Source organism: Aptenodytes patagonicus, chromosome 1 (genome assembly GCF_965638725.1).
Source record: "Aptenodytes patagonicus chromosome 1, bAptPat1.pri.cur, whole genome shotgun sequence".
Lineage (NCBI taxonomy): Eukaryota > Metazoa > Chordata > Aves > Sphenisciformes > Spheniscidae > Aptenodytes > Aptenodytes patagonicus.
This window is the reverse complement of record NC_134949.1, coordinates 24875775-24987092: the sequence shown is the minus strand read 5'-3', so window position 1 is coordinate 24987092 and position 111318 is coordinate 24875775. Positions and strand designations below refer to the sequence as shown.

Below are 111318 nucleotides of genomic sequence, written 5' to 3'. Positions count from 1 at the left end.
AGGATAAATCATTGCAAAGAAGAGTACTAAATTTATTCTGGTGAAACACAAAATTGAATAAAGATAGTTTGTCAAAAATATGTAAGAAGTTTAACTGATCAATGTCACTATGTGAAATTTCTCGGTGGAGTAATTATTCTAAAGTGATCATTCCTAAACTTAATCTTTTTTTTTTTTTTCATTTCATAGTCACAGATAACTATAACAGTTTGCTTCGTTTCAGTAAAAGGCATTTTTATTTCCATTTTATTAATACACTTTAAAAGCCCTTAATTTTATTTAATATTCCTATATTCCTCCATCATGTTTAACTTTGTGGGAAAAGAAATGGTTTTTCTTTTTTTTTTTTTTTTACCCCCAGGGGTATTTTATTGATCAAGCTTCTGTTATGTTAACTATATGCTCTCTGCATTCAAGCCATAGGAGTATAATTCCATTTTCTTTTCTTGGTACAGATTTTTTGAGTTCTTTATTAGATCTTCTCCTGTCTTGGCCCAAAACTTCACATTAATACTTTATTCCCCAAAATGGTATCTGTTTTTCGTAAACGTTTACATACAAAAACACATGAAAAAAATACATCTTACAATGGTTAGTTATGTGTAAAGGTTGGACTTCATAATACTTTTGAGTTTGGAAGTGTATCATCTTCTCTGTCAATATTCTTATGTACTTGTCTTTATAAAGTTTACCAAACTGCTAGATGAGCTCATCCAAAGTCTTCTCAATGACAGGCATATACTGTAGCTAATCTTCAGTCCCACTTTCCTTGTTCTTTCCTTCAATTTCCAGCCATCTTTTGTCTCTCTTTCAGCGATGAGGTGTCATCAACAACAAAATTGTGGCAGTCATTTATGTTAATAAGGTCCTGAGACTATTTTATAGCCAGATCAAAGCCGGGTTTATCTTAATCAAGGCTTTACTTCCTTATCTTTCACTAATTTTGGACAATAAACACACAGATATATTTACTCAGGGATCCTTTGTAATCTAGACTCTCTCAGAAAAAAACTATGACATCTACCAGCAAAACAAACCACACAAGTACTCCCATCTCCCCACACTGCAGCAAACAAGCTCAATTTACAATAAAATTGGCTTGTGAAGTCTTGGAGCTAGCTGAACATATTCCTCTTTTTACTCATTCAGCCAGGAGGCTGAGCGCTTTGCTGGTTGTAAATGTGGGCCAGTAACGTGCCCCAAGCCAGGCAGTCCCAGTGAAATGGGCCAGGCTCACGGAGCAAGCCGCTGCTTGAGGAAGAGTAAGGTACTAGCACACATGTCACATCACTAACCCTATTTAGCATGGTCAAGGGATTTTCCTGTTAATGAAGTTTAAACTTCAGGCTGAAACCGCAGCAATGAGAGGAGGCTGCAGCCACACGACTTCCACCAGGGTAGGGTAGAAGTGGGTGGAGGCAGCCTCTGCTCCCGTCTTCACGCCCAGGTCCACATGTACTTATTTTACTACTGTTTGAAATTAATCATAGAAAATTAAGGTAGCTATGTCGTTAATAACATGTCTTAAGAGTAGTCCAAAATACAGACGCAGTGCTGGGATGTCTGTATCTACATCGGCATTGCCCCAGTGTTTACAATGTCTATGTCAAGAGTGCTCTGACTTGCAGCCACAGCAAGACCTGCTGCTGTCACATTAAAGAAAAGCAGCTCAACTTTGAAGCGTAAATTCTGCTTGATAAGAATATATTTCCATAGATTATTTTTTCAGCATTATCACAGGAATTCTCCAAAGGAATAATGGAGTGCCAGGAAAAAATCACCTGAGAAGTAATTTTTGGAAAGGTTAATGCTTATGAGATGAAAACTGACCAAATGTAAATGTGGTCTTATACCCACAGAATTAATCTGCACGAATTAGCAACTGTCTATCTTAACTTAGATAAACAAAGTGTTTGCAACTTATTATTTTACAGGAAGTTTCACTGAGTTTGGGAGCAACCCCCTTAATGTGTCATGAGATAGGCAACATCAGACTTCATGTGCCATGCGGCAAATCATTTTTTCTTTCAAGAAAACTGTTTCTTGTGGGATACAAGTGCAGTCCCACAACAAGAAAGCATATTTGTATCAAGGTTTTTTAATTAACAGTGAAGGAAAACATGTATTTCAATGAAAACATATATTTTAAGGAAAACATATTTTGATGATTAAAGACTAAAATTCAGATGTGAAATCACACTATAAAGCTCCCTTTGAATCCTGTAATGTGTTTATTAAAGTAATACATAAAAAATACAGAAGAGAAAAATACTAATCAGTAATTGCTTAACCATTAATATTTTCTTTTAAAATAGACCAAGTTAAGAAACCAGCTCCAGAGTTGCACTGAACCAGATTTTAAGGCTCTTACAATTTGCCTCATTTGAATTTGGATCAGTGTTGAACTCTAACAGCTTGAAAGATCAGGGAGGGCGAATCATGAGGTTTGGCTATCACCCATCCTCTTCTCCTTTATTCTGAAGTAATTACTTATTTCAGGTTCAAAGCAAGCTGTAAATTAATATTGTAGGGCCATGCCATTTTTGTGGAAAGATTCAGAATTCTTCTTAATCCTACCTAAGAGGATATATAAAAACCGCAGAAAGATGCTATTATTTTGTTATTAGAAGTAATTCTGAGCCTGTACTTAGGTTCTTAAGATATTTTAAGAGCATTTCTCTCCTGTGTGTGCATTTCAGGTCTTCAGCAATTGTTCATTTAAAGCCTACCTGTGTCATCTTTTGAAGCCAACAGGAGTTCTCAGTACACAGTGGGCACCTAATAAATAACAAATCTGTTCGGTTATACTGCAGTCCTGGGGGATATTCACATTCCCTCAGGAGCTGACCATGATGGAAAAATGGATAGAAACCATGGTGATTCCCTACAGAAATGGCTAAATGTAAGAAAAGTGATAGGAGCAAGGCTAGGAATTCTGAGATGTGCTGTTTTATTGGACACCCCCCATCCAACACCTGGAAACATTCTGCAGAAGCCTCTCAGTCCTGGTGACAAATTTTCATCAAGCCTCCAGCAGAATCCTGCAGAAATTGGTCCCCCAACAGAGCACTGCAGCTCCCCGGCTCCCTGCCAGCTCAGTCACGTGAGGATGAGCCTCCAGCCTCCGCGGTCAATGGGCTCGCACAAGTTTACATCAGTGGTAGGCAGGGCTTCTCCAACGAGCGATCTCGACAAAATTTAGGAGATGGATTTACAGCATGTCAGCTATTACCTTTGTGCTGAAGGTATGAAGGAATATGAAGCAGGAACGAACGACTGTATGCTCTAGATCTTGCTATATCGGTAACAGTGGTGCATAGAAACTTGTTCAGGTAGCCAGGCTACACTTCCAGCAGCAGCTGCCAACGCCAGCTGGACAATTTAATTTTGGAAACACCTCATGCCTTAGAAAGATTAGTTCCCTCTCTCTTAAATTTCTAACTTGCAACATTTTTTTGCTTTTAATCTAGTTTCAATCTGATTCAAAACAAAAGTAAGTTTTTATATTAATAGCTCCTGTGAACTGGAAATACCCTGCCTTGGCCAGCTCTACTGACCCACTCCAATGAGCCGCTTGCCTGAAGGATCTGCTTAGATCAGGAAAGTCAAATCACCAGATCCAGTGGGTGTAAATCAGGAAGAAAGTGACACAAAACATACTTAACAGGTCAGAAAACAGAAATGTCTTTTATGTCTTACAAATCAACAGTATTTCTCTACATTTATATGAAAGGCTTCATTAGCCGTATATTTCCAATTCCCAAGAAAATATGAAGAAGGAGGAGAGATGTACAACTCCAAAATTATGTAAAGTATGTCAGTCTGGAATTCCTTACTGAAATTAGTTATGGAGAGATGTTAATCACTGTACCCTCTAACTTTGCTTCAGGTCACTACCTTTACTCCTAATCTTTGCAAAGATTAACAACCAGCCAATTTACATATATAGCTCTGTAAAAGATTTACAGATTCAGATTGTAGGAATGAGCTCCAAATATCCCTGCAAGCATCCTGTCTTTCTGGTTCTTCCAAATTAAATCCTGGATTACATTCTCTCCCCACCCCCCAAAAAAATAATCCAGCCATAGTAGAATAATAATTAAAAGAAAAAAAAAAATATGAGTAAGACTTTTTCAGAACAGGGTCATTTTTTCTAAAACATATCCTGAATGATTATAATGTTACTCATGAAGAAGGCAGAAGCAAATAGTTCAGCGAAAAACACTGTATTTGTGTGTGCTGCTGGGTAGCAAGACACAGCAGCTCTGGGCTCTCAAGGGCTGGATTCTTACAAAGCAAACTGAACAGCAGTAGCTTAAATGAACTTCTTGGCCGACTGTTGGATACACTTTAAACAAATTGTCAGCATTTCAATGAAATTAACCTTTTCTTTCCTTTCCTGTTGTGTGACACAGTAACTTTCATGGAAAAAAAAACCACCCATACAATACTCACCATGTATTGAGATTGGCACAGCTCAACGCTGGCTCATCCTGCACCTCGGCTTTTCCTACAGGACACCTCCACTGGGCTTGCTGCTTTTCCCTGAGGACGGGCAACTGCTAGTTAACAGCAATCATTGCCCAAACAGCCAAATTCCTCTTGCCTGCCCACAGCTGCGAGAGGGGAGCAGTGGCCCACTCTGCAGCCCTGGTCCAGAGGAGGGATGGCAGCCTGACCTATGCTTTCCGAAACCAGATCTGTGTCTTCTGACTGCTGAGGCTGAGACAGTTTGCAAACAGAGATTTCTGCTGTGTGTGTTAATAGCATCCACCAAATGGGCTCCCATTTCATTTAGGGTCCTTGTGCTCTAGCTACATACAGACAATAGGCACTGCTAACCCATTAGAGTCAAACACGTTCAAGGGTGGTCATGACAGCTCTCTCTTACAGGACATATATGTCCTGTGTTTATGCAGACACCCCCCCCTTTCCCCAGGTATTCTGAAAAACAACAATGGGGGGTTAATGAGAGTTTCTGTCAGATTCTGGAAAGTCTCTCAGCTAATCAAGCAGTCTGCAAATTCTGTCACAAGGTTCAATGCCTCCACATTCCTTTGCAGAGTGTCAGGGTGATCTAACAACAGGAAACTTGCTGCTGCTGGTTGCAGAGCAACCAAGGAGAGAAATTCTCTGTATTATAACAATTTGGTCTTCAGCCAGGCTCAAGTTCATGTTCCTGGGGCTGGGGAATAGCTGACCACAGCCGGGTGACGAGACTGAAAGCTGTTATAAGGCTCCTCAAAGGCAACCTGGTGACTTTAAACCTTAAAAAAAAAAAAAGAAAAAAAAAAGAAAAAAAAAGCCAGGCTTTATTATAGCATAAAGTAAGTCAGCTAACATTATAAATAGAAAAAAAAAATCAGCTAGTTAAGATACTAATAAAATTCAATATATAAACAATATTTTTTTATACATAGCTCCCCCTCTCCAACTCAGTCCTTTATTCTGGGCTTGATTTAGCTGGTTTTGTGGCTTCTGGACCACAGAAAATTTTGCACAGCTTCCCCTGATCTGGAGAGGCTTCCCTCTGGCCCTGGCAGGGGCTGGCCGGCTGCTCCCTGCTCCTCGCAGCAGTTCTCGTCTCTGAGCTGCAGGTTCCCAGCTCCGTGCCCTGCTCCCTCACTACCTCTCCCTGCCAGCTCTTGAACCTTCCCGGTCCCTCAGCATGCTCGCTGGCTTGGGAGCAATTTCCCCCATCTTGCCTTCTTTCCAGTTGGCTGCAGCTGACCTAGTTTCTATTTAAAGGATCAGCATGAAAACATCCGTACCAACAAACCAAATGTCAAATCTGCCTGGCTCAAGACTTCTCAACTGTGTGGACCAAATGGCTTTTTGGTGGCCAGCACTCAGTTAGACCCTGCTGCTCAGCCTTGGAGGCAAAGGGAACTGTGCTGTCAACAGCCCCGTTAAAAACCATTAACCCTGTTAATATCTTCCTCACCTGTCTTCTCTCTTGACAGGCCACATAGTAAACCCAGCTCTGGAAGACTCTTGCACAGAGAGAGCAGGCAGCATCACCAGGGCTGTCCCATCACCACCACATTTCAGTCACCTCAGCAGTCTGCTTCGTGCCCTGGCTGCCTTCTCCAAGGCTGAGGTCCTGCTCTGGCTCCCAGAGCCTAAAGAACACAGCGGCCTGCAGCAAGGACAGGCAGCATGAACCTGGGACGTGGGACTCTGCGGGGCCACATGGGGCCTGATGGCGCAGGCAGAAAGCACAGGACTCCCTGTGCCTGTGCATCTCTCACACAGGAGTGATGCACGTCAGCCTTGTTCCCTGCGAACAAACTCCAAAAAGGCTGATATTTTATCCTGAATCTGAACTGTGTCGCCAAACTTTGAGAAAGACAGCTGCAGACAATAAGCCCTTTGACACATGGGCACCGAAGCCCTTTCTGGCGCTACCTGCGTGAGCCAGCCAAAGGAAATTGTGCAAGTGATGCTCATAACACAAGGACCTGAGGGGTAAAGTAGTCTCTCCCTCTCCCTGCCTGTGGTGAGGGGATTAAAATCCCAGTGACCAGAGCTAGTTCAGATTGGGAATATAAAGGGTTTGCCTTTAAACACAGGAGGTTCACAATCCTGTCACTCAGCCACGTGCTTTGCGACCTCTTACTCAGTAGACCACGCAATGGGCTATGCCACATTTCTAAGATCAGGCCAAATCTGAAGCCCACAGAAGATGGAAAAATTCCCGTGCCTTTGAACCAGGCCATCATTTATAACTGATGCTGCCCCTTAAATACAGTTAGCATTGCAGGGCATCTGCCGGATAGCGTGTCTTATCCTTGGGCAGAGGGGGAGAGGGGCACCACACTGTGCTGGCACATCCCCTGTCATTACAGAAACAAAGGATGCCTGACAAATGAAAGAAATCAATGCCAATTTGCTCATAACTGCTTGGCGGTACAGCAATTACTTCACTGATTAAATCATCAGTTAACTAACAGAGGTAAAATTCAAGTTAAAGGAAACTTCACGGTGTCACTATGTAAAATTTTCTCTATTCCGTTTTCAAGCTGTTATGCAATCTGATGAAGTCCTGCTTTGCTCTCTCAGAGCCTGTTGCCATGGAAGTGACTGAAATATCACAAGTTAAGCACTATAGCCTCTATTTCCTAAACAAATAAGCAGCTTTTCCCTCTGCAAAGGACCACAAATGGTACTTGTGCTGCTCTCAGATATGCATTGCACTAGCCAAATGTTTTTAAGCACTGAGCTCAGCTCTAAGCAATTGGGTCACCTAACAGGAAGGACCAGCTAGAAGGTGCTGCCTTGTGTGTGGGAGAAGGGGGATGTTCTGGAGTTTCGGACTTCACAGTATTTCCAAATCAGATCAGGTCACCCCTCACTTCTGCTGTTTACTAGCAAACAGACCCATTACAAATATGAAGAAAAGAGGAAATGAGGCGAGCTTCAATTCAAGCAAAGCTTAAAGTCAGATGTCCAGGTGGACAACATAGCCCCGTGAACAAAAAGGATGAAACAGCAGAAGGCTCAATATTCAGCTGCCGAACCACTTCTGCCTGTTAGGGAGCAGGATGATACCTTGTTTTTTTGGAGAAGAGGGCTAACATCACTTGATGTGCTTTTCAGAAACACTCTTTGCTTTCAAGAGAGCATAGATACTGCTGCTGTGCCTGCTGCTTGCAAGGATAGAGAGGGAGAGAAGGACACCTTCCTTCCCTGCTCCCTAAATTGCAAGATGACATGAAGCAAGCCAGCCGTCAGTCTGCAAGGGGGTGGACCTGAACGGCGCAGCGCAGTGTTTGTTTTCCCTGCCTGACGCGTTCAGAGCAAGTGAACAGGAGAACTGGGAGCAGTCTGACACTGCAGAGTCTCCCTCGGAGTCTGTTTTCAAAGAATAAATATAGTGGTGCTCACTCTTTTCGGTAGACAGATCTTTCTCAGAATAAAAGCTTAATGCAGAGAAAAATCTGTTTGCACGTTGTTTTTCACAACATGTGCATTCCTACTGAACAAAGTTTGTGGTGACAGAAACATTCTTGACATTTTAAAGCAGCTGCTATGTTTTCCCATTTATTTATTTATGTATTATTCCCCACAGGAAGGAAATTGGGAAGAAGAGAGGAATTTAATCTTCTTCTTTACAGGTTTCTTATTTAAACTTTTGCAGCATTTTATAGATCTATACAGAAGTCCTGTATCCTGTGCAGGTCTTCCAATCTCATTCTAGAGCTCATGCATATAAGAAGGAATTTTTTTCAATTCCTCCATTTTCTAATTCAGTTTGAATTTATCTAGATGTGAGCAAGTACAGCTCTTTTCATCAGAAGGAGACTTAAGGTTTGGCTTCCAGCTTTTTGACTAAAATGTTTTCGAGCAGATGCAAGTTCTGGGTTGCGTTTCTGGTGAGCTTACAAAAACTGAACTTTAGAAAAATTAGGCAATGACTCATGATGTCCAGTCCTAAGCACCTTGGGTAGGATTGAATAAGCTAAGCAAGGTCAAGGTCAGTCAGTGAGATCAGCAGACTGGGTGGCTCTTGCAGGGAGCTGTACTGGTGAATGGTGCTGGAGCACCAGCGTTTCTGAAAGGTGGTGGGAACACCACACTGCAGAGGAGGGAGACATAAATCTTAATAATCTTTGCATTAAGCCTTCAGGTTTTTAGGGAAAACTGCTAATTTTGGCATCTTGGCCAAACCATATGGCCTATACAACCAGTGTCATCTCAGATATAAGCTGTGTTCTTCACTTAATAGACAATTTCACACCATGCTGTAGCATGCCAGTAAATAGAGGCTATGTTCTGTCAAAAAGCTGCAGTCTTTCCATACAGATGAAGCAATTTCCATCAATACATTTTGATTTGGAGACCCTTTCTGTATCAGAGGCTAGTGTTAGTATCTGGTATGAAATGACTACCACCACAGCACCACCAGTATACTAAGGTTACTAAGCTCCTTCACAGGACTAGAAGTATCTAATAGGTAACTGTTTAACATTGGACTTAGTGTTTAAAGGGAAAAGATCATCCTCCTTCCAAATACACTAAACCAATAATATGTAATGACAATAATGAAATTATTTCACTTAGAACACTAACAACAGACACCATCTCCTCTGTTGCAAGTGCCCTTTAGACTTCCTTTCCTACAAAGCATGCAAAGGGCTGGAGCACAGACTATATTGCTGTTGAAGTTCTTTGCTAACACTTTGAGACAGGAGGCCCAATATATTACAGTGTCAAAGAGGAGGAGCACATGAGCTATAATTTTGATCACTATGTAATTTCCAGATACAGCAACGGACTCACCATAAAGAGCTTTCGGAATGAGAGTCCCATAGCACAGCAGCTGAATCCAGCCCTGGATTTGCAGCAGACACATACGTTGCTGATTAGACAAGATGCAGATTTTACTTAATGAGTAACGTGCAATCTTACTGAATCTTTGGAGTGAAACCTTTGGCTATTCCAGATGAACACAATGACCCTACTGAAGGAGTCCTTCACCTTTCTGATAAGGTAAGGTGGTAAAAGTAACTAGCTCACATGTTAGCCAAGAGTTTCATAGCAAACAGAAGATAGTGATTCATTAGGCAAAATCCTATGTCTTTCTTAATTCTTAGACACCAATTTTATCCAGGGAAGAGTTTCAGATATTACAATTAAGAAAACTGACTGTTAATCTTTAGCTCATTTATCTGTTGCCAGAAGCATGCTCAGCCCAACAATCTATCACCACTAAACCCTTTCTGCCCCCTTGAACTTCAGAGTGCTACAAAAGCAATTCTAGAAGAAATGGGTTCAAATTATGTCAGAACATGAGCAAACTTTAAATTCCCTGATACATCCAACAAAGCATTTTTTATGCTATTTAAGGCAAACAAACAAATAAAAAAAAAAACCATAACCCCTCCCCCCCCAAATTTCTCTCCATTTAGGTATCTATTAATCACTATTAGACCACACAAATTGGTAGCAGTCAGCCATTAAGGTCTAAATTCTGGCCTCAGAACCAACCAGTATACCCACAAAAACTTCTGTGAAAAATCTAAATCAATGAAATCTGATGCAACTGTTCCACGCTTGCTGTATAAGTACACGTCCATGAAAGCTCTACAAGCACAAGAAACAGACCATCTATTTTGTAATTGTAATACTAGTTAGTTATAAAAAGATAGATGAAACCTCAGATTTTTCCATTCAGAATTCAGCTGCCTGTTTCAAACATTCTGGGGTCCAATTCTGTTGCTTTGTGCATGTGGTAAGATAAATGTGGTATAGGTGCAGGGTTCCCTCCTCCCACTCCCTTTCAGTTACCCCAGAGTTTCTAGAGGGCGGCCAAAGTGGCGGCTCCTGCTTTGGTTCACAGACAGCCCCAAAGAGCAGTTCTGGGAGAGAAAGTTGAAGACCTAGAGGACCTTCCAAGACAGCCCAGCGTCACGCAGGTGTGCACAACCTCACCGGCAGTGGCAGGGCCCCTTGGTGCCAGCTTTGCTTTTCCATTGGGCTGTAGGACTGGCAACCACTCAGAAGTGCAAGGACTCTCACTGTCTATTGCAGAAAAGAGGATGATCTGTATTGCCCCTCCTCTTCCACATTTCTTCTTCCTCTTTTTTACTGAAGAGCAAGGTTGGGACCATTGGGGGCCTGGGACATCCCTGTTCAATTGCAGTCTAAAGATACAGAGTGAGAGAAGGTGGCCACAGGTGGATATTGGTGCCCTCTAGGTGTCTTCTGCTGTGGACAGCCTTTAGGGGTCTTTGTAGCAGGATATGAAACAGAGCACTCCTGAGCTTGCCCTGACATACATTATTAGCTGAACTGTGTTCAGGCATGCAGAGACAGAAAACACACACAAAATGGAGTGGGTCCTGCCTCTCAGGCTAAAGGCAATGCGGTCTTTGACCCTGACAAGGCACATGGCTGCTTGCATGCTTTGGTTTCCCCTTTTGACAGCTATAATAAAAACCCTTCCCCAATATCACTGTAATGTGTTGAGACATCCGTGTTTGCAGCAATCTGCTTTGCTCCTCTGCCAGGATTTTATTACTCAGTGGCAGGAATGACAGACCCAGACCAGTACCTGCATCTCAGCTACTCTAGTGCAAAATCTGATATATTACAGCCTTGGTGGAAAAAGAGAGCACAGCAGTCTGAACAGTTAATGAACAGCTGAGGCACAGGCATATGTGAATGAAAGGCAGGGTAGAGACAGTAATATCTCAAATCATGCCAGTATGCTTCAGTGAAAGATCTCTTTTAAATAGCTAAATTGATCACTCTATCCGTATGTATTCATATTTATCCAGAATAAATAGGATACACAAAATTACAATTCAAACATTGCATTGGAAAGTCCTTAATTTATCCACCTTCCAAAAGTACTTTTATGAAAGAATTTGTTGGGGTTTTTTATGTTGCAAACTTTATTTTTGCAGTTTTCATTAACTAAAGAAAGCTGCATATGATGTCATGGTGACTGTACACCATTCATTTTACGTTACTTCTCCACAACTAGTTGAAGGAGTATTAAGACAGACTTGAATAGTCTTCCACTGGACACCCACATTGCCACTTGCAAAGCAGAAAAGATATGATCATTCAGTAAACTATCTTCTATCATGGCAATAATGAATAATACCTAAAACAGTCTAAGTTCAACTATAATAATTCAAGAACATACCAGGTCCAGGGGTTATACAGAAATCCAGCCAATCCAGAGCAGGGAACTTGTGTTCAAACAGGAGGCATACGAAAAGTTGTGGTGAAGACAAGGAAGCCACTTCATTTGTGGGACATCAATAGCAGATGATTTGCTCTTGGGCTCAGTCACTGTCGTAAGTCTCCTTTCCACCCACACAGGTAAGTCTCCATCCACCCACAAGACCAAGAAAGACACCGGCCCACATTGAAGTGAGAGACTACTTAGGGAGCCACCCCTTGGCAAGATCTCATTTCTTTCTTTTTTTTTTTTTTCGTTCTTTTTTTTTCTTTTTTTTTTCCCCTGCACTACAATAATTTTTAAGCCTTTAGAAATCTGAGTTCTGAAGAAACAGCTCTTTTCTCCTTGATTTTGCATTAAGTTGTGATAGAGAACGGATCAATCTGAGAGCAGAACCTTTATTAGCAAACTGGAGAAGATCAGACTCCTTTACTGGAAGATAGTAGACACCATAGGATTTTTTTGGCATGTGAGCAGACTGAAGGCTTTGTTTTAATGTTGTGTTTGTTTCTCACTATCCAACCTATTTTAATTGGCAATAAATTAATCTTCCATAAGTCTGTTTTGCCCATGACGGTGACTGGTAAGTGGTGTCCCCTTCTTTCTCTTAACCCACAAGTTTTTCCGTCTTATTCTCTCCCCCTGTCCTGTTGAGGAGGAGAAGGAGTGAGAGAGCAGCCGAGTGGGCGTCTGGCAGCCAGCCAACCCACCACAAGATGCAACAGAAGAAACAGCCTGAAGGAAAAGGAGTCCCTGCCCCCCTTGTGTGGGTTGTCTCATCCTCTTGTTCAATGTAGGGATAAGATTATCACTACACTTGCCCCCACAATCATCACCACTTTCTGAGACTACTGCTAATTTTTGCCAGCAGTGACCAGTATCCAACATTCAGGCTTCCTCTTGTATCTCTGATTATCTTAGGAGTTAGCGTCTCATGGTCATTCCTCGTTTTCAGCATCTCTGGTTTCCCCTGCTTGACCCCAGCTTATGCTGAAATAATCATGGAGCCCTCTAATGCCTGGACACTGCCTAATAAATCAGTTGATTTAAATTTGCATATTCATTATTTTTCAGGCACCCAGAAGGAAAGGAGGAACGAATTACTTCATTGAGTCTTCTCTTGACAGATGGAATGACTTCTCTTCCTTTACTGCCTAGATAAAAATACTACTCTTGGACTATTTCTATTATTATTCTTTTTCATTATAAGTCATTGCTGGGTTTCCACATGATTTGTGAAATAAGTAATTTTGCAAGCAGAGAAACCAGCAGACCAGGACAGAAAGCAAACCTGTATCATGTCAGGAGCTTCAGATTCCAGCTCCCCTCCAACAAATGATCATTGTTGAATTTTGTGAAGAAATACCTTAACTTATGGCTTCAGGACTTTTGTGTTTAGGTTTGGGTTTTCTCTGGTTTTAATCTTGATTTTTCACAGTTATATTGATTTTTTTTCAAGTTGTGCCATAGTTTTTTGATAGTTTCTGATATTTTTTTCTTGATAAAGTTTCTTTTATTTATATATTTGAAAGCAAAAAAAAAGCTTCTACTTTTCTAACCGACGTTCTTTCCCATCATCCCCTCCATCTTTATTTATTTTTTTTTTAATTTATAGAGAAATGAGCTAGCTCTCAAGGAAGTCAGTACTTCTGACAACTTCAGTGAGTGCTGGGGGAAGTCCTAAAGGCTCACACCTTCCAGGCAGAGCTAATATTCTGGTTGGAACAGCTCCCAAAGCAAGCATGTTTTAACAGGTACACCTGTGATTAAGCTGAATTGTGAAATCAGAAGTATACAAAACTGGAAGGCCCCTGACAGGTTTCTAACTGTATTCAGAAAGGTAAACAAACACAGGCAAGTGCAAAATCCTGCTAGAATTTCTTGAGGCCCAGCCCTATTTAAAAGGAAGGAATCCGGCCCTGCTGAAATCAGTAATCAGTTGTCTTTGTCTCCAACCACCGGGCGGCGTGATGTGCAGCTGCAGGAGTTCCAGATGGCATGGGGACTCCAGAAGCACGCATGGCCCCCTGATGTGGTGTATTGGGTATCCGTGTCCAGGTGTTGGCAGCAGGGGTGGCCTCTGTGAGAAGAGGCCAGAGCAGCTGGGTAGGCATCTGCCAGCCAGCCGAGGTTAACCCACTACATGTGGACAAAGAGCAATTGGTCCTCTTCTAAGAGGGACTGTCCATTGTCCCCAGAGCCCAGTCCACCTGGGCCCCAAGACAGCTAGGGCTGTGGGTAGTTCCCTTCCTTTTCTGCTGTTTTTCCCAGCACAGACCTCACCAGGATAACCCTGCCACATGAAGGGCTACAACACGTGGCTTGAGCTTTCCATCACAGGGATGTCCCAGCTCACTACAGAAACAGAGTATATGCCCCTACAGGCTCTATTTGCCTGTATTCATGGTATCATTGTTGTGAGAGAAGGTAGAAGGAAAAAGCTTTTCTCCCCAAAAAATGCCTTCCCCTTCACCCTGGAATGTGTAATATCAAACACAGCAGACAGTTCAGTCTGGCCCTTTTCTGAGGGCCTCAGTTTTACTGCAAAGGCAAAAAGCTAATCCAACAAACATCTCTTTCAACATCTGTTCCAGCTTGGTCTCTTCTGAAAGAGGCTTATCTCTTCACCATGGTACAGCCTATATGAGACTCTGTTTCCTCCTCCTCTTCTCCAGAGTCCAGCCCAGGCAAGCAAGTGAGGATACAGGTATCCCCAGTGCCACAGTACAGTCAGGACACTGTGAGGTCTAGGAGAGTCCACAGGCTCAAGGGGAGGCTGAACAAATTCATGGACTATATCTAAACCTGGAGCTATTTAATACAAAGACACCACCTCTGAGGCTGAGGAAGTCCCTGAGCTTAAATGGTGGAGACTGGTGGAACATCTGCAGGAAGTACTACCATGTGCTTGCCATAGTCATACCTCATGCTGGAGATAGGATCCTGAGCTGGGTGGCCTTGTAAAGCTGTTCTTCGGTTCCTATATATCGTCACTGTTGAATGAAATCTGTTCCAAATTTTGTTGAATCTAGATAAAAGTCATAAGAAAGCTGTCTTCTACAAACCAAGCCCTTTGTAATAGCCTTCCTCTCTTCTAGCTATCAGTTACATGACTATTATGTCAATTTTCAATGTCACATTCATGTAACTTGCTTTGAAGGGGGAATTAATAAAACAAGTCCGGTTGTCTCTCTGGGCAACTCATTTTTGCAAAGAAAATGTGCCTTTCTAACACAGCGTTTTTGTGTAGATCAAATGCCAGCATTCTTTGAGGTTTTGAAAAACATTTGGGAAAGGTATTACAGCAGAGAAGTCACCTCTGCTAGTTACATGCCAGCTTTCTTATTGTTTTCCAGGTCAGGATTGAATGATTCAGGAGGAATAGCTTCAGACAGCATTTAATTTACCTCTTCGACTGCATAATAAAAAGTGACATCCAGGAATGATGGATAGAAACTATTGTTGGTCTAGTTAAATTGTTGATTCTAACTGTCTTTCCTCTGTATCATTGTCCTATGACATGGATCAAGATCAGAAAAGTTAGAATTTTTCTCATGTGACAAATGTAATTTTGTCAAAATGAAATCTTTTTGTTCTTTAACTACTAATAGAATATGCACAGTCATAACAAAACATTACAGAAGAGAGAATGAAAATGTTATTTTTACCATTTTTTTACCAATTTACCATTGCTCTTTTACTATTTCCTAGCTTTTCATAACATTTAGTAATTCACTCCATGGTCAGATTGCCCAATGAGAAGATGTAGAGTCTTTTATTAATTGCAGAAGAATCCAGGACACTGAATGTTTTCAGGCTCCTGGAATCACTGAGATGACCATAAACATGCTCAGACTTAATCAGTTCATTAGCACAGTATTTCTAATGATTTCATATAATTTTTTTTTTCCTCTTTTGTACAAACTTCATAACTACTCCAAAGATACCTGGAAAAGGAGGGGTGTTAAGAAAATTACCTTATCTCTGTTAAGATGCTGTCTGCACTGGCACATTGAATCATACTAGGTTATGAGCTTGAAAAGTTGCATTCATTGCCATGACACCAAATACAATTTTGTGATCAGTTTGGACAAGGACCTATCTTGCTTAGTAACTCCATCAGCTGTCCGTGGCTAAAACAAACACATGAGTTAGCGCTACTCAACATAATTCTCACAGGCATGAGCTGACATCAGAGGGAAGATAAGCCTTAATCCATCCATTCTCATTTGTTATACCACATCTGAACAAAGCGATGTATTTTGAAAAGATTTTTCAAGACCATTTATTTAGTGACTTATACCTTATTAGTTCTGTACATTTGTGGATGGTTTTCTCAACAGAAAAAATGACAGGACACAGTTCAGCCTTCTTATGATACATCAACATGCCATGCTTACTAAAGAGCCTTTAAAGAGACTAAGTAGTTTCAATATATAGTTGCTTGTTGAGTAAGTTATTTATTAATCCTTCTCATTTATCTCTGTTGTGATATCCTTTCTTTGCCAATAATAGTTAATCTTCTAATAGTCTTTCTAATAGCCAGGTAGAGTAATAACCTCTACAGCCTCACCGCAGACCCTTAGCACAGATAACTATTAACAAATGATGGTAATAACAAGTAGAATTATTATTGTTGCCAAGCATAAGGATCCTTTTCATACGTATGTTAAGTATTCCTTTCCGCTGCGGTATCTTTATAGGTTACACATATTATGAAGCAGAAAGGTAATAAAAATCGTAAATATCAGACCAGGAAAAGCCGTAGCAGCATTAAATCAATGCTGTTGATGGCTATTCTGTCTGAGGAACTGACAGAGCTGGACCTTTGGGATCATCAAATCTGCTGTTTGTTGTGAGCTGCATGATCACGTGGATTCCATAGGCCAGGATCCACAGTAAAACTATAGATGTCACCAAGCCCATCCAGATTCCAGGCGTGAAGAAGCTTGTACAGTCACTTGCATAGGAAAACTGGTTGTTTTCAACATTGAAGCCTTGAATCTGAGAATGAAGAAAGGTAGATAGATGAGTGCAATTAAATGTGGAGAGTAGGCCCTACTTGCAGGATATATGTGTTAATTACCACTCACACTCTGCCCATTAAAAAAGAGTGAGAACCAAATCCTTTGCATAACAATTTTCCAGGTCTCCTTTCCACCCAGGAAATTAAAGATGCAGAAGTCATTTGTTTGGCAAGAGGTAGGTTGTGTTTCCCACTTCATAAATTTGTGTTACTTTTAGAAGTAAAGTCCCAAAGGGGACGTGTGATCAGTATTACTCAATGACCACTTCAAAGGGGACGTGTGATCAGTATTACTCAATGACCACTTCAAAGGGGACGTGTGATCAGTATTGCCCAATGACCACTTCAGAACCAGGAAACTCAAAGCACCCAAAGGCATGAGAGTTAAGGCCCCCCAGATCATAAGATTTGTTGAAATACCCTGAGATTTTTAGCTAACAACTCCTTGACAAGCAGAACTCCTGAAACCTACTTTAAAATGCATCTAATGAAGATGACCTTTTTGGCTGTTCTAGTGAAAGTTCAAGGAGAAAACAGTTGTGAAACCTTTCTTCCCTCCTCCTTAGACATCAGAGACTCGAAACAGGAGAGAGGGCTTGCTTTACTGAGGTGTGGGATCTGTATTGTCTATTAACATATGAAACCCATATAAGCTTTTCCAGCAGTTAGAAAAATCTGTAATATCTCTCCTTTGACTGGATTCTTGAGGTCTGCACTGACTGAGTTCCTGTCATATTATTTTCCTCAGAAAAATCAACTAATGTGGGGATCTATTCTCTGCCTAGCCACCAATTTTGCAAAAAGCATCAACAAACTGAATGCCTTTGAGACCACTATCCTTCTAAAAATTTTGTTAAAACCAAAGGATTAGAAAACTATGAAGAAAGGGAATACAGTCCCCCCTCTACACTCATGCACATAATGACATAAGCACTGATTCCTTCAGAAGGAAGGGAATCAAACTGGTGGAAGAAAATGAAGGAAAGAATTAGTCTGATCTCTGTTTTTGAGTCTTAAATAATTTTATAAAGAAAAACGAAGACTGGGATTCTTATGTATTTACAGATTCTTTGAAATGGGTATGCAAGGAAAGCACCAAACATCATAAATCCACCAGTAAAGAAACAAGACCTTAAAACTGACTATTTTCTATAAAATATTATAGAATAAAATAAAAAAGTTTGTTTTATTTAAATCACTGCCCTCACCAGGCAATAAGCAAGGAAGCAGAAGATGATGGATTTCTACTTTTCTATCTTCCCACTCCATGATTACTCTATGCTTTATGATAAACTAAATGGAAAGCTTTGTGGTAATAAAAGAGTTGGTACTTCCTAGGAAAGGTGTTGGTACAAACATTGAAGAAATTAGTCTGTGGCTTGCATACCATGCTACACCAGTAAGCACGCTGGGTTTGAGTTCATTCATGGCTCAGGCACCTGAAGTTAATGTGTACGTAATATGTGTGTTAAGACCAAAATCTATACCTTCCAGAATGCTGATTAATAAAGCTATTATCATATGCAGAACTAAGGTTCTGTGGAGATGAAGACAATTTTAGCAATTCAAGCTTTTCTGGGCCTCTTAGAAGAATCTTTCCAAGTCAGATCATGGTAGCTAACTTGCAAATACTGCCTGCTTTCACTATAGGCAGTCAGACTTCTGATTAAAGCAGGATTAGCAAAAATAAGCTTTTGGGTTGCGTAACTGCTTGCACAGTTTGAGAGAATACAGTTGATTACCAAAGTCTTCACTTGTTAAGCCACTGCTTTGACAACAGATGAGAATGTGAATAGGAGTCATGAAATGTAGTCTGAAAGACTTATCTATAATAAAAACAGAAAGCAGGTGATGTTTTATGTCATTTATGTTCAAAAAAATGGATTGAAATTCTGGAAAACAATACACACTTGTTACCACCTTTACAAGAACTCTCTGAAGCACTTAACAGGTGTCTTTGGTTTAGAAAGGCTTTAGCACTTCTGATTTAGAGCCAGAAATACTGAATTTTATTATGTCAATCCTACTGGGTTTTTTCTGAAGCAGGATTATGCTTATTGAACCTTCGAGGTGAAAGCTTTAATTGTACATTCTTAAAATGCTATGTCTACTTTTAGGCGGGAGATGAAGTATATGTAGGGTTCTTTTATTGTTTTTCTGAAGCTTTATCATTTTTGTGGGGGTGTTAGATCCCAGGTGGGAGATTAAAATGTGACTCCTAGCAGCATTTCTACCTATACAAAAGTTAAAAATACTTACATGTGGTTCTCTAATTTTTATGAATGTAAAAGCCTTTTGGATACAGGCCTCTGTACTGTAGAAGTTTTAATTTCAGTGGTTGGACCAGCGTCATTTGTCTTGGTTATACTAGTCTGCATTTACTGTTAATTTTTAAAATATTTTTTTGAATGGAATTTTCTCATCATTTGACTTTTGACAAAGCCTCCAAGTAAAATCTGTTGTTTTCATAGCTCTTAAGTGTACACTGAACATCTAATTTTTGAACTTAGAAATATTTTAGCCACAAAGAATCCTAATATTCTTGATTTTAAAGTTTTTGGCAGTTTTTCTTAGGAACAAAGGGGCTTCTAAACCACTATGACACATACTAAAGAAAAGCGGTGCTTTTTGGTGGCAGCCTCCTCTTTAACTTCATAGACAATTCTGAGATCCTCAAAAGGATAAAAGGTATCATGGTAGAACAACCATTCCTGTGACAACAACAGGATCAACAAAAACTCCACCAAAACCAGAGCAGTTTTGGTACTGTGTACAGCTATTAGTGGTGACATCCTAGGCTATGGGCACGCCTAGACAGCATCCCACAGAGGTTCTTTAGGTGGTAGTGACTGAGCTAGCTCCAGAACTAAAGTAAAAGGCTGCATCAATTCATCCTTGCCTTGGAACAAGTTATGCAAGCCTTCACTGTGCAGGTGCCGTGTCCCTCTAATACAGTGATACTGTTTTCAGGATCCCACATTGCAAAGTGCAATTGTACCAGCTAGATTGGCATTGGATCCTGGTTTCTAATTCATTGCATAACATCGACATGAAAATCATGTTCAGCAACAAGATTTTGTGCTGGCTGCAACCACTTAGCACACCCCATGTGCCTTTTCCACCGTGTAACAGAGCTTGGGGGTTTCTAAATCTCATTCTAGAACAAAGACTGATATTGAGACCAATAAGATTTCACTCATATCAATGGAAGATATCTGGAAAGGTATTATCTAGTTCAGATAGAACTTAGAAACGAGCCCAGAATGGTGACTTTCTGTTTTCTCACACAACAGGAAAGATCAGAACAGGACTTTCCAGGTTGTGTTCCATGCGTAGGACTTGATCAGAGAAAAAAGCCTTTCCCAAGAGGAACTGGAAGTTCTGTTGTCTGAACAGTGGAAGCAGCTGCTGCTCCAAATCAATAAGGAAGGTGGGAAACCTACTATTTCTACTCTTGATCAAGACCCCAGTGAAAGGATGCCTACTAAGGATGAAGCAAGGCCTCTCTCTAAGCTTTGAGAAGGCAGCAGTATCAATGTAAATAGAACTTCAAGGAAAAGATATGTTGTAAGTGGACACTGTATTTTCATAGCCCGTGTACTTTCATAGCCTAGTGATGCCAAAGTCTGACTTCAAAGAGTGACTAGGCAAAGTACAGTTGTGTGGACTCAGATATTTTCAGGCCTTTCCATAAAAAATACCATCAGGAGGAACCTTCACAACATTGGTGTGTATTGCTATGTTGCTTCTCAAAAAACTGTGGGACTTGATCCTGGAATTTGTGGAAAATAAATCTCAGCATCAACGCTGTTCCTTTGAGATTTCCATTGTTTAAGCAGAAATGTCAAATCTGGACTCAGATTATTGAGATTTGGTTTGTTATTGAAATCATAAATACAATTATATCAGCATTTGTATCCAGTTATCATGGGATTAGCTCATCTTTGACAAATAAGAGCCCAGCTTGGAATTACTCCTATCATTTCCATGATCTCTTTAATCAAAGAGGTCCTTTAGTGCAATATTGTTTTAAGATATAAATGTTGATGTGCTTCTCCTAAGTCCAGATCAATGCTCAAAATAATGAAGATGCAATCATCTGCACCTCTCATATGTAGTCTGTACTACTGCACTAAATACACAGAAAATCTATGCCTCATTCAAAACAAAAAAGCCAACTGCTTTCATTCTGGGCCATGCGAGACCTAGTATTGCTCCTGATTGAAGTCCATGGCAAACCTTCCATTAAACCTAATTGCATCGGGTTTTGTTTCTGTCTGTAGGAGTACAGACAGTCTATGTCACTGAAAACAGTAACCACACTAAGCTGTACTTTCCTAGGTAAACAAAGTGCAAAGAAATCAAATAAAAACAAAGTAAACAGCATAAAGCCACCCACCTAAGAGGCCCATGTTTCCAATAGCAGCCCAATTCATTAAACAGGCATGGGGACTTAGTCATTCTTTGCCTGATTAAGCGCATTTGGTTTTATTGTTTTTTCGCTTCTGTGGACAACTTCATAGTCTTATGTTTTTCAAAGCTGTGCTTTCATGTTCTTATTGTTCAGCAACTGCCGTCTTTTTTACCCCTTTATTGAATAGCTCAGCTAGGGGGAACAGCTTTTCTTTTACATTTTCCCTCAGGCTGAAATGAAAGTAAGGGCATTATGAATGTGTGTCATTCAGCACCTACAATAGCAAGTAATAGTTCTTGGAATTATCTCTGAAATGGCAATGTGTACTCACTTGCAACCTGGAAATGAAAACATCCCAGTTTTTTGCCTCATTGTTGGATGGAATCAGCCTTGCAGGGTAGAGATTGCTTGTTCCCACCAGCTGACAATGAAATGAATACTCTGCAGGAGCAGAGATGGCAGAAACATTAAATTTAGCAAACTTTTCTCCATCTTGTACAATCTCAACTGCATCTAAACTGGACCAATTTCTAGCCGAGCCTCCATAGAACTTATTGGTCATTAAAAACCTAGAAAGACAACAGAGGGGGAAAAAAAGTCAAAATGATAGAAGGAAAAAGTTAATATTCATTTGATAAAGTACTGGTGGCAGCTAAAGGTTCACTATTGCTAGCTGCAAACATCACAGCTGGTATCTTAGCTTGGCCTTCCATGTCATTAGGATTGCTCATAACTGAAGAGACTCTGTGAATATGTTTTTACTACTTTTTAGAGTTTCATCTCACAAGCATAGCTTTTCATAGCTGTGGCAGGCAAGGAGCAAATGCAATTTCATTCTTCAAGAGCCTCTGCCAGTGCAGTATTTCATCAGTTAGTTACCAACAGTATATAATCAGTGGAGTAGAACCTGAGAGACTGTCAGTAGGCCTGCAATGGCTCTCAATAAACATTTTATGGGATTTTTTGAAAATTGCTTTTATGATAGGTACAGGCATGATAACCATTCTGATTTATCATTGCAATTTGTCCTTGGCTCAGATGCCTAAATGGCAATTTCCTTTGCAAATGTCTGAATTTGCAGTAGAAGACAGAGTTTTCTCTCACTAGAAGGTGAGGAGGGGTCGTCAGCCCTAGTTTCCCAATTTGTAGTGGGTTAGGCACAGATAAATATTTTCTCATTTTGAAAAGGTCTGTGTATGTGCGGTATTGCAGCAGTTTCCAGTAGTTTATAATCATGGGATTTATATATATGTTACTACCACTGCAGTCTGAACACCTCCCAAATGTTCTGAAACAGAAATGATTGAGAACATCCAGAAGTACATCCTGATCCTTTACAGATCAGGACTATATCCTAGTCTTTATCACTTTTTACCCAGGTACTTTTAGGTATTCAAGTTACCTCATAAGGAAATGATAAACTTTTCTTCTTATTGTATGTTGCTTAATACTTTAACCCTACTTGGTCTATGTATGTACTGCTCTATATAGTTTGCTGAAGATTTTTTTTGCTTATTGATAACCACAAAGAATTTAGAAGAGGAACCTTTTTAGCAGTAAGTGAGACTTGCTACAAAATGAAATATTCTAATATGTCTATCCACAATGGGTAACACTCTATGTGGATTTTAAAATTTGGGGTGATACTTAGATGCAATTATGAGACGTTTGAAAAATAAGCAGTTGTCTATAAATGTGGCACAACATAGAATATCTTACGTTCTGTAGGGTATATGTATATATATACAGAATATTCTCTGTTGTGGAATATTGCTTGTTTGTTCAAATCAGTTGCTTTCAGTAGCATGTCATCCACACAACATAGAATCTGAACTCAACACAAACAATGCTCCTTAGGAGTAACACACAAAATTTGTGTGTTAGCTTAGGTTACTACAGTAACTGAGCCTTTTTTTTTTTTTATAATTTGTGGCTTTTGATTCATGTAACTTCATAACCTTCAAGAGTTTCAAAATGCTCAGAAGGAATCCTAGAAGTCAAAGTGTCATTCAGGTGAGAAAAGGATGTTTTGTTTTATGGCATTCCTTACATTTTGAGCCTAAACAGCTCTTTCCATACAACATTCAGCTGCAAGCATCAGTGAAAAAGAAAAAAAACATTTGAATTTCATCTAGTACACATTCACAAATATTTATGGAAAATATTCTATTGCTATAGTGGTAAAGTTAGTTACAAAACTAAAACATATATTAGCCTAGATATTAATTGCCAGAAGAAAGGAATCTTTTCCTGATGTACAGCACAATTTGAACAGAATTTCCATGGTGTCTCAGTAGCACTGCTATAGGCACTAGCTGAAGGCCAGTTATAAGCACAGAGAAGTTTACTTAAACATTTGTGCCAACCACAGGTGCTGGGTGTGCTCTGTACTTTTGCTGAGAAGATAATAAAAGTGGTAAACAAGGAAATTCTTTGGAGACTTACCATATGAACAAACAAGTTTTATAAGGCTATGTATGTGAGTACAGTCTAAAGTGACCTCCAAGAGAATGCTGTCTCTTCACATTGCACCAAAGACTAAAATTTTATGTTTATGAGAATATTTATGAGAATTAAGATTCTAATTAGTGAACTAGTTGACCATGGTTAATGTAGTAATACAGCTTTTATCCTTAGCAGTTTTCCAAACAACTGATAGTGAATAGCCTCCAACAAGCACGCACTTAACTGATAAAACTGTAATTCATTAAATTACAAAAAAAGACATACAAAAACCAAAAATCAATAGAGTTACTTCATTTAGTTTAATATTTTCTCAGATGAGTAGGTAGCAAATAGAATGAGCACAATCTAGCAAATGAATGACAAGGGGGAGGAGAGATATAACAAAGATTTTATCTGCAGAACTGAAAGTACCTTGGCTTTTATAGGAAATGCTGTGTTCATATTAAACATTAGAGCCCATACAGGAAGCAAACTTTGACACAGACATTATGTACTTTACATATTGTGGCACAAAAAATTCCTGGTCATAGGCCAGACTCCCTTTGTGCCAGATAACCATATGAACTCTAAATGCCACCACCTGTTACCAATCACCATCTCATGTGGGTATTCATTACAAGGAGAGATATTTCTGAAAAGAAAGCTAGCTGGAATTATTACTGTTTCAAAGATTCAAAGAGAAACACAACTGTTAGGTAAAAGACTTTAAAACATTGTTCTTGGGTCAATTCTATTCTATACATGCTATGAGCAACAACAACAGTCAAGTACTTAATGTAAGTGGGGAAAATACTAATGCTCTGCACTTCCATCCACTTTGACACCTTTTCCCAGAGAAGATGACTGACAGGTGCTTGAACAGCTGGATGTCATCAGCTGCTGAGAGAGCTGAGATGATGCTTCTTCCAGCAAAAACTACTGCCCACTGCTCCTACCCCTGCTGCAGCAGTAGTTCACTTTTCTAAAACTAGCACAACCAGAAACACTCTACAACCACTCCCTAGCAGCTCACCTCTCAGTGGCAAGTGCAGGAGGATGAATGGGACTGCTGCTCTTGCTAGAGGGAGAGAGAGAGAGGGAGATGGCAGCTGTTTTCATAGGATGAAGTAGCTATTGCAGCTGCTAGTAGGAGGTGGGATATGACTAGCTGCTCAGCACGAGGTGGTAGACTAGTGGTGGTAAGGGCAGGCTCTGGATCCAGCTCATGCTGCTGAAGTTAGAGCCTCTTTTAATGACGAATAAATTGAGCTATTTGAATGTGATCCTCTCTAGTGTCACTTTCTGTCTTCAAGGGGTGCTCTCCTACACCTAAGTAAATGGCCTTTACAGGGGAAAAAAATGCAGTCATGGCTCTAAGCTCTGTTCCTTCCCACCTCTTTGCCTTGCTTGTGTCCTGTTTATTGAGGCAGACTGTAATCTTACCAAGGAGTCATCTTGAACAAGAAATGTAATCAAAGTGAACCAGAAGGGGAAAACAGAGGTTGTAATGTATATCTCTGTGTGTTTTAGAAGCTCTTGACAATAGACATGCTGAGATAAACAAGGTGAATAAAGTGTTCCTGAATCATGAAAAGATCAATGGATTGTTCTGGTTTCGTTGAGTATATCTTATTATTTGCCATGCAATATTGTATTATGGTGGCTAATAGAGGCCTAAAATGACAAAATTGTCTCTTAAATCAAAAGATAATCTAACAGAAAACAGCACAAACAATCAGGTGTATCTTTAGCAGGAAGTTTTCTTTATAAAGGCTTCTGAGGTGTTGTGGGCTGATGCCAGCCAGCAGCCAAGCACCCATATAGCTGCTTGCTCACTTCCCGTCCCCAGCAGGACAGGGGGGGAGAATAGAAAGAGTGAAAATGAGGAAACTTGTGGGTCGAGATAAAGACAGCTTAATAAGTAAAGGAAAGAGGAAAAAAGGCGATACAGAAGCAATCACTCTCTACCTCCCACAAGCAGGCCAATGCACAGTGAATGCCCAAGCAATGATCACCCTGGAAGCCACCCCCCACCTTCTTCCTCTATTCCATTTTTTATTGCTAAGCTCCTGTGCCACATAAAAAATAATCAATTTAGGCACTTTCGTGTCTAAATGCCCTGAGAGGCTATTAAAAACCTGGATCACACCTAGCCAAATGGAAGAAATAAAATTCTCCTGCAAAACACAGCCAGCCTATGCTACTTTAATTACTCGCTGGGCATGACAGCAGTCAGGACTTCACCTACTTTCTTTTCAAGTCCTCACCTATTGTGGAGCCTGAGTTTCTTATCCCAGCTTCAAGGGCTCTTTATGCATTTTGGTATTTAGTTATAATGTATTCAAGTAAAAGCACAGGTCAAGAGAAACTTTGTGAGTATTTCTGCCTTTACTACAACAGGCTCAAAGGATGTAAAAAAGTATTCCAGAATAAGAGAGAAAACATGAACCATTCACCTTTTGTACTGATGTTCTCCTTTAATTTACAGTCAGTCTGTCTGCAGAGTTGCTTCAGATTTCTTCTCTTCAGATGCACCTCAGATTCATGACCACATTAAAGTTTTCTCCCAATAATTAATTAAAATTATAAGATTTTAACAAACAGATGACTAAACATAAATCTGAATAATCCTCATTAAGTCCATATGTGTGCACTAACATCACACTTCATCTTCTTATGCCTGCTGCAGCAATCAAAATCTAAGATAAATGTTTCAACTGCCAAAGTATTTTGTTTCTATAGTAGCATCCTAAGGTTTGCAATTTGCTGTTGTACAGTTGAGTAAAACCTGTTGACTACTTTAAAGAAAACAACCCCTCTAAGATCTACCAATTAACTTAGTAGCTAGTTTTGCAGCACAGTGTCATGCTCCATAAGGTTTTCAAGTGCTTTATGATTCATATCATTTTCTTGGAACTGTAATTTTACTAGAAAGCATGGTATTATGCTGAGGATGGTCACATTCAGGACAAACGTAGAAAGCAACCATATTCATTCATACAGAAAGAGATTACAGGAGAGCAGCTAAGACCTGCACTAGTATGAGCAAAGACGCAGAATAAGAATCCAGGGCACTGTTTTGGTGGGTCTGTCTGTACAAGAGCGGGACAGAAGCAGCAGACAGTAGACAGAGAAGCACCAGGGCAGCACCAGAGAAAGTGATATTTTGTGACTTGGAGTAAAAGTAAAGACACAACTTTGGCAGAGTCTTGGTTTGAGAACAGTATTTTTGGAATGGGATCCAAGGAAAATGTTTCCTTAATTCCCTGTGGTGTTCAGGGAAATGCATGCCCTTTTGATAATTTACAGTGTTGAAACCAAGAAATGTTTGACTCTGTCACCAAGGAGAAGTCTCAAGGATCCTATACACAGCTAACGACAATAGTCAAAAAAGTAAAAATACTATACTAACAGCAATCTTATCTGTACATTATGTTCTTTCACAAAGCTCTAGATGCTTGGGGGGGAGGGGAGATGTTAAATTTCAAAACATGTTTGGTTTTTTGCCACCTATCATGGTTTCTGATGATGACAGCAAGTGTCTCTATGCACTCCAAATACAACTCCAAACACATCATTGACTCTCTTCAACACAAGTCCTTCTGGGGGTCCTGTTACCTAAATGTAGAATGTCCTTCTATCTCAGTGTAAATAATGGTATTTATTCATTTGTGCTTATCATCTTGGTGCCATGTGCCTCTTTTACTCTTCTACCAAAATGTTGTTCAAGCTCTGATTGTCTTCTACATTATTACTTTAAACTTCCTCTCTTTGGTTTCCTTGGATTTCAATTTCCCTTATTCAAGATGTCAAAAGCATTTTAGATGGCAAAAGTCATTTGTCCTTCTGCTGCCCAAGCAAACATCCAGCTCATCCTCTGATACATGCAAATTTAATTCAGTCCAAGTCCTTCCCAAATAAATTTAATCAATTAACTGAGGTACCTAGATGAAAAAAGCAGGCCACATTATCTTCACCAGAGCTTAAGAAAATAATTTTAACTGCTGTTCCTGCTGCTGAGGAAAGAACTGAGGTTTGTGGACCAGCAGCTGTATGGCAGCCCTCATCAGTAGCAGATGCTTTCCCCGTCCCTAGAATCCACTAGTGACAGCAATATCTGCAAGTTCTCCCTTTGACTTTTCATCCCAAGTCTTCCTGTTCCCTAACTTTTCTTCCCTCTTCTCATGGTAGGAGAAATGAGGTCTTGTCACCATCCATGGAGCAGAAAAATTACAAGTTTTTGCACACCTCATTAGCCACAAGCGAGCTCTGACAGAGTACACTGGTAATCCACATTAGGACTAAATACAACCCTGGCCGTGCAAGTAGACTTCAGCCCCTAGAATTGTTCACAAAACACAGTTAGATTTCCCTGAGACAGGATCGTGGTCTAATCCTATTAGCAAAACAGGGTGTTGCATATACCAGTACCTTACAGTACGGTTGTTTGCCTACACCACTTTTTCAGAACTTTACCTGAGCATATTAATATATTGTCTATATAAAGACTGTATTATTGTTCTCCTGCAGAGTATCTCCTTAGAACAGAAAGCAAATTGTAATTTCAAAAACATATTCACTTAACTCCTCCTCTGTTTTTGCTCCTAATTTACAAACAGGCTTTGTACATCACAAAGATCTATTTAAGAATAAATCATAAGTTACCTTATCTCTAGGCTGCTGATTCCATTCACTGGCTTTGTGTATTTTAATGACAGTCTAAGAATAAGAAACAGATTTTTAATGTTAGAGTAGTCAGCTTTAATTAGATCATTGTGACATTTCAATCGGAGGGAATATTCTAAATCAATAGGCAATTACAAAAGTCATGTAGCAAAGGTTCAGTACACAGAAAAATATGACAAAATATTTCTAGAGGTTTTTTTACCCAAGAGCAGGTGCTTAAAAGTAAAGGAAAACAGAGATCATGTTTCATTAATGTACTTCCAGCTGAATTACTACCTAGTAACAGGCAATACTCCCCTTCAAGGGAATTTTACAACGAAATGATGGTCTCATTAATGCCAGTGGAGATTTCTGTGATTTTGAGATCGTGCACAGAGAAACCTGTTTGGACCAAATATAAACAAACAAGGAAGTAAGGAATGTAAGAGGAAAAAAATTGTGAAAATAAGAGGCTGCATCTGAAAAATCTTTGTGGTGTTGACTCAATATTTTCTTCTAAGAATATCCAATTTAGTATTTTTTATTTTGGATGCTTTAGAAGAAGAAAATTAAATTAGTATTAACTTGACATTGCACTATTTCTGATTAGCTTTCAGAATCACATGTATTATGATATGAAATTTCTTGTGCTACTCACGTTGTGTTGATGTCTGAGCATTCAGAGGAAGAAATATCCACATTCTGCGTTACAAATGTTGCATTTGTCAAATCTATAAAAACTGAACTGTTGGCTTTGAGGCTGAAATTACTAGCATAAAAAAGGATGCATATATCATTTCCAGTGGTCACATTCAGAGGAGGATATGATAAACTGTCTTCTTCCTCCGTGGCCATTAATTGTCGTCTTAATTCCCCCACCACATCAGTTCTTCTAGGAATCTGGAATAACAGCACATTAACAATTCATCTCCTTTGTAACAGATAATATCAACTGAACACAGACCTTCACCATTCTGTACCATGAGCACCCATCCTTCTTAAATCCTCAATCAGCCTCAATATTTATTATTGTCTGTCTACTTAATTGGCAGTATGGAGGCCAATGGGGTGGTGTTAACCTAGGTTCCCATGGTCAGGTGTCCACAAGTGAAAACAAGCACCACTGATATTAGGCAAATGAACGTAAAACCATGTTGTTAATGCTACCTTAAGATAGTAGTATGCATTAGTGCTAACAGGTAAAAGAATTTGGTTTTTTTTACAGAATAATATACTGAAAGAAATTAACTTTTTTCCCGCAATAAAATCACAAGAAAACTTCAACTTGCCAGTTCAGTGACCACCCCCCTTAGTAACAATAACAGGTTTTACACTCTTCATTTTAACAGACATGAAAGCAGGCTGCTTAACTACAACAACGTTATATTTAGACTCTTATGATGGCTTCTGGAAAAAGAAGATCTATGCTCATTTAGCTGATGTGGTGAACTCCTACAAGAGACTTCACTGCATATATACATTTGCTTTTAGGAGGTTTCCAGGAATTCTCTTTAATAGGTAATGCATTTTTACAAATGTGCCCAGGGCATCCTTGGTAAAACAGCCCCATTGATATCAATGGTAAAAGCTAGCTGACCTTATCAGATGATAACTTAACACTGTTGTTCATATCTTAATCTTCACTTCTTACTCTGTTCATATCTGGGCTATTCCATCTATTTTTAAGACCCATGTCAGCTTTCCAACTTTGTATTCTACAAGTAGCCTCTTCCCTTGGATAGCTTTGGTATACAAGAAATGAGAGGCATCACAGGGGTTATCAGAACTATAATTATGTGGAGCTATTGCCTGGAACCACTTTTAACGGGTTTAAAGACAGGCAAGGACCATTTTCCAGTCTGGAACAGAGGCTATAATATCGCTTTATAACCTGCCTGTGGAGAAGAGCCCCAGAAGATTTTGTCACCTTAACAGCTGCTCTCTAAACGCTATGGTCCATCTGTTATTTACAACGCATCTTTACAGATACCTCATTCTATGAACAAAGCAGAATGGGCTGAGTTAAAAACCTTTGACTAAATGCTCAAATGAAGATTGCAATCTTCCTCTCCCATACATGCATACTTTATGAATTTCTTTTTAATTCAGAATAGTGCCTTTTCAAATACATCAGAACATGTATTATTTTAAATGAATACCATTTTCTTTAAAAGAAGAGTGTACAACAAAAGAAAATATTCAACTTTTGATATAAAACTTTTAATCTTCCCTTAGGCCCTGCTGAAATGTAATCATTTTATTTCAAACTGAGAGGAAGAGCTGAAGTCTAAATTATATCCTGCCTAACAACTGACTTCACTATGTGGGCCCCGCATATCATCTAAAGAGGGCTTTAAAAACCACCTGCTAATAGCTGAAAACAAGGTTACATTAGAGACTGTGATTGGGCTAACTTGGGGGATTAAGTTTAAGTATCTTAAAATAAAAAGAAAGCTATTAGAATATAATCATGAGACTACAGCTTTATTTCTATTGCTCTGCTGCCAGTACTTTGTCATGAGTCTCTCACATAAAGGCTCCCTTTCGTCTCTGAAAAAGCACACGAACCGAAAGAGCGTTTGCCTGTAAAGAAGAGATGTCAGGGACTAAGAAATCCTCTAGTTTCTCATGATTAAACCTGTTTTAACAAATTTACCTATACTGAAGAAGGGAGGCAATACAACTTGCCAAACTCATTTCTAAAAGTGGGCTTTGTTTTGGTCATATTTGTAGCTGAAAATACAGGCAGTCATGGACTGTGCAGCCCAGCGAGTCCTTACTTGCACAGCTACAGGCAGGTAAGGACAACTACACCAAATGGGAGCCTGACAGTATCAGTTGTCTGGAGAAAAGTCCCCCAAACAATTACCGGCCTGTATATTCATCCCTTCAGCCTGAAGGCATGAATGCCTAACTTACAGGCATTTCTATAAGTTACCTGTGGGTGAGGTAATTTAGCACATTCGAAATCAGAAAGCATTACCTCACAGAGATTCAAGAAAATTTAATCCTGAGTCTGGAGGGAGGCTCTCTGAAACAACCCAACCTGGGACCCACTGGAGACCTGAAGACAGCAGTCTCTCCTTCCAGCTGACCTGCAGTGGGAAGCTGAGAGCTCCCCCAGTACATCCCTGCCTCTCTGTTTCAGGCACATTTTCTTATTCTTTTGTTGCTGCACAAACATGAGCTTACTGAATTAAAATCATTCTCCCCATGCCATATATTTCATGCTAAACTATAAATGACAAGATACTTCCTTGAGAAATGGATTATATTTACACTGAATTCTTGTAAATCAAATTAGATTATTTAAGAACAATCCGTAGTGGCAGTGTTGTCAATCATTAAACCATATTTTATTCTGTTGTTTAGTGCTCCCTTTGCCTTTACCTAATCTGAACCATGGGATGTCTGAGTCACCATCTTGTTCCTCTGGATTTATCAATGACATTTTTGATCTTAGATATCCAGTGAACAATCACAAGACCTGATTAAATAAGATACAGAAAAGAAAGGGTGCCATTTACATTAGCCTAGAACAGAATTGAACACTGTAATTACTAACTGAACCTGCAATAGAAGTAGCCTGGACAAAATTCTTCCCTTTGATGTTTTGCAAGCCTCCTAATTCAGAATCATCTCTCTTGGAAAGGAGAAAGACAGCTGATCTAGCAATATTTTGATGCACCAACATACTGATCTTTTTCAAAGCAAACAGACCTTACATCCAAAATTATTCATTTGTTTTGTTGTTGTTGCCGGGGCTTTGTTGGTTGTTCCAAAATAGAATGGCTAGAGACAAGAAAAAAGATTTGGGGCCATTTTATATATTTGAAATGACAAACAAATATAAATTGAATGCTTGCAAACACATACGAGAAAAATACAAAATACTGGGAAAATCAAATTTTCATTGGCTGAAATGATGAATGGTAATGAACCATAGAAACAGGCTACATTTCACACTAGTTTCAACGTGGGATTTTTGGATATCAGTTCAACAGATGGTTATGCCTTCTTTTTCAATCTTGTACTTCTTGACTTTTTTATTGCTATGTTTAGGTGTGCACATCAAGAATAAGAAAACTGTCCTGGTGGTGCTTGTTGCTCCTTTTAATTTCTAACAGTATGGATCTATGACCACATCCTCTCTGTGGAGTTGTTGCTCTTATTGTAACAGATAGCGGAAGGGGAAGGTCTTTCTCCGTGTTTTCCTCCACGTTTTCTAACCGATGTAGCATCACGGCCTCCCTACAGACAGCATGACTACCACCCCTGCTAATACATCAGTTTTTCTGAAAGATACTGTACCACAAATCTGTGATGCAGGCAATGGCTGTTTGTATCTCACTGCTAAAGGTTAAAAATTTGAAAGGCAAGCATTAGGATTTGGTATAACCACAACATAATCCCCATTTTTAAAAAGGGAAAAAAGGAAGAGCCGGGGAACTACAGGACAGTCAGTCTCACCTCTGTGCCTGGGAAGATCATGGAACAGATCCTCCTGGAAGCTATGCAAAGGCACATGGAGGACAGGGAGGTGTTTCAAGACAGCCAGCATGGCTTCACCAAGGGCAAGGCCTGCCTGACTAACCTAGTGGCCTTCTATGATGGAGTGACTACATCAGTGGACACAGGAAGGGCTACAGATGTCATCTATCTGGACTTCTGTAAGGCCTTTGACACAGTCCCCCACAACATCCTTCTCTCTAAACTGGAGAGGTATGGATTTGATGGGTGGACTGTCTGGTGAGTGAGGAATTGGTTAGATGGTCGCATCCAGAGGGTAGTGGTCAATCAGTCAATGTCCAGATGGAGACTGGTGACGAGTGGCATCCCGCAGGGGTCCGTATTGGGACCGGTACTGTTTAATATCTTCATCAATGACATGGACAGTGGGATCGAGTGCACCCTCAGCAAGTTTGCAGATGACACCAAGCTGAGTGGTGCGGTCGACACACCAGAGGGATGGGATGCCATCCAGAGGGACCTGGACAAGCTGGAGAAGTGGGCCCGTGTGAACCTCATGAGGTTCAACAAGGCCAAGTGCAAGGTCCTGCACATGGGTCAGGGCAACCCCCGGTATCAATACAGGCTGGGGGATGAAGGGATTGAGAGCAGCCCTGCCGAGAAGGACTTGGGGGTACTGGTGGATGAAGAGCTGGACATGAGCCAGCAACATGCGCTCGCAGCCCAGAAGGCCAATCGTATCCTGGGCTGCATCACAAGAAGCGTGGCCAGCAGGTCGAGGGAGGTGATTCTGCCCCTCCACTCTGCTCTGGTGAGACCCCACCTGGAGTCCTGCCTCCAGCTCTGGAGCCCTCAGTGTAAGAAAGACATGGACCTGTTGGAGTGGGTCCAGAGGAGGGCCACGAAAATGGTCAGGGGGATGGAACACCTCTCCTCTGAAGAAAGGCTGAGAGAGTTGGGGTTGTTCAGCCTAGAGAAGAGAAGGCTTCGGGGACACCTTATTGCAGCCTATCAGTACTTAAAGGGGGCTTATAAAAAAGAAGGCAGCAAACTTTTTAGCAGGGCCTGTTGTGACAGGACAAGGGGGAATGGCTTTAAACTAAAGGGGGGTACATTTAGACTAGATATAAGGAAGAAATTTTTTACGCTGAGGGTGGTGAAACACTGGCACAGGTTGCCCCGAGAGGTGGTGGATGCCCCATTCCTGGAAACATTCAAGGTCAGGTTGGACGGGGCTCTGAGCAACCTGATCTAGTTGAAGATGTCCCTGCCCACGGCGGGGGGGTTGGACTAGATGACCTTTAAAGGTCCCTTCCAACCCAAACCTATGATTCTATGATTCTATGTTCTTTGCAGTGTCAAGTTTATAAAATCACATGTATAGCAAGCAGAAAGGATGTATTTGATTACACTTATTTCATTCATCCGTCAGTGCAAGACTGTAGCATAACAGTGCTTTGAGCTGTCAAAATCTAGAACATTAAGCAAAGACTTACCAATTATCCCTATTTTTGAGAATTTGAACTGTTTACATTTTTATGATTTCTAATGTTTTGTGGATTTTGTTTTTTTCTTCCCCTCTAGGCTATCTTAAAATATAATTTCAATTTTGGCCCTAGATTTGGTGAATCTTGCATTCCTGAAGCAGTCTCCCTCTGTTTTATTGAGGAGACTGCATGCATCCTGGATTCATCCTCTGATACACCAGAGGGTCATGCTGCCATCCAGAGGGACCTCCACAGGCTGAAGAAATGGGCTGACAGGGACCTCATGAAGTTCAACAAGTGGAAGTGCAAAGTCCTGCCCCTGGGGAGAAACAACCCCAGGCACCAGTACACGCTGGGGGCCAACTGGCTGGAAAGCAGCTTTGCAGAAAAGGACCTGAGGATCCTGGTGGACACAAAATTGAACAGGAGCCAGCAATGTGGCAAAGGAGGCTAATGGTATCCTGGGCTGCATTAGACAAAGTATTGCCAGCAGGCTGAAGGTGGGTGATCCTTCCCCTCCACTCAGCACTGGTGAGGCCACACCTGGAGTGCTGGGTCCAGTGCTGGGCTCCTCAGTACAAGAAAGATGTGGACATAGTGGAGAGAGTCCAACAAAGGGCCACAAGGATGAGGAAGAGTCTGGAGCATCTCTCCTATGTGGAAAGGCTGAGAGCGCTGGGACTGTTTAGCCTGGAGAAGAGAAGGCTCAAGAGGGGAATCTCATGAATGTGTATAATTACCAGAATTGGTAACAGAATAAGGGAGGGAGACTGTAAAGAAGATAGAGCCAGGCTCTTTTCAGTGGTGCCCAGCAACAGGACCAGAGGCAATGGCACAAACTGAAACACAGGAGATTCCATCTGAACATCAGGAAACACTTTTTCTACTGTGAGGGTGACCTAGCACTGGCACAGGTTGCCCAAAGAAGTTGTGGAGTCCCCATCCTCGGAGATGTTCAAAATCCAACTAGACGTGGTACTGGGCAACTGGCTCTAGGTGGCCCTGCTTGAGCAGGGAGGTTGGACTAGATGACCTCCACAGGTCACTTACAACCTCAATTATTCTGTGATTCTGTGTGATTCTATCCTAAATCATCTACAGATCTAGACCTCAGCACGACCTGAGTAGGATGCAGGATGAGGAAGGCTTCTTAACCACAATGGGCAAAGCCTAGATTCCTAGTTTTCAAAAGATATAGAAGCCCAACCTTGCTAGGATGTATTTTCCTGCCCACTAAGTGAACTACGCATATTTTACCTACTACTTTTTTCAAGTCCTATTGTTTGAATTAACTTATCAGTACCAAAATGTGAACCAAGAGATACTGTCTGACCATCACCTACAAAGATATGAAATTAGGCATAGTACTGAAAAAACCCACTGGCTCGGAGCAGCACAAAATTTCGAGTAAGTTCAAATTCAAATGCAAGCTCTGATGCAGCAACTACAGTCTTTTGTGCTCTGTTGCAAAGGATCTTACCTACCTGCAACTAATTTTGACTTTCATTCTTTATAAGTAAAACTGACAGACAAAATTTCTGCTCTGCTGCAACTGAAGCCAGAGGATGTTTAAACTGCATTTTCTACCAGGAATGTTTGTAGGGTGACCTGGTTTTACTCAGAATCCCCAAAACATTTCCAGTGGAGATGCTTAGCTTATCAGGAATTACCAGAAGCTCATGTGAATATACCTTTCTTGCTCATTTACCTATCTCATTCAAGGTGGTAGGTTATTACAACTTCAAGGTAGTTTTTAAAATTTGAAATTTCTGTTCATACTAAATCACCTGACATTTTATAACTTGCATATAATACAGTAAAACTTACATATCTAAAGACTGCACAAATCCCAAGTAATTGCACTTGCAGGTGTTATAAGAACCAGAATTTAATTTCTGAAATAGTTCTTTCCTTCCACATTAATTCTCTTCGATGCAAACAGCATGAGGTAAAGCTACAATACAGCTTTCAAGGGAAACAAAGCAGATAAAAATGTGCATTGAGTAGATTCAGGAAAATTTAGAAACCTCGTTAAGAAAAATAATTTTTTTGTATGTATGTATAAGCTGCAGTAAGCTCTTTGAATTGTGAGAGCCAAGCCCTTACATTTTTTACTCAGACATATTTCCTGTCAACATTAATGAATTTTTTCCTATGTAGAAACTTTAAACTGACCAGAATCACCAGTCTATGCAGAAAAAGCAAGCAGGTATGTAACGTGCTTCTCTTCAGTGAAACACATAATAGCAAATTTGTTCTAAGTTATAAGCAAAGAGAGAAACATGCTTTAAAATAAAGACCATTTAATTAAAAATCCATGCGTAATTAAACTATGACAATACTTGGCATAAGTATGGACTTGGATACCTGTATTGCTCACATACACATGTGCATTCACACATACACACATACAGAAAGAGTAGAGTGGAAATATACTCGGAAGTGGAGAATTTCTCAGAAATCGCATTCTTTTCCCTGCTGACTGCATGGATCTACAGGTAGATCCAGATGGAGGAGGCAGATCTGAGGGCATTTACAAAAGGACCGAGAAGAAGGAACTTAGAGGGGTCATACTTAAAAGCACACACAAAGAAAAATGTTTTCAAAGCAGGATTAAGTTTGCATTGCTGAAACTGGAATGGACTCCTCACAAAAATTGGAAATTAAACTTCCAGAAAATGGTCTCCATCTTAACACTATACTTTCTCCTTTTCACTTTCCCTTCAGCAGCTGGTAGGGAATCAGGCCACCGCTTGCTATCACACTGAAGTGAATTCTATGCTATTTTGCTATTTGTAAAGCAACTGTAAGCCTAACTAAGACATCAGAATAAATGTCAATAGCATGACATTTTGCCCAGAGGAATCCTTCACCTTTTTTTCCCTTCTTTATTAATATTCTGATAAAGCAGGGAAAAAAGAATGCACAGAAACGAGGTACATTACATCAATAGCAATCATTTATTAACAATGATTACTATCATTTTAGTGCCCTGCGGGATATATGACCAAGCTTACCGGCTCACATTATCATCTGATGGCTCCCCTGCCCAACCATGCATACTTCTACCAGCAAGCCAAATGGCTTGGGGACTGTGACACTCGGCTCCTACCCGCTGTTCTGCATCTCCCAGGGTTTTTCACAAAAGCGAGGCTGGGACACAAATGTTAAAGTCAAAATATAAGTCTCACTGTAAAAGATAATGATCTCACTGTAAAAGCTAATGTTCTCTTTTATAATTGATAGTACTGTTATGACTTGTGGAGAGTACCCAAGTCATGACACAGCACTTGGAGATTTTCGGTTAGAAGGGACAATAAAACTGCAATATTTATTATACCGCTCAGTTCAGTGGCCTGCGTAAACACAATCTGCAGTGTCAGCTCATATGTTTATGGCTAGATGTGATTCTCCACAGACCTGTCCTTTTGCAGCATTGGGCTGTGTAAGAGATCTCTTGACTGTCATTTACAGAGAATGTGACTACCCTGTGCAACTGAATATGGTGTAGAGACGAGTGAGTTAGCAGAGACCATGCAAGTGACAGAACCCAGAGCAGAGGAAGGTGCTGTGACGCAGCACTTGTGACAATCATTCTGCCTGAAAGGCCTTAAAATGAGGCAAGGAATTTTTGCATGTATGGGACATACAAGCACATCCATAAATGCCACAGTAGTCCCAATTTTTGGAAGAAAATGATTATTTCCTGTTATTTTCTCGCTCCAACTTTTAACGGATTTTTATACCAAACATTTTCAGCTAACTTAAGGAAAAGCAGGAATTGGCCTATAAAAAGATCTTGATTTTAGAAAGTAAAACAGAATATGTATAAGCTGGAATCGTAGTGGAAGGAGCTGCTACGCTTAATTCTCCACCTTAAATTTCCCTTAGGACAAATAACCCAAATACAATTATTCCAATGAAAACAAGGTCTGGGTCATCTACTAGATTGTTAAAACTCATTTACATCCTTTTAGCTAATCAGATTTTTCAATGTAACATACAAAAGAGAAAAAAAATTGTATTAAGAGCTTGCGTTGTAAAACAGAATTAATTCTGAAAGGAATCTACCAGATGTATCATTTATTCAAGGAGTATTCGCTGATGCCAATCTCCCCAGCTTTAACATTAGATTTTAGGCCCTGATTCAGGCAATTCTGCCATAAAGATAAAAGAAGCTACAGATTTTACATCATTTTTAGACTGCTAAGGGGAATACCCACTCCAGCTGGCTTTTCCCCACTTTCTTATGTCCATATGTGGAATCCAAGTTGCCATGGGAGATGTGAAAAAGGATGAAGAGCCTCTGCTGCAATAAGAGGAAACTGATATGTAGTGAGGGTTGGACTGAGATTAATAGGGGCCTGGTGGGTTACGTAATTGAAAAATGCAGACAGGGGCCAAAATGTAAGTAATAACTCACAGTGCTGGGAGAGTTGCCAGCACTGTTTGTCCCAGATGTAGGCTAGTCACAGGGGAATTAAAAATCTGAAGATCCATAAAAGCCTCCCTCCCTCCACTTAATATTTTGATCCCACAGCACTTTGGAGGACTAATCTGCAAAACTGGGGAGCCTGTCTCCCTTTTTTTTCTTAATTTGAAGAAAGAGGTGTGGACAGGATGATAGTATTACATATTACACTTAAATTTTTTACTGAAACATCAAGGAAATTAATTTTTAGATTTAAAAAGTTACACGTCATTCTTACAATTTCTCAGGTCTGTCTGTAATAAATGACAGTCTAAATACCAGTATGTTTTTCAGATGGTCAGATTCTCCCTGTAAAAATACTGTGTTCAATGTGACACCACCATTCTTTGCTTTCAGCATCTCCATCTGTGTGTGACAACTCTTTTGGAGAAAACAGAGAAAGTCAGAACTTGCACTGCAGGAACTTGTGAGGGGTGTCTGGCTCTGTCTTCCTAGTTTTGCTGAACCAAAAGGCAAAGGCCAATAATTCTAGCAAATTGGATGTCTTTGACAGGGAAGTTAAAACAAGAATTTTTTTTCACAGAAAATCAATAAAAAGGTGCTTACCTTCTACTCTGCTTTCTTGCACTCAGTATCCACTTAATTTTTCTGACAGTAGTGTATGTAAGCTAAAAGGTGTATATATATAAATGAAAACCACATCAGAAAGTCTAGACAAAGCTAATCTTTGAAATAACATCCATTCAGTTTTGAAGGAGATTACCATGCTTTCTTTTCTCAATAAACCTTTTTTCCCCCTCTAAGTTTGTCTCAAAACAGACGTATTTCCACCAAAGCCTAGTTAACCCTTCCAGTTAACACACCTCAGCCAATGTCATCAATCTCAATTTCATAATTTCCTTCATCTACCAGTTTCTAGCCCATCAACTAAAACAAAATGAGATCAAACCATGCAACTTTTGCCAGCAGTTAGGTGTAACTACCACCTCTATGGCTGGTCATTACTGACCCTTGTCATGATGTTTTGATATTAAACTTTGAAAAATTGAATTTTATAAGGTGAGGGTATGAGAAAACAAGGTCCAACTTCCTTTCAGCACTCCTGTGGGATTGCTTTAGCAACCTGATGCCTATTGCTGTTCCTACCCCATAGCCAAGCTTCCCTTGCCAGGTAATGGGAAACCTGGCTGGGGATTGAGTTCAACCACAATCAGTTGCTCCTGCTGGCAGTTTGGATCCTGAGAAAAATTGTGGAGCAGTAGCAAGGAACATCACTAGGGTCATAAGGAAATCATGTACTGGGTAGGAGGAAGGAGTTTTCAACAGCAAGGAGATAAAGGGGTATCTAACATTCTCCTTGCAATAGCTCTGCTCAATGTAAGGCAAGAAACCCTCCTTACTCTGTTCCAGGATTTTGCATGTGATTCAGCTGAAAGCCCCAGAGGCAGAGAAATCTAGCTGTTAGAATACTTGGGGTTTAACTGTCATACTGTAGTGCACTAAAATGTAGAATGATACTTTTTATGATTCATTATCGGTCTGTGAAGTCACTCAATCATTTGGGCTAAACCAGAAATCCCATCACAGAAGAACAGCTGCAATGTTTCAATAAAATTGTAAACATTGAGGTTTTAGTAAAATGACAAGGACAGAACAAGAACAAAATATGCCATGTAATATCAAATTTGATGTCAGGCACCACTTTATGAATGGCTTTTACAGCAATGCTTCCATTAACAAATTTAGAAAAGGCTTGTAGCATTTTGGCAGGAAAAGGATAGGTTTCTTGCCTTTTTTTTTTACTGGGGGTGTGCCTACCAGTGACACTAAGGACATATGTCATACAACAGCCCAATAATAGAGGCTCCCATGCTAGGTTGGAGTGAGCTGGTAAGCCTACATGGATCAGTACAGTGCTATGATACTAGGTTGGATCCCAGAAGAAACAGCCTTGTCAACCTCATGCTGGGCAAATTTGCCTCTTCTCTTACAGCATCCCAGTACCTCAGCAGGCTAACAGTACGGGCGTCCACTGGTGAGCCCCAGAGCCCTCCCACCATTGCCTCTGGGTCTGCTGTAGTTTGGCTGGTGCTAACACAGGTGACTGCACAGGGATCTGACTGTACAGGGCTATTTCCTCAAAAGATATTAGCACCAGAAGTTTCTGTAAGCAGTTAATTTTCTAATTTGACAACTTGCTAAAAAGAAAGATACCATATATTAGGTGACTGAAATCTGAATCAGTTTAAAGTTTTTAGCTACAAAGGATGAGGTAATACGGTCCCGGAAAGAAATAAGATCTGTATTTCAATAAACAAACACTCCTGTAACAGTCTGTCAACATTTTATTAACACCCTGGCCTAGTTCTTAGCTTTGTCTGCTAAAGCTCTAATGTGCAATCTTTGTGAATAGAAGCTTGCATGCAATTCCAGGTTAACGGATTTTTATGGAAAAGCCTGTAGGATTTAGTAAAAGTAACTTTTAGAGAGAACATTCCAATAGAACTATCCATCACTAAAGCAAGGATATATTTCTCTGTTAAAGTCATAAGTATGCTTGAAAATTACACAAAAAATTATCATCCTCTCTCCTAACTTTAGAGGCATGTATGCTGTATTTATGAGTTTAATGGCTGCATATGCATAATGGCTATGTATGCATAATGATGGCCCCTCTTTTCTGTTTCAAATGGCAGAAAACCATTAGCTGATGGCTTTGAATAGAGTCTAATGCTTCAGGGGATTGCAGGCAGGATAAGAGTTAGAAAGCAGAGAAAACCACAACCACTACCTGCACAAATATGGCAGATCTAGAACTGTGCAAGAAAATGTCTTCCTACCACAAAACATTGAATTTCTAAAATGGAAACATTTTGTGGCACTCCATAGAGTGAATAAATTATTTCCTAAAGTGAAAAGAAAGATAGAATATGATATGCCAGTTGAAACTAAAATGAAATAATCCAGGTTTCTTCTAATTAGTCTTAACTGTGTTACAGATTGGATGCACTAAAACTTCCCAGGGTCAGGGATCTTCATTTTACCGATTATTGGAAAATTTTTATGTCATGTGTTGGTAAAGTGTGTCTTTGTTCCTCTAACAGCTATTTCTTTAGCACAGACAATGGAGACTGCACTAGAAATCAAATGGTGCAGGATGTAAATGCTTTTGCCAGTGCATGGGGCATCCCTGTGGTTGCACCAGCTGGTTCTTTTACCAGCTTTATTCATTTAATTTCCTACAAAGGGAAGGAAGACAAGAAGTACTGCAGGTAGATGTTTAGGGCAAGGCTGCTCTGACCACATGCAGGAGCTACCTAGCCATACAGCACCGAGCTCCTGGCTCTTAAGCCCTAGGGACAAGCTGGGAGGAGACACATATGCTCCTCTGTGTCTGTGAGGATGCTGTGATCCTCTGGGTGGGTAGGATCATTTACAGTTTCTAAGCCTTTGCTTCCCCAAAATGGGAATGTATGTCTGCCTCTGAAAAAGATCATGCCTATGGGCTTTGGTGTATGGAGAAGGTGCTGAAGATACAAGTCTCTTTGCTCACCAGTAGCAATGAATGGGGAAAGGATTCAGAGTTCCCAGAGGCACCTTGCAGATCCTTAATTACAGGGATCTTGAGAATCCAACCTGTTTCACTACACTGAAAGTAAGGAAAACTGCACCAAACATGGGGTGCTACCTATCCGATTTCCAGCTGACACAATCACTTTTTGTTACGGATTTCCTGGTTGCCAGCAGAACGATGATTTATGTGCGGCAGACATTTTTTTGATGTGGCAATTACCTTCATTTTCAAAAGTGGCAATTCTACAACAACCTGATAGGCGAGCATGAGGAAAGTCCATGAGCTTCCTTTAGTGGAGCTTTGTTTAGTCTGTTGGCTGCCTCTTCTGGCTCATGGACTTTAGTTAAATAAGTTACATATTAGATTTCACATTCCTGTCCCAGAGAAATGCTATGTCAATATCCCAACCTTCTACTGCCAAGACACAAGACCGGCTAAACTGTGTGAGACCGAAGGTCCACCTAGCTCTCTGCCAGTGCTACTGATAGTAACTGGCAGCTAAAAATAAGAAAAGGGTAAATACAAACAACACTTATGCCAGGATACCCTCCCTGATTTCTGTAGTCTTTGGGTTAGAAACCTTCACAGCTGAAGGTTGCATTCAAATGAACACGTGTAATAGGATCTTCCTTCCATCATTCCTTCCTATCTTTCTTCCATTAGTTCACTAAATCACTGAAATCCATGTACTTTTGTCACCCAAAAATAGTTTATTTTGTTTCTTTAAAGGAATTTGGTGCTTCTGAATTCCTGTGTTATGGTCTGTGAGTGGTGATAATCGTGAATACTGGCCAGAGACAGTAAGTATTTATTTCCTGTTTAGCCCATCCATGTTATCGGTGTTCTCATTTATTATTTCCCTCTTGAATTGCCACTTTTCCTGGCTAAAATTTTTTAATCTCGTAGCTCTACTGTATCCCTTTGGAGATGGGGTGGCCAGAATCACACACACTATTCCACTGGCTGACTTGCACTCACCAAGGGCTTAGTGAATTAATTGACGCTTGCTGCTTTGCCCTCCTCCTTCCCAAATGATTGGTAACACTCTGCTCGCTATTCATCCCGCTGCTGACTGCTGGGATGTTCCAAGAGATCTACCCATGGTCGCACCATAATCTCCCTTCTCAGAAATAGCAACCACAGTATAATATGCATATTTAAGGTTTTCCTTAGGTGTGTTACTTTCCTTCATACTGGATTTCGTCTGTTGTTGTATCACTCAGTAACGCAGTGCTGTGAGTGGTTTCTCCAGCTGGTCAGTACATCAGCAAACTTCAGCACCTTCAGATTTCAGCCCCCTTTCCATACTAACAACGACTCTGTTGAACAGCACAGGTATCAACACCAATCCCCAGGGAATTCCACTGGTAATTACTCTCCACTGTAAGCACCGATCCTTTATTTTTATCCTTTGTTTCCTACCTTTATGCTTTTTTATTTCTGCCCAAAAATAATTTCACTTTTTTACCTTTTTTACTGTAGCAACAGGATCACTTTTACTTATGTATTTTATGCCTCTCAAAGAACACTGAATCCATGTTATATTTTCTTCATATATCCACATGTTTACTACTCTAGTTTCAACCAATTTTGTCTGTACAGAAGATAGGTTTCCTGGCTGTATTTCTCCAGAGATATGGAGCCTCTTTTCAAACCCCATGTCACACTTGCCGCTTCCTGCTCCTCTGGAGTTAAGGCCAAACTAATTTATAATTTTTATATATACATATATATTACATAAATTATAATTTGTAAGTTGTACATTAGAAATCATTACAATTGATAGTTTGGCAGTTTCTTATTTTAGGTAAAACTTAGGTGAAAATTATCTGATCTTGGTGATATGATACTATTCATTTTATTGACTTACTCTGAAATCTCTTCTACTACCACCTCAGTAACAGCAAAAGTTTTTGAGGCTCGATGATTACTGAAAAAGTCAGTGAGAACTTCTCTGTGTTCCAGCACAGAGATGATCAACACACAGACTCATTTGGCTTTGTGTTGTCACTCATTTTTCTGAGTTCCTCTTTTTTATTAGATCCAATGCTCTCTGAACAAATTCCTGTCTAATGTGTTTTTATTCATAGTTTTTATGTCTTTTGCAGATTATTCCTCTGAATCTCTTTAAGTCTTCCATATGATTTTGCACTGAAATTGCAAGAATTTATATTCTTTTTAATTTTCTGTATGCATACAGGACTTTTCTTTTTGAAGCATGGCTTTATTACTTTTAATAACCTCACCTCTTTCACTCTATTGTTTAATTATGACATAGTTTGGGATGTTTCCATGTGGGGAGGAGGGTGAGGGGAAAGAAGCGGTCTTTCAAAAATGCTTTTAATATGTTGTGTTTGAACAGTTTGCATTTCATCTACAAACAGTGTCAGTCAACATAATTAGTGGAGCTTACCGGGCAATTCACCAAATCACAGATACTTGGATCATTTCAATCTTTAGGTTAAAGTCATAGCACTTGGATGCTATGTTCGGCCCCAGTCTTCAAAGACTCTGTTCCTAGAATAGGACTCTAGAATTCCCAGAATACTTATCTTTGTCTCCTTGAATCCAAACTTCCTTTAAGATACAACAGCAGTACTTTACAGATCTATTCTGTCACTCTAATAAATTTTTTACCTTGGCATTTTCCTTCCAGAAAGTTTTCAGCATGCCTACCAACATGCCATACCAATATGCTTGTTTACAGTTACACATTCCATCTAGTCTATCTTATTTTAGCCTTTTATCTTAATTTTTATCTGAATTATTATGTTTAATGACCTCTGCCTAAATATGACTGTATTTTACAGAGTATTCCTTGCAATTTTTATACCTGCATTTTACCAATTTCTGTTTTCTCCTAAGACAGAATTCATCCTCACTTCTGTCCTTCTCCACCGTCCCTCCCCTACCCCAGTTTTCCTGGTCCTTAGTTTTAAATGCAAAATAAATACAACTTTCTAATTTGGTGTATATGGAACACCTGTATAGGTTTCATCTATGCCTTAAAAAATCAGTTAGCAACTGAAAATAAAAATATTGTTCTGATCAGATGAGAATAACAGTTTAGCTCCATGCTGCCCTTCATTTCCCAGTGAAGTCAATAAGCATATATATATAAAAACATAAATATAAAATGAAAGTTGAAGTTGCAAAAATGTTTAAAGTAAGTAAATTTTAATGCCCTAGTGCAAAGTCTGGGGTTAAAGGTAAAACACTAGTTTTCAGTTATTTCCCTGAATTCCCCACTGACACATGGACTGAATCATACAGAATTGCTAGCAAGCATTTCTCACATCTTTAGCATTCAATTTCCAAGCTAATTTGGTTAAATGTTTGTTCATTTTTTTTTCCTCTAGAGTGAGACATAACTGGCTTCAACCAGTCTTAAGCAGTTCTTTTGTAATTATTTAAAAAGACTCCACTTCTAGTAAGTTAAAAAAAACCTGAGTTAGCTAGGAAATAATTAAGTGCATATTCTTCATCTACAAGTTAAAGTTTTTTTTTTATTATAATGAAATTCTTTAAGTGGGGAGAGGAGAGGACTAAAGGATGAGGAATTCCTGTGGTTTCTTCTTTTAGGTTGCAAGCACTGATGCTTTATTATACTATGTCAAACTGTAATTGCTCCTTCAAATGTAAAAAATGCAAGAGTAAATGAATAAGGCAATTCTTATATTCAAGGATGCATGTGGATACTAACCCTACAACCCAAACTCCTGCAAATGGCATTAAAAGCATTTTTCTAATATTTGGTTTGTGGGGAAGCTCCCATAGTATAATGTTTGAGTATATTAAATGGTTAAAATCATTCCATTAATCAGAAGTTGTGTAGTCAGTGGTGTGGCTGTTGCAGAGTTTAGTGTCCTCAGAGTGGTGAACTGTGCTGGTTTTGGCTGGAATAGAGTTAATTTTCTTCAGAGTAGCTAGTATGGGGCTGTGTGTTGGATTTGTGCTGGAAACAGTGTTGACAATACAGGGGTGTTTTAGTTACTGCTGAGCAGTGCTTACACACAGTCAAGGCCTTTTCTGCTTCTCACCCCACCCCACCAGCCAGTAGGCTGGGGGTGCACAAGAAGCTGGGGGGGGACACAGCTGGGACAGCTGACCCCAACTGACCAAAGGGATATCCCACACCATATGACATCATGCTCAGCATATAAAGCTGGGGGAAGAAGAAGGAAGGGGGGGACATTCAGAGTGATGGCGTTTGTCTTCCCAAGTAACTGTTATGCATGATGGAGCCCTGCTTTCCTGGAGATGGCTGAACACCTGCCTGCCGATGGGAAGGAGTGAATGAATTCCTTGTTTTGCTTTGCTTGCGTGCGCGGCTTTTGCTTTACCTATTAAACTGTCTTTATCTCAACCCACGGGTTTTCTCACTTTTACTCTTCCGATTCTCTCCCCCATCCCACCAGTGGGGCTGGGGGGTGAGCAAGCGGCTGAGTGGTGCTTAGTTGCTGTCTGGGGTTAAACCATGACATAGTCAACAAAAAAGAGAGGAGCTGGATGTAAGTGGAAGATGCAGCACTGCAAAATGTAATGCATTTTAAAAAATGCATTAGGTAGAAGGCAGAAACAAAGAAAATGCAACCACAAGCACTTGTCAAAGACAAAACCTTTTAATACACTTTTCAGCTGGGGTGCACATCAATAGCACCTGAGGATCCGTACCTTCAAGAGACACTTTTAAAGAGTGAAATGCAACCAGTTGTGCTGCAGATGCCCATGCTATTTATGGCTGAATATAGTTCCTATAACTCATATTGCTTGGCTCTGAGTGGGATCAAAGACTCAACACACTTAAACACCAACTAGAGCAGACAGCTTGTAGAACAAAGCAGTCAAAAGCCCATGGTAGCTGAAGCTCTCTGAAAATGTGGAGGCAGTAGAGAAGGTTTAAACAGCACTTCACAATGCATCTGTAAAAAGTGGAGTCAGCAAAATGAATATTGGCTGGGAAGTAGTCACAAATCTCCTTTTGGCCATATGTGGTTCCTCAGCATTCAGTTTAACTGGGAAAAGATAACAACTAAAAAACTGTCTTGCAGAAGTTTCAGAAGCAAACTTGTAAAAATGTGACATGGACACCATGAGAATCTGAAGGATGGGAAACATTATGAGATTTATGATTTGAGGCATATCTATCTTTCAATCACTGCAGTCCTTTTAACCTCTCCAATTCCAACAGCACAGGTAAAATTATGCATTACAACCACAAGCCAAAGAACCTAATTAGCAGCAAACACAAGTAGGAGGGGTGACTTTGATCATAGTCACCAAGAATACAAAAATTCATATATTCATGAGAACTCCTGATGCAAGAGTGGAACAAGAACTGCAAGTGGGTTTGATTCTCCTGAAGCAAAATAAGCTATCAAATGAGTTTCAAGGGGAAGAAAGTTCTTGGCAGGAGACTCCTCAATTCTTGGGGTAAGTTTCTGGGTTTTAATGGAAAAAAAGATGAGCAATGTTGAGTGAGAGTTGTCTAACTAAATGTATATGTCAAGATCTGACCTAAGCACGAGGACTGCCTTTATGGTTATCAGAGACAAAGGAGATTACGAAGGGTGAGTTTCATCTCATCCTGCAGCAGTCCCCTACAAAGTAGGTCAGAAGGATTATACCCTAAAAAGCCTTTGATTGTAAAGAGAACCATAGTTGATGACTTCAGATGTAGACATTTACACTTCACTTGCCCAGAATTAGGTGATACAAATCACTCTCTCAATGTCAGCCCAACTCAGCCAGACCTTGAAGGCAAAGCATTTTAGAACAAGAGTCACAAGATGTGGCAGTTGCCAAGTTGGAGGAAGGCAGCTCTTTTACGACAGGATGGGACATCCAGAGGAATCATCAACTGCTTAGTGAAACCATTTCATGTAGGTCACCAAACAGCCTCTGTTTCAGGGTCTTAATTCTGTGTCCCAGCTTCAAATTCTGAAACTGGAACAGAACAAGAACCAGCCTGAATAAATCTCCGTTGTGCATTGGGGCTATTAACTGATAACTATGATAGCCCAAAGGGATCTGTGGCTGCACTGACTAACAGCTAACAGCTAACTAACAGCTCTTTCTCATTAAATCAGAAAAGACACACAATCAGGGGATTTTTTTCTTTCTGCCTCATTAATTCACTTTCTGTGAAGCCAATACCAGTCTGGAATCTTTTCCAGTATATGCATTTCTCACATTTATTTTTCTCTGCTTGAGGCAATGGAAGAATGAGCGAATGTAACAAGATGATGCTATGAAGCCATTAACTGCCCAACAGCAAGGAGGTAGAGCTATCGGGAGAGAAGTATCTCATAGCCCCAGTGTTTGGGAGCTTCACTGCATAAAATTAATTTACCTGATCAGAAGGAACTGTCTTTTTTTGTGTGTGTGTCATGCTTAAAGCTCATTTCCTTCATCAACGAGAAAAAGTCAACTTAGTAAATGCAAATCTTTCATACTGAATGATTGCTATTGATTTTCAAATGTATTAAGTAATGGAAACTCTTTTCCCATATGATCAAAGCCTTTTACTTCTCATATATAGTAATCTTTGTTATCACTGGGGAGTGACCCTGTAACTTCTAGATCATGGAATATAGTCTTTATACCTCAAGCAAAGGGAGTCAGTCCTTTAGCTTAAGGTTACAAAACCGTTCACATCTTCTGTAGTTCAAGCATAGCCAAAGATATGCAATACATACTCAGAAGACGTTACATGCAAATGTACAGACTGATGAACCCTCAAAGGTACTTTCCATTTTGTGTTTTCTAGCTCTGCACAGAAGCTGATAACATTGAATGCACTGAAATAACATAAAGTTATTGTGGGGGGAAAAAGTATGCTCCAAATGGTTTTATATGGCATTGAATTTAAAGAATTAAGAAAAGTTTAAATTGCTTATTTTTAAAAAATGCAGAACATCTTAAAATACATTGCTTTAATTATTTAACAGTGCTCCAGTTGCTCAAAGTCACTTTAATTTAGAAAGCCTGTTGAAATATGCATAGATTTAAAATTCAACAAACTTTTAAAATTGCTCAAAAAATTCCTTCTCTTGACACCAGTTCTTTCATTAATTAAAAATATTTTTCATTCTAATTGTTCTAAATGCAATTTGCAGCTAAGAATGCCCATGTCCCTTTGATTTCAAAGAGTAAAGAGCCACAATAACTAAATAATTTTTATTTTTATTTCAGATCTTTGTTAAAAAAAAATAATGTGGTATTTACAAAAAAGGCAGATCAAAAGTCTTGGACTCATGTCCTCTCCTTTACCACAAGAAACATACAGCACAGAGAATATCAATGTGAACTTCCTCATGCTGCTCTGTCTTTGTATTCTAACTCTGGTCTTCAAAACCCAGCCTCTGGAAATGAATTTCACAGGGTGGATTATTGAAGAAAGTTCATGTTTTTCTTCAGTAGAACTAGCCTTTTTCCTAGAGTCTGAAGGGACTATTCTGACCATCTTAGAATCATAGAATCATAGAATCATTGAGGTTGGAAAAGACCTCTAAGGTCATCGAGTCCAACCGTCAACCCAACACCACCATGCCCACTAAACCATGTCCCTAAGCGCCTCATCTACACGTCTTTTAAATACCTCCAGGGATGGGGACTGGTTTCGGCAGGGATGGAGTTAATTTTCTTCCTAGTAGCTGGTACAGTGCTGTGCTTTGGATTTAGGATGAGAATAATGTTGATAACACGCCGATGTTTTAGTTGTTGCTAAGTAGTGCTTACACTGGTCAAGGACTTTTCAGCTTCCCATGCTCTACCGACTGAGAAGGCTGGAGGTGCACAAGAAGCTGGGAGGGGGCACAGCCAGGACAGCTGACGCAAACTGGCCAAAGGGATATTCCATACCATATGACATCATGCTCAGCATATAAAGCTGGGGGAAGAAGAAGGAAGGGGGGGACGTTCGGAGTGATGGTGTTTGTCTTCCCAAGTAACCGTTAGGCGTGATGGAGCCCTGCTTTCCTGGAGATGGCTGAACACCTGCCTGCCGATGGGAAGGAGTGAATTAATTCCTTGTTTTGTTCTGCTTGAGTGCGTGGCTTTTGCTTTACCTATTAAACTCCCTTTATCTCAACCCATGAGTTTTCTCACTTTTACCCTTCTGATTCTCTCCCTCATCCCACCCACCGGAGAGTGAGTGAGCAAGCGGCTGCGTGGTGCTTAGTTTCTGGCTGGGTTAAACCACAACAGATAGCCAGAGGTTCGAGATCCTACCTCCCTGCAAAAACCCAGATCATTTCTGATCGAACACAGAACAGCTTTGGGGGGCTCATCCACTTTTGGCTTAAAGAACATTTATGAAGCGCTGTCATGTTGCCTCTTACTCTTCTTTTGGATAAGCTAAAGGGAATTCTCTCCATACCCATTTAAAACAGGTTTTCTAGGTGGTGTTCTTGTGCTAAGAACAGTTGTGAATTTTTCTTAGCGTTCCCTCCTGAAAATCCTCCAGCTTCTCAAGATCCTATGTGCAGTGCTCACACTAGTTCTAGAGAATCCCACTAATGGCTTTCCTGTTGCCTAGACCAAGGAAATTACATCCTCTGTATTTCCAAATGACATTATCTTGAGTTTGAATTAAAATTCAAATTAAATTAAGCATCATATTAGGAGCTCAGATGTGTTACCACTGGAACAGATAGATATGTTCCTTTCAAAGTTGCTGATTTTTAGGATACAGCCCATCCCTCATATGCCTCTTTTCTTAGTGGGAACTGTATTCTGTTTTCCTCAAGGCGTTACTGTCTTTGCATTAAAATTAAAATTTGAATATTTCTTGATTACAACCTGTATGTCAGACAAAACAGATAAGTCCGCATAAATAACTATTCTGCATTGCTACTTACTGCTAACATAATATGATGTTCTGACTATCAGCAAGGGTGAAAACTTTGCCTTCCAGTTGTAAATACCAAGTACTGACTAAAAGGAATGAAACCAGTTAATTTAAAAATGGATATATTAGTAGCCTTCAGTTAATTAACAACACTTCCCCTTTACTGACCAGTCACACTGAGAAGCTCAATAAGGTTCCATGTAGAAGTTACTAAAAACCCATTAGATTTAAATGGAAAAAACCCTAAAATTACAGTCCTTAAAAATAATAATAAGTTCTAAAGACAATGGCAGAGCTATGGTCTCCTAGAACAATAGAACTTCAATAGTTATGTAATATAGCTATCGCACATGAAAATTCATGCAATAATTTCTGGTCAAAACTTCATATAATACAGATTGCTTGCTTGTATAATCTTGAAAATAATCTACAGCATTCCTCTGCAAACATTAAGTTGTTAGGTGCCAAAAATTTGACAGTTGTAGGCACTGAAGATTACTCACCCTTGAAGGTCTCACTGCAGTATAAATTACTGAGAAATGAATCCCTTGTTCCTGCAGATCCATGGTCAGTCTTCCAATTATTTTGTCTATAAATAGAAACATGTATAATTTAACAAACTCTGTGAGCTGAGAAACCTAAAATCCTACAGTAGTTGGAGAAGTAATGAGCTAGATGCTTAAGCTTATTTAGTTTATTTAGGTCCTCGTAATATTTATGTCAATAGGTAGAAATGGGATAAGACATATCCAGTGTCTTGAAAAATGCACAATTTCAATGAGACAATACAAAACAAATACATTACAATGGTTCAGAAAAAGGGGTGATTTTGAAAGTGAAAAGTGAATACCATAGAAACAATACCTGAAAGGTTGAACTTTGGGCAATTAAAAGCAAGAGCAGAAGAAATTTCTTAAGAGATGAGAGCAGGATGCATATACTGTTAGTCAAGTGACCAGCTAATAAATAAATAATAAAGCTTAAGTAGTTTTATTCTCTGAATTATTACAAAGTACACAGAACCAATCACTGAGAAACAATACTCAAAACGTAGTGCTTAGTTTTGGGCATGATATGCATAACATTGGCAGCAATATTCTTTTTTGTTTCGGTGGATTTAAAGCCTGATTCTGCACCCTCAACTGGATATGGAAAATTTTGCTGTTGATCACAGTGGAGGCCAAAAGGGAAATATGGTGGAATATTTCTGAAAAAGGAAGGAAAAGTCAAGTAAGGAAGAGAGGGCCTTTCAAAGAGGTCCAAAGACGCCTCTATAGAAGATCCTCCTTTAGTTCTGAAACCACAGGCAGTTGTGACAAATACTTACAACTGATAAATGTTTTCAGGCTGTATGCAGAAACATTAACATCTGCTTATGATAAGGAGCATAATAGTTGTGAATCAAGAAACATTATTAGTGTTGTTATTGGGACTGATGAGAAATAAGCAAGCAGACTCAGATTCACTGTTTCAGTGCCTTCCCACTTCTCATCCATGTACCAGTCTGGTGAATGGATATTTTATAGCCTGGACATACAGGCTTCTCAGATTTCGAGGTTATACTTTACAGAAATTTTATTTCATTTTCACGTACTGAAAGTGGAGCTTATAGAATCATAGAATAGTTTGGGTTGGAAGGGACCTTTAAAGGTCATCTAGTCCAACCCCCCCGCCGTGGGCAGGGACATCTTCAACTAGATCAGGTTGCTCAGAGCCCTCTCCAGCCTGACCTTGAACGTTTCCAGGGATGGGGCATCCACCACCTCTCGGGGCAACCTGTGCCAGTGTTTCACCACCCTCAGTGTAAAAAATTTCTTCCCTATATCCAGTCTAAATCTACCCCCCTTTAGTTTAAAGCCATTCCCCCTTGTCCTGTCACAACAGGCCCTGCTAAGAAGTCTGCCGCCATCTTTTTTATAAGCCCCCTTTAAGTACTGATAGGCCGCAATGAGGTCTCCCTGACGCCTTCTCTTCTCTAGGCTGAACAACCCCAACTCTCTCAGCCTTTCTTCATAGCAGAGGTGTTCCATCCCCCTGATCCTTTTCGTGGCCCTCCTCTGGACCCGCTCCAACAGGTCCGTGTCTTTCTTATGCTGAGGCCTCCAGAGCTGGACGCAGGACTCCAGGTGGGGTCTCACCAGAGCAGAGTGGAGGGGCAGAATCACCTCCCTCGACCTGCTGGCCACGCTGCTTTTGATGCAGCCCAGGATACGATTGGCCTTCTGGGCTGCGAGCGCACGTTGCTGGCTCATGTCCAGCTCTTCATCCACCAGTACCCCCAAGTCCTTCTCGGCAGGGCTGCTCTCAATCCCTTCATCCCCCAGCCTGTATTGATGCTGGGGGTTGCCCCGACCCAGGTGCAGGACCTTGCACTTGGCCTTGTTGAACCTCATGAGGTTCACACGGGCCCACTTCTCCAGCTTGTCCAGGTCCCTCTGGATGGCATCCCATCCCTCTGGTGTGTCGACCGCACCACTCAGCTTGGTGTCATCTGCAAACTTACTGAGGGTGCACTCGATCCCACTGTCCATGTCATTGATGAAGATATTAAACAGTACCGGTCCCAATACGGACCCCTGTGGGACGCCACTCGTCACCAATCTCCATTTGGACATTGAGCCTATATTATTATCCTTTTTAACCTTTTCTGTTTACAGTGATTGTGGTCTCCTGGCTAAGGAAAATGTTTAGCTTTTGTAAAAATGCAAGCATTGTTTTTTCTGCAGAGTTTTAATCAAATTGATTTCCTCATATCAGTCAAGAATCATAGCTATGTAAATTTTCGTTCTAAAAAATTATTGCTAAAAAGATCTACTATAAGAAACGGACTTCCTCAGAAAAACAACTGCTTATATACAACTACTGTAATTATATTGGATGTGGAGGTCCAAGACATTACATAATGTATATTTTGTATTCTATATGCACAGAGTGCAACTCACTGGAAATTCTCAGCAGCCTCAGCTAAAATTTTCAGAAGAAAAAAATAATACATAGAAAAATGCATAGATTGTCTTTGGTTTTTCTTTCATTAAAGCAATCGATTGCTTTCTGAAATAACACGTTATTTGCATTTCACTTCAGTAAGGAGCTACATGTAACTATAGTTACCAGTCACATCTATAGCTCTTGCCTTTGGGAAGATTCTAGAGGCAATTCCTTCATTCAGAGAAGCTGCTGTGAACACCCTTATGACAACAGAGTCGATACACATCTCTGCCTGTGATCAAAACTCTACCTTGCTTATGAAGTATTTGCAAATTCTCCAAGGAAAAGGGCCCAGATTGTCCACCATATTTTAGAGCACCTAAATTACATGCCTACATGGGAACATTAGTCATCCCAGGCTCTTTCTTTAATGGAACAAGAGGCATGTCCAGATGGTGATATTGATGTTAGAGTGATTTTAGAGTGGTTCCACTGAAGTTTTTTTTTTCATTTTAGATAGCATGGATCAAGGAAACACTACGTAGATCTATGAATGCAAAACAGTTTGTCTAGGATAACACCTTCCAATTAGCATAGCTGCCTGCATCTATGCCCTGGTGGAAGGATTAAACCTTTTTAACTCATTGAAGACACATCCCTTGAATTTCACCAGGGAGTGCTGGATTAGTACTATTATTATTTTCTAATCTACCTTAATTTCTTTGTGTGATTTTACACATGGATGGAAGGGATGGAAGAAATTAACTGAGAAGAAATATTCTGGAAGGAGAAAAGTAAAAAGAAAGGAAGAGTATAAACTATGAACAAGAGAGAAAAAAACAGAAAAGAGCAAGACGAGGGGGAAAAATAGGAGAGAAGAGAAAGAGCGGAAAGAGGAATGCACTGAAAATCAGAGTGGAAAAGGAATATACGCAATAGCAATTAAAGAGCCTCATTTTATGCAGATGGAGTCATAGGCAGCTTTGCCATTGATTTTGAGGTATGCTGGATCCAGCAGGTAAGACTGACATGGCAGAATGCAACCTTCTCCTGAGCAGAGAAACATTTGGAAAGCTGGCAAAAACTGAGTAATAATGTCAAACTCTACCTCATGCAAAAGAAAGAAAGAAGAAATACTGAAAAGAAGCATAAAGAAAACAGTTGTCTGAATCCCGTGAAACTTGAGCAGATTTGGATTCTGAATTCCAGTTTGGATTTCATAATGAGCCTCATTTTAATAATGTGCTAAAAACCTCTGCTTACTCCAGCTTCTAGATATTTCAGAACAGCACATTTCCCTTGGGCAGAATCTGAGCCCATTTGTTCTGTCTTACAGAGCTTCCTGTCTGCAGCGAGTAAAACAGCAGGAGAGATTTCTCTGACATTTTATTACATCAGATTTTAAAACCCTCTACAGCGGAAAGGAAAGAGGTTGCTGTGGCAAACATAAGAGGCTTTGTGAACTTCCAGGCAGCCTACTACAGGTCTGCAGTGTTTTTCTATGGGTTTACTGTGGATACTGAAAAAAAAAATTACAAGCAATATTTATGGGTTAACAATTCTCTTGTCACGTTGCAGGTATGTGACAAACAGTATTTTTTGTTACTTACCCAGTAGGATCTAGCAGCAGTCCCTCCATAACAAACACCAATAACTCATGACCTTGCAAGCAGTTCTGGCCTTGAAGGGTCTCCTGACAGCAATAGTTGGCAAATGACTGTGACTGTGCTGCAAACAGTACCTAGACACCTAGACCTGCTGGAGCCCAGATTGCATGACTTGGAAGACTGTGTTTGGGACACTTATCTACTACTTTTGGAATTACTCTCTTCCGACTCTCTCCCATCTGCTGCACAGACCTTCAGTGGAATAATGTTAAGGAAGTGTGGCTCAGTAACTTCCATTTGAATTAAAACTTCCTGCTGACATTATTTTCAGGTTTTATTCAGCAATGCATTGAGCGGCTGCTTTGGCAAATGAACCAGAAGGTGAGGATTCAGCCCACGCTCCCACTTTTCTAGGGCACAGCTGAGACGCAGAACACTAAGTGCAGATTTTGCACTTGGCCATACAAAGTGGCACACCTTCCCGGATCCACACACCTTTTTCCTGATAACAGCTAGTTGACACTAACTGGAAAGTCGGTATAGCCTGTTCCTCCATCATCCCACAGGTCCCCCATTAACTTTGCTGTTCCAAAACAAAGTGGCCTTAGACAGGGTTTGGGAAGCTTATTCTTGAGTTTGTGCAGCTGATGAAAGAAGTGTCCCATAAAGAAAAAGCTAATGTTTAGCCAAGGCTTTTCCTATCTAATATGCCCTGGGGAAAAGAAAAGAGAACTAAACAACTCCTCTGCAATTCAGAGATGGAAATCCAGCTGCTTATTTCAGTATAAAAACCACACTCACTTTGGAGTAGTGCAAAAACAAAGAGAAAAGGACACACCACTGATTTCAGTACTGAAGTATTTTCCCCTGATTTTCAAATCTGTTTCTGATTTTACACCCCCAGCTCTGGGCACAAACAGTCAAAGGCACTAAGGACACTGTTTAATTATCAGCCCACTACACTACTTTACACTACACTACAATGTATGTCCCTGAAACTATGACTACAGTGATTTGCAGACTTTGTAACTTGATCTCTAATTTAGAGTAGTCAGCGAAAGCCCTGCAAAAAACCAGATGCCTCTCAGTGCCTCTCTGGTGTATGGCACCTCTTTTTCAGCCAGATGCTAGGCAAGAAAAGTTTTATTATAGTGTTATATGGAGAGATTCAACTTTAACAAGTAGTCTTTAATAGCTGCAAAACCAATAAAAGACTCTAAAATCAAATGCTGTGGAAGGGCATCAGTATTGTTTTACAAAGATTAGAAAAACATTTCCTATTCATTCAGACACCCTCTGTTGAGACCAAGACCTTTGAACTGCTGGATGAGCCCGACACCTCCAGCTGCCGGTGTGCGAGGTGAGATCCAAGGAGGTAGACCGAGCCACACAGAGGTGCAGGTTCGTACTCTGAACTGGGAGGATCTCAGAGCATGAGCAAAGGCCCATGCCTGAAGCAGAGGTGAATTATCATTACATTTCAGGTCACAGAGCTGTATCCATTTTGGTGGATTTTGAATCAGACACTCAGTACTTCAACACTATGATAAATGACTGCTTATAAGTACTGTAGATGGGGGGAAAGAAAACCTTTAAATAGTAGTATTACAGCAAAACCCAGGAACTAGAGAATACAATCTGCTCAAATGAAAACACAGACTTAAATGATGAAACGTTAGTTATAGCTTGGTCATATTGCTTACCATTTTCAGCAATTGCTTCCAGGGTGGAAATCTCATTTAAACCACTACAAAAAGAGTGTGAGAAAAATAATTAAAAATCTTTTCTAGGCAAGAACAATGTGAACCAGAAACATACAAAGATATTGACTAGTAAAAGGATTAGTCAGCATCCGTCCATTATTCTCTCATCTCCTCCTTATGACCCTTTTCTTCTGCAAAGCCATTAATAGTACACGGATCACACCTTTGGCTGATTCCTCAAACCCCTCAAACTTCCTTAGCTGCAGAGAAGCCAGACTACTGATGTTATTTTGACCAATATCTGCGCAGCTTTCTTTTCATTTGGTGTTGGCCCCTTGTCTATCATTTGTACACGAGCTCCTTAAAATGGGTATCATGTCTTTTTTTGTGTAGTGATGTGATAGCTATAACTGCACTTCCGTAGGACCCATTGATACATGCACCACATGTACAAATGCCCAAGTAACAGGCTAGGAAGAAGAAGGAGCAGGAGAAGCTGAGCAGAGGGACTCAATACACCCATGCCTTATATTTTCTAAATATACATTCACCTGATGGAACAGTCTCTCTCTACCTCCATTAGATCACAGTTGTCATAGCCCTGGAAACATGAAGAAATATAGCCCTCCTCTTCCTTCTAGAGTGATGAAAACCAGTCTCTTTATTCATATTAACCTCGGGTTTCTCTGTATGTTTATTTGCTTGCTTATTTATCCTGCCAGTTTTTTTGACCCCTGGAATGCCTTCTAGCAATTAATTCTGCAGGTTAATCATGTGTTGCATAAAATAATTCAGCCTTTCTGCTAAAAGTGTGTTGCCATTTAGTTTTATTAGTTGTCCCTTTGTTCTCATATAATGAGGCAGACAAAATAGGAATGCCTGACTGACTTTCTCAACATAATTCATCTCTTACACCTGGTAAGCTCATCAGGGGACTTTAAAAAACACCAAGTTTACCCTTGCAAGAAAAACAACTTTGCTAACCCTCTAAGCTTCCACTTTGGTTTTTAAATTTCCTGAATAGAAGTGACATTTTCAAAAGATTTAAAAATCGTGCTCACATGTGGGTCAGTTTTGTTTGTGACAAGCTCCTACCTGACAAGTGGTTGTAGCTGAATCACCAGAAAGTTTGGTTCAGATGTATTCACTTCCAGCTGAGAAACATCGAGATTAGTTATGTTTGTTAACTTCCAATCTCCTGACTCCTGAAGAAAGCTCAGAAGATACCTGGTAGCCTCACAGTCAACAGCTGGCAAAACTAAAGATGAAGGAGAAGACTGAAGAATTTCCTGTAATAAATTTATTAACAGTTTATTTACTTGCATAATAATTAAACACAAACTTTTTTTATATATCCTTAATTTAATATTCAAGGTGAGGAACCACCATGGTAAACACTATGTGAGTTCTCACCAGCCTGACGCCGGCTGCAGGCTGCTCCTGGAAAGGGGCAGTGTAGGGACACTTGTGTTGCTCTTATTCCTGCACCCTCTTGGGGGAAGCTTAAGGCACTCAGTGACACCAAATTCTTACTGTCCTTTCCACACGTGTGGTGGAAGACGAGAGACAGATGATATAGAAGTTCTCAAGCTAAGAATGTATCGGAGAGACAGGTTATGAACGCTGCCAGAAGCAAGGCTCATCAGACCACCATCTAACTAAATGCCCTCAGAGGTGAGAAGGATCAATGTCAGACACACCTCGAGCTCCAGCAGCTCTATTCAGTACGGAGTCACACTTTGCATAGTAAGTATCCTTCCTTTGTGTACATCCTGGCGGTACAGCACACAGTACAGACAAGTGTCTAATCTGTAACTATTAATTAAAACAAGCTTACATGTTTCAGGATCTACAGAGCCTCCAGACACACACAAACTTCATGTCATGTACTTTCTGTCTTTCTACTCAAAATACAAATTATAAGGCTCAGGCTGAACAGGTTCAGATAATGAAGCATCAGGGTATCTATCACTTTATTTATAATTCTCATAGCTGAATTTCTGATGAAAATACTTGAGTGAAGTGCATTTAAAAACATTCTCGTTCTATGAATTTGAAACCTGCATAGTCAAAAAACTTCCTTTCCAAAGGTTTTTCTTGGTAATAAAATTAACTTGAAATATTCAGGGAAAGAAAATGCAAGATGGAGACTTGAGAATGGTCAAAATTAATGTACCCCAAATTTAACGTGAATATTTGAAGATATTTTTTCACTGAGTCCTAGTTTACAACTTAACTTTGCTTTCCCATTTTCTACATTTAAGTCTGGATTGAGTCTGTCACTTGATCCAACACTCAGATATTCAAGTTGTTATAGACTCTCTCTCCCCCTCTAACTGATGCAAGTGTTGTAGTGTTGCTAACACTTTTCTCCTCCTACTCTTTTTCCTTTTTGTCTGTTCTCTGACTGCCTACCGCTTTTCTGACCTGCTCTGGCTCTTTCTAATTGCTCACATGTTTTCCTTCCTAGGCAAAGGCTAGTTATTTTCATGTTTCTATAGATGCTCATAAGGGAGGATTATGCAGTATTGTCTGATTTGCCAGACTGATAGAAAAATAACTGCATAAATTAAAATAGAGCGGAAAGCACTCATCTGGTTCACAGGTCTTCAAGTAGTGTTTTTAGCACTGCCAAGAAGGAAAGGATGATACATTTCATTTTGGTTTGTTTGTATATATGAATTTAGAGCTAAAATTCTGAGCAATAGTCAATTATTTTATTTTATTTTCAATATTTTAATCCCTTGCCTCCTAGCAGCAGCCAGAATGGCAGCAGCCACTTCTTCAGAGGATATATATTAAGCAGATTACTCATTTATTGTAGAATAAGATATAAAATGCATCATTACTGAGTAATATCTGAATTGTGCCTCTGTTCCTAACCAGTCCTGCACTGCCATCTGTCTCAGCTTCCAGCCACTGGTACTCAACTGTTTTCCATCCGAAGGGCAGACACAGCTGGATATCTACTCATTAGCCTCAGATCGCTATTCTGATCCCATGCCTCTTGTTTGTCCTTCTTGACATTTGGCCACTGCACACTTGTCTTTACAATACCCATATGTTGCTTTAGGCATTTTAGGATTTCAACTACCATGCATGTTCAAAACACGAGAACTCCAAAGGAGAGTGGAGAATGAAGAGGACTACTGAGAAACACTTGATTTTGCATTCTGCTGAAGGACTAAACAAAGAGGTACAACCACACAGTAGCTAGGAGAGGGAGAGGGACAGGGAGAGGGACAGGGAAAGGGAAAGGGAACAGGAAGAGAAAAAGGAAAGGGAAAAGGAAAGGGAAGAAAACCTTCTATTGAGCTGTTGGACTGATAGCAGAACTTCCTACATTAAATGCCAGAATCTATAACCTGTCTATGGGCAGCTTACTCTGATTATGAGTACATTTACTTTCTTTAGTGTCCCCCAAAGCACCTCTCCTGAGTGAAATATTACAAGAAACTTCACTCTTGGATTATATATACTGCTGTTTAGGTTTTTTTGAAGGTAGGTGTGGGATGACTCTGTCCACATTTCTAGCCATCCTGAAGCCAAGTAGCTGCACTATGATAAAGCTGTGCTTGTACTTACTTGCCCAGCTCTGGTTTCAGTGTTACGTTAACTGGGTTGATATTACACCTAAGCAATTTGAAGCTGGAATGGAGTAAATTTAGGTCTATCATTAAAAATCTATTGTTAAAATCTTTGTTAAAAAATCATGCATCTATCTATAAAAGATTATGTAGGTGTACTCATTGTTCTGAACTGGTTTATGTTTGGCATCAAAGCTGATAGTCCTATAATAAAAATAATAGTTGGGAAAAAGGCTCCTGTGTTGGCTCTGAAAATATCTGGGAACATATACCCAAAGTAGGCAGGCTCTTCCATGTAAAAGAGATCTTTTAAATCTTCATCTTTTACCTGTGAGTATGTCATTTAAAAATATTAAAGTTTTGTATTTATTTTCTACAGCATTGGTCAATAGGTTATCCATAAAAAAGAAAAATCTATTCAAACAGATTTGGAAGCACATCTGTTTCTCCACACAGTGAGAACTGTAAAGAAAATTATTATTGTTGCATTTTAACTTTCCAATTACTATTAATCTTACAGACTTTTACACCATACCTGTGTTCTCTGAATGTATGCATAAAGCTATATATTATGATTTTAATGAAAATTGATCTGATGTACTTTAGCTGATAAAATATGTTGCAGCTACAGAAAGTATTGTTGAACAAACCCCCATACCACTGTAATGTACGGTGGCAAACATGATACCCGATTTTTTTTCAAGAGTTACAAACAGATCCAAGGAACTATAGAGAAGCAAACCTGAAGTCCAAGAATGGGAGAAACTATTCCAAAGAATAAATACAAGAACAAGGAAGGATTATATACTGGGAAAAAGCTGACATAGTTTTTGCAAAAAGAAGTTGTACCTCACAATTCTGCTGAAAATCTCTGAAGGAGTCAACAGGCATGTACGGCAGGGAGCTCTAGCTGATACGCTGTACCTGGATCCACAAAAGGCACTCGGCAGAGTCTTGAAGCAAAGACTCCTAAAGAAACCAACCTGCTTTAGTGTGAGAGAGGCAGTCTTCACGTGGAGGTAGGTAAAGGATAGATAAAGAGTAAGTAAAGAGACAGCAAGCAAGGGGTAGAAAAAAGTATCTGTTTCTGCCCTAGGACTGTTCTCTTCTATATGTTCATAAATTATCTGGTAAAAAAGCATAAATATTGAGCTAATGAAATCTGCTGATTACGCTGAATTATTCAAGATAGTAAAGGCAAAGGCTGATGAATTGCAGAAGCAACTTCTGGTACAACCTCTTGGACAACAAAGTAACTGATGAGATTCAATGTAAATTGATTTTAGCAGAGCACAGGGTGAGAAAAAACCCACTAATTTTATGTACACAATAATAGATAATAGACTCAGAACTGAGTGTTACCCTTCAGTAATGAAACCTTAAGAGGCACAACAGCTCTTTGAAAATGTCAATTAGAATCACAGAATCATAGAATCATTTAGGTTGGAAAAGACCCTTAAGATCATCAAGTCCAACCATTAACCTAGCACTGCCAAGCCCACCACTAAACCATGTCCCTAAGCACCACATCTACACATCTTTTAAATACCTCCAGGGATGGTGACTCAACCACTTCCCTGGGCAGCCTGTTCCAATGCTTGACAACCCTTTCAGTGAAGAAATTTTTCCTAATATCCAATCTAAACCTCCCCTGGCGCAACTTGAGGCCGTGTCCTTCCGTCCTATTGCTTGTTACTTGGGACAAGAGACTGACACCCACCTCGCTACAACCTCCTTTCAGGTAGTTGTAGAGAGCGATGAGGTCTCCCCTCAGCCTCCTTTTCTCCAGGCTAAACAACCCCAGCTCCTCATAAGACTTGTTCTCCAGACCCCTCACCAGCCTCGTTGCCCTTCTCTGGACACACTCCAGCACCTCGACGTCCTTCTTGTAGTGAGGGGCCCAAAACTGAACACAGTATTCGAGGTGCACTCACCAGTGCCGAGTACAGGGGCACGATCACTTCCCTACTCCTGATGGCCACGCTATTTCTGATACAGGCCAGGATGCCATTGGCCTTCTTGGCCGCCTGGGCACACTGCCGGCTCATGTTCAGCCGGCTGTCAACCAGCACCCCCAGGTCCTTTTCCGACAGGCAGCTTTCCAGCCACTCTTCCCCAAGCCTGTAGCATTGCATGGGGTGGTTGCAACCCAAGTGCAGGACCTGGCACTTGGCCTTGTTGAATCTCCTACAGTTGGCCTCAGCCCATCGATCCAGCCTGTCCAGGTCCCTCTGCAGAGCCTTCCTACCCTCAGGCAGATCAACACTCCCGCCCAACTTGGTGTCATCTGCAAACTTACTGAGGGTGCACTCCATCCCCTCATCCAGATCGTTGATGAAGATATTAAATAGAACTGGCCCCAATACTGAGCCCCGGAGAACACCACTTGTGACCGGCCGCCAACTGGATTTAACTCCATTCACCACCACTCTTTCAGCTCGGCCATTCAGCCAGTTTTTTACCCAGCAAAGCATACGCCATTCCAAGCCATGAGCAGCCAGTTTCTCCAGGAGAATGCTGTGGGAAACGGTGTCAAAGGCTTTACTAAAGTCTAGGTAGACAACATCCACAGCTTTTCCCTCATCCACTAAGCAGGTCACCTTGTCACAGAAGGAGATCAGGTTAGTCAAGAAGGACCTGACTTTCATAAACCCATGCTGACTGGGCCTGATAGCCTGGTTGTCCTGTATGTGCCGCGTGATGGCACTCAAGATGATCTGCTCCATAACCTTCCCCAGCAATGAGGTTAGACTGGCAGGCCTGTAGTTCTCCAGATCCTCCTTGCAGCCCTTCTTGTAGATGGGCATCACATTTGCTAACCTCCAGTGCAACTGGGACCTCCCTGGTTAGCCAGGACTGCTGATAAATGATGGAAAGTGGCTTGGTGAGCACTTCCACCATCTCCCTCAGTACCCTTGGGTGGATCTCATCCGGCCCAATAGACTTGTGTGTGTGTCTAAGTGGTGTAGCAGGTCACTAACCATTTCCTCACGACATCCTTGTATTCCTTCTGAGTTGCCTGCCCCTTCTTCCAAAGGTCAGAAGCTCTCCTTTTTTTCCCAAGTTCCAGCAAAAACTCTCTGTTCAGCCAGGCTGGTCTTCTTCCCCGCCGGCTCATCTTTTGGCCCACGGGGACCACCTGCTCCTGCGCCTTTAAGATTTCTTCTAGGAGTCTAGCCTTCCTGGACTCCTTTGCACTTCAGGACTGCCTCCCAAGGGACTCTGTCAGCCAGGCTCCTAAATAGGCCAAAGTCTGCCCTCCAGAAGCCCAAGGTAGCAGTTCTGCTGACCCCCCTCCTTACTTCTCCAAGAATCGAAAACTCTATCATTTTGGGATCGCTATGCCCAAGACAGCCTCCAACTGTCACATCACCCACAAGTCCTTCTCTGTTCACAAACAACAGGTCCAGCGGGGCGCCTTCCCTAGTTGGCTCACTCACCAGCTGTGTCAGGAAGTTGTCTTCCACACACTCCAGGAACCTCCTAGACTGTTTCCGCTCTGTATTGTATTTCCAGCAGACATCTGGTAAGTTGAAGTCCCCCATGAGAACAAGGGCTAGCGATTCTGAGACTTCTCCCAGCTGCTTATAGAATATTTCGTCTGCCTCTTCATCCTGGTTGGGTGGTCTATAACAGAATCCCACCATGATATCTGCCTTGTTGGCCTTCCCCCTGATTCTTACCCATAAACACTCAACCCTATCATCACCATCATTAAGCTCTAGACAATCAAAACACTCTCTAGTGTACAGGGCTACCCCACCGCCTCTCCTTCCTTGCCTATCCCTTCTGAAGAGTTTATAGCCATCCATTGCGGCACTCCAGTTGTGCAAGCCGTCCCACCATGTTTCCATGATGGCAACTATATCATAGTTTTCCAGCTGCACAATGGCTTTCCAGCTCCTCCTGTTTGTTGCCCATGCTGTGTGCATTGGTGTAGATGCACTTCAGTTGGGCTATTGATCCTGCCACCCTTTGGGGAGGGACAAACCCTAATTCCTATGTGACCATTCTCAATTCAGTGGCTGATAGTGATCAGAATTGAAAAATCAAATATTAGTGGTTTTTTGGAAAAGGCTAGAGAACAAAAATCATCATGTCACTAAATAAATCTATGATGAACTTTTATCTTGATTATTATGCAGTTCTGCATGCCCCCTTGTCAAAAAAAAATATAATAAAACTAAAAAAGGTAAAGAGAAAGGGAACAAAGACAATCACAATTATAGTAGGACCTCTGTATCACACGTGACTAAATAGGAGTCCTCAGTCTACGACCACTGAGTGAGGATACGATGGAGATATAGAACCAGGAATGACAATGACTTACAATAATAATTATGCAGCTGCACAGCTGGCCACTAATTGGAGTGTGTTACCATACACTGCAGTTTTAAGGAGCTTAGCATTGTTTGGGGAAAGCCAAAGCTAATATTAAAAAAAAATAGTTTGTAGGGTAAGTGACTGCTTGACAAAAAAGTTCCCCAAGTGCTAATCTTTGTATTTTATTATTTAATTAAAAAGTCCTTTAAGTGTTTAAGATAAATGATCTACTGGTAAGATTCCTTTTGTATTATCTGGAAATGGAATTCTTTTATTGCATACAAACCCATTGATCCCAAAAGCTCAAAACAGCTGCTAATGTAGCTGAACAAACCTAATATCTGCAAATGTCTCTGTGGTTTACAAGCCTATAACTCTTTTACAAATAACACTTCCTTCTTGTATTACACATGCTGCTACATGCACATATACATTCTAAATGAGACCTCCAATTTAGGTTTGTGAATAAATTTGCATTTCTGAAGTTCAAAAGGAGGATACTCAAGTGACATGGAACATCTATTATAGCTTAATGAATCACTTGTATAATATAGAGTGTGAAGGTATAAAAATTTGTGATTATGCAACATCAAAGATTCTAATTTCCCCAGTGAGAAAATTCAGACCTGACCTTCACTTTGTCCTGTGTTCTGTGAATATTATGACAGAGTCTTTCATAGTATGGTTAAGAATGGAATTCTTTCCCAAAGTAGCTCAAGTGGAGTGCAACTGATGAGATAGCAACTGAGCAAATATTTGTAGCCTCTGTTACATCCAAGATGGAACTGGATGATTATGAAGATCCTTTCTGGTCTGAAGAGCTACAAGTCTATGCAATAGTTATTGACAAAATTCTCCATATGGGCACCTAAGTGAAAAAGAACTATTTAATTTATACATCTCTCTTTCTTTCACTCAAGTCACAGCACCTCACCCCCACAAAACTCTGCTGGAAAAGTATTAAGATTGCCAAGTCCAACAGAACAAATCTAGGAGTGCTGGAGTTAATTAAGGTGAGCAATTTGTCAAAAGAAACTTTCCAGTTTTGAAGAAGCTGTAACGAGAAAAAATTTCTCAGCTCCAAGACAGAAAGGGAACAGAGGCAATGTCAGAAAGCAAACAAACTGTTACAGACATTTATTCAGCTTGTTGAAAATCTGGCTTTAAATTTTTGCTCTGCCGGATTCAGACCAAAGATTTACTTAAATGCGATCCTTTGTTTAGCTGAGGACCTCCTCACTCGGTAGGTCCCCAATCCACTCAGTATACCACCCGATTTCTAAACCCATCAGTCTCTGAGCTCATCTCTAGCCGTTGGCTATAAGCTCTATCTACAGTGCTGATGGAGTCCTGATTACAAGGCAAAAGAAGAAAGTTTTAAATTCTTTAATATCCTTCCTCCGAAACATCCAGGGCCTACTTAAATAAGACCACCGCATCTTTAGGAGCTTGCACATGTGTACATTTCACACAGCTTCTAAAACCAAACCAGCTTTGGAGTCAGGCAGCAATGAAATTTGCTCCAGACACAGCCTCGCATAGATTTTAAACCCAGAGAAGATAAGGCACACCAGAGAAGTACCAGTACATCTGCCTGTGGGTGCAACCGCTGATCCTTACACTACAAATTATTATTACTCCCATTCATTCCTCAGAAAACCCATATACATACTCTGAATAGTTGTTTTTGTTCCAGCATCAGTGTTAAAATGCTGTTATATGGCAAAGAGATTAAGATCTCCAGTATCAGTGACATAAGGAAGACGTGAGGTTCTTAGACTGTATAGGTGTGGGGACAGGTAGTATGTGAATATTTACGTATTTAATTACACATACAGCTTGCTGTGTGGTGGTGGGGAATTTACACTTCCTCACATGCTCTGATACCAGTTACGTTACTAATAGCTCTGTTCATCCTGCTCTGCCTACAGGAATGCCTTTATGACTTCCATGTGTCAACACTTCCTTTGTCTAATAACAGTTCAATAAACTGTCGCGTGAGTATAACCAGAGATGACGTGCACAAAATCTGTAAACCTCCTGAGTGAGAAGCTGAAGTTGCTGACCGGCTCAGGAGGACTCCATCCTAGATTCTGTGCCTGGAGTTGGTTTCAAATTACTCAAGTAGCATTTTTTTTTTTTTCATAAAGATGAAAGCAATCCAGTATCTAGTCATATATTAGCTACATTCAAATATGAAACAGTTAACTCCCTGCATCAGTTCAGAGAGCTTCAATTTCTATGAAAATAAAATAGATGTTCAATTCTGAAAATCAGGAATAAAGAATTGGTTCCCATAACTTCTTTTCTTCCTATGGCTTCAAAAGAGAATTTTGGGGTGTCAGTATGGAAGTTTATATTGTTTTTCACAATAAAAAATTGCAGCATGTTTAGGAATAATTTTGTCAGTTACGATGAATTCAGAAAACTTGATCTTCAGAAATAAAATAGCTACAAAACACTTCTGCAAACTCAGTTGATTTCCTTTAACCCATCTGCTTAAACTTAAATAATCTCAATAAATAATTTAAAAAGGAAAACTGCTGCAATTCAGTTTAATTTTCCCAATTATTGTTTGTTTGCATCTTTCTTATATTTTTTTAACTTTAAATAGTGCATATAAAGAAATAAAAGAGAGAAATGCTTGCCTGAACATTTTGAAATGGATTCTTGTTACCGTAGGATTCACTGAGGTATGTGAAATCATCTACGCTAAGCTGAAAAACAAAGAGAGTAGATTGGTGAGAAGGAGCCATGGCATCTCATTTAGGTACAGACTTGCACTCAGCATTGGTGAGAGAAAAGGAATTAATGTTACATACTGTGTCTTGCAGGAACAAGATGAGGTTTCTGGAATTCTGGGTAAAAACAGGTTGCAAGAGTACAGTCAGCTCCTGTGCTGAGACAACGTGTCCTTCGTGCAAAGCAGTGTCTGGATTCCACTGCGATCTACAAAGAAAAAAATTTTTTTCTGTAAAATTTGCTGCCAGTGTTGACACCTCTTTTCTCTTTAAAGATGCAGCAGCAGGTAACGATACCATCATCTTTGGATTAAGATCAGGTTAACAGTTCAGTTTACTTTCATTCTACTGAAGAGGAAAAGAACTTGCCCATTTATGCCCGTATCACATTAACTGTGTTACAGCAGGAATGAAATTGGTCCAATCAAGATAATTGTCTCTCTCTACTTTCTTGTTTGTGTACAACAGGATAGTTGCATCTTTCAAAAAATTAGCTACTAAGTGGAATGAAGAAGAAGATGTTGAAAACCTTCAGAGAGAATTCCCAAGGGAATCCCAACTCCCAAAACACTTTCCAGTGCTGTCGGACATCTTGGTGGCCAGAGAGAAGAACTCAGGCTAGACCACAAGTTGTCATAAACCAATATTTTTTCATAAACCTTTTGTTAAGTAAAAGTGACTTTTCAGTGTTATTTTAAACAATATGTTCTCTCCTAAGGTTTTCGTGATGAAGGAACCACTCGGCAGAAGCAGCTCAGAAAAGCCACCTTTCCAGAACCAGGAGCTCTTCTGAACAGAACGGATCAAGACACCAAGGAAAGCTTACGATTCTTTTGCCAACCTGTCATTATGAGAATTGGACAGAGAAATAACTCATCGATTTAGTTTTACTACTACGAAAAACAGTTATGGGCAAAACAAGAGGTGGCGTTATTCTTTCAACACCTGATTGGGATTTTAACAGGATGCAACATGGGTCTATAGGGATGAAATTTATTATGAAAATTTTGGTCCTAGGTGTCATGACCAAGGTAATATTGTCATTCTGTAGAAAATCCAGAGATTGAAGCTTAATCTCCCATCTTCCCCAAACACACATCAGTTGCTAAGGCCTGAGAAATCAGGTATTCCAGACCCTCTAAATGGTTCTAATTACAAAGAATAGAATATAGAGAATTTCTGTGTGCTGTAGCATCAGCTATTATATGATTGCAAATTGGTAAATCTGAGATGCTTATTAAATTTTCTAACCCCAAAGCAATCAAAAAATGACCCTTGCACAGCAAGCTTTTATGAATGAAAACAATCTTTGCAGTCTCTTCAGATGGAGGCAGAACAGGGGTAATGAACACATAGCGGGGTTTCAGTGTTGTTTCTCAGATAAGGAAAATCTCTTTTTCACTTCAAGACTTCCCAGTAATTCTAATGAAGATTGCCGAGAGTGAATCCAAAGCCTCCAACTGCACCCACGGCAGAGATAAAAATGGTGCAGTCCTGCAGTGCTAGATACCGAGCTCCCTTCAGAGTTTGGGGATTGGGAGAGTGTTAGAGCAAACAGTACATGTGGAAGACTCTTTCAGGACAACGTGCTGCAGATGTTAAAACTAAATTCTAGTAGAACTTCTGTCTAAAGCTTTTCAAGCTTTGGAAGTAAACCCTGCTGTGCAGGAAAGAAATTTTTTCTATTTGGTAGAAATTATCTTTTGATATTTTCTTAGTTTTGCTCAGCATCTTCACTTCTTTGTTAATTTGCACTTGGAAATCCATATTAATTTCTATTTATGAAGCCCAACAACTTAGAAATTGTAATAGACATGCCTCAACTTTTCAGAAAAGCCAAACCTCATGATCTCAAATATTTAAGTATAATCTTTAAAAATAAGATATTTGAAAATACAAAAACTCCCAAAGATTCTAAATGACTACTCAGGAACTGACTTTCATACTGACTTTACGCATTGCATGGCCACACCAAAACACTAATGGTATTAAAGGAAAAGAAGATAGATTAAATTAAGAGATGTTAAAAAATTGCTTGTGTGAAAGAAAATGATAGTGAATATCTTGGTATATTTATTTAAAAAACTAAATAAATCTATTTCATGCCTAATATTAGGAAAAATATTAAGATTGTGGGAGCTTTTGGGACTTGCAATTAAGAATAAAAGGTAACAGAAAGCACATGAAACAAAGCTAAGTTATTTGCAGCAGCACAATGGCAAAGGCTTTTGCCGTGAACTCAAAACTTTAGAAATTTAATGATCCTGTTTCAAAGCATACTTGCTTCTAAGGTATTCCCTGTTCCCTGAAGCAGCTCTTGCTAGCTATCTAACCTTGAAAAGCACCTTTTGTGAGACTTTTTAGCTTCCAAGCAGTCAACTGTAGTAACTCCAGCATCATCATTAGAAAAATAAATCTACATCAGTTCGTTAATAATTTTATTGTAATGCAGCATTTGCTTAATACTTATATTCACCATATTATACACACATTTATTTTGCTTCTTTTAAATCATTTGCTGAGCGCTATGCATGGCAGTAGGCAAGGCTACACCCTTCACTGAATGGGCCGCTACTGTCAGCTGGGTGCAACAATATTCTCACCATGGTTCAGACGGGAAATGTCAGTATGTTTTACTAGCTGGTTTACTGTGAACTGCAGAGTGAAATGGAGACACGTGACTGCCACAGACAGTGCATCGTGGATAAGCTGAAGGTATGCTTTACTGAATGCAATGAACCGGTCCATCCCTTTGAACCCTTCACCTCAAGCAGGCAGCAAGAGATCAGTAAGGGATGGCATAGGATGAAACAGGCAGTAGGCCAACACACATATTGATTGCCACTATTGGTTGCTCACACAAAATTTTATATCCAAAGATGCACAGCCTTATGCAGTCATCTGCATGCCAAGCACATCAGGCTTAACCTCCCCACCGTAGAACCATCCTGGGGTCCTCAGCCGTGGGGGCTCATAATGACGAGCATCTCTGCTAATGCATGTGCTTTCCTGCTGGCTAAAAAAGAGGAAACTTAAAACTCAGCTGCTTTCTCTTTCCTCCAATAGCCAGACAATGCACTAAAGAAAGAGAGGAAAGAACACCAAGCTAACTTGGTGTTTTGCTTCTTTCTTGTCCCTAACTGCTCTGGCATGACAAGTTTAAGCATACAGATTCTTCTCTGACCCGTGCTCTTTCTAGGTAGAACTGGGATTTGAGCACTTATTTTTGATGGAAGCAAAGATTTCAAGATTTCTTGTATTCGGACCTCCCAGAAGGGCAGACAGTAAGATAACAGGACTTCTATCACTCTAACTTGTGAGCTTACATTCTTGTTTTGTAGCTGGCTTCTGAACGCTTTCCTACAAGTTATTCTTGTCAGTTTTCTCTTTCAGTCACCTTGTGATTATCATATAAGAAATAATATTTTCTCCTGCACAGCAGAAGTAAACAAGCTAATTAAAAAAATTTGGAAATGACCTTCAGATACCACTTTTACACACAAAGCTCACATGTCACCATTACTAGTAGCAGCAGTAGAATGAAACCTCATGATTACAGGAAAAAAATTTCAAAAAGCTACTCAAGCATGCTAGCACACAGTATCTCCATAGAAGTCCAACAAAGTTACAGCTAAAACAATTCTCTGTTTCCACTGTATCCTATTTATGTTCCACCTTCTTTCAGCAGATTTTTCAGCAAATTCCTTGCAGTTTTAAGAAATACTGCAAATGTACTCTTTGGCATTAATGCCTTCTCAAAGTCACTTATAATCTGGATTTGCCAGAAAAGAATTCATTTCCCAATATAAGCATAGCATAAATGAAGGTAGTAATATATTTTCAATGACTGTAGGCAAAAATCATTCCTAAAACAAACACATGAGGGGGCAATCACAGAAGCTAATTTAAATGAATTTATTTCCTCAGGCTTCCTCTCTAATCTATGGAGGGAAAGAAATTCTTTTGAATATTGGTTCAAAATGGCTAAATCACGTTTCTTCTGTGAACCGTATGCAAGAGGAAACTCTCCATCTCTACTGCTTTGAAAAGCAACCAGGAGATATTAGTTTAAAGGCTAATTTAAGATAAAGGTTAATTTTTCAAGGCCAAAGTTATTTGGAGAATGTCCACTGATATATTAGTATTAGTTTGTGAAAAGCAGGACACTGTGACCTACTGAGTTATTTCCACTTCATCTTTTTCCTGAGTTCAATGGAGAAAGACTGTTGTTTGGTAGAAGATACTTATTTTTCTCAAAGTACAGATCTGTATTTTTCTTTCTAGAGGAAAGAGGTATTTGATTGACTAATGTCTCTGTAAGGATTTATATCACACTTCCTTTATGCTTTGCACACGCCATGAGTTTGTCAGTTGCAGGTTTCATCTGTATCTGACATCTAACATTATCTTTAATAGCATGATTACAGTACAATAATAATGCATGAAAGAAAGACTTTAGAGTGTTGCGTTCTTCTAATATAGCTGTTCTGAGATACGGCTTTACAAACACTGGCTAGTTCTAAAGAAGAGCAGAATGCATTATCCTTCTACTATTCGATATCATATCATAACAGATAACCTGGGAGAGGGTAATGGAATAGATCGGTGAATCTCAGCTTCTGTTGATCAAATGAATCACTGAAGTTTTAAACTGGTGGGACGTGTTTCCACAAAGTGAATAGAAATCCATTGATAATTGCTGCCCTTCTTTAGTTACCCTTCCTAAAACTCTTAATAGTAGTTTCCAGATTTCATAAGCCTGTAGATCACACACTGCAAACCTTGCATCACGGCAAAGTACCAAGATGTAAAGCATGGAGTAAAGGGTTAGCAGACAAAAGTTACTGTTACTGTTTCTTTATTTTATAAAATAACATAAATCTCCTTTCCTGTTGCTTCATTGACTTTCACCAGAAGTAATTTCTGCCCCACAAGCACTTCACCTTTCAAAAATGCAAAGGTCATGGTAGGAGGAACACTTCTTCTAGAAAATGTTCTCTTCCTGGAAACATGAAACTGGTCTAATCAGTCCACTATCCTGTTTTTTTTGCTCTAGTTTTGTATAAACCTGAACAATCTGCAGTAGAGCAAGTTGCTAACTGCATCTTGGTGGAAAGTTTGCTGTTATGACCACCCTGGATTGATAAGAGTTTGCTTATATTGACAACAGGTGTGTTGTTTATATAAACTAGGAAGTAGGACAAAGGAAGCACTGATCTTTGCTTAGACTCTTAGGATCACTTTTATCCTAAGAACAACTCTTTGCAACATTTACTTTGCTTTTAAATACAGAGGTTTAGTACTTATACATGTGCCTGTGTTGTATAAGATGAACAGATTAAGTATTTTGAATACAAAAAAGCCTTGATGTTGAGACATCCATTTATTTATTTCAGGGGAAAAAAAAAAAGTCAAAATTACGTAATCAAACTTTACCAAACTTTGCAGATTCCTATCCGTTGTGGCTCCCTAGGGTCCAGAGGTTCCATTTCTGGAAATGCTTAAGAGATGGGTAGACGTATGTCAAAGCTGGTATTAATTACTGCTGGGAAAAGGATGCAACGACCAGGATACATATGAAAGAAACACAATCAACACCTCCTACACGTCTGTTTTCTGTGGCCCTCAACATTACAGCATCACATATGAAAAATCAGAAAAGTAGAATGCTTGTCTATATGGCACTATACATGGAGAAAGATCTGAACAACTGACCCAATCTAATTCCTGATGTTCAAAAAATTCCTGAATCCTCCTATCGCTGTCTTAAAATTAACACATTAAGAAGCAACTGAAAAAAGAAAAGAAAAAAAATATTAACAAGATTTAGCTCTCAGACTTAAATCTTAATAAACTTGACTAAAGACAAAAGATTTACACTAGGATAAATGAGAGCAGAATTTAGTCTAATTCTCTTCTTAGTGACAGCTAGATAATTCACAGTGTCTCAAATGTGTTGAAGAATGTCTCAAAGCCTCATGAAAGGTAGAGTGAATCCAGCGCAACTAGCTGAAAGGATAATTACCTCCCAAGAAGCCATTGGTTTGGTTCCTTTCCCAGTTTACAGAAGAGTAAATCACAAGTAACACTTTGGGAATTAACAAAGCAATAAAGATACAAAAGAATCAAATCCCATGAATTCAGACCCAACAAAAGTTGATGACCAAAGTAGTTCAGAAGCAAAACTCCCCCTGCCCAGGCACACACAGCTTGGTCATGCCAGCAAAGGGAGCCGAAAGGAATCCCCATCACTGCAGTCCCTTCTGTTCATCCTTACAGCAAAAGTGAGGGTTAACCAGTGCACCAAGGCTATTCGTGGTACAGGAAAGCATTTTATGCTTATGAAGTCACCCAGCTGGATTGTGACAAATTCCAAATACTGTTGGTATTATGGATTATATGTATTAGAGAAATGAATATATACCCAGCTGAGATCAGGCCTGTTGAACCAGGTATAATACATACATGCTTGCAGAAGGTATGAGATGAACTCTCCACGAGAGGGTTTACAATTTAGACAAACCAGGTTAAGAATGTGGATGATTTAGGAATTAGGAGGAGAGCGCCAAGTGATTTACTCAGGCCAAAGCACACCTTAGGCAAACCTAGAGTACAGCAGATCTGTTGTCGCCTTCCCACCCAGAACAGGACTTTGCCTTTAGCCCTCCCAATCAGTCCTGTGATCCCATAAGCTCCTCAGGAGCCTTTTCTTACAAATCTCTGACATAGGCTTACTGTATTTTGGGGCAGTACTTCATAGACAAAACCAACGTGTATGCCCTGCAGAGACAGCCTTGTGAATAAGCAGCGCATAGTCCTCTGACAACTATCCAGTACCCCACCTGAAGCTACTGCGCTGCCCAAGCTGCTGTGTTTCTGGAAATCCCCAGTACTTATATAAAATCCTTAAAGTCTGCATGAATAAAATTCCTGGTTGGAAAAAAGAGGTCTATATCTGGCTCTTTCAAGACAGGTTCAAAGTCTTATTTCATAAGTATATGCAAACCCCTGAATTTCTTGTGTCTCTTTGGCTCTGTTAAGACTCTGCAGTTGTTTCTAACAACTGATGTCTATACCTATAGCAGTGTACTCTATTAAAACACCTGCAATAAAAAGAACATTAAAGTGAAAAATCAGGATTCAGGAGTTAGGAAATGCAAGGATTAAGGTTGCCCACACAGTTTTTGGTCAGCTCCTTTTTGTGAGACTGCCTTATGTTGTGCCTTTAAGTCATGACATCTCTAACAGTGGAGTTCAAGGTTGCCTTAGGGTGAATAAAGCATATCTACTTCAGATTTGAAGAATATGGGTTTTATTTCCTTCTTACTGCTCAGCTTAGAACACTAAAATTATAAATAAAAATGGGTAAATTAATCTGTTAGGTTGTTCGATTGCTGAGAGGCAAATTTATTTATTGAGTAATTTCATTGCCCGGAGGTTATTTACCACAACTGACGATACACAATATATTCTGCACACTCACACAGAGCAATAGCATAAGTAGAGGTACTCTTTTATTAGATTTCTTACCTCTGAGTTGACCAAAGCAGCATCGGTACATGGTCCACTGACAGAGACATTTTGAACAGCACAGCGAGGGTGCACAACAGCGGGGCTCGAGCAGCAGAGCAGAGCTGTGTCATGACTCCAGGCAAGTGTGTGTGTAACTGGCCAGCTGCAAAGGCAAGCCCGAGCGTGTGCACAGCTGCGCTTTCCGGTTCAGTTGCAGCTACCCGGATTCAGCCAGGCTGTTGGGCGAGGTTGCTCCGTAACGACAGCGGGACTTCCTTAGCTTGAAGTTGAGAGTTATACGTACTTTTAATAACTTTCAGTTTTGTGATTTAAGCAGCTCATAAAGCTCTCCACAATATAAGCACAGATTCCTCTAACAAGGGAGAGTCATGAAGTCCAAACTCCTTTCCTACTGTTTTCTAACTCCCTGATAACTGCAGGCTGATAACAGAATTGCTCAACTACAAAATGGAGTTTATAGAAAACTTTTCTGTACTGCACAAAATGTATTCTGCGGAACTTCTATCTTCTTCCCCTGCTACATATTATCATGTCCCTCAGCTTAGCTCTTTCACATGTATTGAGAGCTGGTGTCACACATTTGGGTGTTGACAGGTTTGAAATCTGCAGTAAATCTATCCATTGCAGATTCCAGCAAGAAGGAAGAGAGTGAGAAAATGGTACGTTTGGAGTGTATCCACTGAAACATGGAATTGCTCAGCTATCTTTTGCATGGAGCGATGCTTTCCCAAAAATCAAAAATATCAAAAGTCAGGAGCAAACTATAATCACTTCAGAACCTGACACGACATCAGTATTTCACAAGTCTCATGCAAGATCAAAATAGTCATAGAGAATTTCTTCATGCTGGGAAGCAAATTCCTCCAGCATACTTTTTTGCTCCTGCCAAGCACTGAGCTGTTTCTACACCCTGTGACTACATTAGGCAGCAGCAGTCACTCTGCACGTGTTTGGCACAGGGCACGGGTGCCTCTTCACAATCAGAACAAGATGTTGGGGATAATACACAAAAAAAATTGTTAGCTATGTTAAAACAAGTTGTGATAAGGGAAAAATAAGGAAGCACAATGAAAATTGTAAGAGAAGATATAAACAGATGTCAGAAGACAGGCGCTTCTGAATCTGAGCACACGTAGCTTGATTAATGAAATCCATTTGCCTTAACTCACAGCATACTGTTACAGTTGTCTAATATAAGGCACTTTGTTTATCACTTCAATCTGAAATCAGATTTCTGAGACAAAAATAATAATTTTGAGGGAAGCAATAAAACCAATCATCTACATGTTCCTTTTCTTCTCCATGTAACCCGTACATAACACTGAGGTTAACCCTTTAATTGCGCTTTTCCCCCTTCTCCTCAGAGATATTTTATAAATCCTTCATTTCCCTTTTCACAAGCCGGTGCTTGTTCATCTGTTTAAGGGAGCGTACAGGTAAGACAGCAATTCAGAGCACAAAGACAGGGGTAGAACTGGAACACCCTAGAGAGAATTTAGTGTGAATTGGGATAGTTCGGTCAACACAAGCAAAATACTTTGTAATTCTAGAAGTGGTTGACTTTTCCGTGGTACCTTCCAGAACTTGAGAGATCTGGTTTCTCACACAACTGTCCAGAATAGTCTTGCCAGTTTTTGTGTGCATCTCCTGCCCAGGAAACCGATCGACTATAACTCCTCCTGTCTGCTTCTTACAATCAACCTTCATCTAAGAAATGAAGGCAAATTGAAGGTCAGCATTATATGAATCAAGAGTGCACAATGTGGTTGCCCACAGAATACTAAAGGAATCACAGAATTTCCAGCAAAACTTTCAATTTTGCAGAACCTACTAGATTTGCATTGCAGTTGGCAGCCTAGAGAAATAGTGCATTACTACTTCTACACTTCCTTTTATTCCACTAAGCCCACGCCTTCTCAGATTGTGACTCCTTTCATTCTTTAGCTTGCACAATGCAGAGATCCTTGCTTTGAGAAACAGAGCAAGAAAGCAGCATATCTTACTATTCTTCTAATACGAACCAATGAAGAGTAGGTTCTAGTGGGTCTCCTCCATTACTAATAAAGTTGATAAATATGACCAACGCTGCCAGGACTTCCACATCAAAATAAGCCCTCAACAATCTGATCTGAATGTATGGAAATCAAGACCAACAAACATATAGCATTGTACAAATACGTATTGTAACCTGATAGGAACCTCACTACAAGAGCAAATGATTCATTACTAAATATTTGACAATTCCATACTTTTTTAGTGGGTGGCTAGTGCTCAAGTCTATTATCACAGAGCATTTTCATAGGGCTAAAGCATTTACGCCATTTCAAAAATTCCACTGCTGGCACGTGAAACTTCATTTACAAGTCCACACTCAAAGGCTGACACCCTGGGTGATTCCTGGCTTCTTGTTTCTGAAATGGTTGACTTAAAGTAGATTAGTGAAAACAAAAGAGAAGCTAATACAAGGGAGAGAATTATGAAGGAAAGCTATATTGTCCTTGTCTCTTTCCAGCTATCCAGTAATATCTCAAAAACTGATTATCCCTTGGTTTGAGCTGGATCTTTCGGAGGGCATTTGCAGACGCTAACCAAATCACACACAAGTGAGATGGAGCACAGCTGGTGGGTATACTCTTCGTATTCTGCCTTATAGAAACAATCTTAAAACTTTTTGAAACAAAATCAGATTGTTTTCTCTCAGATTACCATATTACTTATGAACAAACTTTTAACTGAAGACAAACTGAATTTTCCTTTTTAATATTTCTCCACAAACCACAGTTTGGGAACAACTGAAGTGAAGAAAGCTTTGAAAAAAAGGAATGAGAAGAACCCATTGACTGGGATTTTAATTTGCCTCCCTCAGTAAATTTGGCTCACAAATGCATCTGCATATATTTGCTCCTTTTTCTTTTTTTCCTTCTCTCCTAAAAATAAAGATATCTGGCCAAATTATAAGAAAAAATATACCTACTGCAAAGAGATCGCAGTGGTTCTTTTATCTGTGAGCAGGAACCTAAAACCACTTTTGATTGATATCTGTCAGTATACACAAAAGCACACACAGTTTACTGCTCCATTTTCCATAGGGCTTTTTCCTTGAAAACCCATAGGTGATCTTGAATCCAGGTTTAGAACTGCTTGCACATGAAGATTTTTTAAAATCCAACATGAATTAAAAATACTGAAACTCAGGCTACTGTGAAATCATTATGAAACTGCAACGAAGAAAAAAATATCTCCATTACAATGTATCTCCACTTAAGTAAAATGATTTTATTAAGAGAAACTATAATATTGACAGACCATGTATTTACATTCTACTCCTACCCATTTCTCTGAATTTATACATGCTTGCTTTTACAACTGTATGCATATCACATATCCCACGTATTTCCTATCCTGTCAAAGGTGAAATATGGGCTTCATAAAAAATGATGGGGAGAAAAGACCAAGATGATGGAGGCTTAATTTCTTTTGCTTATGAATCCTTCTTTCTAAAAAAAAAAGAAAAAAATCCTCTCAACTTCAGAATTCTACATTCCTGGTGTAAAAAAAATTGAATAAAAAGAAGTGTGAATGCCAGATTTGTGTGGGATGAAGGTAAATTTAGGACTGTAAGTCAGGCTAAAAGGGATGACTGTTGTAACAAGGACAATTTACAGTGCAAGATAAGCCAAAAGAACTATCTATAGACAGGTGACAAAAATAAGTGCCATCCATTTTGCATGCAAATGTGATCCTTGAGCGATAGGTTTGGGAGCTAACAAGGCACTACAGCAGTGTATTAAAGAACCTCTTCCCCCAGGTCAGATAATAGACATGTTCAAATTTAGCTCTTGTCATGGTTTAACCTCAGTTGGCAACTGAGCACCACGCAGCCGCTCGCTCACTCGCCCCCCCCAGTGGGATGGGGGAGAGAATTGGAAGAGCACAAGTGAGAAAAACTCGTGGGTCGAGATAAAAACTTTAATAATTGAAATAAAATGATGATAATAATAATATGATAATAATAATAACACACAAAGCAAGTGATGCACAGTGCAATTGCTCACCACCCACCGACCGATGCCCAGCCAGTCCCCGAGCAGCGGCCCCCCCAGCCAGCTTTCCCCAGTTTATGTACTGAGCATGACGTCACATGGTATGGAATGTCCCGTTGGCCAGTTTGGCTGTGCCCCCTCCCAGCTTCTTGTGCACCTCCAGCCTTCTCAGTCGGTAGAGCATGGGAAGCTGAAAAGTCCTTGACTAGTGTAAGCACTACTTAGCAACAACTAAAACATTGGTGTGTTATCAACTTTGTTCTCACCCTAAATCCAAAACACAGCACTGTACCAGCTACTAGGAAGGAAATTAACTCTATCCCTGCCAAAACCAGGACAGCTCTTTAAAAAAATTAATAATAATTAAAAGAATCCAAGATTTGGAATTTTTTTGTCATCTCAGTTACTATTAGTACCATTTCCTATTAAAAAAGTATTTTCCACGTGCCGAATATTGGTCAGCAACTACTTTGCTACCCTCAAATATTTATTATTCTGTTTTATCACTTCTTGCAATCCTTTTATGATCTAAGAAGGGAATTAATGCTTTGTTCATTGGGACATCTTTTTGGGACAAGGAGGTGGAGGGAGCGATTACTCTGAGTTCTTCTTTCTTTGAGACATAAACAGGGAAATTTACATCCTGGAAAAAGCATGGACTTTCCTCTTGGGAGTGGGGAGGCAAAATGCGTGTTCTTCTTTGCCAAATGAACATATTACCCACTTGTGCATGTGGGAAGTAAGCTGGAACTTTTCCCTCTGGAAATGGATTACCAGTGGTGGTGGAGGTGGGGAGAAGGCAAATTTTGCTTCATGCTTGAAGAGTCCTGCTCACAAAAGAGTGCTGTGAGGTAAGCTGCAGGTGTTAATTGGCCTCGTGTCTCTGCTCGTGCAGAAGGAGAAATACAAGCCATACGGACCGATCCTCTTTTCCTGGTAGTGAGTATCTACATCTGGGAAAGAACTGAGGCAAACCCAGCATTTCTCACCAGTGTTTCAGGAGTGTGGGCTCCTTATGGTCTCAACCTCTAAGCTACGATTTAAGAGGCTTTATAAGCCTATCACTTTAGCCAGAAGTTAAGAGAGAAGGTTAGAATTTCATCTTACAGTCTATTCTCCTTTGAAGAGGCTTGACACTTTCCAATCATTTGTTCTCATTGTCCAGGAAAGATCTAGGCTCCAAAGCAGAGGCTTTTTTTACCAGTAGATTCCAAAACCATCTTGTGAGTAACTCTCTGAAATTCAAGCAAAGATGATCAGCTGTGCTTTTAAAGAATTTACTCAGTTCTAATAGAAACTAGCAGATCTGACCCTTTATCCGAACAGTTTTCTTTTCCTGATAAAATGCAATGACTTCTCTTAGAAATATACTATCTTTAATCTGACTCTGATCTTTTCAGTCAGCTTTTCCAGTATTCGCCACTGCCTGATACAGAGAATTCTTTCATTCTTTATACTTGTCCAGTATCTTTTAAATATCATTTGTAAGCTACATAAACAGGTGAAACAACACACTAACTATTAGAGAAAAGTTTTAAATTAATTCCTTTTCAAAATGCAGTACAATTATAAATGCTATGGACAAAAAGGGGTAAAAAAATCATTGTTTTTAAATTCAGTAACAATATCAATAAAACATTTATGATGATCAAAGTAGCAATTAAAGACAACTAACATGAAGGATTTTATACTAATTTCAATTATGCTAGATTCTAAAAAAAATTGTTACCTTATTTTTGAATTATATTGGCTTTACTTAGCTTTGCCCTAATGAAAGGATGCAATTAGATATCCAAAATATTGAAAATACTTTTTCCATTTTTCAACAACTCTCTTTCAATACATTGTGTCCTCCAAAACATTCAATTTCTATGCCTTCAAAAGCCATTTTTGAACACTGACTTGAAGAAAGACATTAGTTTTCACTTCATACAGGTAGTCACTTGTTTTGTGGACAGCCATGTCCCAGATATTAGTCAAGCATCTGATTCACAATAATTGCAACACAAATTTTTAACTATTTACACAAGAGCTTTTACAGTGTGATTAACTGGCACTGCCATTGTCAGGGACCCCCTTCTGGACTTCATAAACCAAAAAAATAGTGTGTGTGAGCAATTCTCTAGCAGGCCAAAACACTTGTTTTCTTGAGAATACTGAAATGAATATAGAATCTAGAACTCTTCAAGCATAAATCTGTAATACCGCGTCAGTTTTGGGCCCCTCAAATCAAGAAGGGCTTTGATAAACTGGAGCACGTTCAATAGAGGTCCACCAAGAAGCTCAAGGGGCAGAAGCACTTGACATGCGAGAGGCTGAGGGAACTCGCTTGTTCAGCCTGGAGAAAAGATAGCTTGGGGAAAACCTGATAGCACCTTTCCAAAACTTCAGAGATTATCAAGAAGATGGAGCCAGGCTCTTTACAGGTGTGCCTGGTATGAGGATGAGAGACAACATACTCTATTGAAAGGAAAAACTTTTTCTAAGTCAAGCACTAGAACATGTTGCCGCTCCAGGTTATGCATTCTCCATCCTTGAAAGTTTTCAAGACCTGAATGGATAAAGCCTTGAGCAATTCAGTCTGACCTTACAGGTGACTGTGCTTTGAGTAGAAGGTAGACTCCTGAGGTCCCTTCAAGCCTGAATTATTCTATGATTCTGTACATTCCAAAAATCTCCGACACTACATGGCACTGAAATCAATCGACTAGTGGCTTTTCAGATTTGTTTGAACTATTTCCTTACTGTTTATTTAAATCATCCTTCTGGGGTTGTAATGTACGTTATTTAAAAGCCATTTAAAAAGAAAGGCAACAAACTTATAAAGGGGTAGGTTACTATCTATATGATTCATGTTTTCCTTCTTGCCCTTCAACTCATAATTTTCTTCAAAAATCTTTTTATCACTCTGGAAGAAGCCCAATCTTAGCAGCCATTCCTATCTTAAGACTCAAGTCCTGGAAAGCACGTAAGTCAACCAGAATGCTCATGTGCTTCAGTTCTGCAATTCTAGTTAGTTCAGTACTGAACTGAAAATCCAGAACCTGAATTTAATGGTAAAATCAATGGAAAGACTTCCACTGATGTTAGAATGCACCGGTCAGTCGGGTACTAGTTCTACAGTTCATGTTGAGGGAGTCAATCCTGTTTCCAGCTGTTTGCTGCTAAATGTATGCTTATTTCTGTTTGTAAATGCTACTGCTTTTTCCTAGACCGTTTTATTTGTCAGAGCCAAAGGCTTTGTCCTGGGTCAAAACCACATCCAGAATAGAGGTTTCAAGCAGAACTCTGCAACTTTCTGTAGGACTTTATTGAATGTACACCATATCATATTTTTCTCTGTAACTGTAATCAAACATAAACAGAACTAAATAAGCTTACAATCAACTACTTCTTTAAATAACACAAGCTCCACAAAAAATAAACATGTTCCAAACAGTCTGCATTGTGTATTTCAAATTATAAGTCTGATTTACAATAATTTCAAGATCTTGGATACAATAATTACATGCTGGCAGTTCCACTATGACCATCAATATAAGCTATAAAAAGCAAAGTTATTCTTTTGCACAAATGTTCGCAAGGCAAAGCAGCTATATTTGGAAGGGTATATCAATTCTGTTATTCTGTCGGAATTTAGGGTTTGAGAGTTTTCTGCCTTATGTGCTTGAGACAAGAGGAATAAATTCAATACAGTGCTTATAGTATTATTTTTCTAATTACAAGGTAACAAAGAATTAGCTAAATTCCCCCAACAGGAATATTACACTGTAGGCAGAATGTTCCAAGCAACACAGGCATACACAGACAGTGTATTGGGTTTGTGTGGCAAGGTTTTGGTAGCGCGGGGCTACAGGGGTGGCTTCTGTGAGAAGCTGCTAGAAGCTTCCCCCATGTCTGATAGAGCCAATGCCAGCCGGCTCCAAGACGGACCCGCCGCTGGCCAAGGCCGAGCCCATCAGCGACGGTGGTAGTGCCTCTGTGATAATGTATTTAAGAAGGGGAGGGGGGGGGGGAACCTGCACAACTGCAGCAATCAGAAGAGAGGAGTGAGAATGTGTGAGAGAAACAACTCTGCAGACACCAAGGTCAGTGAAGAAGGAGGGGGAAGAGGTGCTCCAGGCACTGGAGCAGACATTCCCCTGCAGCCGGTGGTGAAGATCATGGTGAGGCAGGCTGTCCTCCTACAGCCCATGGAGGTTTAACGGTGGAGCAGATATCCACCTGCAGCCCATGGAGGACCCCACGCTGGAGCAGGTGGATGCACCCAAAGGAGACTGTGACCCTGTGGGAAGTCCATGCTGGAGCAGGTTTGCTGGCAGGACTTGTGACCCCGTGGGGGACCCATGCTGGAGCAGTCTGTTCCTGAAGGACTGCACCCCGTGGAAAGGACCCACACTGGAACAGTTTGTGAAGAACTGTAGCCCATGGGAAGGACTCACGTTGGAGAAGTTCGTGGAGAACTGTCTCCCGTGGGAGGGACACCACACTGGAGCAGGGGAAGAGAGTGAGGAGGAAGGAGCGGCTGAGACAACATGTGATGAACTGACCACAACCCCCATTCCCCGTCCCCCTGCACCACTGTTGGGGAGGAGGTAGAGAATCTGGGAGTGAAGTTGAGCCCAGGAAGAAGGGAGGGGTGGGGAGGTGTTTTAAGACTTGTTCTTATTTCTCATTACCCTACTCTGATTTGATTCATAATGAATTAAACTAATTTCCCCAAATCGAGTCCATTTTGCCCATGACGGTAACTGCTGAGTGATTTCCCTGTCCTTATCTCGACCCACGAACCTTTCGTTATATTTTCTCTCCCCCCTGTCCAGTTGAGGAGGGGGAGTGATAGAGCAGCTTGGTGGGAACCTGGCAGCCAGCCAAGGTCAACCCACCACAGAAAGACAGTCATTGCTCTAAAAATTTAGAATTTATAAAGCTCATCAACAACATTTTTCTGTTTAAATAATGAGGCTACAAAACATGAAATGCAGTGATATTGACTGGTCAAGATCAAATTATTTTATCCTCAGAAGTTTATTTTGATATGTGTAATACAATTAAGGTATTGATGAAAAAGTAATTTTCTTTAAAACCAAGGAAATTGTATTAATCAATAGTTCAGTTAACTTCTTTAACTTCAATTAACTTTGCCTAAGACTTATGTTTTTGTACCAGTAGGAATAGGCGTAGCTATTAAAAATTCATTTGCATTAGCCTGATTGTCACTCCTATGCAAAAATGATGCCATCGCTGGAATCTGAGCAAAGTAGTTTTTTGCCCGGATATGCTTATGTTTTATTCTGTGAATAAATGCCGCTTCATAAGCCTGAAAGGAAAAAAAATCCAAATCCCATTAAATACAATTACAATATCTAGCAATCTACATGTTGCTTCATATTTTAGACAGTATAAATAATGACCCTTTAATAAACTAAGCCAGATAATTTATTCATATAAGATACATAATGAAATATTTTGTAGTTCTATACTGCTACCTTATGGCCCAGTAGTGAAAATTACTAACCACTCCTTGTGAAATATTAGTCACCTTTTAAAAACAGAAAAACTGGCTTTTTTTTATTGGTTCAAGATAAAACTTTTTTTTTTCTTCAGATAAGAACATTCGTACTTACCTTTGAAAATTAAAAAAGGCAATGCTTAAATATCAACATTTGCAAGGTGATGACTATAGAAAATGTCCTTGGTAAGAATCAGAGTGATTACTTACAAATAATCAAGGCAGCAAGCATTTTGCAGCATTTCAGTCAGCCTTTGTGTTCAGTAGTGACATTTTCCTAACTTTCTAGTGATTAGTAGTAGTTCAGATGATGCAATAGATAACCAGAATATTTCGTTGAAAAAACCCTTTGCTATCGCTATAGTCATCATTATGAATAACTGCTATTAAAGAAAGTGCTTGAGAGTCCTTTTTTTGTTTCAGTGAATGAGAAACAATGATTCAACTTACGACATTCTAACTTTGCTTCATTTTCCTTATTTCACACTTATTTTTTTTGACATAAAGCTTTGGCCGTTACCAGTGAAGAAAGGTGACTCCTCACTATAGCTGGCCCACTTCTATTTTTGTAGCAAGAGCTAAGTGAAAATACCTTATGATTTTTAGGTAGGCTTGCATACCTTACCTGTTGCTCTTCTGGCCTAACTCCCATCTCCACTGACGCTCTGGACCTAATCAAGTTAATGGCATCTCTTTGACTATGACATCTAGACTTAGGAAGTTGTGCTGGTTTTGGCTGGGATAGAGTTAATTTTCTTCAGAGTAGCTAGTATGGGGCTATGTGTTGGATTTGTGCTGGAAACAGTGTTGACAATACAGGGGTGTTTTAGTTACTGCTGAGCAGTGCTTACACACAGTCAAGGCCTTTTCTGCTTCTCACCCCACCCCACCAGCCAGTAGGCTGGGGGTGCACAAGAAGTTGTGAGGAGACACAGCTGGGACAGCTGATCCCAACTGACCAAAGGGATATTCCACACCATATGACATCATGCTCAGCATATAAAGCTGGGGGAAGAAGAAGGAAGGGGGGGACGTTCGGAGTGATGGCGTTTGTCTTCCCAAAGACAACTGTTACGCATGATGGAGCCCTGCTTTCCTGGAGATGGCTGAACACCTGCCTGCCGATGGGAAGGAGTGAATGAATTCCTTGTTTTGCTTTGCTTGCGTGCGCGGCTTTTGCTTTACCTATCAAAATGTCTTTATCTCAACCCACAAGTTTTCTGACTTTTACCCTTCTGATTCTCTCCCTCATCCCACCCACCGGGGAGTGAGTGAGCGGCTGTGTGGTGCTTAGTTGCCAGCTAGGGTTAAACTACAACAGCAGTTAAACCAGATAAGTGTATAATCAGAATCTTTGCCTGCCATAATGCTAGTAACATAAATTTATGGATGCAGAGAAGCATCGCTAGATTCAGACTGCCTGAACAGCACTGTTGACTGAAAGTGAGACAGAGGAGTCAATAAAGGAATTTCCAGCTTGACATTGATTGTACCTTTTAAAGCTAATGCTCATATAACCATGTGTCTGCTTGAAGACACGAGTTGGGCACACACACAAAAAATATCATGGATGGCAGAATTCCCTTTACCTTTAGAATTCCTTGAGTCATATATTTTGTCCTCAAAGCAAACCTTTCATTGAAAGAGCAATTCATTTGCTCTGTCAGTTTAGTTCTCACATACTCTCAAGACTTCCAACAAGAAGGGCAATGAGTAACAACTGAAGTTGCATTTGTGATGCACACAAATTGTTAGAAATTGAATTAAGAACACCCTGAACAAAAGGACACTATACAACAATGACCTCAGATCACTACTGAGATAAATCAATGACCTACAGGTGAAAGGCTTAATAATCCATTACTAATTGCAGGACAAATACAGCTCACAGGATTCTCTCACGCCTTAGAAAACTAAATACTCTACTATATGATGTCCAGTGGAGTGAGATATTTACCAGACTACCATGTTTAGATATGGAATTTGGGGGAAGTGGTGTAAAAATACACAGTTTCAATGATTTCTTTAGCAAATTCTTAAGTTTTTTCAACTCAGAACAGCAATTATGTTTTTATTGCTTAATTACAAACTATAAGATTACATTGTCAGGGGTACTTAAATGACATCTATGTAAGAAAGTAAATTGAGACAAATTTTATTACGACAAATGGTTAAGTTCTAGACAAAGAGCTATTTTGTTATTTGATGAGAAATTTATAAGGCCAGAAACTAACGAGGCCAGAGCATGTGCAAGAGCACAGGCATACAATTGTCACAGTATTTATGGTTAGTCCTTAGTATGTTTTTCATCCAGGCCAGCTCTTGACTGATCTCAGCTGAGGGAAGAGCATAGGCATGGCACTGTTCTCAGTAGGCAGCATGGATGAGGCCACTTAGCTTCTTGCATTTTGGGAGGGAGAATCAGGGCAAGACAGAGTTCAGGTACATGGATGTGAGCTGTACTATGTCAGCTGCCCTCTGGACTAGTGCCTGTTTTATTTAATGGTATAGACGCAACCATTTAAATAGTCACAATGGGCCAATTTAAACATGGATGAGTGTAAGGACTAAATGTGGCCAAATATCATTAGTCACAGGATTCTATTAAAACATAATATAAATATTGTAAAGAATTAAGCCCATCAAATTTTACCTCCTGAAGGTTACACAGCCTAAGATGTGCATCTGCCTCATCTTTAGTGAGGAGAATAGTGTTCCACGGAGACCACTCACGCTGCTTATCCCATCTGACCATAACCAATTCATAGAGGTCACTGCAGGCACTGAGAGCTGACTGACAGCCCCATATGTTCTCAGTCATGTACTGCAGGTCTTGATGCTGAAATGGAAAACAGGGTTAAGAAGGAAGAAGCGTGTTTCATTCTACAACAAAAGCATTGTAACCATATAAGAATCCAAATAAAGCTTTAAGTAAAAAATCTTTTCCTATGTATATGTCATATAATCACTTGGTTAAAGAATGTCTAGATATTCACATCTTCCTTTAGCATGGTGTGGCAATTATTAACTGCATTTTTCTTCTATCATCTCTAAAATGTTACATTCTTACTTTGATTGTCTCTGCCAATGGCAATTCATAACTTCTGATATGAATCATCCTGATTGCTTAACTGCTCTTATAAAGCTTCTTAAATCTCATGTTTTTTCTTATGTAGCATGCTTAAGCCTGTTCAGATCTTTTTGGATAATAACAATAATCCATCTCTGTCATTATTGAGATGACTTTACCACTTCATTCTTCGGTTCAGAATTGATGTTATTCAATGAATGAGTTAGTACGCTAATAAATTACTTAAAGTTTACATATAATCAGAATAATCTGGCCTGGAAAATGTGGGAAATTAGGACAAGAAAAACTTCCACCTGTGACAGACCCCAAATCACTGCCTGCTTTGCTTTCTTCCCCTCATTTTGCTGTTGACATATGAAGAATTTATTGTGCTCATGATACTGTTGTTCATTTTACCAAATGAGATTATATGATCAGGTAGCTATGCTACATTATTAACAAAAAAATAATAGAAGGTCTGTTTGTAAAGGTTCTCTAGTACAGAAAGGCCTTTAAACGTACTTTTAACCTATGCCTAAGGTTAATTTACATCAATCTTAATTTGTTTAATTTATTACGAGCCATCTGAAATCACTACTAAATCTTGATAAAAACAGCCTCTTGAATGGAAAAAAAAAAATTGGGACGTCAGTTACCACTGCACTTTGGCAAGTGTCACCCTCCATTAATTCTTCTCTGTATTAGTCATCGAAAATAATTAGAAGATTTTTATCTACAGGAGTCTGCAAACAACAGACTTTTAAATAGGTTTTCCTCCAAGCTAGCCATTTGAAGACGACTCAATTCCTCTGAAAAGAAATCTTCACTTAATTAATTAAATAATGGTGCTTACATGTTACTAATTAAATTCCTGACAAAGAATGAATGAAACTGTACCAACACAGTGCTTTAGTGAAATGTAGCCTCATGTATTCTCATCCACCTTGCTTCCAAAATCCAGGAGCCCATGTAAATTCTTGCCAGGGAAAATGTAAGATAAGAGCCGGGCTTAGAACCTCCACTGGTAATAAATCTATGCCTACTGATCCCAGGAGCATAGGACTGCTCCTACATCTGGTCTTAAAGCTGGTTCTACAGGGCCTCCTTTATTAGGTTTCACTAATTGGCTTCTGTTTTCAGTATTTCCTCCTTTTCACAAAATTTCAAATAACTTCTGTATCTTCTTCTTAGAAGCCAGAAATTTGCAAGCAGACACATTAGCAAGTACTACTACATGCATGCTAAGCTATACATCTCAAAAGTTACCAGATCTTGCAAAAATCTATACTGAGGCATATAAGGGTCCATGTAAAACAGATCCATAATTTGACTCTTGTTTTTCCTGGATTAGTTTTTTTTCTGCCTGAAAACTAGGCAAAAGCTTGTTCTACGTTAAAAATTCTCAGGTAACGGGGAAGAGTTTGATTTAAGAGACTTCTGCACTTTCTAAAAGTAGGCATGAATTTTGCTGTGAAATTTTACAGTTAATTCATTTCAAATGATGCTTCCCTCCCACCCCCTCTAATAATTTGTTCTGTGCTCACAAGAAACAGAAATGGCCTTCAGCACTGTCATCTGACAGGTTGGGAACAAGTACCATTGAAGGCTCAGCAGCTGAGACTGGGAAAAGAGGGTAGGCAGCAAACTGATAAAGGAGTTTAGTGTATTTGTAACTTCAAATGAATACGATGTTCCCATTAGGGTATTGCTCATCAAGAAAAATCAAAGCCGTAGTACGTACCATTGATTCTAAGGAGCATGGCATAGTTAGACCCCCGAAAGAATAAAAGGCAGCCTCGGGACTTGACACATTTGCTGAACTAGTTCATTTTGATACCAAAAAGGTCTTTAGCTGCAGTAAGCAGAATTCAGTGGAGCTACCATAACTCTCACCAACTGCTTTTTGCCTTGTAAACCTTAGCAGCACTCATATAGGTGGTCAACCCAAACACAGTTAGAATCAGTATGCAAGAGATCTGAAGAAAAATCTTTTATCTTCTACAGAAGTCTTGCATCTATCCACAGACAATACAATCAGAGCCAGTAATGGTACTGCACTCGGCAATGGATGAAGTTGTCATAGCTGCTGCAAAAAACTTCTATTGTGACCAAGTCATTTCTAGATGCCTTAGAGCTGTTTTCTGGATCTAAGTGGAGTAGGGCACAGATGGTCGTTGGGAAGAGAAGGAAAAAAAAAAACAAGCAGCACAGAAAAAATTTAGTAATTTAAGGAAATGTTAGGAAAAAACCCAAGGAAATTAGTGATTTAAGATACAAACCTCTGTCGTTTAGGTATTTACAACTCTAAAGAGAAGAACTTGAAGTTAATTTGGATGAAAATGAAACGGCATCTAGAGATGTTGCAGTGGTACAACCATAAATGGAACTGCAAGTGAGGGCTTTCAGTGTCAGCAGTTAAGAAGCAGTCATGTTTCACTGCATCAATGGCCACCAGCCATCACAAGTGATGTGATGCGATCTGAGAGAGGTCCAAAAGATTTTGGAGGATGTTTACATATTAAGATAAACTAAGTTATACACAGACAAAAAAAACTTTTCAGCTTAAGTGAAAACCAATATGGATGAACAACATCTACAAAATCCAGATTCTTTGATAATATTTCTTAACACAGGCATGATAATTAAAGAATCCCAATCTTCCTTTTGGCAACTGCCATTGGCAAAGTGCTAAACCACAGCATGGCTTGTTTTGGTAGCAGTGGGATATTGATGACTGGCTTTTGTTTGCTTGGTTGTTGTTTCAGACGTACTGAAAATACAGTTCAAAAACTGTTCTATGAATGTTGATGCGGTAGAGATTTTTATTACTAAATCTCAGAAAGTTCAAGTAAATCTCAGCCGTTCGATATTTTCAATAAATAACACTTTGCAGTTACCTCAGATTTAAAACTTTCCCAGTGGATACTGAATGTCAAATTCTTTTGTTGACAAAATAAGTAATAACAACTAAAAGAGAGAATTTGCTGAAGACAGAGGCAAGAAGTTCTTTGAACTGAGTTGTTCCAGTAATGATTATTAAGAAACATTAGCTACTTAATAGTATTGCAAAAGATTACAGATGATTACAGATGATGGTAAAAAATTAGAAAATTAAAATATTTAGTGAATCCCTCTCCTAATAAATGCAAAACAGTAAAACTTTCAACTATACAGATATTCTACTGACATAGAACAGGAATGTCAAAACCTCAGCTTCTTTATTTTTTTCCTTCTGAGAACACAAAACAATTTAGTTGTATTACTAAAACAGTCCAAATAATGGGGCTTAAAATGTTTTACTAGCATTATGCCTTGAACAGTATGATAGTCATAAGGACATTATTCTTGCTTTACAGATGATGCCAGTGTCTTTAAACAACAGGATGGCCACAGCAGAACCAGAAGAAGAAACTGGATCATCTGATTCTTTGACTTGTCAGCTAGGCTTCTACCTTCTTTTAATGTGTAGCTTGTAACCACTTTTGAAAGTACAGCTATACTTCAAGAGCTTAAGCGCTTCTTCTTTATGGTATGGAACATCCCATATCACAGGAAGAAGTTTTTGTAGCTTTTAGCCTATTTCTCCACCTGTCAACAACATACACAAAATAAAGGAAAAATTATAGTCAAAGCCACGGTTTCCATCATTAGCAATGCTCTTTCAGACAGTACCTGAACTAAGAAAACAATTTTAGCATCATCCTGATAATCAGCTTCAGACTTTCTGAGATTTTCTAGTATGAGTTTGTGCTTCAAAAACACTTCTCGTCGCCGAGCCTCATTATCAAGCTTGCAACACAAGCGACATCTGCCAATGGTGCGGGAATTAGCAGGAACAGGAAACTCAGTAGATGGTAAGTAATTTTCGCAACTATGACAGAAGTTAACATTTTTATAAAGCTTTAAGGGATCTGGTGGAACCTAAAAGATTAAAAAAAAAGTTAATTTACCACAAAGTATCTTTCTGTTACTTGTGTGTCACCCTAACTCTATCAGAATACATTTTACATATATTCATGCAAGTATTCTAATATGTAAAAGCCAGTAATATGTATTTTGAAACATCCAACAGAGTTTACTTTTTTTTTAAATAGAAGACCAAAGGCCATTCTACTTTCTTACTGTACTTGTTAAAATCAGTTATACAAATCAGTCAATTCATTTTTAAGCTATATGAAGATCCTAGACATTATGCTCCAGTAGTCTTGCTGGCGCTTTTATGTATGCAGATTGTCGTCTCTGGAAAGATGACAACACAGAGGAAAGAGAAACTAATTCTTCTGCATTTAATTGTTCACAGAGAATCTGCCCTTTATGTCAAAGATAAAACCTTGAGATTATGGGCATATTAATATTTTGGCATAAGAATATAAAATCATCAGAGCCACATGTCCAAAAACAATATAGGGGAAGATAATAAACTAAACTTGCTAATGACATCCTCAACCTCATATTGCTTCATGGGTTCTGGAAAGAATTTAATGTAGTCTGTGCAGAGGGCCCAAGCCTGTAATGGGGTAGTTTGAGGAATCTGATAGTCCAGCTACCTATTGTGGTCATCTGCCTTTTTTTGAAAGTACCCTGAGGATTTGGTCGCCTTCACTGTCTGTTGAAGAAATTCCATCTGTTTTATGGTCTACAGAAGGTTACAAGATTCAAATACAAATATAGGTGCAATTCAGCCTTCAACTCAAGGTACAGTTAACCAAAAAGCTACAGAAGCCACAGATCTCCCATCTCCAGTCTCTGCTATGACCCATCTAGGTAACCCTGTTCATAAACTTAATGTAAAATAACTGCTGGTTGGTTCTAAATCCCACTAACATTTACTGACAGATTCTCTACTCCTGAGATACCATCAATCACTGCAAGAGGAATCCTCTTCTGATAGATGCAGAATACATGTTGCTGCCTAAAGCAGAAACATGATAGTGAATTGTATTTTTAATTGTAATCTGTAGTCAGAAAAGAAAAACAATCACACGACTTGAGAGGTGTCTACCACTATCTCCACTTCATAGCTATAGCTGCTTCTCATGAAGTAGCAACTGGTTGTACAACAGAAGCTCGTAACAGCTCTTGCTTAGGTGCAAGCTCATTAGACATCACTTTGACAATGGCAATGTTCTTTCTGGACACGTGGGATGCTGCCTCTTGTCCAGTGGAGAAAAGATAATTGCCCTCTCTATTGGTTCCCCATTCGTTATTACCATTCACTGTTACCATCCCATAAGATCTACCATTTACAATTCTCAGATTTTTTGTTTCATACATAGTGTTCCTGGGCTCTCTCAGTGCTACCAGCCATTTGTCAGCTTCTTACACCCATGTCTATGCCCCATGCTTCATATATGACTATATAAGCTTATTTGTGTGAAGCCTGTGTACTTGCTACATTTTACTTCTGGAGGAACTCCTCCAGCAATTCTACAGCAAAATCTAAAATAAAAAAAGGTTTCGTTGTTTTCCATTCCCCTTCTCCACCATCCTTAGTTCGATGGCCACTATGTCAGACTGCAAAATAGGAATAATACCTTAAGTATCCTAGCAACTTCAGGGTTAAACTTTGGAGTTTTAATATACTGAAGAAATAATGTACAAATTCTTTTTCTCAGTCCTTCTAAGTTGCATTCTTTCACCTCTCTCGACATAAGATCAACTTCCCTGTCAATTAATTCTACTATTTCCCATGTTAATTTACATTCATGTTCCTGAAAGAAAACACAAAGAATAGGGAAAAAGTCCACACAATAAGGAAGCAAACAAACAAAATAATTCTAATGCAAACTATAGATTCTTTGCCAATCATCATTCATACCTCTGCATGTTCACATAAGAACACGTTCATATAAGAACCCCTTAGTGTCTTAGGAAAACAACCTCCAAGAAAACTAATGTAAAGAACTAAAAAACTGAGAATGCTTACAGATCCTGCTTTAAGAGGCCTGTATAAATACCAAAGCAGTGAGGAACTGTAAACCTGGAGGCATTAAAAAATGCTAAGCAGAGGCACAGAACTCATGCAAAGTTTTCAGTCTCCAAAAGCCCCAAGAAATATCTCCCTGAGAAGCTTACTTTGGCTATGTGGTAGGAAGTGTAATGTATATACACAGTAGATGGTTTAAAAAAAAAACAACCAAGAAACAAAAACCAAACACAAACAAAAAAAGCCATCACACAAAATGCATGGGGGACTTTATGAGCATGCTTGGAAATTAGTCATTTCCATGTTTCAAATGCTTAGCAGGAGATTCTCCAGAGAGAGATGAGAGGTGAATGCGTTCAATGTTTTCTCACCTAAAATAGAGTGTTAATTTACAGAAGTTCTAGAATTTGTTCACTACAGCAATATTGACTTGTATTAAGATGGGCAGGAGTTCATAAACTAGCAATGCTTCCAATGCTATATTGGCTTTAGATCAAATTCTGGTACTACCAATGCAAACAGCAAGATGTTCGTTTGTTTTAATAAGACCAGGAAGCAACATTCTATTCTAGTTTGATATCAACAGTATCATCCTGAAAGTACCCTGAAAGTCATATTATTCTTTTTGTACATGAATAAATAAATAAATAAACAAATATGAAAGACTAAAAGAAATGCAGCCAGCTTCTAATTCACTGGGAACACTGGCAGCAGCAGTGGGGGTGGGGAGAGAGGGGCAAAGGAAAAAAAAACCAAAAAAAATCAGTATTTGCCAGCCATAAAACTGGTAACCCAAACCAACAGAGAGAGAAGGTTCTAAACAGACGTTTCAAAGAACTGAGGGGAAAAAAAAAAAATAGCCACTTACATCTCTGCCATGGTTTTCATCAAGTTGTTATAAATATTAAGCTAAACTTTGTACTAAAATTTTATTATGTATTAATACACAAAAACCTCTAAAACCATGGGGTTAAAATTCTAACACAATTTGAAGAAAAATGTGCACATTACAAAGTGAAATATGAATTTATCTGGAACATAAATTACACTCCCATGCCAGGTGGTACACTAGGCTTTCTCTTGCTGCCCACTGATCATCCTATCACTTGTTTGCTAGAAGAAGCGTTGCTTGTGTGTCAACATAATTAAGTCACTGTATCTTTGGGAAGTACAGCTTCAAGCTAAACATAAATAGAAAAATAAAACATACCTTCACTGTACGTCTGAGTGTTAACAGCACATCTATTCTCTCATCTTTTGGGATGTCAGTCATGCTAATGCTGCGGTAGATTTCAAATAGTTCTCTGGCACGGAGTGTGTACTGTGTATCCATTTCAGTGATTTTTCCATCATACGCTTTCCATCTCTTAGGTTGCGCACACTTCAGAAACAATTTGTACAACTCTTAGCTATTATAACCTGATCACCAGCTGAACAAGTGCATTACGTTACATCAAGTTTCACCAGAGCAAATAGGGACTTAACATTAATGCTTGACTAATACAAAAGGCTAATTCAATTGTCGCTATTTATACAGTACCTTTTCCAGCAGAGCAAATATTCAACTGCACACTTTGTTTAAAGTTGCATGTCATGAAAATTTTGACTTACAGTATATTAAAAGTAAATAATATTCTCCTACAGGGATATACTCTTCTTTAAAATTAATTTACTGACAGCAGTGTTAGAATACATTTGCTCTGTATTTCATCTTGCAGTCATAAATCCCTCTCAACTATCAGTAAAAATCAATGGGACTGTTGACTGTGTAAAGATTGCAAATTTAAGGCCTCAGAGTCTACCGCAGTACAAAGTATCTCCAGGGAACTGTTCTATTTATGCTAGCTATACAGATGGATAGAAGGCACAGACTTCGTTAAACCTGACTAAGGCAGAGTATGAGTTTACAGCTTATTGGATACTTCACCTAGCTCCTTGTTTGCTAACTTAACCACATACCATATGCCTACTACTTCAATTGTCTCTTTGCACATCTTTAAATTCTATAGACAGTGAGAAGTTACATGGTGTCAGCTGCCCCACTCAGTTTGAGAAGTCCAACCATTCTCCTCTTTCAAGACGACTGGTTTTGGTTGCAAACCACACTGTTACACAGGAGGGAGATATCTAAACCCAATAGAAAGATAGTATTCAAAACCCTCTCCCCATCATTACCTAACTCCACTCTCTTTCCTTAATTGGGACAGCTATTGGAAACCTCATTCTCTGTATTAATTATTCTCTTTCACTGTATTTGGAACTTGAGTGTTCACAAACACTTGTGAACTTCACTTTGCAGACTCAGTGCGAGCTAACTTCAGTAACACTTCATGCAGCATTCACATGCCTAGTAGTTTTCTGAATATGACCCCAGCATTGACGCAATCATTGTTTTGACCAAATATACAGGCCTGTTATGGTGATAAGTCCTAAAAATACCAAGAATATTAGATAGTTAGAATAGATATGATTAGTCACCACCACAATCAAAATAGAGCTTTCCACACTTTTAAATAAATAAATTATAAAGTTAGGTAAGCAAAAGAAAGACAAAATAATTGAAAAAAGGATTTAACACTGAATAACTGACATTTAATTACATTATCAGTGGGAGTGAAACTCTAATTAAAGGAGGTATTGTTAATCAGAGGTCACCATTCAGAGCCAAAACTGATTAAGAAATGCAATAGCAAAACCAGACATTAGTAAAAAATAAAACTCTTAATTCCTTAGTGAAATCTCTGAACTTCTGCAAAACTAGAAAGATGCGATTTTCTCTCTCTGTCATAAAAAGGGAGCATTCTCCTGTAACTTCATGACTTTGTTTCACTGTCTTTGTACAGTACTAGAAATTCTAAAAAAAACCCCAAGCAACTTAGAAGCTATATCATGCTGTAACTCCTTTGTATGGTAGACTGGCAAAAATCACTGTTTTCCATGGAGTAGTTAATTCAGTACCTACATTTGATCCTCTTCAATGAAATTACTTATTATAAGACAGAAAGGTCATTTGCTTATGCTAGGGAGAGTCAGTGGGCAGAGTTTACCCTAGGAAATGGTTATTAAAACTAGGTTCTTCTGACAAATTTGCAACAACACATATATGAGCTAGCAGTCATGGTATTCCACTCTGCAAAGGACCCTTAATGCAGACCAACTATATTATGATAAAGTCTAAATTATTCAAAGCAAGATATCATATCTGTAACTTCTGTAATTTTTCTTACTACCTCATCATAACTGGGTATTATATAAAAGAAAATAATTTAAAAAGAAAGAAATTATGCAGCATTTTACTGAAGAAAAAAAAAATAGAGAGGTCTCATCAATATGAAGATTTCCAGTATTTCAGAAAGAATCACAAGCTCTCTGATTTCAGTACTATTTTCATGTATTCAGGATCGATGCGAGAAAACTAAAACTTTGAGATTTTTTGCCAGCTTTTTCTTGCCTTTCAGTCTGCTGGGAGTGCTGCAGAATTTACAATAATCCTGTTATCTGTATTACTTCAGAGAGCAAGACTACCATAACTGCATTCTGCTGCCAATGCATGAAAGCAGAAAAAAGCACCTGAGGAGAGAAACACACCACCACAGACACAGAGAGAAAAAGGTAAGAAAAGTAAAAAAAATCCATAGGATGGGTGCAGAAATAGCACAAAGCATGAAAGGTATGAACTGAGAAATAGTTAACAATTACACAAATTCTTTTAAGAAAATATGATTGCTGTATAAAAGCTTAATCAAGTACTTCCTCTTCAAAATACAAATGTTGAAAAAGAATGAGCTCAGTGTAAAAAAGAACCTCCTAGAATGTAGTGCACACACAACCAGTAGCAACCATTGTAAAAGCACACATGCATGAGGAGGTACATGCTTAAAGTAGCAAAGAAGGGAACGAAGGTTTCCATGGAGAAGCAAGTTTCATATCACATTGGCTATTGCAGCAAAGTGAAATGCTTGCAGTCTTCAGATGTGAAATTCCTACTTTAACTGGCAAGTGTCCAGATTAACATTATCAGCTCAAAGTTCAAGAAATAACTGAATAATCTATAATCTAGCACTCCAACAATAAATTTCATACTACTAAAGTGTTTAAATTGCACAGTTACAGTCACAACAAACCATTCATTTAATTTTGAGAGTTCCAAAATTATTTATTTTTTAAGAAATGCAGAAATTGTTACTTTCTTTACCTCTGAGTTAGGCTGCTATCTATGTCAACAGTTTAGAACAACACTCAAAAACCTATAGCTAGCATGATAAAAAAAGCGTGAAAAGTTGCGGTAGTTCAGAAGCTCACTAGATTTTCAAATTAAAAAGAAACCAGTCTCTTTAACAAAAAACATAATTTATAAATTTAAAATAGGAATAAACAAAATAGTAGTAAGTGCTTCAGAAACATGTCCACTGTTCGGAAACAGAGAGCATCTCGTCTCTCATGTGTCTCCTCAATCTCCAAACGTCAATTGTCACTAAGAATTCTGGTACCGAAGAACATTTTGCTTCTGATTCCTAGATGTAAGAAAACTGTACAACTTGTATATATACTGGAAGTAATCTATATAGGATAGGACATTGGAAAGCAGTCATTAAAGGAAAAATAGAGACTCAGTTAAAAGACAAATATATTTGCTTTGACTGTTCCAGGCTTCTTCTTCTGAGAAGATAACAGAATAGATTGTAAATAGTAGAAGCAAACATTTAACATAGAAATGATTCAAGGTTTTGATATAATTCCTAAATATTTAGTTTTCTGGTTTTTTGCACTCTTGAAAGCAGTAACAGAGAATACAATCACATCACAGCAATAAACTTGGTAACAGTTCTTCCAACGTTTCAGGTAAGTAATTTGTTTGTGATGAAGAAAGGTAATAGATTTTATCAAATCACTTTTTACAGTCCAGTTCCCATACATCAGTAATAAAAAGAATGAAAAAAAGTATTTTTTGGACAAAACTGCCATTTTTACTTTTGAGCACTAAATAGCCAAAATTAAAAAAAAAAAGATAGTAAAAGACCCATTTCTGTTGCAGTATTTCTTTTCATAATTATGTCACATACTATAAAAACAGTCAAAAAATAAACTATTTCTTTTTTTCTGAGGGGATGGATTGCTGGGATGTCTACCTAAAAAGGACTTTTTTTTGTATTTTACATTAAGGTGCCATTGAATCTAATGCCATTCAAATTATCTTTGTGTACAAATGAATTCTCATCTTTGTTTTATAGATGAAAGCCTGAAGAACACTTGCATTAAATTTCATCCCCAAGATCATACAAGAACAAAATCTCAAGTTAAAGTTCTAACACAACTGAAACTAGTGAATTAATAACCGATTCAATGATATAAGATTCAGTCAAAGCTCTTCTGGGTTTCTATCCTGTACATAAAAACAGAATAAATGCTTTCCTTAAAGACAGACAAATGATGACCAGAGGCCTGTGCTCAATGGGGCAATAAATGACAAATCTAGTTCTCAAAGGATAACATTTCTGAGGGAAGAAGAAAAAAGAAAAAAAAAAAAGAATCAATTAATCCATTCTGCAGGGTTAAAGTTTAGTTTTGCAAATACTTGCTTAAACGTTTGCATTTAAGTTTAAATGCAATAGCAAACCTTTCACTATAGAGAACAATGAACAGAACATACCAGAGGGAAAATCACTTAGTTGTTAGTTTTGATTAGTGAAGCTGAGTATTTTTGAAAGAGAAGCTAATAGGCAGATTTTTAAAGTTTCAAAAACACATTAGGAAAGAGCATAGTTTCATGCATGAATTCCTACATCACTGTAATGCACACAATACAAAATATAGAATGGTAGGCAAGATCCTGATGCTTTAAAACCTCAAATTAACCATTCTGAATTGTTAGAATTTGAGCCTTTAATGCTGTTAACAGTGCCATCAGAATCATGTTCTTTGTGCAGAATAGTTACATAATACAAAATTCATCCACTCAGTGCTATATTTTTATATTATATATACACACACCTGAGATTTACCATAGACACAGGTAGTTAACAGTCTTAATGATGCACTGTTAGACCTTCCATCAGTCACAGAGCTATGAAATTCTCAGCTTGGAAAAAGAAATTTACTGAATTTTACTGACATGAACAACTAGATGATATGGATATTTATAACATTAGCATTCACATGATTAACTGTTAAAGCTGCAAAAGTTACTTTTGGCAGGTAGTTTGCAGATGTCTTTTCTGTTCCTGTACTTTGGTATTCTTTATGTTCAGCCTAAAATTACATCACTGACCTTAGCCAGAAAGCGCAGTGTTGCTTTTTGTTGATTCTCCTCATCTGCATTTAGCTTGTGTCTCCCAATGGAAGCAATCAGCTGTGCCTCTTGTTCCAGAAGTCCACAAAATGCTGCCTTTCTTTCAGCTCCAGCAAGAGTTCTGTTAATCCGTTCAGTCTCTTCCTGCTTCCATACTACAGATACCCAAAATAGTTGTATTTTTTACAAGATGTTTTCCAGTGAACCTTCTACTTTCATATTTAAGAAATAACATAATTAATTTTCAATATGCATTAAAAGCCAGTTTCTATGTTAGGGAATTGATTGTTACGCATATTTTCAATACATGCAAAATGGCCCAGAAATGAATGTAATTTATACAGATGTTCTGTGAGAGTACGTGTGTGTACAACAATTCCAAACTGCCAATTCATACTCCAAACTCAAAGACGGGTTAGGAGAAAAAGGAGCTCTATGTGAGAAAAAGAATTTAGCTCCTGTGGAAACGTGTGATGAAATGATTTCTTCACAATTTTGCATCTAAAATAACTGTTTGAGACTCAAACAGCTCCAAAAGGTATGAGCAATAGGAACTTTTTAAACAATTGCTCATCAAAGTCACAAGGAAAGATACCACGGAGATCTTCTCAACAGATTAAGGACAGCATCCTACTGTGGTACCACTAATACTCAGTGCTGAGAATACTACTGCTTCTCCCTGCATAAATGAGTAAAATCTAAAGAAGCTTGAAGTCCTCCAAAACTGAGATAAAACTTGACCCACAGTCACATTTAGCACTCCAGGTCTTACACTGAATATCTGAGTGGTATCATCTTTTGCCATCTAAGGCAGATGGATGCGCATTAATAATTAGACAGTCATTGCCTTACTCACCCTTTCCTCTTCTACAACAGAACCCTTCAAGTGGAAGTGGCATGCAAACCACAAGATAATGACAGCAGCACGTCAATCAGTACACGCTGTATAAGAATCTGGCCTTCTGACTCTTAGGTCAAATCACCAAGCCACAGGTACCCGCTGCACTTATAAGTTAGACAACTTAATGACAGAAACATACAGATGTATACATATGTGTCCATCATGGTTTATTTTGTAGTACCCATTTTTTGACTATAGGTGCTGATACACAGACAATATGCTGTGCTTACAAAAATCTGTTTGTAAAATCAAATTGTGTTTACTGAATAGTGTTTTCCTTTGCAGACTTCTGAAGAGTCTGTTCCATTTCAAATACATCTGGAGTTTTGTAGGGAATTTTATAATATCCAACACTTCAACATTCCTGAATAATGTCTCAAAGTGTTGTTATTGTTCCAGAACAGTTATGCAAAGGCAAAGCCCAACGTAAAGAAAATAATCCAGTAAGTGATGCACACTTACTGAAAAAACCTATAACATCCTGTATCAGGTAAGATTAGAGGCAGGAGGAGGGAAAGGAGGAAGGTTTATTTTCTGCCTGTGGCTTCCTTACCTACAATACCTTATGTTTTCCATTTTAAAATATTTCAATTGATTTCCTTAAGGCTCTCCAAGCTTTGGTATTAATATGACAGCTGTCTGACAAGTTCCGAGTACCCAAAGATATATTTTTAAATAAAGCCATTTCAGCAAACAAAAGCACTGCATAGAATTAATTTACATGAAGCTTTATATGCCTGAAGGGGGCAGCAACTTCAAAGGTAGAGCTAATAAATACAGGAAGCAATTTTGTACTTACAGAAATGAAGCAGCTGTCAGTTATCATCAATACTCACCTCCTGAGTCACCATATACATGCAATCAAGTTAAAAACATTCCTTTTAGATTATCTGTTCTACAGACAGAGATTTTCCTCCTAATTTTTATTCCAGTTTTTATAAAACCAAGTAGTTCACACTTTTCAAATAAATAATCAATGTCTCTATATGCAGACAGACTGACTATATAGATACATCTCATTTGCACCATACAGTCAACAGGCAAGTTTCTGTACCAACAGGAATTGCTTGTACTGGCTGACCCTGTAATAGTATCCCCCTGTTGTGATCAGCAGCAATAACCTTCACAGATCTCTAGAGGACAATAGTCTCATTCTATTACTGTCACAATGATTTAGCTTGTGTAGACTGTTGACACTATAAGAATGTAAAAGTAGTTTCAGATGCAGGTAGAAAAAAAAAAAATCTTCCTAGAACCACTAAGCTCTACTAAAATAAAGAGCATGACTTCAAGTCTCCATGTGGAGAAGTAACTAGTCAACACCAGTAAACAAAAACAAACCAAAAAGATTGACACCAGACCATTATTTTTAACAAAAAGTTAAAAAGACATTTCAAATACTGGAGTTTGTTCTGTTCCAGTTTTGAAGTGGCACATGTTTTTTCAGGTTGCCTAGATATTAAATCCCTGAACATGCAAAGCTGAAAGTTTTATTATTTGTGAATTAAATTAAGCCAAAGAGATACTTATATAACCATAAATTTTAAATCTAAAAATATAGGAAATATCAGCATTCATTCACAACTTTAACTCAGCTTTGTTGTTTCTATTGCAAATAAGACTCTCTAAAAAAAAAGTGGATCATACATTTGATTGCACATTAGCTAGGAAGCAGTTTTTTAAAGAAAATATTGCAGGAAATCAGATACCAAATAGTAGCACTTGCCATAAGTGGAAAGGAAAAGAATTATTTGGGCACCTTGGCTTTTGATTACCTAGTCAGACAGACCTTTAAAATGGCTTGATTCTTGTGAAGTGAAAAGCTAACTATCTGTGAAGAAAAAGGGGAGCGGGGGAAACAACCCCTAGCAAACCACAAATCTCATGAAGATACCATTCCCAAAATTCTAAAGTTTAAGACAGTAATAATTTTTACATTTGTCACAAACAGTAATAAGTCATTTATACATTCAGACAAAACAATTTGTTCAATGCCACACAAAGTATGACAGTATTAAAAGATTAGCGTATAACTTGGGAATTCTTGAATCATGATCCTAAGCTCTATGAATAACACACGCCACCAAATTTATGCTCAGTTTACCACGGAAGAAATAGCTGGGATGGTTTAAGGTAGGTGGCTTTGTAATGAAGCAGGTAATCCGTTAGGCCAGTTCTGCTATAAGGATGGTACTGCCCAAACTGCCAAAGAGTTATATCATAAGCAAGCACTGTAGCCTTACATAACACGAGTTGTTGAAAGTCACAGTGCAAGCATCTTGCTTAAAAGGAGACATTTCAGAAAAGAACTCTTGCAGTTTCATTATATGCTAGTACAAGTCCGCTGCTTTCTATTGTTTTTGTTTTTCCAAAAGGACATACTCTAGGTTTTTTGTTACATTTGCAACATTATTCTCCTGTAAGTTATGTCAATTATCTGCAGTATTCACCTTATTTTTCCAGGAAAGTTGAGAGGTGCTCACCTATATTAGACACCATCCACTCCAACAGGAAAAGTAAGTTTTTCAGGATGCCCTGTAGGACTCCTAACAGATTTTTAAAATTTTGACAACACAGTTTTGTGAAACATGGAATAAATTAGAAAGGAGCAAAAGCAGAAGGAGAAGACAACTAGGACAAAAGGAATAACCTCAGTCATATATTGTAAAATTCTGGGAAAAAAATCTAATCCATTATAAAAAATGTCTATATTAAATGACGAATGAAGGATCTTAATAGTAATTTCTTCATGGTATTATTTTCAGCATCCTAAATGTAGAATAAAAAGATTAAAGTAACTCTGATCCAAAAAACCAGTTCCTGTTCCTCTAGCTGACCTTAACATTAGAGATGAATGGAAAAAAAAAAAACCCACAACCAAAAAAACCCCTGCCAAATAGCATTATTCTACAAGCTGATTATTTCCTAAAAAGGTGTGCTGGTTTTGGCTGGGATAGAGTTGATTTTCTTCATCATAGCTAGTATGGTGCTATGTTTTGGATTCGTGATGAAAACAGCATTGATAACACAGGGTTGTTTTAGTTGTTGCTAAACAGTGCTTACACAGTGTCAAGGCCTTTTCTGCTTCTAGAAATATATGAAAGTCAAGTAATTCTTTAAAAATGAAGGAAATTCCACTGTAAGTCAACAAAATCAAGGAAGTATCTATAGAAACATGTCAAAACCAGAAGAGTTTGTTTTAAACAAATTGTACTCTTGCTGATTTGAGAGTATCCCTTTGGGAAAAAAACTTACATTCTAAAGCATGGTACAGTAGCTCAAAGTCTTCTTTTGTTTTAGGGTTCAGTCTTCGTTCGTGCTCCCTTCTCAGTTTTTCTTCTTTCTCTTTTTTTCTCCGTAACTCTTCTTGTGCCTCCCATGCCAGCCTTAACCTCTTTTCTTCCCTCAGATTTTGCACTACATTTATAGCATGCCAACGACGGAAATATGTCTGTAATACTATTACCTATATATGATACAATACCAAAGAATCGTGAATTTAAAACAATACAGCATAATTTTTTTTTAACTGTTATTTTTTCCAGCTACTTAACTACATTTTTTCTAATATTTGTCTTGTACTCAAACTAGTTTAAATGTTACAAAACCAGTAATGTACTATTAGTCTAAACACTAGTATGCTTACTTATTTAGGTAACCACAGGAGTTTAATCAGTGAGTACAGTGAAGAAACTAGGTTCAAATAATCAAGTTAAAGTATCAACTGCAATTACAAAATCTATTTTTCTTTTTCAAATCTCTCCTTAAAAAATGCCTTTTGCCATGTATTGTTTTTATTCTTTTCAGCTTTGTGGGGAGAGGTCCTCATTTTACTATCCATTTATATAGTGTCTAGATTGATAATTTAGACACCTATTTGCCAAATTTCTTTTAAATTTCTAAATACAAAAATCAACACATACACACACAAAACCAACTGCACTTTATTTGTAAACAAATAATGTAAATGAAGTTGCCAATGCTGTTGTGACAGAACTTGAAAATTAAAAAATCCACTTTCCAAAGCTGTGGTCTTTAAAGACTAAGGAAATGTCTATAATAAGCTAAGGGAGCACAACGCACAAGCCTGAGCATCTGCCAGCTGAGTTAGCACTTGCACCACAAGCAGTTTAGCCAGGTCAATACCATGAGCTAATAAGCATTGTTCAGCGTTGAAGGCTATCAGGCACAAAACCACACTAATACAGTTATACCGTCTCTAGAGATATCGTAACCTAACATTTCTCTTGAATACGCTTCAGCTAGTATTTCAATACGGAACTACAGTGCACTGTGCGAGCCCATCAACTTGAACAAACACCAAGCTGATGTCTCTCTACTGTGCATTATGGATTACCTACAGATACATTACAGATTTCAGTAAGTGGCAGTAATGATCAGAGTAAAACATATTGGCAGTCCTGAGGAAACGGCTACCTATTTGGGTTCCACTTCTACAAGATGCTTATTGCCGTCAGCTGATGCTGACCAAATAAGAAGTTGTTACAGAAAACTTCTACCCAGAAGATTTCAAAGCATCTTGCCAACCATGTCAATACAATTACCCTACTTGGACACGTGGGGAACCAACTGTTTTTAGTGAGATTCAGACTGTCTATTTTAAGCAATCAAATTAATAACTAGACAATTTACAAAGCAGTGCCCGGCCTAACATGATGTCGGGTGTACTTAAGTTAGGTGTGCAGTCACTGAATATGTGGGTTTCAAAAAGCAATTTGGAATGCCTAAATGGCATCCTCTGCACAATGACTATACAGGATCTGTCATCAGAATCACCTGCATGAGGCGACTCAGCGCACCAAAAAACTCCACAGGCGCATTGCAGGTGTTTGAACAGCTAGGTTCTACCTGGTTCTACCAAAGCAGGAGCTTGAACACAATCCAAAACAGAACAGTATGCCAAAAGGTAACCTGTCAGGCCGTTAAAACAAATAAACCTGAAAACCACAAAACCCATAAGCTGAATGCAGGTCTCCTAAATCCTAACCCAATACTCTATATCCATTTGAGGCCATACATTAAGCATGTAGAATCATAGAATAGTTTGGGTTGGAAGGGACCTCTAAAGGTCATCTAGTCCAACCCCCCTGCAATGAGCAGGGACAACCAGATCGGGTTGCTCAGAGCCCTGTCCAACCTGACCTGGAATGTTTCCAGGGATGGGGCATCCACCACCTCTCTGGGCAACCTGTGCCAGTGTTTCACCACCCTCAGCGTAAAAAATTTCTTCCTTATTTCTAGTCTGTAGCTTAGGTCCTTCCAAAGAGATCATGAGAATGCCGTAGGGACAAGCCCATTTTAATTCCTAATGCTCTATATGGAAGCTTAACTGTCAGTGTAAGGCAGAAACCAGTAAAATCACAATTCTTAGTATTTAAAGAAACCACAAGGTCTCAAATGTCATTAAAAACACTAATATTGTAAATGAGCAGACACACGCTTCCCCCATATCTGAAAGATTACAAAATGTGAAGATTAAGCAGACGTTTTGCAGTTCACTGTTAAATTCACTCTTTGAACACTCTGAACACTCATTAAATATTCAGATAACCTTCGTAACACTTTGCCTTACAGATACAGTTTCAAACAGAGGAGAACTTACCGCTTCAAGTCTACGTTTATGGTATTCTTCCGCTGTAACATACTTTCCAGGACTTACTAGTTTGTCAGTCATGTTTGACACGTACAGGCCAATTTTAGTCATCTGTGTTGATGTTGTATTTTTTGTTTGTTGTGGCTTATTTTTTTCAAAAACCGTCTGGGGAAAAAATGCATGTCAGATTGTAACAATATATACAGAGATTTTTTCTTCATTACAATAAGTGGCAAAATTAGCTATTTGTAACAAAAATCACAAGACTAATGATATCCATCCACTAAATACTTTCAGTTGCACACTTATTTCTGATCTACTTCCTCATTCCTATTGGAAATAATTGTGTCAACATTCCATTCTGTTTGGCAAAACCAACATTCTAAAAAGACACTACAAAACCATTACCTGCGTTTCCCTACAAAATAATTGAATTCCTTTGTCAGGTCGGGTTTTGGGTATCGTTTGTGATCCTGCGTTATGAAATTCCACTCCTGTTATCCTGTTCTTAAATCCACCCAGAAATGGTTTATGATAGGTTGGTCTTTCAATTTTTACAACTACATCTTGGAATGAATCAGAATCTGTTAAAATGGAAGTTCCAAGACAGAAATATTGTTTCTTTTAGTAACAGATTGTGATTAGAGCACAATTATATATATATTGATACATGTTTAAAACCAGCATTTACCTGTTTGTACTCTGACAGTTATGACATCAGGCATGTGGTAATCCTGTTGAACTGCTTTCCCAGGAAAATGTTCCTGATCAAAACATAACTCCTCAGACTGGATAGTTTCATCAAAGTTAGCCCTAGTGCTCCTAAGAGCTTCATCATCCTCAATCATGCTTCCTAAAAATAAAACCAAAATTAATTTCTAATATGCTTCTCAAAACAAATAACTCAAGTTTACCCTGAGACGATTTTATTGAAACACTGCAACACAGAATAATCACAGATTTTTGAGCAGTCTATTTGAAAGCTGAAACAGTATTATCATACTCTTTTTGAAGAGATACCCAACGTAATACTGTCACCAAATAAAAAGTCATTCATACTACAATTCTTAAAAAGTTACAGTAAGTGTTTTATTTGCAAATGCATAACTTTAAATCAAAGTTACCCATTTATACAGTGAACTGTTATTGAAAAATCTTACCTAAACTTGCTCCAATTTAGGCCTGACCTAAGCATACGATGGCTGAATCACACAATATTGACATGGTGTTTATTCAAAGACTACATTCTGAACCACATCTACTTAACCCGAAGCTCCAGAAATTACTTCTTTTTGATTTAGAGATAAGATCTACCTGGCCTTGATACCGTGCCCTTCCTAGGAAGCGATCGCCAGCTACTCAGAATGAGAGCATCTGACTGCAGCCCAGCCAAGAGGAAGGCAGTCAGCAGCTCCATACTCGGAAGGGTCACTCACTGTGCTCACCTGCTGAACGGGATGTGCTACCTTCCACTCGGAAGACCTAAGAAAACGGGGCACTGAACTGGGAAGAGGAAGTAACACAGGCCACCCAGAATGGAGAAGAACAAGTGCAGGAAATGATGGGAGTGTTTCGGGGACTGCAGGAGAAAGGCATGGATAACAGAAGGGTGGCAGGTAAGTTACAGGGGAATCTAAGAGATGTAAAATAGTAAGGTGATTGCTGTGGTCTAGTCTAAACTGTTAGTAGCCCATGTACTCATGTGAATTATGCACCGCTGTTTTTCAAATGTGTGTACAAAACACGTACACATACTCACACACGTTTCTGGAAATGAAGATCACGCTATAAAATGCCGTATTAGTCTATAAATTGCTACTGCAACTTGAGATAAAGAATACATTCCTCACCTTTTGAGGCATGTTTTATATGAGAATTTAAAAAGTCACTTCAAGACCAAAAACCAACAAACGTGAACAGAATGAGGGCGTGGGGGGTTGCAAGAAGCCATAATCAAGTTGAAGAAAAAATAAATCTCTTTTAAGCCTTAACGTCCCACATTTTAATAACTTCTTTACCTGTTACTGTCCCACTTGCCGTACTCTCTGACAGAACTGAGTTTTGAGATGTTTGTTCTTCCCTTTCTGAATTTCTTAATTCAAGTAAAGTAGAATAATTCTTGTTGGTAACAGGAGATGTGCTCTCAGATGATGCGCTGAATGGGGCATCTGGCTCAAATACATCTTGCTCGTTATTTCCGATCACTTCTTGATTGCCTAGTCCTTTGCTGGGTAATTCCCACTGTGCTAAACTTGACTGCTCCTGTTCCTTCCGAGCCGACTGCTCCAGAGAAGCCTGCTGCTCGCAGCCCTCCTCTGACTGTACAGCGCCTGTAGCTTCTGAAAGCAGAGGCTTCTCTGCCGGGTCCCCGTTCTTGGCCTCTCCGACTCCTCTTCTTTCCGAGGATGCAGATGGCTGCTCTGCACCTGACCTTTCCATTGTAACAACTTCAAAGCAACTATCTGATGTACCTTCCATTCCCTAAAGTATCAGTTGCACATTTTTAACCTTTCTGCAAGATTCATCACAGTATCTATTTAAAATTGCATACTAGCACATTTCTACTACCAAACATACGGGTGACTTAATATCCTGAAATGCTTTTTCTGTACCTATTCCCAGGTAGCCTATTTAGAATAGCACAAGGTCTTTGCTTCCACCAAATGCAAAACACTTAACATCTTCTCACTGGCGTTTAACAAACATAATACTCCATAGCATTGCCGGCAGGCAGTCAGCATAATTCGTTCGTTATAGATATCTATATATACATACAACAAGACTTTACAGAGCAGTATTACCCAGAGACAGCACACCTTTTAAGGTTCTCCGTGCTGCCACTGAAATGGCACGGGCTAGAAGAATCCAAACCCCACATTCATGAAAAAAACCCAACAGCAAACGGGACGAAGGCCCCCGCAGGAGCCAGGCAAACGGGTGACTCCCTACCGAGCGCCCGTCTCGGCGGGCACCGCCACGCCGGGGCGGTTGGGCCGCTCCTCCCGGCCCCCGTCACGGGGGGACGGCAGCCCTTGGCACGGGGCGCACCGGGGGCCGGAAGGCTGCGGCCGCGGTTCGGCGCATGGGTAGGGCCCCCCCGCCCGGCCCCGCACTCGTTACTTCCCCCCCCACGGCTCCCGCAGGGCCTCCCGCCCCCGGCGGCTCTCCGTAGCGGCCTCTTCTCGCGTCGTCGGCGTGTCGCGGTAGCTATAGCAACCGGGAGCGGGCGGTGCCTCGCGGAGCCCGGGACGGCAGGGCGGCGAGGGCCGGAGGACCACGAGCATGCGCACTGGGGGGAGGGGATGGCCGGGGCGCCGGGCCGGTCCCCTCAGAGCCTCGTCTGCGTGCGGGCCGGGCCGGGCCGCGCTTACCGCCCGCGCTGCTGTACGCGCCCCGGGGACGAAGAAGGCCAAAAAGAGGGGAGAAGGGAAGCGGTGTGAAAGGACAGCGGCTGAGAGACCTCCCTGGCTCCATTTGACCCCACCGCGGTTAACGGGACCACGGAACATAGCACCTGCAGCAATAAGGCTGCTGCCCTACCCGGCCTCGTTTAGGTCGGTAACTGCGCCTCGGCATCGTACACTGTCGGAACGCCGATGTTCCGGACAATTGCCGTGTCCTACATTGTGATCCATAGCAAGGGGAAGATGAACTCTGACCAGCTTATAGTGGCATTAATGTAAGAAAACACCGTATTTCCTTTCAGTTTATACTGTACATAGTAGCAGAAATAGTGCCAATACCCAAACCCGTTTCCTGGATATTATGAAAAGTTAGTGTGTTTGGATGTCGATAACCCTGGCTCTACAGACCATCGCTTCCCAGCTGTGCGGCAGCACTTACCTGCGCGATGTGTTCAGCCAAATGGTGGGTCTCCCCCACCGTGGTTCTGATGTGAGGACTGAGGCTGCCGAGTGGAAATTAAGACACACGTACCAGAATTAAAACCACATGAAACTGAACTTCCTGGTGTTTGATGTGTGATTTCTGAGACAACTCTTGGAAGTGTTTCAGCACGCTACAGGAAAACTGAGACTATGCTCGCTTCACACAACCACTTTAGAGGTGAAATACACAGCTCTGTCACAACTCTGGGAGAATCCTCGAAAAAAGTTGTACTTCAGCGGGCATTGAAATTATATCCGTGCTCGGTAACAGTATGCCATGATCACCGTTACTGTCTTTCACAGACATTGTTAGGCATCTGAACACGGGCCTGCTTCCCATCAAAAGGACGGAAATTTCCCATTACTGCTCTTAGTGCTCTTTTTTTCTAAAACCTGGACTGAACTTGAACTCAGGGTAGAACAGGACCAGCAGTAACTATAGAAAGATACTATGTCCTTTGGTGTCACTTTGTCACTATTATATAGTCAACTTGATTAAACAGTCAAACTCATTTTCAGTTTGCAAGATGATTTTTCATTTTTTTCTAATTTACGCTGTAAATAAAAAAGCAGCTTTCACTCATCTCCCTTTGAA

General features: G+C 39.4%; 2 protein-coding genes across 5 annotated transcripts; both read right to left on the bottom strand.

Moving 5' to 3' along the window:
• Window positions 1-15955: 15955 nt before the first annotated feature.
• Window positions 15956-75762, bottom strand: ATP6AP1 (ATPase H+ transporting accessory protein 1). The gene is made up of 10 exons (XM_076329879.1): window positions 75479-75762; window positions 68030-68156; window positions 67856-67924; window positions 58393-58586; window positions 57298-57341; window positions 51563-51648; window positions 28904-29145; window positions 28246-28299; window positions 21467-21704; window positions 15956-16699 (listed from the first exon to the last, which is right to left on the bottom strand). The coding sequence occupies exons 1-10, from the start codon at window positions 75589-75591 to the stop codon at window positions 16490-16492; spliced, it is 1377 nt and encodes a 458-aa protein (XP_076185994.1). The 5' UTR covers window positions 75592-75762; the 3' UTR covers window positions 15956-16489.
• A 4843-nt stretch (window positions 75763-80605) lies between these two features.
• IQUB (IQ motif and ubiquitin domain containing) lies at window positions 80606-109831 on the bottom strand. Of its 4 annotated transcripts, none has more exons than XM_076329848.1 (11): window positions 108855-109831; window positions 107528-107689; window positions 107245-107420; window positions 106846-107001; window positions 104478-104688; window positions 100301-100476; window positions 95243-95413; window positions 93641-93817; window positions 91779-92027; window positions 87690-87875; window positions 80606-80759 (listed from the first exon to the last, which is right to left on the bottom strand). In XM_076329848.1, exons 1-11 carry the CDS (start codon window positions 109312-109314, stop codon window positions 80697-80699), a joined length of 2187 nt encoding a protein of 728 aa, XP_076185963.1. In that variant the 5' UTR covers window positions 109315-109831; the 3' UTR covers window positions 80606-80696. The 4 variants fall into 4 exon arrangements, with proteins under 4 accessions (XP_076185963.1, XP_076185972.1, XP_076185955.1 ...); XM_076329857.1 differs by lacking the exon at window positions 80606-80759 and adding an exon at window positions 83929-84013; XM_076329840.1 differs by lacking the exon at window positions 80606-80759 and adding an exon at window positions 84568-84844.
• Window positions 109832-111318: the final 1487 nt, after the last annotated feature.

Bases quoted from the DNA above. Each gene is read 5' to 3' on its own strand.
- IQUB (XM_076329840.1), bottom strand. From the start codon at position 109,314: ATGGAAGGTACATCAGATAGTTGCTTTGAAGTTGTTACAATGGAAAGG. The intron at 107,421-107,527 runs GTAAATGCTGGT...CCATTTTAACAG, and splicing joins AACTGTCAGAGTACAAACAG to ATTCTGATTCATTCCAAGAT. The intron at 107,002-107,244 runs GTAATGGTTTTG...TTTTTTCCCCAG, and splicing joins TATTTTGTAGGGAAACGCAG to ACGGTTTTTGAAAAAAATAA.
- ATP6AP1 (XM_076329879.1), bottom strand. From the start codon at position 75,591: ATGACACAGCTCTGCTCTGCTGCTCGAGCCCCGCTGTTGTGCACCCTC. The intron at 28,300-28,903 runs GTGAGTAGCACA...TCTTATTCTTAG, and splicing joins TGCTCAGACATCAACACAAC to ACTGTCATTAAAATACACAA. The intron at 16,700-21,466 runs GTGAGTACACAT...CTTCATTCTCAG, and splicing joins TTTTCATTTCCAGGTTGCAA to ATTCAAGGCTTCAATGTTGA.